Below are 124,918 nucleotides of genomic sequence, written 5' to 3'. Positions count from 1 at the left end.
TAAAACGAAAAATTGTTGATTGCTTAAAAAAAAACGCTTTCTTAATTATTATTATTATTATATATTATATAATCAAAGTCCTTCAATCAATTTGTCATTTTGTGGAAGAAAATGGCCATTATGAATAAGAACGGTTACCTATACTCTGAGGGGAAATGTAATATTCTGCATTGGATGGCCTTGAATGGGTTGAGCACGCTGAATTCTGATGGGATCCTTCCACTTGTTCAGATTACGCACCTAAGGGGGCATAAATTCAAATTAAGAAAGGACAGATGTAGAATAGATGTGCGGAAATTTGCCTTTAGCCAGCGGGTGGTTAATTGCTGGAACAAACTTCCATCTGTCGTTGTGGAAGTTGATAGGTTGGATAAATTTAAGGAGGAACTGGACAGGCATTTGGAGGGAATAGTGTGATTTTTTTTTTTTTTTTGGCTGATGCTGCATAAGCTCATACACTTGCTTTCTTGCATCACATGCCACTACTACTACTACTATTCCAAAAAAATACCAAAATGGGTACGTTTCAGAATGTCCTTAGCCCGTTAAATTACACGTTTTTATAATTACAAGTTTCTCGGTTGAATTCTCACTGTTTTAACACTCGATGTGAAATAGGACGGTTCGCTGGTTATAGTAGTAGTGGCATGTGATGCAAGAAAGCAAGTGTATGAGCTTATGCAGCATCAGCCAAAAAAAAAAAAAAAAAAATCACACCATTCCCTCCAAATGTCTGTCCAGTTCCTCCTTAAATTTATTAAGGAGGAACTGGACAGAGGTTATGTGCAGAAGCACACACGCTTTGAGTGGTTCAATCAGTCACGCGGGCTTGAACCACGTTCAAGCTCGCGTGACTGCTAAATTCGGTTAATGATTGTATTCATTGTCAAAATAATTACAGTATTGTAAATTCTTCTGACTTAGTGGTCGTGACAGAGTATAAACAAGAACCGGTTCGATCTGCTCTGGATGTATGAAATGCTTTTATTATTATTATTTATTTATTAATTTTTTTTTCCTTTGGCTTTGGCTCAATTTGATTAGTTATCTGTTAGCGCACGACCCATCTCTGGTTCGAGAGATTCGTCCCTTACAGGTAGCCCAGCGGTTACGGTTTAAATTTTCTCACCTTGTGGATAAGGCCTGGGTTCCAATTCTACCAAGGTGGGAGGCAAAACAAAACAAAGTTAAAAAAAAAAAAAAAAAATGATCTGACAGTAATAGTTTCAGAGATGGGATGAATGGGTTTTCCTGATCTCTGTTGCTAGAGATTGTTTTGTTTAATGAATCTAACCCAGGAACTCTTAATGCGCAGCTTGCGAGAAAAGCGGTAACTAGGTGTTTTTTCGCCCACGGAAAAATATTAAATATGCTTCCCCCCTCCCCAGTTATAGAATCCTCTATCTATATATTTATTTGGATTGTTAAGCCTTTGACTTCTTGTCTCTGGGAAAAGTTCCCCCGTCCTTGTGCCGGCTCTGCCTGAGAAACACGTGATTCACATAACCTCAGTATTTTGGACGCGATCCTAACCAACGATTCCAGATTTTGATAGTGCTGTTTGCCTTAAATATAAAGCAGTATTGAGTTCCCACTGAACTTTAAGGCATATTCATATGACATATCTACCATTTGCTTTACCACTTTTCAACAAGTGATTATTTGTGCTCTTTAACTCTACAAGAGTATTTTCAGTAAAATATTTTGGTTTTATCTTAAGGTTTCCAATATTAAGGTGCACGTGAAGTACAAAAGAATGCACGAACGTACAAGTACAATTTCCATGAAGGATGGGACGAACCGTATTTTCTGCGAAAGTTTTAAGGACAAGCATCATTGATTGGCAGGTGCTGTGTGTAGAGATTCATCACTTTTAAAAACCGACTACAACGCTTTTCAAATCCCTTTTAAATGAACTTAGTATATATTACTGTATCCTTTTGCATTCTAAGAGAAAATCTGGTGAGTATGGGCTTGACACACCCAGGGTCCTCACCTGGATATCATCATTCTTCTTTTTCTTGGTGATTCCTTTCTACTTCTGATTCTCTCTCTTTCAGGGTAACTCAGGTTTTGGCTGGTGCAGCATAGGCCTCAGGCTTCCTTGCACCTTATGGCTAATCATAATAATAATAACTTTTTGAGGGAGTTTAGGCACTGTCGAATCCGAGAATGAGATAAGGGCTATAACTAGGGTGACCAACTCTTGATCAGCCAATTTCGGGATATCGACTTGAAAAAATCGGGACACAACCAAAAAAAAATTGGGATTTTTTCATTGGTGCATCAGATTACAAAATACCTTGTAATATTAACGCGTTCAGAAGCGGGCCGTCCCGCGGGTGTAAGGGGTGCACTGCACCCGGGCGCCAACGTTCAAGGGGCGTCTGAAAACCTGAAACTTACATACATATTAAGAAAATTTTAAAGGGGACGCCAAATTTCAATTAGCATCCGAGCACAAAATTGCGATGGCACGCGGGCGCCACATACCCTAGGAACGCCCCTGAACGCGTTATCTATACATGCCAATGAACATGTTTTACATATATTGCGATGTGGCAGCACACACACGCGTACCAATAAGAAGCTTGGATTTTGTTTGTGTCCGGGAATCTAAGACAAATAAACATCGAAGATGTAAATGGAGATTTCTTTTATTTAAACTTTCTATACACATTCACGTTATGCTAGTTAATGAATTTTAGTACGATCTATTATTATATTTTATATTATTTATTTTACGTTATGTGATAAATCGGGACAAATGGCGTCCCACGTAGGGTTCTTTCGGGCCACCTCTATAGAGAGCCAAAAATCGAGATGTCCCGCAAAATTCGGGATGGCTGGTCACCTTAACTATAACCTCTCGCATGATAAACATAATGTGAATTTTTTTTTTAATTTACTGCTACATGGTAATTAAAGCCTAATGATTTGCTAGAACATTGTTTAGCCCCTCCCTTAAGGAAATCCTGGGACCGACCACCTATTGTTTTAAGATCTAGCATACCTAAACCGATTTTTAAAATATAGGAATGAACGTTATGAAGAGTTCAGTAAGCTTTGGTTTGTTGTTATCTAGCGGGACTAACATTGAAAGGCCCTCGTAGGTAGCACAATTGGTAGATTTACCGTCCTCTCCACACCGCATGGAAAACCTGAGTTCGAATCCCGTTGGCTCAAGGAATTTTTAAGAGCCTTTTTCACGTGGCTGAGTTAGTCTGGCGCAAAGTTTTTTATCCCGGAAACTCGGATTTTTCGTACAGCAAACAAATCGATCACAGAACACACGCAATTTATAGACATATTATATACAGCACAAATATGGCTTAATTTGCTGATGCGCCTAAAATCTTACAACAACCAACTAACATCCAAAGTCTGCGATTTAATACTACTGCTACCCTCTCAAGGGGGTGAGTGTCTCACCTGTTTGCCTTGGTAATTACTGTCAAATTCAATTTAATCTTATGGACATCCTAAATTAAAAAAGTGATCCTTCAATCTCTATCTCTTTCCATTCTTGGAGGAAGCAAAAATTATAAAATTTCACAAGAATGTTCACGCCAAACGCTAGAATTCCAGAATTTCGAAGTTTGTGATTCAGCCAACGGTTACCACCATTTTAAATCCATTATGTGAAACTAGGATTAATGAAATTGCAAAGAAAACAACATATGTTACATATAAAATCATTGGCATACAAAAATCACAGCTGGATTTGTAATTGAAGAGCAGATAATTATAAAGACTTATACACTGATAGAAATGGTTAAAATATCCTTTGTTCAATGAAAATTTTAATGAATGAATGCATGTTTGAGATCGGGTTATTGTGCCAGAACGGATCCTGAACAAATGTTGAAATCGAACTGAGTACACTAAGTTGATTGTTGGCTATCTCATTCTCAAATTGGTAGATAACATGCAATGTCGACTAATGCATTAAATTTGTGTAGAATAGCTATTCTTTATTATTTTTGTATTAATAATTATATTTTTTTCTAAAGATGCAGATTTTCCTTCTTTTTTTTTTTTAGATTATCACTATGTTGTTCATCAACGAAGATTAGATGAATTCTGAAGTATTTCGTTTAGAACTATTTTTAATTACATACCTTTTTTCTAAGTTTGCATGGGCTGTAGAAGGGCAACGTACGTTTTCCTCTCGAGAGCTTCAACAGATGGTACAATCTGCAGCTCCACTACATGCATGGCCATTGCTGATTTCTTGACAACCTACTTTTCTGATGGAACCGGTTTGCAAGAGCATTTTCTAATTTCCTGCATGTTTTACATAAGTATAGACATTCCCACTTTCGACAATAAAGTAGACATCAAAATTTCGAGATCAAAGTATTCCACTGATAACGATACTCCACAGTAGATTTACTTTTGGCGACTTGACGTTGCACGAAGTTAACCTTTTTAAACTGGACACAGTGACAATCCAGTGAGGCACGCCTTGTAAATACTTACTGAACAGCAATTTTACGAATTGACTAGTGCAAACCCATTGTAATTAACCATGGGATTGGGTTTCCGGTGGCCGCACTTTGGTCCGGTTGTAGAGTTTTAGGCGCATCAGTGATTTAGGCCATATTGCGCAGTATATTTGTCTGTAAATTGCGTGTGTTCTGTGGTCGATTTTCCTATTTGCTGGACAAAAAAAAACAGAGTTTCAGGGAGGAAACCCTGAAATCCTGCTACTTTCACTTGAAACCAACGAACTCAGCCACGTTGTGAAAAAGGCCTATAAAAATTCCTCAAGTCATCGACTAGATTTGAACTCGGGTTTTTTCCACTAGAGCTTTGATCTGGCAGATGTCTGGAGAATGTGATATACCAAAGTGTGTCGTCTCAACTGTTAAAGTTTTCTGGAAGTGTTGTCACAGTCTGGGGTTGTTTCTCGTTGTTTATTCTTGGACCATTGGTTGTCGTTGCTGGAAAAGCGAATACCATGAAGTACCTAACGATCTGGACAATCCGCTTTTTCCTACGCTGTGGGGGAGAGCTCTTTTTTGTTTCGCATGACAGTGCACCATGTCATACCGCACAGCCTATAGCGACTTGATTTGAAATCATGGGCATACAAAATCTTCATTGGTCTGCAGAGAACTTCAATCTTAACCCCATTGAATATCTTTGCGATAAACTGTCGGCTCAGGGCAAGAACAGCTCAGCCGCAATCAGTAGCTGAATTCACCACTATGTTGAAGGAGGAATGGACCAAAATACCACCTTCCTGTTATCAAAAAATTCGATGCTTAACAGTTAAGCATCTCTTGGATGTTTAATTGTTAAGATTTCATTGGGATGACAAAACATCGCATTTATAAATAATCACTATATTCAGCTCGGTGACCATCACCATATATATTTATTGCCGTCCTCTGCTGGGCATATCTGCAGAGATCAAAGAAAGAATTATTTTTCCTAGCGGATAGTGACGAATGATTAGTTAGTCGACATAAATTCTTAATATGTTGTTCACGCTCTATATTAGCATCACCTGGCACGCCAAGCATTCGACTGGCAATACTCAGGGGATAAGTGTGCTTTTTGTAAGGTATTTCATTAACCTGACCTCCATTACTATAATGGGTTATTGAGCCGTGTTTATTCATATCAATATTTAATTAAGTGCTGAGGAGATAAAGAACCAAGATGGGCTTATTTATAGGCAATTGGGTATAGTCAGATCGTATCAAAGTTTATTATTATTATCTTTGTTTATTAATCTTGATTTTATCCTCCCCCTGTACAGCTGTCTGGTTAGAAGGATGTACATAAAAAGTATAGCAGATTACACAAGTAATCTTGTGTAATCTGCTATAATCGAGGTTGAGTTTAACTTAATAAAAATTAACATGAGATAATAGTTTTTGATAATATAGTCTTTATTGGAAAATTGAGTAGGCTGATCTCTTAGAAATATCTCTAGTATCCCTTTCAAATGGCTGCATCAACTTGGGAACTTGTCTATGTACCTTATAGTGCACTGATGTCTTCCTTAGTATCTGTTAAACAGTGCGGATTGGCTTCGTATTTGGTAGCAGCATCAGATAAACTTGCAGACGGGTGCTGCGAAGCAAGTTTTTTTTTTTTTTTTTCCAGGATTTGTTTCCGGTACGTTTTAATTATCGATTAGCTTGTTGGGATCAAATTTGAGCGTTGAACTTATTCGGTCATGTTTCTGTTTCCTGTGAACGTGTCTCTGAGGCAAACGTGGCGGCAAGCGTGAACCCATAGCGTTGTTCATATCTCTCTGGAGGGGAAAGGGCACTAAGGTTGCAATTATTTCATTTATCTTAGGAGAATCCATCCTTACGGTTAATAGTTTAGCAAAAGTGATAATGTTAAGGTTGCCTCCAAGGGGTTTGATTTTCCATAGGGTCATATTTGCATCTAGCGATAGTAAACGGGTTTCCTCCGACAGTGTTCAGCCATCTCAGGATCCAGTACTCAAACCCCAGGAGCTCCTTTTTGAATACTTTGTGGAGCTGAGAACCAAATCTCAGTGGCGTATAAAGGAGATGGGCATGAAAGGAGATTCAATGTATTTGCGGATAAGTGGCAATCCACCAGGAGCAAAATAAGCTCCTGGTGGATTGCCCCAAAGAGCTGCATAGGTTTTATTTTTGGTATGAGTAAAATGTTCCCGAAATGTAAGGTTTCATTTCAAATAAAACCAAGATCCGAATGGGACGAAACCTTTTTTAACTTTGTTGCCATTTATCTATGCATGAATATCATCTTTTACGCTTTTCTGTGGTGGGAGTTTGTGAGAATTTTTCCCAGTCTCTAAAAGAGCTTTTTTTCCATATCAAACTTAGGGTCTCGCCACACAAGTATTCTTCTTTAACTATTTTATTCGGAATGTACAAAACAGTCAAGATGGTGATGTGATACTTTCTTTAATTTGTGGAAGCGAGCACTGTCCATTTTTGTAAGTTTCCTGGTTGGCTAAAGTTCGCTTCAACCACCCTCTGTATGGTTTTTTTTTCTTTCTTGTAAAGACATATTAACGTCTTAATTGAACTATCTTCGGGTCAAGAGTTCCTGCTGTGGCATAAGCTTATCTTAAATTGGCGTAGTTTTTTAGTGGACATAGGAATGAAGAAATATTTTTCATTAATTTCATTAATTTTAATGTCATAATAATCGCTTTAAAAGCAATATAAAAGAAAGGAAAGAATTAGTGTCAAAGATAACTTAGATAAATATCCTTGTATATTGAGATGTCGGCGAAATCAGGAGCATGTTGATGTGTAGCTCTAAGTTGCTGATATGAAATTCATATCAAATTTCGTCAAAGTCCAATCATGATGAACATATCTCTAATATATGCAGACAGGCGAAGGGACCGAGGCAAAAGGCGCGTAGTTGTTTAATGAGACGTGTCTAAAAAGAACAATTGATGTATTCGAGTTTGCATACTTAGTCTTTGCAAATCGAGCTGAAATTGTGTACACAGATGATGATGTAATTGAGCACTGTACACATTTCTCAGTGGTTCTAGGGGTGTAATCGTAGTAATTACCGGTCTCACTATGATTATTTCTAAGAGTGTGTTTTTGTGTGTTCTCTTTCTGCGTTTTATGTACACAGGACAAAATTTCCTTTGCTAATATCCCTCCACCCCAAAGGCTGTCTTAGTTTTCCTATGCTTTCCCTCCTCCTAAACATGAATGAGATCAGCCCTTGTGTGGGTGATTTCTTGCAGTGAAGATCGGTTGGCATTGGCAGGGTGGAAGCAGCAAGGATCCTGAATGACTTCCAAAAGTAACATCCCGATTGTGTAGACAGTTCGAGGAGACAGCAGAAGTATCTCGAGCTGTACAGGTCGATCAAAGGCCAAAAAACATATGGCTAATCTGGCTGTAACTGTTCAGACGTAATAGGGAGATGATTGCGCAGCAACAGTAGCGGGTTATACCTTCATGGGGCCCAAGACAAAATGGAATTTGGGAGCCCCATCTAAAGAAAAAATAAAGAACATTTTCAATATCATTTTATTGTGACAACAAAACAAATTATATGACATAAGAACTAAATATAAAATTTCATCAAAATCGGTAAAACTATTTTTGAAAAAAAAACGCAATTTTCAAATTAATCATCAATTAAAGTTCATTGACCTTGGCAGGTAGAAAGTTCAGTTTCCAATAAAAATCACTTAAAAAATATTAGTAAAAAACAGAAATGAGTTTATGAAACTGATTTTGGGGCGCCCCTCTGATCGGGGGCCTAGGTAGATGTCTTTTTTGCCTATAGGATAACGCGCCACTGCCCAGCAACTGTCTTTAGAGCTTTCACCATCCCCAGGCCACCAAATTGTGTCCCGGAGGTTGCAGGGGGAAGTGGGAAGAGACTAGAAACCAACCCATAAACGTTAATGAAAGGGATTCTACTGCTGAAGCAGATGAATTAATAATCTTGGATGCCCTACAAGTACAGAGCTGCATATCTTCGATGAAACATCTACACCATATTTCCAAAAGTAACCGGATGCTTACATGTTTCAAAGACCCTTTTATTAATACAATATTTAATAACGTATCAGCCTAACTTTACCTTTCATTACAGACTATCTTTGTCGGTAGACTCCGAACCTATTTTTTGATAACAAGAAGGCTGTGTTTTGGGCCAATCCTCCTTCAGTATAGTCGTCAATTCAGCTATTTATTGCGGACGAGTTGACCTGACCCAAAGCCAAAATTCTAGTTCATCCCAAAAGTGTTCAGTGGAGTTAAGGTCGGACTTTGGGCAGGCCATTGAAGCTACTGCACGCCCACATCTTCAAGCAAGATTACTATGGGTCGTGAAGTATGGCATGGCACATTGCCATGCTGAAACTGAAACTGAAAAAGACCACTTCCGTGCTACTGCTCCAGCGTAGGAAGCGCGGAATTGTCCAGATTTATAAGTGTACAGCACGGCAGTCATTGTTTCCATTAACAACGGTCATTGGTCGGAGTCCAAACGACGAGGTAAGAACCCCAGATGGTGACAGTACCTCCAACAAACTTCACAGCTAGGACGACATATTCTGGTAAATAACCTTTTCCAGGCATGTGCTGGATTCAAATATAGTCTTCATTTCGAAAAACCGTGTATCGTGATTCGTCCCTTCATAACACAGCTTTCCAGTGACCAAATAAGATAAGTTGTGCACCAGTCAAGTCGACGCTGTGCACTGCGTGTTGTGATGATTGATTTGTGTGCTGCGGTACACAGTTCAAACAAATCGTGCAGACCTTCCTGAACTCCTGATTGTCAGTATTTTATGAGGACTGAAGGGATCTACGCACATTTTTCTCAGCACCTACTATCTTCCCTTCGGGCAATTTCTGCAGTCTACCTGAACAGTTCTCAGCTGTAGTAGCACCATGACGCTTCCATTTGGTGATTTCGTCAGTGACCTAAGTGGTCTAGGGTGATAGTTTTTCTGCAATGGTACGAACATATTGATTGCTAATAAAGCATGCTGTGGTGACTTCCCACTGGAAATCGCTGCTAAGCTTAACGCCCCACGCTGTCTACTGTATTTTGCAGATCTGCTTACTTCTGGTGCGAACACAATTATTTTTATACTTATTCCTGAAACGTGGCGGGTGTGGTTTATTTTTTTCCCAAATCCCACGGATGTCCGGATACTTATGGCAATATATTATAAGATTGTTTTGAGGTATGGGGACGAAATCCTTGAGGCACATGTCGGACTTTTTAGGACCACTCTGAAATACCTTCACTCTGAAAAGAGTGAAGGTATTTCCTAAACGGAGTGGCCACTTAAAGACGAATTTCAAGTTGTCGGTCTATATAACAGGAGAAAGAAAAATAAGAAATTCAGAACACTCTAAGGACAGCAAAAAACCAGAAGTGGGTGGGGGGGGGGGATTCATAAATAAATTTAAAAAATCCGAAAGCGCATACAGATTGTAAAAAAACCATACAGCAACATCATTCAAATCAGTGAAAATTAAATTTACAAATCAAATAAGCATTATAATTAATAGAAACAACGGAGATATATAGACAATAACTTTGTTAATACGTTTTAACTTATTTCAGATTATCTCATTCCGTTTTTTTCAGGGTTAAGGTGCCTTTGTACCAAGGCTGGGGTTAATCCATTGTGCATTTGTTTCTGTATGACACCACTGGCAATGAATTTTGATTATTTCAAAAGGGAGAATTATTTCGTTTCTTCTTTTGTGCTCATTGTTGTACATGGTTAAAGGATTGGTTCTGATCATTATAACATTATGCTTATTTTGGAATTGCGATGCTGTAAATTTTCAAATAATTACTTATTGTAAATATTGTCGTGTGGTATGCAATGTAATTTAACGAAATAACCGATGCAATTCCTACTTTCATTCTGAGCTTGCTGTTTATTTTGGATGGCATTAGCCATCCAAATTTACAGTATCTTAAATAATCCACATCAGGTTTCTTTGCATAAAGGCTATTGTCTCAACAAATATATTTATTATTTGGTTGCGACCTGCGAAACTTAGTCACCAGGTGGGGGAATATCATACTTAAAAAAAGGTCTTCTGGAACAGCCGTTACGCAGAAATTGTCTTCCACGTTACGAGGTGAAAATATCTATGTAGCGTCTGCACTGCAAATACGTTGTACTGGACCTTTGTCGAAAGTCGTGCCAATCCTTGTTTTCCCCATTGTGCTTCCACAAAAGCCAGGTAGAACTTTATTACAACGGCTTTTAACAATATGCTGGCAAAAAAAAAAGTATTGTGAACCGATATGATTTTATTTTATGGTAAGGTTCATAAGGAATTCCGTAGCTGCTGTTTGGAAATACGCCGAAAAATTTCTAACTTGATGAGTACCAAATCGTAAGACATTTGCTGCTGTGAAGAGACGACTTGGAGACATAGGTACTGAAACCATTACGGGTAAACGCTGGTAAAGGTTTAGCAGATTTCGACCAACTAAAAATGTTTGCGATGTCAACATGCTTTCATGGCTTGGTGATTATAATCACCGTCCTCCCCACAGCGGTGGAAAAGGCCCGGTTCGAATCGCCTTATGACGCGAGGAACTTTTATGGATTTTTTTTCACTTGGTGGCTAAGTTAACTCAGGCGACGATAGCATGCCCCCACCCCACCCGGAAACTCAGGTGTTTCGTCCAGCAAAGCAGGCAAACATCTCGAGTGGACCCAATATAACAGTTGTATGCTTGTACAAGAATTGTTTCCATAAGATATGGGTAAATACAGAAAACTTGTCACTGGCTCATTATGCAATGTACACGTGACTCTCGGCTATGTTCTGGTTATTGATGAATATTTTAGAAATGGAATTCACAACTCTTAAAATACTCATATCTAGGCGGAAGAAAGCCTACATAAGCTTGTCGGTACTCATCATCAACATACCTTTTACTGACATATAAGTTAGTGCAAATGCATCATGTCTATACGCATTAAATTAACCGAAGTTATTATAGTGACATCGTTTCATTAGATCTCGTATTACCCTCACAACGAATTGTCTATTCGGGTACTTCGAATTAGTAACGCTTCCCCAATAGAGAAGACTATAAATTATCCACAGTCTGAGGCTTTTGCCCTGAATCTTTATTAAGTATTAAACTACTAAACACCATTTGGCATCTCTCATATTGGGGACTTAATTTCACAACTGGATTGTCAGCTGTTATACCATCAGAGTTCCTACCCACCGATGAAATGCCAAATACGCCTGAAACGGCCTTACGGGTGGTGGTATCCACTGAGAATAAGTAACAATAGTCTTCTCTATTTGGGAAGCGTTACTTATTCGAAGTATAACTGAATATGCAACTCGCTGTGAAGGCATTCACGATATGAAATGTAATGAAACGATACCACTAAAATACTTCGGTTAATTTACTGCTCATAGACAATAATACATTTGCATTAACTTATATGTTTGTAAAGTTTCCCGCAATCTGAGACTTTTGCCCTGAATTTTTATTAAGTATCATACCTTTTCCTTTAACCTTTCATGTAGCGTTCTTGGGGACAACCTAATTGATCCTTATTTTCTACTAGCCAGACTATATTTTCTGTGAAACGATTTCTGGAAACTGTTGGAAGCCATATCCCTTGAAAATCAGTAGGGAATGTGGTTTATGCACGATGCATCAGCCACTCTACTGTGATGTTTTTGCTTTTTTAAAATGTGGAATATAATAACCGATGCATTGGTTATAGTGGCCCTGTACAATGGCCACCCGACTTCACACGCTTAGATTACTTTGTGTGGGGTCGCTTGAAACAAAATGGCGTATTCTATGCGTATTACCGCGCAAGGCGAACTGAGAAATCGCATTTTGAAAACTTCTGTAACCATTAAGAATAGTTCTGAAATGATATGCCATGCCTGAGGTTCGTGAATTCGTGGTGTTAAATGTGCGTTGAACAAAATGTAGGTCGCTTTGAACAGCTGTTGTAGATATTTTCCTTTTAGAGGTTTGCTTTAGATTCTTTTTGTGTTTTGTAATTTGGGATTAATGTTTGATATCTCGGAAATTAAGACTTTTGAGACGTGTTCACAGGAACTTTTTTCTTTTTGAAACACCCGTATCACTTTTACCTTTCTTTGAAGCAGATAGTACGATGAATATCGTAAAATATCACGCGAAAACAGAAAATGGAATAGCTTTTTAACTTTTTGTTTCCATGACAAACTAATACATATACGAAACCAGGGGCGGGTACAGTTTTTGTGGAGCCTGAAGCATTTACAATTTTTGAGGTCCTCTTTAAGAAAAAGAATATAAAATTATGAATACAAAATTAGATACGAAAGTGAATATTTATTTAGAATGAGAAAAGAAATCGCAACAAATTACAAATTTAAAAATTCTGACAAATATTGAAAACATCACAAAATCCAGAAAAATAATTATGAACCTGACACATCTCTATAATACTTTTCCCTACATTTTTTGGCTGCATACTCTTTGATCGCCTCTTCGTATGACAACGATTTTGCAATATCATTTTCTATAGAGAGAACAGAAAGATAACCCAGGCTCTCCTCTAGCATGATTGGTCGAAATTTGTTTTTTATTATTGATAGTTTAGAAAAGTCTCTCAACTGCACAACTCGTTATTGGTAATGTCATGTAAAATTTTAGGATTGTTGTTAATTTGATAAAATCTCTATCAAGTTTTTTTTCATATATGATTTATTTACCCCAGGGGCTCACATCTGGTGAGTATGGGCTTGGCACACCCAAGGTCCTGAGCTGGATATCATCATTCTTTTTCTTGATGATTCTCTCGGGGTAATTCAGAAAAAAAAAGATTTTTTTTTTTTTTGGTTGGTGCAGCATAAGCCTCAGGCTTCTTTGCACCACATAGCTAATAATGATAATAATAATAATGATTTTATGATTTTTGCTAAAATCTTACTAATCACTGGGAGCTCTTTGACTTTCTCTCTTTACAACTTGACTTTCTCCAGTCCAACTTTCCTAACAGTGAGGTAATTTTCCTTGGTGATTTTAATGTTCACAACTCCAGCTGGCTTCCGTTTTCTAGTCACACCGACCCAGTTGGTCGAGATGCTGAGGCTTTTGCAATTTCTAATGACCTTGCACAGATTGTACATTTACCTACAAGAATACCGGACAATCCTAACCATACAGCCAACACGCTTGATCTTTTTCTCATAAACAACCCGTCTAAGTACATGGTCGAAGTGAGTGGTCCTTTAGGTACCTCAGATCACAACTTGGTGATTGTCTCTTCTCCAATAGAGCCTTTATCTCATGTCTGTTCCCAATCTCATATCGTTTGGCATTACAAGAATGCAATATGGGATGACCTGCGAGATTTCTTTTCTTCTTTTCCTTGATCGGACTACTGTTTCAAAACATCTGATGTCAACGTTTGCTCTGGTCGTGTCAGTGAAATTATTCTTATAGGAACGGAATCCTTTATTCCACACTCCACTTTAAAATATCGTCCTTTATCTAAACCTTGGTTTTTCAATAAACTTCATTAGCTTCACTGTAAATCCGTCTCAGTATGGAACGCACTATCTGTTTGTGCAGTGAACTTGCCCCGTGCCACCCACAAACAAATATGTTGATATTTTTATTAACGTTAGGCGCATTATGCACATATGCTAACAAAAAAATTCTTTGGAACCCCTTTCATGACGAGCCCAATGTTCTGCATTGGCATAGTTACACCACTGGGTTTAATTTCCAACAGCACTAATAACTTAAATCTCATATTTTGACATCGTGAGGTATTTGAAAATCATGAGGTATTTGTTATCATGATTCTTGGCAATTTTATATATCTCTGAAACGTACCGAGAAGTCTTGGCAATTTTATATATCTCTGAAACGTACCGAGAAGTCAGACAGAGGTCAAGTATCATCTCGAAAGCTGAACCGTAAATATTAGACGAAAAGATTTTTACCCTTGAACAGGTATATCAAGAGAGCCAATAACAAATTTAATCTTTTCTCACTATAAACAAACTGGTGTCCACGGTAGATTAATGATAAAAATCAACGGAATTTAAACCTGTTCAGCAACAGCTGTAACTTGGATATTTAAGATTATTATTTGAAACATTAAAATACTTTAATACTACTTCCTTAACTATATTGGATGTTTAGCCTATTTGAGCATTTGGGTCTCAAGCATAAATGCGAGGTTTATATAATACGAGGCCTCGTACATTAGATCATTAATTACTCATCGATTAAACATTCCATTTCTTAGTTTATCCACAGATCGGTCGTAGAGGCAAGATGTAGCTCGTGTTCATAAACAAGGTTAAGCTGTTTAATTAAGGGGATATGACTTAGTTAAGGAGCATATAAAATCTGAGGCAGTGCATCCAGTCGGCATGGGTGGCCAGTGCAATGTGAGTCAGTCAGGTGTGACATAAGTCTGAGACAATTTTTAATTCTATACAGTGGGACCATTTTCTGATGTTACCAACAGCAAATTCTAATCCGGTCCTACAGGAGTGCAAAGCTGCACTTGGAAAACGAAAATGACAGGAGTGTGTTATAGGCCTAATGATTGTGATGAGTATAACAAACAGCTGCACAGAGAAATAGGGCGAGCCAGTAAATCAAGATATCTTATAATGGGGATTTTAACTTTCCAGATGTTGACTGGAATTTGTAGCTTGGTCACTCACACACTAGCAAGACAAGTAGATTTCTTGGATGACTGTTTTCTACATCAGCATGTTAAAAAGGGCAAGAAGAAGCAATGCTCTTGATCCGGTTATCGGCTGTACTGGGTAGCAGTGATCAATGTATTAATGTGATATTTACTTAAAGACATAACTATTGTCAAGGGTTTTTTGTTTTCATAAGAGTGACTACAGTGGTCCGAGTGGGGCCATTTTCTGATGTTACCACAGCAAATTCTAATCCGTGTCATATCAGCAATCGGAGTGGAAAGAGACAGTAGTCTTAAAAGATTATGGTTAAAATATCTTACTTTTGCAAATTTTATAAAAACATTTGACCATGTGAACACATTGCTATGGGGCCCATCCAGGACCTTGGAAGGGGTCCGTGCTTTGAGGGCCCTGAAGCTTAAGCTTCATTAGCTTCACCGTAAATCCGCCTCAGTACGGAACGCACTGTCTGTTTGTGTCCTTTGCACTTCTGTCCTACAGGAGTGCAAAGCTGCATGCAACCAGACGCATCCACAGGTTTCGGATAGTGTGTCGGCCTCTAGATATGGTGGTTCACAGCGAAATAAACAGGGGACACCCTGTCGAATAAGCAGTCGCGGACATGTAGCGACAGGGGGTATCAGGTTGTGGTGGGCTGTCGGGTGGGCACCGATAGCTCCATGAAAAGCCACAATGACCCGTGACGCCCCTGTGAATTGGCGAGTATACATCGCCATCAAATAAGTGTATCATCTGGACAGTGGAGTTCACTAGGTGAAGGAAACAACAAAATGTAACCAAAGGCGTCAGGCCTGGCCAGCCAGCTTGAAAATTCGGCTAGAATTCAACATGGACGAACGACAACAAAGGCATAGTATGAGGGTTAGGGCATACCCTGTAAGCCACGCGCTGCAGCGGACTCCGGCTGTAGTGGGAAATAATCAAAGGCAAAAATGCAGACAACAGAAGGACCAAAGGTCAGATTGGGATCGATTAATGTAGGAACAATGACCGGGAAAAGAATAGAACTTGTGGAAGTTATGAAGAAAAGGAAAATCAACATAATGTGTGTTCAGGAAAGAAACCAAATGGAGAGGGATGAGGGGTAAAGAACTAGCTTAGGGCTACAAATTAATATACCACGGCATGAATAATAAGAGGAATGGAGTAGGAGTTGTGGTTGAAGATAACCTAAAGGATGCAGTTAGTGGAACCGTTTCTGTTGAAGAAACCAAGTAGCAAAAGTCCTCCGGAGTGGATAATCCGCAGTTTCCAATGATTGGACGTGTTGCAGATGGTATGAACTCATTTGGTTTGTTGACAGTATCCTCCATACAGTGGATTGGGAAATACCCAATCGTTGGCCTATCGCTCGAGTACTCGTACTCGGATTGCCTTCTGCAAGACGTAGGACATTCTCCTCATTGTCTGGCGTCCTCGTCGTTCGCTCTCGATTCATGGTACCTCTCGTGAAACAACCAGTCTCACGTAAGCTTCTGTGCACACGTGCGAAAATCGTATGATGAGGAGCACGCCTGTGCGGGAAACGTTCCTGGTACAAGCGCAGAGTGGCGCGCCCGTTACCGTCAGCAGCTCCATACGCGAGGTGCATGTCGGCCAGTTCAACGTTTGAATACTCGTCCATCCTACTGCCTCGGGAACCGGTTCACAAATGCTGACTTCCAGCGGGATCGCTGTTCACGCGACCTCCCGTTCAACGTCCTCTACCCCATGACGAAGGCATTTCGGACCCTACAATGCTATGTGATTCCGATTCGTCTTTGTGCTCCCTACACCTCCTGAAAGTTTGTCGCACTGGTAGTGAATCACCCTGTATACTCCTTTAGAATGTAATATACAAAACTAATTAATATTTGTATCACATACTATGTTTTTAAATATGGCATTAATAGTCCTAAAATGGAAATCAGAAATCTATTCAAGTAAATAATTATCACAAAAGAAGTCCTAATCATAACTTTTTTCCTAATGATAATACATGATGATGCTAATTAGTGACACAGAAGCCTATGGTAGATATAAGCTAGTCTGTAATGAAGTTACAAAGGAGGTTAGGCAAGTGAAGGCTGATTATGAGAAATCCTTCACAAAGGATGCAAAGAAAAACAACAAAGACTTCTTTACTTATGTAAACTCTAGAAGGGGATGAATCTGATTGGTCCACTTGATAGTGGTGGTTCAACAATTGATGATCCTGCTCAGATAGCTGACAAACTGAATGCGTATTTTGCATCTACATTCACACATGAGGAACTCTGTAAAGAAGGAGAGGACAGAAGTTTACTAAACTCTAACAGGGAGCTAAATGATTTTGTAAGAACGGAGAGCAAAGTGGAGGAGAAACTGTTGAAGTTAAAGTTAAATATAAAAAAACACCTGGGGCAGATGATATCTATCCAGTTATATTGAAGGAGGCAGTGAGGGAAGTAAGCAAACCCTTAGCCATAATTATGAGAGCATCCTTAGATTCAGGGGAGGTCCCCATGGACTAGAGATGTGCAAATGTATCCCCAATTCACAAAGGGGGGTTCAAAGGTTGATTCAAATAATTATAGACCAGTTAGTAGGTCTCCATAGCCGAGTGGTCAGTAGCGGGAGTGCAGTAGCACACGCTCTTTGAGTAGACCGGGGTTCAAGCCCATGACTGCTAAATACGGTCGATCTGCCAACCTGCACTGGACCAGCGTGACAGATTATGGTCCATTTCCCTCAGCATGAATTGTTGAGGAGGCTTCTATCCTGCAGTGGGTTGATAATGGCTGCACTTTACCTTTACCTTTTAGTTTAACTTCTGTTCTGGGGAAAATAATGGAGTCACTGGTTAAAGAAGTAATGCAGGATCACCTAGACAAGACTGAAGTAATAGTTCAGACACAGCATGGGTTTGTTAAGGGGAAGTCTTGTCTGACCAATCTGATTGAATATTACGATATGGTCACAAAGGAACCGAATGCAAAAAATCATTTTGATATCATATACTTGGATTTCAGGAAAGCTTTTGATACTGTTTCACATAGAAGACTAATGTACAAATTGGAGTAGTATGGCATTAAGTGCAAGTTGATGCAATGGATAAAGGGATGGTTGAGTGAGAGACGGCAGAGAGTGTAATAAATGGACACTGCTCTACGTGGACTAATGTTATTAGTGGTGTCCCCCAGGGTTCGGTGCTGGACTCCTTTTGTGTATTCATTAATGATATCGATGAAGGTATATCAGGCTTAATGTCCAGGTCTGCAGATGATACAAAGGTTCGCAGGGTTGTTAATGATAGTAAAGACAGTATGCTACTGCCTACAGGATCTAGAAAAGTTAGGTAGATTGGTTAAGAAGTGGCAACTGAAGTTTAATATTGACAAATGCAAAGTACTGCATATGGGTAGCAGTAACCGAAGAGAAATGTACCAATCGTGTGGCACTACACTCAGGAAAGTGGAAAATGAAAAAGACGTGGGGGTAATTGTGCAGTTCTCTGAGCAGTGCAGACGGGCTGCCAGAGCAGGTCATAGAGTTTTGTCAATGATATATAGGAATTTTGCTAGCAGAGACAAGAAGGTGATTATACCTTGGCCTGACCACTGCAGGCCACACCTTGAGTACTGTGTACAGGTCTGGAGGCTCATTTTAGAAAGGATGTAGAGTTGCTAGAACGAGTACAGAGAAGGGCAACAAGTTTAGTGAACAGAACAATCAGATCACCTTGCAGGTGATCTGATTGAGGTGTACAAGGCCTTGAATGGTTTGAGCAGGCTCAATGCTGATGAGATACTTCCACTTGCTGAGGTTAAGAACCTGAGGGAGCATAGATTCAAATTGAGGAAAGACAGTTGTAGAACAGATGTGTGGAAGTTTTCCTTTAGCCAGTGAGTAGTTGATTGCTGGAACAGACTTCCATCTGTTGTGGAAGTTGATAGCTTAAATAAATTTAAGGCTGAACTAGACAAACATTTGGAGTGACCGGATGGATGAAATGGGAAGGTTTTTTTTTTTTTTTTTTTGGCTGATGCTCTATAAGCTTGCTTTCTTGCATCATATGCCTAAAACTAATGCTCTGGTAAATTAGATAAAATCATTGAGGTAGGGGATATTGTACTAAACAAGTATTCATTTTAATGAGGTTACATTGAAAAAAAAATGCCTTTAAAGACCAATAAATAATAGCCAGGATGGAAAGACTATCTGGCTTAAAGCAGATAAGAACAGATTAACTTCATTGTTGTGTGCTAATGCTGCTGATGGCTTTCAGCTGAAACCCATGCTAGTTTACCAGTATCAAAACCATAGAGCACTCAATGAAATTGCAAGGACTGTCCGTCCAGTGACATAGAAATCAAATCCAAAGGCTTGGATTGAAGCAGTTTTAGGAGGCATTCCACGACTATTGTGCTTAGCGTGTAAAAATATCGCTTGAGCAAAATGGCCATCTAAGGCACTTGATTCTGGGCATCATACATTACTGGACAGTTTGAATCACAAAGTTAAAATGGTATTACTCCTCCCCCCCCCCAATACTGTACCACTACAATGTTGCAGTCAGTAGACTAAAAATTAATTACATCATTTAGTCTTTTAACTTTGGGTAAACTTCTGCTCAAGTCATTATAAAACAGAAGGAATTAAACCCAATTTAGAAAGTTCCTCCAAAATTCTTTAAACTGTTTTTCACATGCAATCAAATACATTGGCAAAATTTGAAATAAAGTTAAGGAATCAAACCTCAGTAGTCTTTGTGCTTAATTCTAGAAACATTTGAAGAGGTAATTACAACACTGTAGTCACCTCTTCATGTGTTTCTTGTAAGGATCTTAATTTGAAAGTAACAGCTGAGGATGTCAAAGAATTGCTGCCATCCAGGGCCACACGGGCAGTTTTTGACCTTGGAAGCTCCTAACAATTTTGGCTCCACCCTGATTGCATATCATGTCACGGCTATTAGTCAATCACTCTAATTTGCTGTTGGCCTTGGTGGTGATTGCTACCTGAGTTAGTCTGTTCCTGCTTGCATTCCATTCAGGACTACCAGCAAAGAGCTTCTGCAGCTGGAAAATCATGAAGTTGCTAATGAAGATTTCTACTGTTGCAGAGATGCCTCTTGTCAAAGTGTTGACAAAATTTATAAGCTGCTACTGCACTTTTGCAGAAATGTAATCCTAACATTGAGTGCACTCCAGTCATTTGAGGCATTTCTGCCTCACCACCTGCTATACAGAAATCTACTGACAGAAGAGCTTCACTGTACAAACCTCTTTTGACAACTTCAAGCTATCTTTCAAAACTTAGTTTCTGAAGGTCTGCACTGACCGTCTGCCTTACCTCAATCCTAGGTCTATTAAACACAAAGAAAGAATACAAAGTACAGAAAAAATTATAATTTTTTACCATGTAGTACTGATGTTTTTTTTAATAATAAACATCAAATATATACACTGAGTGATCACTGAATTATGACCACCTACCTAATACTTCGTAGGTCCTCCTTTTGCCCTCGGTACAGCAGCGATCTGATGTGACATTGATTCAACAAGATGTCGGAAGCATTCGGGAGGTATGGCCAACCAGACTGTGTGTAATGCGGCTAGCAATGCAGGTGATTGGTGTATCCAGACGCCTGATATGCCTTTCCATAGTGTCCCACAAGTGCTCTATGGGATTGATATTGGAGGAGTTCAGAGGCCAATTGATATGCTGGAAGTCAGAACTGTGTTCCTCAAACCATTCCTGCACATCAAGTGACCGATAGCTCAGCGCATTGTCATCTTGGAAGACACCATTGCCATTCGGGAAAAAGTGTAACATAGCGGGGTGTACAGAGTCAGCAAGCAGTTGACGATAGTGGAGATCAGTGATATGTTGTTCCACATGCACCAGGAGTCCAAGTTCCTGCTAGTGAAACATGCTCCACACCATACAACCACCTCTATCGGCCTGCACTTTTGATACCAGGCATGATGGATCAAAAGCCTCATGTTGTTGACACCAAATCCATACACGGTGTGAAGTAAATAACGTGACTTATCCGACCAGCACACCTTCTTCCAGTCTTCTAACATCCAACTTGCATGCTCTTTGCACCAGGTGAGTCTTTTACACCAATTAACCTCGGTTAGGAGAGGATGCCGTAGGGGTTAACTGCTGGTATAGCCCATATGTGCGACGCACAGTCATGCCAGATATTGTTCCGGGTTGTATTGGGTAGTCAGCTCTTCAACAGTGCTGCACCTGTACGAGTCACCGGACCCAGTGCTCACCACTAACATCAACCTTTCACTGACCTTTGCAGTTTTGCTGTCGGGTTGTTGTTTGACCATTTTGACGCCAGTCCTGGTACACTTTAACAACAGCGGCTCTCGAAGTTCACCAGTTCAGCCGTTTGGGAAATCGAGACACCAGCTCGTCAAGCTCCCACAATGTCCTTTATCAAAGTCTGATAAATCCTTCCTTTTATTCATCACGCTCGGAATTTTACTACCTACTGAACCATTGACACCTTATCTATGCTACGTAGGTCGACTAACTGTGCACTCTCGTACCTCACATGGTCAACAGGTCACATTCAGTTTTCATAGGGGTGGTCATAATTCAGTGATCACTCAGTGTATGTTGGCTTATGTATTTAAGCAATTTGCACTGGTAAATACCACACTGTATTTATTAAATTGATTATATCTTAAGTACAATATATTGTACTTAATATACATAGTCAGTTTAATAAATTTTCTAGGTTATTTAACAAAAAGAACCCAGACAATTCATATATTGGGCATCTAGCTCTTGGGAAAGAACATAACTTTAATTATCTACATTTAAATATTGATTTCTTCTTATTATTTTGACTTGATTGTTCATTATTAGAGTAAAATTTCTGTCAAAAATTAAACAAAAATTAATTTTTTCTTAATTTGTAAATTATGGTCAAAAAATAAACTGTTTTTTTTTGTTTTTTTTTTTAAGTAGCAATATCCTCTGCATTCATTTATATATCACATAATTTGATTTCATCAACTCTTGTATCTGAATTCTAGAAAATGTCTTCCACTTTGGCTTTTGTAAGCCAAAACTGAACTGCAGTGGCTGATTGGTGTCCTCAAATTTTCAAAGCTATTTTTGTTCTTTCATCTATTAAAACTATCTAAGAGATGGCAGCCAGCACATACTGGACAAATTTCAATACAAGTTCATACATAAATGGACATATTATTTGAAATGACCTTTAAAGAATGTATGTACTCATTCTGAGTTATTAATATGCTTACTGTTACAGTTAAACTAATATTTTCTTTTTCAAACAGCAAGTTTTAAGAAAATAATGTTTGTTTTTAAGAAAATAATGATAAATACAACAATATACAGGTAACCCTCGTATAACACAGTAGTTAGTTTCCTATAAAATCTCATGTAGTGCGAAACCATGTTACGCACTACATGCAAGGATTGAACACTCAACTGGGACTAAGAACCAGTACAAAAAGGGGGATTAGTTCTAAAAGCTAACAAAAATACACCAGTCTAGATTTAATGTATCTTCTACTCTCTTTAAAAAATCAGTAATCTGGGTTTATTTGCTTGATAGGTCTTTGTAAATTTTTGAAGGGAGCATTTTTCAAGCTCCCTTTTGAACTTTCGGCTCCTTTCAGTCGAAGAATCTGCATTCAAAAAATAAGATTCTAATTGCTTGGTTAACTGTATGCTTTTTTTAGTATAAGATTTGGAAGTTCAAAATTTTCATCTGTGCCATCATCCTCTGAATTGATGTGGTTTATCTCTGATGCCATTTCCACCAAATCAGCTTTGCCAGCCCCTTCTTCTCCCATTAATTCTTGAATATCTTCAGTAAGCATATCATTTGTTTTTGTTAGTAGCATCAACGACTAAGGCCATGTTGCTCCGTGTATATTGTCTATAAATTGTGTTCAAGTCGATTTTGTTTTGCTGGACAAGAAACCAGTTTCCGGGAGAAACACCATGCTAACCGAATTTTGGGGAGAAAAACCATGCTATCCTCACATAAGACTAATTAACATGGCCACATTGTGAAAAAGATCCATAAAAATTCCTTCCATCATTGACGGGATTCGAACTCAAGCCTTACACCTGGTGTGGGGAGGACGGTGATTCTACCAACTGTGCTATCCATGAGGGCTTCAGTAGTCATATCATCCAAACCTTCCCCTCCCACCAATTTACAAAGTTCTACTTATCACACCGATTCTGTTTTCTGCTGATTCAACCATATCTCCTGAAAGCATCTAGCTGGCAGTAGGGCTGCCATAAACATTGTCCTAGCATTTTGAGAACTCTCAAAATTGCAGTACAATTTGAGGCATGAAATTCCTGTCAGTCAGTGTCTTTTCTGACCAGAGATGGGCATCTAGCAAGTGGCACAATTGCCCCAGCAGCTTTGTGGTAATTTCTCTTCCCCTCCCCCCCACAGATATATGGGTCGATTGAAAACATCTCAGCATGTAGATCAAGGATTGAACACTCAATCATTTGAAAGTAGCATTATGCTGATGCCATGTGCAAATTTGACTAAATCTACCCACTCCTGAGCATTGCAATTTTCATGCCATAGAGTGTATTCATATAAAGTTTTTTTACAAAATTCAATGTCCACCAGAAACTGTTCATCACAATTTCTTTATATGGGGAATATAACATACTAAAACCTAATGAGAAGAGAAAGATAAATGCTTCAAGACATTTATTACAGATTATCACATAAATATAACAGATGAAACATTTACATGATTTATTATGACAGCACTATGTTTTCATTCTGGCATTGTCATAATGCATACAGATATGAACAAAACAGAATCATAGTACAAGCAAAAAATGAGAACTTTATTTCCATGTTTGAATTACAAATTTCAGTGTGCAATAAAAAAAAAATTAGGAACTTAAGTAGTACTACCACTGACAGGTGCATCAACTACTAAGTGTCATAATTAGCAGTGACTTATACATACTCCAGTTTCAACTGCATAAATACAGTACAATACTACATATTTAGAAAAGAAAAACTTCTAGAAAAAATAAAATTAATGTAATCTGCAACAATATAAATCATTACAAAATATATAGAAGAAACAAATGAAATGCAAAAATTGGAAATTCAGTAAATATTTATAAAAAGGAGAGTATCTACATTTTTTGGCACAAATATAAAATAATTTATGATTAATACATAGCTACTACTTCTATTTAATTTCTTTGTCATCACAAGTCTTCTTCAAGAGATAATACAGATGAGATTGTAGAAGCATAATTGCCAAATGTACAAAAATTTATAACATTGCTGTCTTTTTAAATGCAGTTAGCTTAATAAAAAAAAAATACTTATTCTTCTCTATAGAACTATACATTCATAAAAAAATGCGCATTTTTAAACTAGAGTGTTGATAGCTGCAGTTTTCATACATGGTGCAGCATTTCTTTGGGTTTTCCAGCTTCACGTCCTAGAGGGGGAAAAAAAAAAGAAAAAAGTAAAAGAAAAGTAACAACATGTAGGTAACAAATGTATTTTGACACATTCGCTACATCAACGTGTATATATGTGTAAAACAGCACTAGAAGTGTTGCACCCAAGCGGTGTGCCATAAACATAAAATTAACTACCACTCATTATTGGCACAGTTATCGAATACTTTGCAGTAAAGCTTGGCATTTCTTTATAAAGCTTGTGTTAATATTAGTTTATGTACATGAATAAACTTTTTATAAAATTTTAAGATTTGTTCTGATTTACAGCTCAGCGCAAAAGTAGCTTTTAACAACGAATTCTAAACTTTTAATTTTTAACCATTATGTATGAATTCCCTCAAATTTAGGTGACAGCAAAAAGTGTTAGCACTTTTGCTGCTGGCTTCACCAATAATCTTTTTGAGCCAGGAAGGGCAGAGACATTAGTCAGCTGTTGGTGATGGCTGCTTGAAAAAAATATCTAGTTTTCCTTCTGTCAAATCAGAAGAAAAAAGCTCTTAGTCAGGCAGTTCCTCCCCTCCAAGTGGATTAAAAAAATCACGCTGCATATTTGAATCTTGACACATGAATGTGCTAATACTGATAAATAATTTTAAGATATGTTATACACTTGCAAATGATTTTTTTAAAAGCCACTAGACATGTAATATTTCCATGCACTGTGTTATGCAACTGTGCAAATGGTCTTTCATAAAGGCCATGAGAAATGCAAACACTGCAATGATAAGAGCTGACAGGTGATAATACTGATTTTTAAAGGATAAGCAAATGGGTGCTACTGAACAGTGAAGGAACTGTGTGCCACATTACAGTAAACCTCCAATTTAACGGCCTTTGGATTTAATGGATGAAAGAAAGTTCCTAGCCTCAGAGTATATTCTGAGGAGCTTATGAAATAAGAAACCAAGACCTCATGAATCATGAGCAAGTGTCCCAGTTTTTATGGATAAGCTCGCTATTATATTGTTTAAGTGCTTCTATACCCTTTTTCTTTGCTATAACATAACTCAATGTATCATCATGTACCTAAGAAAACTGATGAAAACTGTGCAGAAATTAAAACTGTTAAAGAAGTTACACTCTGGTGTGTCTCTTTCCTGCATCTGTGAGAAATATAAAGTGAAAAAACAAACTATGTCAGATAGTGACTACAATGTCATAAAATGAAGTGTACAAAGGAAAGAGTGAGCACTTCAATTTCACATGATAGGGAGCTATAATAGATTGAACCTCTAATAACTGAAGATGCAGCTATATGCTATGGTATATGAATGCAGTATGGGAAGTATTTATTCTGGATGCCACCAGTACATTTTGAGGAAAAGAAAAGAGCATGGGATTGTTAGAGACTATCATAAGACACTGATACGTATGATTCTCAGAAAATTGATTTCTGAGATGCAAGTTCTGCCTTGCACAATGATTTCCTGGAAGGCATTTAGTGCCTAACTCAAGGGATACCTTTTAGAATAAGCAAAGCTTTTTTTATGTAATGGTATGAAGAACTGTAATTATACAATTTTTTTTTAAAGTTAAAATTTTACATTGAAACTGATGGTATTTTACACTTTCTTACATAGATGAGGTTCTACATTTTTAAAGGGATTTCAGAAATCTCCACCATTCAACTTTGCTTACCATTAATATGCCACATAATCTGTTTATTGAAAAAAGCATATTAACAATTATACGTCTGAAAATAATTGCAATATTGAATGTTGGTATTCTTATTAAGCTTTGTTAATAACAGTTAGAAGTAGAGATTGGTAAGGGTAATAAGCTTCGTTTGTGTTCAAGTTAGGTTAAACAACTCAACGCAACATAAGTTAGCATTTTCCCTTTTACACTCTAGATTTCCACTGCAAAATTTTTAAGAGCACTGCAGTAAACTGTAAATAAAGTAGTCAGTGTGATAAAGTTACAATACTCCTTTATGAATTACCTCATCTGAAAATATGGAATTGCTATAAGTTGGCAATTTCAAGTCTGTTTTTAGTACATTTAGTATTGCTCTTTTTAATATTTTTATATTAAAGTACAGCATTTTTTAAAAATACAGTAATGTTCTATCTGTCATTTAAAAGTATGCTGTTGTATTCTACTGGCTTTCAGTAAAAAAGTTCATGCTTTTTAGTCACAAATATTTATGTAAAAAATTAAGTAAATTTTATTTTTGGCTACTGAGGTTTCATTTTAATAAAAATTTCTCTACTATTATTTACAGTGTACTTTGTAAAGTATTCAACCACAAGTATTCTTGCAAGTTCCCAACTGGATTAAATTATAAAGGATATTACATTTATATATCCTTGATTTAGAGCTAAAAACATGTGTGAAAGGTATCACTTTCAATGAACTAATCAGAAATTGCACCTACTGGCAATAGTGAAGGAGTTGAGGAACTCTGCATGCTAATCCTTTCCACTCATAAAAAAGCATATCACAGAAGATCAATACATGCCTTTTAAAATAAAGCATCATTTTTACAACATACAGTATAAAAAAAATTCCAATGCCGTTTACAACACTGTATGACCATAGATGAGTCCTGTAGATGAGCTCCAGCAGTGTAAAAACATTTCATACTGTACCACACCCTTAGGAGAAATGTAAAAAAAAATTTTTTTTTAATTTTTTAAGTTGGTTGAGTTATGTAAACAAGATTAAACACAGTCAGTTGTAATCTTCTGTGCATTGCAGTTCTCACAAGTGCTTCAAACATGTTTCAAAAACAAAGTTTGAAGTGTGGCAGGAAAAAAAGCATACATAATTGCAAAATGTAAGGGCCAAAAAAAAAAATCTGGCATGAAAAAAGAATATGGAGGTCTAATTAACTACTTATCAACAATAATTAAAAACAGAGCTCAAATATTTCCTGAACTAGCCAAATCTAAAGATACCACTAAGAGAAAGAAGTTTCACCCTTTATGGTATCCTGACGTTGAGGAGGCTTTTTTTGTAGTGGTCTTTTTTTCTAGTGGCTAGATGTAAAAACCTCCAGTAAGTGGACCAATTCTATAAGCAGAAGCCCGTGATCTCAATTATACAAGAAAAATTTGAACCCGAAGCTAGCTAGTCACAGCAGTTCAAAGATCAACACAACACATACTGTAAAGCTATGACTAATATTTTAGAAACTTAAGTAGAGCTAATGCAGCTGCTACTTATGAATGGATTTCGATCACACTAAGTATCTTTTAATACTGATTAAACAGTCTTTGAAGGTAATATTATCAAACAAGACTGTTTTATGATGTTATCTTTGAAGTCTGTTTTTTTGTGATGGCAGGTTGTTTTAAAGGAATAGGTTCTATTGGATTTGCTATTACATATTGAAATAACCAAACCAAATTTCAACTAACTATGCAGTATATGGCTACAAAATGAAGGAACTACTCTCTCTCTCTCTCTCTCTCTCTCTCTCTCTCTCTCTCTCTCTCCATCTTCCACTTGTTTGGAAATATGGGTTGAACTCCCATTGATGACTGGAGGAATTTCTAAGATCCTCTTCAGTTAGAAAAAAGTGTAATTAGCTGATCTCAGGAAGAGGGAGTAAGTTATTCAGTCTTTTTTTCAGTTTGCAAAACATGCAAGTCAGCCAGTGAATTTCTTTTTTTCAGTTTGCAAAACATGCAAGTCAGCCAGTGAATTTTTTTTTTTTTTTTTCTTTGTTAGTTGTTGGCACATCAGCTTCTATGGCCATAATGCACCTCCCAAAGTTTTTGCATTTTACTGTGATCCAAGCCCGAGGCGGGAATCGAACCCGCGACATTTGGGTTGCCAGGTAGGCACTTTACCTACCTGGCTAGCCCGGTCGGCATATAGCTAGGAGCAACAAGCCCTGATGCCATTAAATAATTTAAATTATGTTAACAGCTATGAAATTAGAATATATATTTCCCAAACACTACTTCAACGAGTCAACCACACAACCCAGTGTTAAGTGTTTGCCTACTTTATTATGTTCACAAATATAAGATATGTCCAACACCATGGACGTTATTATATTTGTGAACCTAACAAAGGACATAATAATATAATAATTCTCCAAAGATATCTATCTTGTGAATCCTAAAACACAGACCTGGAAATAACTATCCAAAACACAAGTTCTGTTACTGTGCCCCCCACCCATTGACTGAGAATCCCCAGTGTTTCTCAACTGCTGGTCCAGCCTGCAAAACTCTGTAGAAAGTTTAAGAAAAGCTCTACAACTCTGAAGTTCTGTATTTTAAAACAGAACAAAGAAAGGCCCTATGGCCCTTCACCCTTGACAAAATTTTGCCAACCTGTGGTATTCAGGTAGTTTTCCACACCCCTTTCTTACCTCTCCAACCCATTTTCAGTGTAGGTACCTTCGTCGCTGCTTTTCTTGCCGTGTGATGTCAGCTGCTGCAGAGTACCCTTGCCCCCAAGTGTGAATGCACACTAGAAACTGCCCCGTCTGCACCTCTTTAGTGCAAAGTGACCATTTTTTTCCTTGCCGTTTTCGGGGATGGGGACAACACTTTTAAATGATACACCTTCTTTACAAACATTTTACCTGTCCATATCTATTTTACAAAAGACAAATTTTTAAACCACATAACTAGATTTGCTAATTAAAAAGGGTTTTTCCAGTGTGACATTTACTATTGAGGTTATTGGCCATAACTTTTCATCACCAGTCACAGAAAATGCATTTTGCATACCCTCTGTCAGTCTTGTCTTGTTAGTTAAAAAGGAACACTCCATGGTTTTTCATTGTTCTTTTTTCTTATATTCATCCTTTGGCACAAATTAGTAGTATTTTACGGTGATCTAGTCAAAAACTAATATTAGACATTATATTTGATAGCATATTTTCTAAGAGTGGGCAAGAATTACAAATTGTTATTTTCAATTTTTTGTGAAAATATTTAACCACGGAGTGAAATATAAATTGTTGCTGACATCACAGGAATAAATTTCTAAATAAATTATTTTTATTTTAGGTATGAGAAATCACCATCCCCATGTAAAATAAATAGATATGGACACTTAATTCTTTTCATTTTAAAATGGTTTCCTTAGTGTGATTTTTAAGATTCGTATCATGGAAAATGGTAATAGTCATCCGTATTATTTAAATATGTACTTGTAATTTTGTTAATATATGGCTAATAACTTACCTTTAAAATGATAATATATATACCTGTTTATTATTGAGATGATATCTTACAGATTGAAGTTTCTCTATAAATACAGTAAACCCCAGCTATTCGCGGGGGTTATGTTCCTGAGAAATGTCGCGAATAACGAAAACTGAATTATGGCTCCCATAGTAATAAAGGGGTTCCGTTCCAAAGTATGAAATATATAAGAAAAACTAGTCTAAAATTTTGTCTATGTATGTATTATATGTACCTTCATATTATGACTATGTACATAGTGAAATGCAAGCATATGGCATCAAAATGAAAATAAGAAACAATTTAATATTAAATGTAAAAATTATAAGAAATTTCAAACAAATCTTTCAAACCAGCGCCTTTGCTAGCAAAAAAACTTATCCTGCCAGTGCTATCACCAGTTTCGCTAAAGTGTTGATAAAGGAGTTCTGCCTTTTCACGAATGATGAGTGAACTTAACGGAATTTTATTTTGAAGTCGGTCTTCTCTCCGCAGATTTAAAGCCTTTTCCATTTTTTCTAATTTAACATCACGAGTTACACAGCAAATTTTTGAAGCAATTAGCGCGTTTTCACGGACACTACGGCGGATTTTTTCTTCCGATTTCTTGATTGGTCGTACCGTTGACTCATTGATTTTATAATGTTTTGCCACTGAGGAGACACTTTCACCATTAGAAATTTTGTCTAACAACTCAATTTTATTCGCTAATGTCATCACCTTCTTTGATCTTTTCACATTTCCCTTGTTATTCGTAGCCATATTTTTGTACGGGTTAGAAAGAACTTGTCCACAATAAAGTCACTTTCTTCCGTTAACACACTCGAAAAAGTCTGTTTTACACTGCAAAACGGTAGATTTATCATTTTTGTAAGCATATCAATTTATAAATTGATAAATTTATTCAATTTATAGGCATATAAATATATGCCTATAAATAATTTATAAATTATAAAGTTAAGGGGAAGTCTTGCCTGACCAATTTGATTGGATACTATAATGCAGTCACAAAAGAACTGGATGCAGGGAATAGCTTTGATATTATATACTTGGATTTTAGAAAGGCTTTTGATACTGTTGCACATGGAAGACTGCTACACAAATTGGAGCAGTGTGACACTGGAGGCAAATTGCTGCTATGGATAAAGGGGTGGTTGAGGGGGAGAAGACAGAGTGGTAATCAATGGACACTGCTCATTGTGGACTAATGTTATTAGTGGAGTCCCTCAGGGCTCAGTGTTGGGTCCATTATTGTTTTCTGTATTTATAAATGATATTGATGATGGTATATCAAGCTTAATATCCAAGTTTGCAGACGATACAAAGGTTGGCAGGGTTGTCAAGGACACTACTGACACTATGCTGCTGCAACAGGATCTGGAAAGGTTGAGTAGATGGGCTGAGAGGTGGCAAATGAAGTTTAACATTGACAAATGTAAAGTACTACACATGGGAAACAGCAACCCCAGAGCAACGTATCAACTCTATGGTACTACACTGACAGTGGTAGAGAATGAAAGGGACTTGGGGGTGGTTGTGCAGGCAGATATGAAGTTCTCTGAGCAGTGCAGACGGGCTGCAAGAGTAGCTCATGGAGTATTGTCAATGATATACAGGAATTTTTCCAGCAGGGATAAGGAGGTGATTATTCCCTTGTATAAGGCAATGGTCAGGCCACACCTAGAGTACTGTATACAGGTCTGGAGGCCTCATTTCAAGAAGGATGTAGAGCTGCTGGAACGAGTACAGAGAAGGGCAACAAGATTAGTGAATGGAACAAAGGGGTGCTCTTACGAAGAAAGGCTTAAGTTTTGCAAATTACAGTGTCTGGAGACTAGGCACCAGCGAGGTGATCTGATAGAGGTGTATAAAGCCTTGAATGGTTTGAGCATGCTCAATGCTGATGGGATTCTTCCTCTAGCTCAGAATAATCACCTGAGAGGGCATAAATTCAAATTGAGGAAAGACAGATGTAGGATAGATGTGCGGAAATTTGCCTTTAGCCAGCAGGTGGTTGGTTGGTGGAACAGACTTCCATCCCTTGTAGTGGAGGTTGATAGCCTAAATAAGTTTAAGGCTCAGCTGGACAGGTATTTTGAACAAACAGAGGGGTGAAGTGGAAGTGGGTTTTTTTTTTTTTTTTTTTTGGCTGATGCTGCATAAGCTTGCTTTCTTGCATCAAATGCCTCTACTAATGCTAATGCTAATATAAATTAAAAGCAAACGACGAAACCTTCCATGACAAGCGCATAACACATACTGAACAAGGATTAGCGAGAAACATTCACGCTCGCGATTTTGTCACCCCTCTCCCCCCCACCCACTGAGCGCTGTTTTGACCTGGAAAGATAATTCTAGCCACGCCCATGTTTTTTTATGGCGGAAAATATTCACGGCGCTTTAAAATTCACATTTTTTTAGGTTTCATTTTATATTAAATCAGAGATCGCGAATACAGATATCGCGAATAGCGGGGGTTTACTGTACTTATGTTTATAAATTAAGTAAAATAAATATTGGCTTGAGTGTGTGATAATTTTAGATATTCATACAACCTATGTAGGTGAAGTAAGTGGTTGTCAAGATATTTTCATCATTAGTGGAATTCCATTGAATTAAATTAAAATTGCCTATAAAATAAGAGAGTACATATATTTAGTTTACTTTAGGTATTTATTATTTACTATAAACACTTCACTTTGTTTTTACTCTTAGTAAATAAATTTTAATGAGAGGCTTGTTTGTTTTTTTTTCAGTTTTGGAACTTCCCACTGAAACACAGAAGTTTAAAAGAATTGATAATTGAATACTGATAAGTGGGATTGTTCAGAAATGAATGACAAATGAAGAAAAGGAACATTGCTTAGTTTTTTTTGTAAAGACAAGCAAATACTACAAATCCATCAATTATAATAACGAATCGGATGCTGCAGATGAACTTGATTGTCTACACACACACACACACACACACACACACACACACACACACACACACACACACACAAAAACTGGTTTTGTTCGGAGATGTAATGATGAATATTTAAATTTTAGTTTCATTGTATGTCTGGGATCAGAAATGTTTTTAATAAAACCACAGTGTCTAATTTGTGGGGATATTCTATCAAATGAATGCTTGAAGCCTGCAAAGCTTTTCTCATCATTTTAACTTAAAACACCCAGAATTACAAAATAAACCAGTGGAATTTTTTCGAAGAAAATTGCAAGAGGTGAAATCACAAAAGAACCTATTTAAAAAGCATTTTGTAGCAGAAAAGTTATTAAAATCTTATTTTGTGGCCTTTCAAACTACTAAATACAAGAAACCATATTCAATTGCCAAAAAATTGATAAAACCTTGTTTGGTTGAAGTTTGTAATTTAGATTTGGGCCCAATAGCTGGAGATAAAATGAAAACTATACCTCTTCCCAGTGATACCACTGAGCGCAGGATTTCTGTATTATCCTTGGATGCTGAAGATCAATTGATCCAAAAAGATCAAATTGTCAAAATGGTTTGCAGTACAATTAGATGAGCCAACAGATGTTTCTAATAGAGCAATACTTTTATGCTCTATATGTTTCATTGATGCAGGAGATATGAAAGAAAAATTCAGAAAGCTGGTTGTGGATGAAAAATTAACCTTGGATGCAGGAATAACTGTGGAATGAAGTCATCCACCATATCACTAGTAGTGCTATTTTGAAGAACTTTAGTACATGGATGATGAATGGTGGTTGTAAGTAATCTCCATATTAACAGATAATGAAAATGTTGCTGAAGCCTTATGGATGATAGTGAAATACTGTCAAAAGTTTAAGAAATGGTGTTTTTGACTACAGGATTTTCTTGGAAATGAATCTACAATTAACTTTTCAATAAAATCTATTTTTCTGGAAATTTGATTATAGGGTGTGGTGAAAATAAAAAGTATTGTAATTTAGATGAATAGTTAATTAAAAAATAGGTTGAAAATGTCAATTGTTTACTTGACATTCGTTCTTTTTCCCTTTGAGTCTATTATGAGTTCAACTGTATATCATTTGTAGGGGTAGGCATTTATCATAGGAAAACATGGCAGAAATCATGAGGAGTCACAGAAGGCAATATAAAAAAATTTACTTTTATTAATTATATAAATTACAACACTATATAATGTTTGCAGCTTGAAACTGTATGTTTTACATTATTAAATTCTCATCCTTAATATTTATTTCCTACTTGTTCATTTGTGTTGTTGAGCACTAGCACTTGCTGCCAGATAATGGGATAACAGGCAACAAAAGCTTAAGAAAAATTTATGGAAGAAAAGGTTACAATTGAGAAAATTCTATCCACTGATATTATTAGATTTCAATAGTGAAACATCTGAAGGATAACTCCAATAAACATCTAAAGTTTATTGTGGTTACTGCTGTGGGCTATTAATCATAATTTGGAGGCCCTGAGAATTAATGCAATTAGTACTGACTTTTCTTGAAATAATGTGATATAAATTTGCTAGAAGCAGTATTTACCTTAACAAAAAATATATAAAAGTCCACATCTACATACATTAGCATTAGTACAGGCATATGATGCAAGAAAGCAAGCTTATACAGCAACAGTAAAAAAAAAAAAAAAAAAAAAAAAACCATTTCACCCATCCATTTGTTCCAAATGTTTGTCTAGTTCTGCCTTGAATTTATTTAAGCTATCAACTTCCACGACAGATGGAAGTTTGTTCCAGCAATCATCAATCATCCACCTGCTGGCTAAAGGCAAATTTCTGCACATCTATTTGACAACTCTTTCCTCAATTTCAGTTTATGCCCCCTCACATCATGCACTTCTGCTTGTTTGCATGCAGTTTCTGAACATTATATACTGAGCAGAGTAAATGACAGTATAAGGTCATGTGATTTCATAAAATGGTTGAATTGGCAGATGAATGTCAATAAATACTGTGCTCCGTGCAACTGACTCCTGAAAGAGCTGGCTTCTGACAACTGATACATTGCCGACCGGGCTAGCCGAGTGGGTAAAGTACCTGCCCGGCAACCCCAAGGTCGCGGGTTCGATTCCCGCCTCGGGCTCGGATCAAAGTACTGCAAAAACCTTGGGAGGTGCAATATGGCCACAGAAGCCGATGCGCCAACAACTACCAAATCAAAAAAAAAAAAAAAAAAAAAAAAAAAAAAACTGATACATTCTATGTACTACCACCAGAGCACACTCTGAATGTCGCTGATGAATTATTCTTCACAACATTTTAATCAATGGATTTGATTCAGTTTTGTGTAAGTTCTACAAAATTTGACAAATAAAATTAAATTGTTTTAAACTGCTTTATTCAAAGCAATAAAATTAGGAAAAATCATGAAAATATTGATAATACATATGACTGTGCATAAATGTGGAAAATTGCACTGATCTCGTGGAAACTGGCACAGAAATCATGGCTGAAACACATGCCTAGCCCTAATCATTTGTATTACAGAAAATATGAATTTATCTTGTAAATGATTAACATGTTTTGTTTCAAACATATTTTCAGAATAAGCTGCATTAAGTATCCATAAATATTATTTTGTCAATCTACATTTTGCGTATAAATTCTGCTAGTAACAAATCATAGAAAATCTACTCTTTTGGATAATTTATAATTTAAAATGGAGAAAAATTAAATATTGTATTATGCAAGAGAGGAACTTCCAAAACTGTAATTTTGGAAGAAATTTAACATAGTAATTTTGAATTTTACACATTCATTGCATAAGTTATAATTCAAAATGGAGAAAAATTAAATATGGTATTATGCTAGAGAGGAACGTGTAGTAATTTTGAAATTTAACATTCGTTGTGTCATGATGCGAATATGTGGCATTAGGTTTTTAATCTACTTTGAGAGGGAACTGCCTAACTTTTAGAACATGTTCTTCCAATTTGACAGAAGAAAAATCAGATATTTTTGTCAATCTTCACCAGAAGCTGACTAAGTCAGTCATAGTTAGAGGAAAGCTCAAAAATGTCTCTGCCCTCCTCAATTCAGACTGACTCAATCCCATGGTTTTCAATCCCAGGTAAAAAAGGTCATTGGTAAAGCCAGCAGAAAAGGTGTTAACTTGTTGGCAACTGGATAGCACACTACAAATAAACCACTAGAAAATGAATATGTTATTAACTTACCACATTTTAAATTAAGTTAATTTTCATCCTCTGATAAGTCCTGCAACAACATCACTCTCAATCCCACATTCATCTTGACCACGAAGAATTTTGAAATAACCTGAAAAATAAAATTAAAAAATCCCTGAATATGTTGCAACCACCATTAACTGATTACCTACAAACAAAAACTGTATTCCAGTAAACAGGATCAGATTGAAAATAAAAGTCACCCTACTGAGAAGGACATATTTTTCCTTGGATCTGTGATTAAGGCAATTGAGGCTCTTAGTGATGTTTTTAGATGAGAGGAGTAGGAAGATATTTGCTGAGGTGTTCTGTAATTATGTGAGATGATTAAGAGGGGCCTATTTCTGGTTCAAAAACAAGCAAAAAAGTTCACATGAATGCAGATTCTTATATTTTCCACTACTTAGGTTTTCTTCAAGTTTTTTGTTTGATTATTAGATTTTTATGTAATAACTATAAAAATCACACACAGATTGGAGATTTTCTAGATAGCAATATTAATTCCATTTTATTTACTTATTTAAATCGAGATAAGTGTTGTAACACAACAGCAAATAACACTATCAATGTTGTTTTTTTTTTTTTTTTTTTTTTTTACAAAAATGGCAGACATCAATGGGTAAAGTTGAAGACTGAAATCCAATGACTTCATCCAGAAAAATATCCTCATTATCAAATCTCAAAAAGGAAAATATAACAGCCATTTCATCCTCACAATTTCAATGATAGAAGCCATACAATCATCATGCCACAATAGTGGAAGAGAATACCATTAATTCAGTTGAAACAGATCCTGGATGTCTGCATAGAGCATACTCCACGAATATCTAACTTTACTCTTTTCAACAGGCACAAGCCAACAAACACATAACAGCTATGATTCTGCCACTGGGTCCATTACACCTACCCTTCAGAGGTCAGCTGCTAGAAACAGAAGAAGCTTCATTCATGAGACATGGAATCTTGAATACCCATAATATGCATAAAGGGGAAAGGATAATCTAAATTCTAATATCAGTGACAGTGGTCTACATTGCCTTTCCACGAACCTTGAGCTTCTCAGGACATTTTCTAAAGTGCTAGATGACATTTCTCATTAGCAGTAAGGTTCATGAATGATTTTATACTTTCCAAACTTCTCTATCAGTGCATTTCAGTTTAAATGTGTGGAGTATAGACAGTGTGGACATAACCATTGGATCCACTGCCAGGTCCTTTGTAACACTGCGGCATCTAGGATGTATGGTAGAGGAAGGCTTCTACAGTGCCAAGTAACCCACTAATGGTATACTGATGTGCTCCAACTTTGTCCTTAGCCAAATCTGCACAAGACATTCTTAAGCATGGTAAGATCCGCACGGAATATAGGCCAAAGTAATGGTCATATCGGAAAATTGCAACCAATACCCTAGACAGATCTTGGGTAAGATCTTGGTAAGCATGCAGCTAGCATATGTGCCAGCATGCTGCCACTGCACATCCATAGTTCTTCTGGATAAGCTGGTAAATCAGCCTTACTTGCAACATATTCTCATACGTTGCTACTTTTACAGGCTTGTTGAAGAAATACAATCCTAAAAAATGCAAGTTATACTTTCCTCAGAACAAAAAGCTTTTGGAATGCAAACCACAGCATATAGCACATTCAACAGAGAAAATATTCTTTATGCAGTAATAAAGTAAAAGATTTCCAGTGATAATGCATATGCTCGACAATGAAAATCCATATGTGTTATTATTGTTGCTGCTGTGTTAGGGGCGCCTCCGTAGCCAGGTGGGAAGGAGCAGCAGTGTGTAGCACACGCTTCTTGATTAGACCAGGGTTCGAGCCCGTCACCACCAAATACGGAGGATGCGGAAAGGTTAAGGAATGACCACCGCATATCCTGGAGCAATATGGCCTTAGTTGCTAATGCTCCTAAAAAAACCAAACAACAAAAACAACAGCTGTGTTAGACTTGGGAGATGTTCACATGAGTATTTTTAGAACTGTACATAAATTATGGCTAAATTTTTCCAATTAAAAAATAATTAATAACAGAAATCAAAAGTGAATATCATACCAGAGGAATACTCCAGTATGATATTCACTAAATTCACACTGATGTAATTCTAAATAAAAATCACAGAAAATTTTGGGAATAAACACTGTCCATTTTCACTCTCAGAAAATGGTAGGTAGTTAAAGAACACATAGTGGTTAGATGACAACTGTTGGCTCAAATTCTGCAATAATTCTCATATGCAGCTGTTCAGCTGCTTCATGATCTTCTCATATATGACATCTTTTACTAAAGGGACATAAAGTTGAGGATCATCTTGATAGCCATCCCACATATAATCTTCAACCAATACACTTGCACCAATATCCCATTCATGAGTTCTCGCTGCCAGAGAAGAATGGAGCATAGTACTATATCTAGAAGAAAATGGAGACATTCTCTTGAAATTCATAGGAAATTCAGTTTGAGAGAGTCAGAGATGTGTATCAGCTGTCATCCTATGGTGAGAACAGAATAAAGGCCTAGAATTTTGTTCCCAATGCCAGCCCAAACTTTGCATTTGTGCTGAAAACAAAAAGTGCACACACCCAGGTACTGAGACAATTATTTGTATCAGTACCTAGGTGATATAATGCCAATTATGGTCTGTACCCCGGAAGAAGAAAGCCCATCCACACGCAGTACCAGACTGAGGAAATTACCAGTTGAGTTTGTTTTTCAATAAGCCAATTACAAACCTATAAAAAAAGTTTTGGCATGTGTCCATTATGAAATGATAAAATGTTAGGGTTGTTGGCCATCTGCATGCACAATATTTCACACTTGGCTTTGTGCCAAGTGTAATTGCCTTGACCTCACTCGTGCTTATACTGGGTAAGGATGAGTAATTTCTGTAAACTTCTCTTTCTACCTGTGGCGTTTGGCATGAAGGCTGCTTGCTATCCACAGCTACATTGCCAAACCTTCCCATGTCTGAGGTTGTATCCTTATTCTCCAAATGACATGCTAGTTCTGATGCTGGAAGATTCAGAAAATATCCCTCAAAAAGCAAGCTGCTTTTGCTCCATCTCTATCATGTGCCACCAAGGGCTAAACAAATTTCACTTCTCTACAGGCATGTATACTTTTAACACTTCAGCATATGTTTCCTACGTGTGGAAATTTTATTCTATGGATTTCCATTAAATAAAAACAATAAAGTTCATAGACCTCAAGTTATTAGCTTAATTAGTATTAATTTATCTGTATTTTATTCTGGGGTTCCACAACGTCTGAACTCAGGATGCAGCAACTCTTATTTTCCTGTGACAAAGACTGCATTAAAACTGCAAGCCATTAACTGCCACTGGCATTTACTAAGCCTGTTATTTGCAAATATCAAGCTATCATACACAGATAATGCTATTATCTTTCAAGAAACCAGAAGCTGAATATAATAATAATGAAATTAAAAGCCATCTTCTACCATGGTACAAACTTCTTTCACTAAACATTAAAAATGGTATACATAATAATGAAACCTTTGTGTTTTAAATATTTCTTCTTCAAAGAAAGGAAAGGAATATGACAAGACCTATGGATCTACAAAATCACACATTTATTGGAAACATCTGGTATTTCAGCCCTCCTGCCATATAGTTAAATAAAAGCATACTTGTCAGTTTTCCAAGTTATCATTCTGTTACCATATCATATATGGCAGATGTGTACAACTGAAGGAAGGAAGGAAAGAAAGAAAGAAATGACCTTGATATGTCTCAACTTCAGAAGAGAATAGTTGTTAAGCTATTTAGTCTCACATCAAATTATGAATGATTTTGACCATGCTCAAATATTTTGCTTAATTGTTTTCTTGTTAATTTTTAATTTAAACTGGCTTATCAACTTCAATCAATTGGAAAACTCTCCGGTGTCTTGAATAGATCAGTCCATTGAAGTACTTTCTGGTTGGATAATTACTATGCAATCAGTGTGCAAGTGCCAGATGCCATTAAAACACCTATGAGGAACGATGCAGTTCTTTCATGTTCCATACAGGATATGCCAAGAAATGATGTCATGCAACATAAAGGGCTATTTATTTAATTTAAGGCACCAATAGAAAGAATTTACTAGACCAAGGATGCTCAATCTATAGCTCTCAGTATTCTTCCTGTGTTCCCGTTTACTTACTGATATGTTAAAGAATGAACTGTTCCTAGGGTACCATTCTCTAAATTGTAGGATGAATGCCCCAGTCCCACGTCTGAATCAATTTGATTTTTCTAAATAGCAAGTTCATTATTTGGAAGAACTATGGTGTCAATGATGGCCATAAAAGAGAGATGAACAAGACCCCTCAATATGGTTTTAGTAAGATAGCAGTCAGTTGCCTTAAAGTAGTGTGTGACAGCTCATAACTGTTGGCAATATATTATTATTAATTATTCTAGGTGCATTACCTAGTTTTGGGAGGAATGATTTGCATATCAGTTCACAGATGAGTAAGTTAAAGTCGTGGCTGAACTTAGTGATGAAAAGTGGCTTTTGGATTTGGCATCACTATATGGTATCAGCCACCACTTAAATGACATACAAAACTTCAGGGTCAATAGAAACACTGATGATCTATTTGGGATAGTCACAGCTTTTGAAATGAAATAATAGTTTGGAAACAGTTGAAAAATGTTAACTTTATTTTCAGTGATTTTCTTCATAAGGTTGGATCATAAGTCTTTCCTTTCCAAGTGTCCAAGCTATAGAAATGATTGATTCCTTCACTGAAAATTTTAAAATAAGGTTTAATGACCTTTGTAGCCATGCTACAAATATACATATCTTTGGAAACCCATTTGCCATTGAAGTTAGCAATGCTGCAGAATTATTACAATGTGAACTGTAGATCCAATATTATTTGGTAGTTTCAACTAGAAATCTTTAATTATCTTTTGCTTTTTCCATTATCTTGGTTTAAGTTTGCACAAAATTTGGCAAGTGCATTTGGTAACATATATGTAAACAGGGTTTTTCATGTATGAAGCAAAACGAACTAAAGTCTCATTTAAGAATCATCGATATGCACTTACCTGATGTAATGCAAACTGGCATTCCTAAAATGAAATCACAAATATTAATTCATTTACAGAGCAAATGTCAGATCTAAGTTTCACATTACTCTTTCAGTTTTTTTTTTTTTAATTGTAAAGTTCAGTTTTATATTGATTACAGTAGAGATATTTGAATGATCCAGCCCTCTTAGCACATATATCTTTTAATGTGGCCTGCCTACCTAAAAGGTTGAGTACTGCTGTATTAAACCATTTTACTCTAGTAATTCACTACTAATCCCATTTCTAGGATATCCATCATATTTAGGTCACCCCTGTGCAGATCTTTTATTATGTGAATGGTATACTGCAACTCACTAGGCTCGTATTTTCTTTTTTTTAAACATCTATATTTCTGCTTTCAGCTCGCTTTGTTTAGAATGTTAGCGTATAACCACTGATAAAAATATGTTAAAAATACTGAAAAAATAAAGTAGCTGAAAATTTATTCCAGATCAAATTTTATAAATTTTTTTTCAAGGTATTTCTTGATAAACAATGTTAGTAATAAAAATTATAAAAAAAGAATTTTATACAGTTTACTAAAGATTTTGTTATAATTAATTATTTTATACAATTGTTAATTTTTACAAATACAAAATATACACTGGTGTGCAAAACTTAAGGACCAACACTATTTCTAAAGGTTACAACCACAAAATCTTTACTTAAGGTACTCTTTACTGATGAGAGTAGATTCAGTCTCAGCAGCAATTCTGGATGTCAGCTAATCTGGCAAGAGGTTCGCACATGGTATCACCTTGCAAACATCACTGAAGGGAACTGATATGCCGGTCGAGGTGTTCTCGTCTGGGGAGGCATTATCTTGGATGGACATACACAACTCCTATTACTGGAAGGCGGTACTGTAACCAGTGCACGTTATTGTACTGAAGTAATCCTTCCCCGTGTGCATCTGTTCCGAGGTGCCATTGGCCCCTAGTTCGTGTTTATGGATAATAACGCCACACCCATCGCACTGCAGCTGTTGATATGCTTTTGGAAAGTGAGGACATTGTTCGTATGGATTGGCCTGTCCATTCCGCCTATCTAAATCCCATTGAACACATATGGGATGCTCTGGGGAGATGCCTAGCGGCATGTCCACACCCACCAGAAAATGGCGCTGACAGAGGAATGGACAATGTTACCGCAAGAACTTATCAACAACATTGTTCTAAGTATGGACAGGCGATACAAAGCCTGCATCGACATTAGGGGTGGCCATATCTCCTACTGAGGACCACCTCTTCCCTTTGTTCGATCTTTGGCATTGATGCATCTGTATCATGGCAGCCAGTGTTATGTTGCCATTTTTGAATAAAGTCCCTCTGTACAATTTTGTTTCCGTTGTTGTGTCGGTGTTGTTTCTTTCATCATTTCTGTACCTCACGAGGTTCCTTTGGTATGCTTTTCCCACATCCAGGCCACTCCTATGAGAAGCTACAGGTGAAAATCTGACTGGTCCTTAAATTTTGCACACTAGTGCAAAACAAAGCCACTAATGCTAACAGTTCTGGTATTACTCAAATGGTCTTTCTTAATTTAAACATTATATTTTACTAAATACTGAAATGATATTGAATGAATTGCTATTAACATGGAAATTACTTCATTTTTTTTTTTAAATGGAACATGGCAACTGTAATGATCAAGCAGTAATATTAATAAAGATAATTTACCATTGTCACCCCAATCAGTATTCCAGGAATTTGCAACCAACCAGTATGGGACACCATTTTCTACACCCCATCCAAGAATACGAATGGCATGACCTCCCATAGCTTCTGAACTGTGACGCTGATAAACTCCTGTTAAATCAAAAAATATTGAAAGCCAATTATATAAAATGTACACATCATAGTGATTTGTCCTAATATTAAAGTGAATTTTTAATAATATTGTCAACTTTACTGTTCATACTACTGAAGTTTTCTCTACATGTTTTTGATACATCAGGATATCAAATTATATTTACTTTATAAGGAAAGAGCAATAGACAGAATCCTCATTTCACAAAATGTCTTAAAATACAAATTATAAAATTTTATCTCATAGTAAATGCCTAGTAACATTAAGATTTGACAATATCCTGTATTATTATGAAGCCATCCCAATAGTGACATCTATACAATGTTCCTAAAGAAAACATACATGCATAAATAATTGTAACCAGAAGAAAACAGGACTCAACCTGAAATGTGAAGGGACTAAGTTTGGCTTGAAAAATAGCTATAGAAAGAATGTCTATACTAGATACACAAATCCAGAAAATCAGTTAAATCTAAACATAAATTTAATGTTAGATAATGTCCTTGCACATGCTAGTGTGCCTTTTCTTACCTCCTGGTACACCAGGCACTGCAGATGGATAGGGAGGGTCATAGTCAGCTGTAAACATTTATACTGAAGGAAACAGCTGGAGAGTGGTGTTTTTTTTTTTTTTTTTTTTTTTACATGATTCTAACAAGAGCAGAAAATATAGTGGTGGGCAGTACTAAAAATTAGTAACATAAAATGTAATATTTACATCTAAGCTGCAGGTTGGAATGAAATAAAGTAGAGTACAGTAATAAGTGCATGGAAAAATCTAATAAATGATGATGTTCTTATTTATTTAGGCAGAATCACTGCCAGAATGTGTTGTGCAACAGTGGCAAAATGATTATGGATTATGCAAAAGCATGGCTAGAAGCAGATACAACAGTAACAGCACTTCCAGGGGGATGTGTTTTAATACCATCTAAATTAACACATGCAGCTGAATTGTGAGAAAGTTAGCTTGTTTTTTTTTTAAATTTGAAAATATTTACGCATTATATTTGTAATTCAGACTATCCATTAAGTCCAAATGAGGACAGAAATTCTCACATTTCAATCAGTGTGTGTGTGGGGAAGGGGACAGAGAGAGAGAGAGAGTGTTGCCAATTAATTACTAATTAATTAACTAGTTTACCAATAACATAAAATAAATGGTGTTCCTTCACTACACATATCTCACAATGTAATATTCACTCAACTTTTTGTAATACTTTAATCATATCCTCCGGAATTTTAATAAAAATTGAAATGGAGCATGTATGTATTTCGTGGATTTTCTATGATTTAATAAAATAAACAAACTAGCAACATGTACCTTAGATCACAGTATGTAGTTAACATGTTTGCAATGTACTTTACTTATTTCCTCCTGGATTTTAATAACAATTGATATATAACATGTTTCTATATATATATCATTATATATAATGTTATATATCATTTTTATTGATATATAACATATTAACAAACAAATGTCATATTTCTGTTGTGATTAATATAAAAAGCACAGTAATAATTCACGATTTATATATTTAGTAAATGGGGGAAAAAAGCTCATCAAAAAGCAACCACTTCACAACACACACACAAACCAAGAATATTTCTTTTTTTTGTACATTCACCAAACTGTCCATTCATCCATCCAATCAGTGCATGGCAATAAACATAATATTGAGTGCTTCAGCTATAATATACAGTATGTGGATAGCTCATATAATATGTATGAGAAAGAGAGAGAAAATAACTGCTGGAAAATAACTGGATCCTATTTGTATAGTTTTAATGAAATTAAAACCAGACAAATCTTTCTAAAAGAATCATAAATAAAATTTTCATGAAAATCTATCTACTGGGAATAGAGTTGTTAGATGCTCCATTTCAATGCAAAAAGCATCTTTTTGTCTTTACCATGTACATGAGATGTACATGGTAAAGACAACAGATGCTATTTGCATATGTGAATGCACTTAAAAAGCTCATAAAAAATTCTTCCTATCTTAGTGGGACTTGAACTCAGGCCTTTTCTTTTTCCCACAATATGAAATAACAGTAATCCTAACTACATTGCTGGCTGTAAGGGCTGCCTTCCAAGTATATCTGAACTTTTCTTTAAAGTTCAGATATACCAAATTCAGCTAAATCAGCTCAGGAAGCAAACATCTAACACTCAAAGACTTCAAATAGCCTTTTAAAGATCATTCTACCCAGGTTTATCCAAATGAGCAAGTATATCTTTGCATTCAGATAAACACTGATCCTTATTACAAGACTGATATAGTTAATCCACAGATATTTCCATCTTAACAATGAGGTATTCAATTTTAAACACTTAGCCATTCAAGAAACTGCTTTCAGACTTCTCATTCCTCAGATGTTGAATGATTATTTTTAAAACATACCAAGATCAGAGCTAGTGCCACACTAAAGTTCGGGATACAAAAGCACTATTATTTTTGAGTGTTTATACTTTATCCTTTTCTGAATTATTTTAAATTTTATTTTCATATCTTCCTGTTAATCAGTTTGTGCTAAAAAAAATGTTCATAATTTCTAATTTAATAAAAGAATATTGCTTAATTGTAAGATTTTGCTTCCTCAGCAATAACACTTATTTATTGCTGAGGAAGAAATGCAAACAGTTTCCCAAAAGCTTCACTTATCTCTCTCTCTCTTCCCCCACTCCCCACTTTCAAGCTGTTTCCTCCATTACCATTCAATTTACTTGTACTCATTTCAGCACAAACTGATTAACATGAAGATATGTATAACATTCCAGGTGTACAATTACAGTAATAATTGAAAAGTACCTTCAGAACTTTGTAAATGTATAATTTCACATATTTTGAATATGGTTAAACATACCAAGTACTGAATGAAAGCCATGCTCTCGAATTTTTATCGGTAACTAGTTGTATCATTTAATTCATATATGCTTTAATGTTAATAACAAAATGATAACTTTTACTGTAACAGAATAAGCACAGTGCACTTTTCTCATTGAACAATTGACGTCTGCAGTACAAGTTAAATATAAATTGACATTCCATTTATGACTGGCAAGGAATTTTGTCTGTACAGGTTGTTTTTTATTATATGCCCAAAATATCCAAAAACAATGTGCAAGCAATGAAACTATAGAATACACAAGGGCACCTTTTGTTCAGTGGCCTAGAAAATCAGTATATAAAGATAGCTGTCAGATCACAGTATCCTCCTATGTAGATAATTCTGAAAAAAGCCAAACCAAAAACCATACAAACTGAAAATACCACAAGCCATCATAAATAATGATGGGAGACACCATGATTTATTTATCAGCACTTTGGCACAAATATAAACAACAAAGCAGTAGCTAACACAATTCCTAAGACAGACACACAATTGGATTTTACCTGTGAGGTTTTGTTAATGATCAAGTTTATCACATTGATTATGAGTAAAAAATTATACAAAATTTCAAAAACATAACCAGAGTTGCTAATGATTATATATCTGAAATGTTAGTGGGTGTGGCAGGACAATGACTCTGATTGGGATACATGCCACTCACATGACTGATGACAGTGAGCTGCTGTACTCATCAATAAAAACTTTTTAAGATCACTGTTTTCATTCAGAGCTTGTATGTTTTACTAAGTAGCTTCAGAACTAACTTCAAAATGCAGAGGCTTACAAAGTTGTGAATCACCGAATTATTCAGAATGGCATATTTCAAATAATTCTACAGTATATGTTATAATAGTATTATTTTCTTAACTTCAAGTTAGCAAGCAAGTCAACAAGCAAAAAACATGAAAAAGTAAAACATGCATATCATAAAGGTGGATTATTCATGAAAGCAGGCCTCCAACTATGTTTATAGCAGGCATGTATAACTGATGTCAATATAAAACCATTATAACAATATTAAAGGTCTCTAACTTTTAACTTGTATATGTACCTGACTTGTAGTTCACGAAATCAGCATAAACTGTGAAGGCTGCTTCCACTGGTCCATGTTTCATTAATTCGGTTTGAATCTGCTCCTGCATACTTGCTATAGAATATGACTTCTTGCCTGCAAAAAAATTAATTTAAAATAAGACAACTTAAAGAGGTATAGTTTTCAACTAAAAAGTATTTAAAATCTTTATTAACTGGGTGAACTAACAAATTATATCCTATTTTTGTATAACAGCATGGCTAACTCATGACACACAAAAAAAAAAAAAAAACTTTAGGATTACTTAGATTTACTTACTTTAGATTACTTCAGGTTTAATTACATAAAACAGTAGGAGACTAAAGACAATTTGCTATTAACAGAAGGTATAAGTAAAATAATACATGAATTCCATACAATACATCTAGTGAATCTTGAAGAACATATTTCTTCTTTCTAGCTGTACTGTTACTGAGAGAGTATATATCATTTTATTGAAATATATTCATAAAAGAATTTATAATTTCAACAAACTGCACTTCCAACACCTTTTCTTGTAAGTATAAATATATGTTATAAAACTTTGCAATGATATTAACGTCAGTATAATAATCAATGCATAATTCATTAAAGATGACACGTGACTGCACTGTGGGATCCCACTGATTTTAACATATTTCTTTTGTACTGTGTCAATGCAAGTAGAATATAGTTTCCAATATTTTGGCCAAATTCTAATTCTTTTTTTTTTTTTTTAATTTTTTTATAATTCATATGCCTGCAATAAACATTGCAATCATATGAATTAGCAAAAAAATCACTGTAAAGGAAAGGGAAGGAAAATATTAATTTAGCTATGTAATTGCACATTGCATTTGAAAATGTTTTAACCTTATACCTCTTGTTAGAGATTCACATGCCTACAATATACAATGCTTCTCAAGAACTGTTCTGCTTTACCCTGTGGGTTTCCAACAATGACTAATTCAGTACTGCTATCTTCAAGTAATTTATGCATGTCAAATAGACTTTATGCATTTTTAAGTAATTATTTTTTTATTTTTAAATAAAAGTTTTTACCACTACACCATTAAGCTATAAAAGTGGAACAAATCTGGATCTATAACCAGAAACCATCTGTAAGCAAAAGAAAGTTTTATAATCAATTTCTAAAGATATCTGACAGCAGGAGCATATTCAGGGGTGGGCAGAGAGGGCATATGCTCCCTTGACCAATAATTTGAAATTAAAGAAGCAGGAGGCATTCTAAAAAAAAAAAAAAAACCTCAAAAGCCCAGTCTCCATGCCTCACCCCCCACAATGTTACCTGGCCCTGGTTGACATGCACCCCTTACGATGATACCTGGATACGCCACTGTCTGACAGAATATAAATAACTTAATAAAACACGCATAAAACAAAGCTCAGACAGAGGAAAAAATCAATTTAAATGAAACTCACCAAAATGTTTATCTTCTCTGTAGGTAATATTGTAACCTTTTTCACACATGTGAACACATTTTGGTGTGGGTTCAATATCACCACATGGAGGACGGGGTCCAGTGGTGTGATGCTCACAAGGTGAAATGTCATAAGGCTGGCAGCCTTCATGTGAATCATAATTACCACCACTGACTATCCCAGTATCAACCCAATATTCCCAAGCTGCTCCAGGAAATCCACCATCACAGCTGCAAAAACATCAGAATGTTTGTTTATATATTTATATTTGAAAATAACTAAGGTACTCATCAAATTACATTAATGTGATACTCTCTTTCCATAAAGCCTTTTATATTTGAAGAAAAATTTTAGAAATTAATTTTATTAACAGGCACTCCTGAAAAGAAAATGTCACTATAAAAATCTTAGCACTTAAGAAATGTTTAAAAAATTACTATTTACTATCCTTAAGAGAGCATACTAAGAACATAATTTGGAATAAAATCAATTGTGAGGGGCAGAGGGCATGAAGCTTCCTCTATGCATCTTTTCAAAAACAAAACATTTCTTTATAACTGAAAAGTAAGATCCTTAAGTCTGCATCTATTTCTTCTAGTAATATGAGAAATAGAGACGTGTACTCACTCCTTCCCCTAAGTCTTGTGATCTTCCCACAAATCAATAGCTTAATTGCAAAGAATTAGTGAAACATTTTACCTAACAGTCACCATGAAATACTGTGCAGGACCAACTTAATGAATATGTCGAGGATATAAAGTACGTGCCATAAGCATAGCATAAGTGCCAATGTCAATCACCACTTTCTTTAAGAAAGTTGTGATTGCTATTGGTACTCACAATGTGGTTTTTACAAAAAGTAAAAATGGGATATAATATGACAGAGCATTTTGCAATGCAAGACCTTAACTATGAGACAAGAAAACACAACACTACACTGTGCTAATGTAAAAAAACAAAAAAAAAAAAAATTAACAATATAATGTACAGTTATACGTTACAGGACTTTAGTCCCTTTCTCGAGTAGTCTTATGAACTATTAATATACTAAAAGACAAAAAAAAAAAAAAAAGGTGCAGAATGGCTTACAGTTCTATTCTGTGAAATACAAAAGGAATCTTCTCCTTTATGTGTTCCAGTCCAGTACAGTAGAGCTTGAGAGAGAAAGGAAATTCATCACCTTCTTCAGAGACCCTGCACTGAATTGAAAAGAAGATTCTCTGGGAGTATTGTAGCTGATGACTGAATCCGGAAAACCAGATTGTCTGTAGACAATCTGGTTTTCTTGGAACTGATTCCACAACCTATTTAATCCAACAGCCAAATAACATTCAGTCAAGTGATCCTGTGGTGGAAACCACTTTCAATGAGATTTGTGAAGGTTAACAGAAGAACTGCAGCTAGTCAATAATACAGTACAGCAGTAGTAATCAAAGAGTCATTTCAGAATGCACAACTTGTATCCTGTTATGGATGCTAGTACAGCAGCTGACAAATGAACCAAATGTCTATATACAGTCTGGTTTTCTTGGAACTGATTCCACAACCTGCTGGTTACACTTTGAAACACACCAAGCCATGCTACACCTTGGCTCTGTGACTGTCCCGTCTTCTTGGCAGCTGTAATTCATATATGAGATAGATCTGCAACATTATCAAGTATTTAACAAAATGGTTATATGTATATGAGTTTGCACATTCTCAGCCTGTATTTATTGGAGAACTTAGCAATTTACATCTTCACATCAGTCCACAAACATGTACTGTTATTGCAGCCACATTAGACATCAATCAATATCAATCAATCAATGTGCAGTGATTCCCCTAATTATTTTGACCAGTGTAGTTGGTTGGTTGGTTGTTCCTTGGAGCTTGGGACAACTCTAGTCATAGTGTGTTGAATTAACATGATTTTTGGGCCATTTTGTATACTGTACTGGGTAAAACTGGGGGAACCCTACTCCCTCTGCCTGAGATTGGCTAACTACAATCTTGACTTCAACTTAAAGCTTTGACTTCCTTTTATCAAAACATTTTTCAAAACTCAGCAATTTCCTTCCATCTGGGACAAAGTTGGCTGACATATTCCTCATAGGAACACTCACTTCAAGCTCTCTTTTATTCCACTAACTAATAGAATTTTACCTTTGAACTGCATTTTTTCCACACCCTACTTTAAAAATTATTAAAATTCATAACACTGATTCCACTCAGCTGAATAATGAAAAGAAATATTTGCAGAGTGTTAAAGGAATTACTGAAGCAAATTAAACCTCATAAAAAAGTATGCCTAAAATTAAAATTTATCTACTGCGTCTATGTACAGGTAACCCTCATATAACATGGTAGTTAGGTTCCTATAAAATGTCGTGTTGTGCGAAACTGTGTTATATGGGACTAAGAAAAAGTACAAAAAGTGGGGGTTACGTTCCAAAAGCTAACAAAAATACACTATTTCGTTAACAAACTAACAAAAATACACCATTCTAAATTTTGTGTATCTTCTGAAAAAATCAGTAATCTGGGTTTGCTTGGTAAATCTTTGTGAATTTCATCGTATGGAACTAAGCATTTTTTGAAGCTCCCTTTTGAACTTTGGGTTCCTTTCATTCAAGAATCTGCATTCAAATAATAAGATTCTAATTGCTCGTCTAACTTTATGCCTTCCAGTATGCTTTTAGTGTAAATGGAAGTTTAGAATTTTCATCTGCAATATCATCCCCTGAATTGATTTGGTTTTACCTCCGATGCCGTTTCCACCAAATCCGCTTCGCCAGCCTCTTTTTCTACCAGTTATTCTTGAACATCTTCAGTAATCATATCTTTTTTAAATTTTTTTAGGAGCATAGATGACTAAGGCTATGTGTATATTGTCTATAAATTGCAAGTGTCCTGAGGTCAATTTTCTGTTTTGCTAAACAAAACACCCAAGATTCTGGGAGAAAAAAACCATGCTACCCTCGCCTGACTAACTCAGCCATGTTGTGAAAATGACCCATAAAAATTCCTCCCCCATTGACGGGATTCAAACTCAGATCTTTTCCACCCGGTGTGGGGAGGTGGGCGATTCTATCTTGTAAACTATATTATTGTAAACCCTTATGACTTTTGAGCCATACAGGGTAATGTAGTCTGGACGACTAGTGATGCTTCAGTAATCATGAACTGCAACCAGTCTACAACTTCAGTATATACTGGTATTTGTAGTAAGCTTACTACTACTACTACTAAAAGTGCAATAAACTAATTAAGCATACAAAAAACTGCACTTGGTTTTTTTTCTCCATAACTGTTTCCATATAAGATAAACAAGATAAGGTACTTGATGTATTGCATATATGTAATATACAAAGAAACCATGAAAAATAAAATATTATTATATATTATATAATAATATTTAAAATATAAAATATTTTATAAAATAATAAAAATAAAAAAATATAAAGGAATAAACTGATTTATATTTTTTCAATAACTCCTTATCTGGCATGAATATGAAACCCACAGCCTTTTCTTTATGTAGGAACAGCTTTGATTTAGTGAAGATGGATACAATTTGAGGAAAACACCATCATATAAACCTTTACATCAATGATTCTCAACCTAGTGATCATCCTTGGAGAAAGAGAGGAAGAGAACTAAGCCTGTTTAACCAGTAAAGAGAGTTGTAGATTTTGGTTATCTTGAAAAGGGGTTGCCAGAAAAACACTACATCAGGAATGAATCTCTGACAGGTCAGAGGTACACACATATCCTGGGACCAATAGTTCTTCCATGTGCTATGGCATTTGAAGAAAGTTTTTATGGATGATAATGTCCTGCCTTAGGGCATGGCTAGTTGACAGTATGCTGAATGAGAGCATGGATTGGCCAGCTTGCACTTGTGATCTTCATTTCAGCATACGGGACATAATGAGTAGACATTCTATTACTGGGCCAGCTCCTGTGGCACCTTCAGCTAAAGAATTCCCTCGTGTTTTATGCCTTCCAGTATGCTTTTTAGATGCAAAACTTTTCTAGCAATGCCTATACTAATGACAACCATTCCTTCCACTTTCATTTATTTATTCATAAATGTCAACTTTCTGCTGCCTGTTTTTATTTCAGTAAACTGAAAATGATAAAAATATCAAGTGGTTGCAAAATGACACTGAATCTCACAATATCTTCACATTGTTTTGAGCAGTGTACAACATTTAAAACACTAAACATCAGTGTGCATTACCAACATTCACCAGAAACTTAATAAAGTTTTGGGTTGTATTTCAACAAAGGCACTGAAATAACTAAAAACTAAATTGAAGTGTACTATTTTTAAATGAATGAAAAAGAAAGTATTATAAAAAAATTATGCTAGTCAAGTATCTCATTTTGCACAATGTACATAAATGAAATACTATGTTATAAGCATAACACTATACTAAGAAGTTCTGTTATTCCAGGCTGAGCGTGTGCTTACCCATCACCACAAGAATCACAGCAAGATACAAGATCTTCAGCGGAGAAATGAACCTGCACTTTTCCACCTGAGGCAATGCAAATACGATCAGTCATAGATTCTACTGCACCAAATGCCTATAAATACCAAAATTACAATTATAAATATTGCTTTATACAATTTCATAACTACAGTTAGAAGATTTTTATAGTTAGAACTTAAAGTATACAAACCTACTTACTTCCTTAACTTGAAAATACAGGGTGCATACTAGTATTTTCAAGTATCTCTTGAAAACATATGACTTGAAAAATACAAGTATGGATTTTTCCTGTTCAATGTGAATACTTTAAAATAATTAGCAGTAGTCTTTGCTTTTCTCAGAAAATTTGCACTAAAAGAGAAGATCTAATTTTCTGCATTTTCAAAGACGGACAGAAAGAAAGAAAGACTAATGTATTATGTATGACATGGATCTTAATTCCATTCTCAAAAATAACAATTGATTTTGTCAATCCAGCATTGTTGTTATATTCTAAGTTGTACCACAGTACAACAAAGAAGTGATGTGGTACAATTCAAAAAAGTGATGTTACTGTTGTACTACAAAAGTAACATCACTCTTTTGCAACCAGAAAAGCAAAATACTGATGGCGAATGATTAACATGGCAAAGAACATTCTGAATGAAAAATAACACTTTCTTCATGGAATGGATAAAGTGCTATTTATTTTTTAATCACAGAAAAAACATTAGTCCCCTGGTAAGCTGCAACTTCCTACCTTTTTCAAGAGCAAATAATTTAGAAGAATTAACCAATTAACACTTGAAACTACATAAATAAAAAATGTTTCAAATCACAGAAGATACAGAAGCTGCTGCTGGTCAACATACTAAGACAAAGCACACAGCAGATCCCATGCTTAGCACATGCTATGATCTTTCTTAAGGATGATCAAAGCCATAGTGTAATATGACTTTGGAACTCATATTAATAAATTTGGTAGGTTACTATTTAAAAACATAACACAAGCATAATTGAAAAGATATAATGCAAATGACTGAAACTGAGAAGGAAAAAAAAAAAAAAACATGCTGTAAAACTGTATGGGAGAATAGGAAAAATTTGTAGGTATGAATATTATCAAATTATTAGTGCTAATTAGTGTCACCTGCAAACCCTATCCTTGATATCCCCTCAATTTTTCTGAATATACAAGATGTGTTCAATAAGTGTTTCTCTCACCTGAAATATTTGTGTTAGGGATTTGAAAGTTGGCTGGCAATTTCATCCTTTCCTATGTAGCTACCTTCTAGAGCTATACATTTTTCCCATCTGTGGAAAAAAAAAAACAGGAAAAAAGTCAGAAAACCAGGCTTCCACTTCATTAATTATTTCCTGATCAGTCTGAAATCTGAAGCCCCCATAATGGTTTCTTTGTTTTAGCAAAGAGAAAGTCAGAATGTCAGGGGTCAGGAGAATAACATGGATGCTACAGATTTTCAAAGTCACAGCTAATTGCATGGTCCACTATTAGAGCAGCCTTATGAGCAGGAGTGTTGTCAGCTAGGAGGCAGACACCTTTCAATAACTTCCCATGTCTCTTCAACTTGATAGCCCTCTTAGCTTTCCATGTGGTTTCTGTAGTACTCCCCAGTGATGTTGTTGCCTTTTGGAAAGTAATCTGTAAGGATACCTTTAGAGTCCTAAAAGATGACATGGCCTTGTTGGCAGAAAAACTGAACCTTGGCTTTTTTTCGGGTGGTGGGGGGGGTGTCAGTGAAAGTTTCCATTGTTTATTCATCCATTTTGTTTCTGAGTCATAATGATATACCCAGCATTCGTTTATTGTCACAATTCAGTCAAAAATATCACCTACATTCTGGAAAATACAAAGCTCCACAGGAAGTATCAACAATCTCAGAACCCATTGGGCTGCTACCTTAGACATGTGCAGGAACTCTTGCATTATGGTGAAAACAGACTCGTGGCTAATGTTCACTTCATTTGCTATAAAATTTATAGACACATGTCTGTCTTCAAGAATTGGCTGTTTCACTTCAGCCACAATGGCAGGGTCTGTATCTGACATGGGTCTTCCTTCTCCTGGGTCATCACATGCATACTGCTTCACCCACATTGGAACTGTCTTTCCCAATTTTTTGCAGTCACATACAATGGGCAATCCTCCCCACATACAACGTTCATCTTCTCAATTTGTTTTTCTTCTTTACCTTGCAAATTAAGAAATTGTATAATGGATCTGACATTAACCTTATCCAGCATACCATCTCTCACAGTATTCGTGGCTCTAGTTCAGTAACCGATGGATCTAGAAAAACAAATAAATATACATTAACTTATGAGACTTAGTAGTATATACTTACCTAAATATTTCAAGGTGGGGATAAATAGTTACTGATCACCCCTTTTAGTGTTTTATTTTATGAACATTATTCTCATCAAGAACCCTACAATTTTTCTTCTCAAATTAAAGATCACTTTAGTACACACAGAAATTCATTTTCAAAAAAAATTTATAAATAAATAAAATAAATTAACTGTCTTACCCAGCATGAGCCACAAGATCCTTGATCTCTGATTTCTCTGAGTGATGAGCACTCTGGCCACTTCTCTCGAGGATCAAATGATTCTGGAATGTTATCTGGAATTTCATGATAAATCTCTGGTAAGCGATATTTCTTATTTAGAGGATGAACACCTAAGAGCCCTTTAACATATTTCAGTGATACTCCCTCAAAATTACGTGCAGCCTACAATTTGGAGAGAGATATAAAAATATCCCATTATCATTTTGTCAACTGCAGCAAAGTGATAGCTTAAATTATTTATTCTACAACTTAACACTCCAGTCCATTAATCTGGTACCAGGTGCGTGAAAATTCGAAATTCCTGTGCATGCAAAAATTTGAAAAATCAGCAAAAATAATTGAAAATTGTTAATTTTTTGTCACCTATAAGTTCAATCTTTTAAAATTCTATTTTTTTTTTCAATCTCTTGAAATTAATTCACTCTTTTAATATAGAACATGGATTTTTCACACAACTTTAAAAAATCCATGTTCTATATTAAAGACATATTTTTATTACTTTTTGAAAATTAAAATTCACTTTGGAAATGTCAGAGAGTGAACGCAAATTTAAAAATGGCACCCCTCAACCTATGCTTTCATTCGAGGAGCACACATCACTAAGAGCAGTGTTCACTATATGAAACGTGAAGTGCATACATACGGTCTGATCCCAAATGATTCATCAATGTCATGAATCATAAAATGTATTACTAATTGGAGAAAATTGTGCAGCAGTAAAGCAAAATTACTATAAATATTTTTTCTTGACATATGTCAATCCACACATGCATATAATTAAGTTTAGCTTAACATTTTTTTCCTTTTTGTCATAATTGTTATTCTGATAATTAACAGACATTTCTGAAATTTTTTGTGGACATTTCAAAGAAAATATTTTTAACAACAAGTATTAGGAGTTTCAGCTATGTGGATGCAGTGGATGAAGCACAAAATGCTGTTAGTCATGCAGAATCAATTCAACCCCACATGAGACCTGGTTAAAAAAGACAGCTGCGAAAATAAAATGGTCTCAAAGATTATCAAAACAATTTTCTCATTTAAATTGAAATAATAACAATAATGATAAAATAAAATATAAATTCTAATAAAAGATTAAACAACAGCACACTCCATAAATTTTTTAAAGGCAAAAATTTAATGAGTTTATTGAAACAAGCTGAGCCAACCACTTAGAAGCCAATTTGACGATGTTCCAAAATCTTTGTGAATATCAGTGTGAAATCTAATTAAAGATTGGCATCTAAATGGTTGGATATTGGAATGTTTTCTGTAAAGGTTTCTTTTCAGCTTGTTTCAATAAACTTGTTAATTTTTTGCTTTAAAAAAAATTACATAGAATGCAGTGTTGTTTAATCTTTTATTAGAATTAGTTAATTCCTATGTATGTCTTTCTTCCAAGAAATTAAAACAATCGAATTGTTTCAAAGGTCTAAACAGTTAAATGCAGTCTACCGTGGTGTGTGACAAAAACTAATCTTTCAGGAACAAAATACATCAAAAACAAACTGTACACAGGAAAACAAAACTATTTCAATTCCAAATCACTATTACTATAAGTTAAACTACAAAATGAAAGCAAGATTATAATAATTGATCAGCATACAGTTAAAAACTTGCTATAATCTGTATATAATAATTTAATCCATGTATGCCAGGACAGGGGTAAGAATTACGTGGATGAAAATGTACAGCCACTCCCCAACTTACATAAGGGTTGCGTTCTGCAGAACTCTACATAAGTCAAATTTTACATAAGTCGGAATTTCCCTAAAGGGCTTATGCAGCACTTGCAACTATGCGTGCTGAATTTCATTGAAGCAAAAAAAGAAATGTTCGACAAACATGTAAATAGAATTATTTATTCATTTTTTTTTAATCTCATGTGTAGGTAAAATTACAAAACTGTGCAATTACAAAAATTTCAAAATTATAAAATTACAAAAAGAGAGAGAAGACAGGCATAACATCAGCAAGTTTTACCTTTTGAGCATCGTTGCCAGAATTAACTCTCCAGCTGATAAGCACATCACTGCAGAAGTTGAGGGCTGTGGAGATTTAGAAGGGGTTTTTTCCAACACATCACAAAATTTCTCTGCAGCTGCAGAATCGGCACAGGCAACTTCATCGCATACTTTAATGTTTAGGAAATCAGCACAGTGCTTGAACCTATTAAACTACTCATTGCTTGCCAAGAACTTGGCTTGGGGTTTGTCGTACTTATCCTTAATATCATCATAAAATGACAAACTTTGTCCTGCTTCGTACTTCTTAATTAATCATCTTCATTTCTAAATCAATTTTGTTTCATTTCCTAGCACTGCCAGCACTTGCACTTTGCATTGGTCCCTTTCCCTTCACCATTGTAATAAGTAAATAGGAATGAAGAGAAGATTCTGAAAATTTATTTGTTTTTATATGATTGAAAATTTCAGTGAAGGGGAACTCAACTCACTTCACCATAACGTAAAAACCCACAGAATTACAGTTATCGATCACAAATGCAATAAGATCAACTTTACTTTACTATTTAGAATAGATTGCGCTAACAGAAAAGCCCAATAAACCAGAAAGTGCAAATTGTTTTTATTGTTTTATGACCTTCAGATGTGTATTTTAGAAAAATATCACAAAGGCATTCAAAATTGATTCTTATAACGGAACATATGAAAACGATGAAAGTGTAGTGCAATTTCCATTATAAAAATGACCTTTTAGATAGATAAATAGCTTAGTTATATAAAGAAAATTTCAACTTCCGAAGTCTTGGAACGAATTACCAAAAAAAAAAAAAAAAAAAAAAAGGTGCTATCAGGTTCACATTACGATATTTTCACGATACATCCAGTTATTCCTATGGGATGCAAAATATGTTTCAATGATTTTTTTAAGTTTGCACGTGCTGGCAAAAACTTATGTCAAGTCGAATTTCCGTAAGGGAAGTATTAAGTAAGCTGGAGAGTGCCTGTATTGCTCAAAACAATTAAAGGATCACTGCACAATCTACCAGTGATATGCACACTAGATACTGATATCTACTGAGGCTGCAGTGACAGCATAGGTTTATGAACTGATCTGCAGATACAAATTACTAAATTCTCAAACAAATACATGTTAAAAACATGCAAATTCAGGCATGCAACTGTTTCATAAATACTTCACCAGTTGCAGATGCATCTCATTTGTGAACTACTATTGAAAAAGACAACATACATTGATCAATTATCTTGCCTTGCATTGCCTGTCATAATCTATGCTTGAATGCTACTCAGACACTTTGCAGCAACAACAGGGACATTGTCAACCCAAGCCATCTGAACAGCTGCACAGACATGGCCTTTATTCCATTTTGTTCCATTGAGTGACTAATATATGTAGGGCCAAAAGATTGCCGGCACTCAAACATTGAACTGTAGGGAATGGTGTCATGTGCTCTTCACAGATGAGTCTAGGTAAAGCTTGCAATCAGATTCTTGTCAACTTCTGTTGTTGCACAAAAGGGAAATCCAAAAAAACCCTGTGTATTTACAGGAACAGTTAGTCTGGTGGAGGTTGGATTGCTGGTATGGAGTGGCATCAACCTTTATGATTGTATTAACCACCACATTATCAGAATGAACCCTGACCGTATACAGTTATAGAGATGAGATGAGATCTTGTGACCTATGATCCTTCCCAATGCTGGAATATGGGGTATTATCTGATATCCTCATCAATAATATGTTGGAAGATAAAGGTGTCATCTGAATATATTGGGCCACCTGTTTCCCAGACCTAAATTCTATTGAGCATGTCTAGGATGTCCTAGGAAGATGTGTACTGTAGCTTGTCTGGACTTTCAGTGACACTTAATCAGCTGAAAACAGCACTTACACAAGAGTGCCAACTAATTCCACAACAACTTGTCGATACCTTGATTTCACCAATGCATCACAGGTGTGAAACGTATTGTGAGGACCATACACCATCCTTAAATTGCTGTCCAGAAACATGACTTCCACAATGATGACAAAAACTGTTCCTATAAGCTAACAGTACTTTGCTTCTGATGTGTCATGTTTTCAATAAATCAACAAATACTGTTCACCGTGGAGCTGCTTTGACCATTTTCAACACATACTGATCAGAACTTGGCTTCAACTACATCTTGAGTTACGTATATTATCATATTTACACAAACATCATTTTCACATGCTCTAATCCTCTAACTGTTTTGACCAGTTTATATTCGGCAAAAAAATAAATAAATTAATAATTCCTATAATTTAAAATTATACTCCAAAAAAACAAAATTTAGGAGCATTAGCAACTAAAGTTTCACTCAAAAATTTCACTCATAGTCAATTATGCTTCCTGCAGCAATAGTGACTGTAAACAATATTATTTCAATGTTAAACTATTTCAAGAGGAAGATATAAAACTACATAGGTTTCAAATTTATTGCAGCAGTGAACCACTACTGTTTGCTATTAGAAAGGTATAATTTTCATTCTGTTTTTTTATCAGAGAAGGTTGTTTATGCATGCAGCTGATTTTATTTGAAAATTATTGTTTTAGGAGAGTAATCGGAAGATTAGGAAAATTAATAAAAAAGACAATTAGACATTTTTTTAATTGTCATTTTCTAATGACAATTATAAAATTAACAAAAAGGAGTTTTTAAATAAAAAAAAAAATAAAAAAACAATAACTGCTGTAACTATGAACATGATTTTCTGAAAGTAGTCATAACGTTAAAAAAAAAAAAAAATCATTCCCTGTTGCATGCAACAGCACTATAAACTTCCAATAGGTGACATGTGAAAATCAGAATACATGACATTCAGCAGTTAGATTATGGTAGTTGTGGTGGGGGATGACAATTGCCTCTATGATTATAATATTTTAATGTGCAAAAATTGTCTAAAAGTGGGGAGGGGGTATTTAAAACTGCCCATGCTATTAGCATTTTGATTTGGTCAATATTCTCACTCCCTGCCAACACTTAGTGTTACAGAATTTCATGTTAATATTGGCATGACTCACTTTCAAATGAGACATTTTTAAGTATCGGCGCCTCTGTAGCCAGGTGGGCAGGAGCAGCAGTGCGTAGCACACGCTTCTTGATTAGACCGGGGTTCAAGCCCGTGACCACCAAATACAGAGGATGCGGAAAGGTCAGAGAATAACCGCCGCATATTCCCAGAGCAATATGGCTTTAGTTGCTAATGCTTTTTTCAAACATAACAAACATTTTTTAAGTATATCAATCATCCTCTGGTCCACTAGCTGTATTATAAAAGTGATATTTTAATGGGAGAAAATATAACCTTAAACATGCCATCAGCATGCAAGCCAGAAGTTCAACTGGGAGATGAAATGGCACATGATCTAAAAATAGAACTTTCTGAATTTTCCAATTTTCTTTTATTATTTCATAATAAAATGTCATATATTCCAGAAATACTTGAGTGTTTATTCATGATTTTTTTCTGATTGTTAACAGCAAGTGGAAGTGGTGGTGGTGATAGTAGTAACTCCACCTGTTGTTGACACTCAATGTAATTTATCTCTTTACACTTTTATATTTGGTCACAATTGGTTCCTTGATACTAATGATTTATTTGGAAGAGTTTTCCAGTTAGGATTGGTTTCATCTACTTCTGATGGCACCTTCACTGACTTCTTATGTGGTATATTGTGGTATAAAGAAGTATGGACTACACTGATCCAAAATGTAGTCCATACTTCTTTTTAATGAAAACTACTTTTTAATCAGATATAATTTAATTCATCAGTGTATAGGTTGAAGTTTAGTATAAGTAGGACATAACCTTATTAGGTACATAGCACTGATCAAACTAAGTTTGCTACTAATTGAATTGTGGAGGTACATCATGAGTTGTCTTGGTATTGCACTAAGCACTTGAAATAATAATAATTAGGAAGATAGACAAGCAGTATACCCCACTCAACCTAAGCGAGGAGTCCTCCCCCCCAAACCAGGAGGTACAAACAAAGCTAGAAAGATGGGCAGAGAAGACACTCCATGGCAGACACTACAATGATCTCCATCAAGATCACATAGATAAAACTGCTTCCAATGCATGGCTCACGAGCGGGATGCTCTTCCCCGAGACTGAAGGATTCATGCTCACCATCCAAGACCAGGTAATCAACACCAGTAACTATAGAAAATACATCGCCAAGGAACCTGGAGTGTCCAATGACACATGTCGACGATGCCACCTGGCATCAGAAATGATCCAACACATCACTGCGGGATGCAAGGTGATCACCCAGACTGAGTACACTCATAGACACGACCAGGTAGCCAGGATAATACATCAGAAACTAGCAAGGACATACCAGTTGATCAAAGAGAGTGTACAGTACTAGAAACTCCAACCCACAAGCTGTACTGGGACCATGCCATAATAACGGATAGGACAATCCCACACAACAGACTGGACATAACCCTTGTGGAAAACAAGGAAAAGGCTACCTATCTGATTGACATAGCGGTACCCAATACTGGCAACCTGCAGAAAACCCATGGGGAAAAAATCAGGAAGTACACGAACCTAAGACAGGAGATCAAAGAGATGCGGCATATGCAGCAAGTAACGACCACCCCGATCATCGTGTCAACCACAGATATGGTGCCAAAGACCCTACATAACAGCCTAGCAGCAATAGGTCTCCCAGCGAACACCTACAAGGAACTCCAGAAAGTCACAATCCTGAACACCTGTAGGATAGTCAGAGAGTTCCTCAACCAGCAGTAACACCAGACATAACAACAACCACTCTGTGTACCTGGTAGCAATATCCGTCACAAGGTGGAACCCCAATCAGGGAGAAATAATATAAGAGCAACAATAACAATAATAATAATAAAAAACACTGTTCCAGTATATACTATTTATTTAAAATGTATACTATTTCCCCATACTTGGATTTTGGTTCTTTCTTGAAACCTCATCGGTTAGGAAGCAGGCACTGTAATTGAAACACAAGACAACTCAGTGATTAGAATTACCAACAATATGTAAGACGCCAGGTGGCATAAAGGCAACTTGTGAAGTGCCTCCACAATATGAGATCACTGCACTTAACAGCAAACTTAATTTGCCCAATGCTATGCACTTGTACAATTAAATTTTGTAGTTCTTTTGTAGCATGAGACTTTTTTTTTTTTTATATAACTCTTCAGATTGATAAATTTTAATTATGGAATTTGTAATATTATATGATGCTATTTGTTGAAAAAACCTGAAGTCAGGAATGGGAATTGAAGCAAAAATGTTTTAATTTTCAGTGAAATGTGAATTATGTCAATAAATAAAATCATTATATTTATAATTTACATTACAAATTACACTATATTTATAATTAAAATCATTAAACCTGATTAGAAACTGAATGCAAATAAACAAACATACTAAAATCAACTGAGATAAAGGATCTTTCAACAATTGCAAATATGTAACCTTTCTCAACTGACAGCCTTGACTGGCTGCTTCTTAAATAATGAAGAGCACAATGTGGCTTTGCCCAAATACCACCACTTTTCTAATTGGAGGCTCGAAGTGGTGAAACCCGAGTTTAATCTTGAGAGCAGTTTCCAGCATCCCCCCATCTCCTTCAACCCATGCACGGTACTAAGTACTATACCTGTGCATTGGCAATCTCACAGAATTATCAGTGTTTCTACTCCCCTTCTTTCTGTTTTCTAATTGTGAATAATACCACAATACAAGAGACTCAAATATAAGGTGAATCTTAACACTGCTATTGCTGTTCACAGTAACTTTCCTAATAAGAAATAATCAGCAATGTCATGCTGGCTGTAAGTGATGCACATTGCAATATGTTAGTTTGTTTGTTATTTGGTTTTTAGGAGCATTACAAACTAAGGCCATAATGCTCCGGGGATATGCAGTGGTCATTCCCACTGCATATCCCCGTATTTGGTGGAGAAAGGTCACTTCTGTATCCTCCGTATTTGGTGGTCATGGGCTCGAACCCTGGTCTAATCAAGAAGCATGTGCTACGCACTGCTGCTCCTGCCCACCTGGCTACGGAGGTGCCACATTGCAATATGAGAGTTGATGTGATTAGAGATAATGGTATCAGGATTCAATCTATATCTGAGTCTCTCGTGTTGCGATGTGATTCTCAATGATGGAAACACTAGTAATCCATGAGACTGCCAGTGGCACGTGAATGAGATTGTTTCCAGATGCCACCACAGAGTGGTCACACAGCAACAGTCACATCATGCTCTATGCTATTTAAAAGGCTACCACAGTAACTATTATTAGATAAGAAATATAGTATCTACTCTCAGATGCTCCTGTATCTTAAAAGTTGATTTTATTAAGGCATTTTAGCTTCAGTTGTGTCAAAATTTTATGACTGGACATACTACTATTTGGTTCGTTAAATAACTAAACAATAAAAATACTGAAAGTTGATTTTCATGTCAAATTTACTTAACACATTTGCTGAGAGAATGCAAACATGTGTCCATTCAATTGCAGTTAATAAATGAGCGCTTTAAAAGGAAAGGCACATGAAATAAACAGTGATATCAGTACACTGATTGAACCATGGACTATTGCATTAGAGCTGGAATTTTGCTTAGTGCAATGGCACTGGTTAGAAAGTGTTATAAAAGATGTATACTTGGTTCACAGTTTTTTGCTTAGTACTAGTTTAGTATTTTTTCTTTGATTATGTTACAGTTATTTTATCTAGTTTAGTATTTTTTTTATTTGCTTGTGTTACAGTTATTTTATCTAGTTTAGTATTTTCCACAAGAAGAAATAGTAAAATTTTTTGAAGATTATGCTTGCTGAATTTTAATTCTTTAGTTCATGAAAAACTAAACAATATTCCTTAGTATGCCTACTGATAAAATTTTGTGTAAAAAGTGTTTTCCTATAAAATTTTATCCTGAAGGGTTGTTATAATGCAGGAGTGGCCAACTTAATTTGTGATGCGACCTACTTTTTTCCTTCAAAATATGCTGCAATCTATCATCTCAAAAATTTCATTGCACAAGGTGCACAAATCGAGCAATGACTGTATATTTAAAATTTGTCGTGATCGACTGAAATTAAATCCGCAATCGACTTGTTGGCCACCCCTGTTATAATGGATCAACAAGCCTAAGACATCTGAAATGAAAAGGAACAGGGATGGACAGTATGCTGAAGCCAATGACATTGAATCAGCTCTTTATGTCATCTGATATTGAAATAGAATTCTATTCGAATGATGCAGATTCTGAATTGGATTCAAATACATCTGTTGCTGTCTGAATGCTACAAACAACAGATGCTGGTATTATTTGGAGTAATGATTCTTCACAGATGAATCCATTTACTAAAAAAAAAAACACTGATTACTTGTTCCAGTGCTCCACAGAAGCACCCCAATGCACACATAAAGGACTTTCACAAATATAAGTGGCAACGAATGTGTTAAAGAACTACTGTAGAAAAAAGAACACCAAATAAACTATGAAATCAGTTACTTCCAATAGGATAGTGTGTTATGCCACAAGAGCTGAGCCATTCGGAAATAATTCCAGGAGCATGAGAGTAACTTTGCCATAATTCACTGGACTGCATAGTCACGAAACTGCAACTCATTTAAGCATTTGTAGGATAACAGTAATGGTATTTGCTATATAGTTCAAGGATGCCACAGGCTTTTACCGCACTGACCAAAAAAAAAAAAAACGAGTGGACAAGAAAATATAAATTTGTGCTTCCCTCCTCACATTAGGTAATTATCCTGTTGATCTTTGAATTTATACTGTCAGCCTTAACTACCTGAGAAGGCATCTTGTTCCAACAAGCAACAACTCGCTGGCTAAAAGAAAACTTCCTACAAATAAACCTCTTTAATTTGAATTTATTGCCCCTAATCCTGGTATTCTTTATAACAGTAAAAATTCCACTTCATTCGTTTTACTAACCCACTCTCAGAGCCTTATAAACCCCAATCAGGTCACCTCTGATGTTCCTGGTTGCCAGCTCTGTTGCCCACATAATTATGTGGGCAACAGTCTCTGATTATAATCAGAGTCTTTCCTTGTACTGTCACCCTTTTGCTGATCCCACCATGCAAGTTGCTTGTCTTTGGACCTTTCAAAAAGTTCAAAATCTTTTTTAAGATGAGGTCTCCATACTTGAACACAGTATTCTAAATATGGTCTTACAATTGCCTTATACAGTGGGATTATGACCTCCCTATCTCTACAGGATAAGATGGAATGAGCCGTTCATAAAAGGGCTCTTCTGCCATCCAATCTTGTTCCACAGCATATCTGATTGTGTCTCCAAGACTTTTGTAGAAAAAAGAACACTAAATATATATAATAAAGTTACTTTAAATAAATAAATTAACCTTTATTACAATAAAAGTAACAGCTATCAAAGAGATTACAAGGGTATAATTCTGGTATAATGAAAAGATTTTATGTAATACCTTCCATGTGGTATTCAGATAATTAATATAATCGACCATCTTTTGTGAAAGAGGATGGATTGTCTTTGGAATGTAGAATCTGGCATATGCCACAGCAAAAAATGCTAGTAGCAAAAGAAACTTCATGATTAACCTGAAAGATTAAAGAAAATAAATACACTAAGCAAACAACATAAATTTGATGTAACACACACACACACACACACACACACACACACACACACACACACACACACACACACACACACACACACACACACACACACACACACACACACACACACACACACACACACACAATAAAAAATGGAAAAATAATTATATATATATAAAATTGGCTGTTTCAAGAAATACACTCATGAGCAAAAACATTATGACCATTCCTCTCTCCATGAGTGGATGCATCCCACAACACCTAGAAGTGACCAGCATAGCATATACAATAATTACATGGGCAGTGCCTATCAGTTTGTCAGTACAAAGCCCATGCAATGAGGAAAGGGAAAAACCTAATGGCATTTGATTGGCACTTACAGCACTAGGCCAGCATCTTAGCACAGGGCTTACAGAGTAGGAAACTTGTTCACATGTCCATGCTGACTGGCCGTCATTGACTTCTCTACCTGCAATGAGCATGGGAGCACCATTCCTGGACATTGGATGTCTACAAAGGAGTTGCCTGCTCTGATGAATGAAGGTTTCAGCTCCATCATTCTAATTGATGGGTGCATATTCAATGGCAAACAGGTGAACAGCTGCAGCCATAATGCACAATTGGCCAGGAGCAGTGATATCATGGTTTGGGAAATGTTTTCATGAACATTACTGGGTCCCCTCATCCCCAGATCCTACCTCAGCATTGTTTCAGACTATGTTTTGTCCTACATGGTGACTGTGTCCAGATGACAGTGGACTCTTTCAACAAGACAATGCTCCCCGTCACAAGGCCCACATCGTGCAGAATAATTCAAGGATCATGCCCATGTGTTTTGTGTGCTCCCCTGTCTGCCAAATCCCCCTGACATCAATCCCATTGTATGTTTGTGGGATGTGGTGGAATACAGCATCACCAGTCCAAGCCAGTGCCTTGCTCCATTGTGGAAGTCCTGGATGTCCTATCTAGCTGGTCCAGGATACACGAGGACACAATTCATGGACTGGTGGAGTTGACCATGCTAAGTGCAAATGGTTTTCACAGCAAAAGGTGGCCTAACGTGCTGTTAGGTATTGGTCATAATGTTTTGGCTCATGAGTGTATAATATTCATATAGGGATACATACAGGGTATGCACACTGGGAGTGCCATAAATTTTCATCCACAGCAAAATTTGGTTATTGAACAAAATACTGGAAAGTGAAAGAGAGAAAGGTGGTTGCAAATCATGGGTTTCAAAATCTGAAATTTTGGAATTTTTTACTTAGGACAAGTGATGCAAACCACTCAACATATCAATAATAAAAGACTAGTGATGTTGCTACATTGACATAACAGAGAAAGGGGGATGTGTTTTCAAATTGGAGAGAAGCAGTAGGAAAGATGACTGTTGTTGTTGTTATTTGGTTTTTAGGAGCATTAGCAACTAAGACCATATTGCTCCGGGATATGCGGTGGTCATTCCCTGACCTTTCCGCATCCTCTGTATTTGGTGGTGACGGGCTTGAACCCAGTCTAATCAAGAAGCGTGTGCTACGCACTGCTGCTCCTTCCCACCTGGCTACGGAGGCACCCTGAAAGATGACTACTGAAAACCATTGCCTTTTATTGAACTTGTACAGAAATAATGTTTTGGAGTGGCCAACAGTGGCAAAGCGTTGCTAGTTAAAAAAAAAAAAAAAAAACAATACTTGCATGCATGTGAAATGCTACACAGTATTCTGCAAACCTGTGTGGCATACCATATGCATGTCAGTATAGCTTTGTTAACTTTCAACACTTTGCCACAGTTAGCAACATTGAAAAATTATTTCTATAAGAATTTAAAAAACAATGGCATGTTCACTATTCATCATAACCTACACTATAAGTACCATTTCACCCTATTCTAGAAACGCATCCATCTTTGTTATGTAAAAGTGGCAACATTTCCAGCACCTTTTACTACTGATCCACATCATAATGGTTCATTCTAGGTAAAAAATTGTGATACATTTCAGATTGGAAACCAGTCATCTACAATAATTTTTCCTTTTTTCACTCTCCAAAATTTTTTCTGACTTCTCCTAGGGAAGCAGACTTTAGCATTAATAGAGGTATATGATGCTAGAAAGCAAGCTTATACAACATCAGACAAAAATAAAAAAAATTCCCATTTCATCCATCCATTCACCCCAAAAGTTTGTCCAGTTCTTCCTTGGATTTATTTAAGCTATCAACTTCCACACAGTAGGTTTACTATTTTGTTTTATCAATAACATTATTAGTAAGATAAATAAAATACAAATTTCACTCTAATTTAATATTTCTCCTGTACTTTCTTTTCACATTTCAAGAGTTTAAATTAACAGTTTTCAATCTTTCTTTGTTTAAAGACTTCAAATAAATTTGACTCAGATATCCAGTTGACATAAATAATCCTAATGTGGAAATATTACTTTTAAATTTTTGTACTCTAGATTTCCTTTTTATACTTTTTAATTCCTTGTAACAAAGTGAATTTAGCATTAGCATTAGTAGAAGCATTTGATGCAAGAAAGCAAGCTTATGCAGCATCAGCCAAAAAAAAAAATAATAATAATAATAAATAAATAAAAAATAACCACTTCCACTTCACCCCTCTGTTCGTTCGAAATACCTGTCCAGCTAAGGTTCATGGTTCCAATGAATGCACTAAAATAATTTGTTAATAGTATGCATCTCTGCAAAATGCCTTCCATTTTTTTTTTGCAAACACTATTTGTCCCTGAAGTTCACTTCACAAACAAATTCACATCTTATTTGGTGATGCTATTCAATTTAAAATAATAGCAATTTAGGTTGACTCATGGATAACAGTGTCATCTCTAAAGTGGGCACTATGCCCAAGCCTCTTGTAGCTGTCACTGGAGGGATCAGTGTCCCTGAGACAGAAAAAGGGAATACAGAGGCCAGTGGCAAAATTACCATACCAACAAGTCTGCCATCATGAGTGGGGGGGACCCAGAGTCAAAGGGAGCTGTGGCCAGTTTAGTATGGTTGAATTATGATCTGCACTGTAATTTGATACATGTTACAAATTATAATTTTACCAGTTTTTAACTGCTGCAGAATACTGGATACATTCACCCCGGGGGCTCACATCTGGTGAGTATGGGCTTGGCACACCCAGGGTCCTGAGCCGGATATCATCATTCTTCTTTTTCTTGGTGATTCTCTCTCTCTCTCTCTCTCTCTCTCTCTCTCTCAGGGTAACTCGGGAATTTTTTTTTTTTTTTTTTTTTTTGGCTGGTGCAGCATAAGCCTCAGGCTTCCTTGCACCATATAGCTGCTAATAATAATAATAATAATAATAATAATGAAAGACAAAATTTTAATGAAGGTATGAGCAGATATACTTCTTGTTTACTCTGTTATTTGTTATGAAAATATTTTCTACTTTATTTTATTAATATGTTGGGAGAAGTGCAAAATATCTTGTTAATAATGAATTAATTAAATGTGAATAACACCAATTAAACCACATGTATTGTTTTCATCAAGTGATTCTTACTATTTAAAATGTATTAATTAAATGTTTAATATTTAATGTAATACATTTCATGCAACTAATTAAAAAATGTCAATGCTTCCAGATTCCCTGCTGAACCATACTGGTAGGCCAACCAGGAAAGATTTGGTGACAGGATTCAATACAGAATCCAGAAATATCACCAATTATTAAGTAGTTCTATTGTGTGAGAGTTTAATGTACTTAATGTAATACTTTTTACATAATAAAATTCACTTAAAACAATTCATACACTTTAATTAACTTTATTTTATTAGCAAAAAATCCTTGTATATCAGGAATAAGCATATCAACATATCTCTTGCCATGACCAATGACATCAAAGAAACTTTATTAAAAACTTCTTTCAGCTAATGAATTAGTCTCTTCTGATTTCCCTTGGCTCCCTTTGCTGCTAGCTAAGGTGTCAGTGAGATGGACTTAGATAAAAATGCAATTTGATAATTTTTTTACATGCATGACTATATCATCCTTTAAAAAAAAATTTACTATTATTGAATATAATTTATCTGAACCTGGAAACTGCTAACTAAAGTTGTCCGTAATCAAAAATGCCAACTTTATTGAAAGTCTGACCGAGATTTGTTGGGTTGATTGTGAAGACAAAGGCTAAGAAATTCTCTTCTCTTCAAAGAAGATGGGAAGTTCATTTCGCTAGGAGCTAAATCAATTCTCGGGATTTGAGAATTGGTCAGAAAATTTAAAAAAAATTTTTTTTTCCCTCTGAATTTTACTGCTAAATAAAATCTATTGCAAAAGGAATCAGGTCAAAAGCTTGTTTAGTCTAAGTTTTTCAAATTCAAAGATTGTTCCAGGCAGAGAGACATAAGCAAATTATCAAATGCACTTCACATACACACATACACAATCTAGAAAAATAACAGGATTATTTACTCTGCCTACTCACTCTTACTTTTAATGCTAACCATTAGATCTCACTCAATTAATTTAACCCATCAGCACATGCATTAAAACTTGAGATTTTGTCACATGCCTGGGGTAAAAATAACTTTATACATAAACGTATTTACCACTATGCTAGGAAGAGGTAAATCCAAAAACATATGTATCAGAGAAGACAAAGTAAATGATCCTATTATTTAGGCTGAATTGCATAGAGTGCATTTCTGCAGTTATTTCATAAACAAGTCAGAATTATTCCAATCAGGTGCAAGAAGAACAGTAAAAAATAATATTTTTTTATTTATGCTTTGACAATACATTTTTAAAAGTATGGATAAACAAAAATACATAAATGTAATTGCATTACAAAAGTATAAAAATAAATAAGTAAAATTAGTGCTGAACTCCTGATTATGGGTAAACCTTGTCACCGCGTTGCGGCATGGCCAAATTCCAGACGGATTCAGGCAAAAGAAGTGTGATAGACTTTCATTTTTGGCTAGTGAAAAAAGGTTAAGTTAGTTTAAGCCATGATCTGGAGTATAACCAAAATTAGTTACAATAATCAAACTCAGATGTACAGGTCCAGAAAAAAAAAACAGAATGCACTCTGCAAATCATTTTGAAGCATTTCAGTTTCAATGTGTTTTCCCTATTTCACTTCAATGAAAAATACTGGAAACGTTTATACACGTGTACAGTAAATTTTATACAGACAATCAATCAAAATTAATCAAACATGCGTTTGATTAATTTTTCAGGGCAACTCAAGGAATCTCCTCGATATATCACAACTTGAAAATGTTCTTGAAAGGTACTGAAGTATGGGGAAGGCTGCATACACTTTTCAAAGTAGTACTGTTCTCAAGATTCATTGGGGAGTAATTTTTAAGCAAATATGAGTGCTTAAATCTGACATTTGATATTTAGCTCTGAAATTTTGTTTTTGTGACACTGCATATTATCTGTATATCAGAGATGTGATTCAGTAATTGTGTTATAAGTTAAAAAGGGTTGCACATAAATTTTGCTTTCTTTAATATATATATATATATATATATTCTCATTCTTCCTTTGTTCTTTTTATTATTTGTAAAACCGCAAGCCTTTCTGCCATTATAATTCCCATTTAGTTGTATCGGTTATGGTTGCCATGGAAACACTACGTTTGTTCCATTTGGTTTATTCCACTGTTTCGCACTTGTTTATGTTCTTTGTTGCCTGGCTCTTGGTGATAAACTAATATTGATTGATGAGCAATATTTCGCTATGCTCAATCGAAGTCCTATCATAGACGCATTACATAAAGAGCTTCCACATACTATTATAAATAATAAGCCAATAACAGTTTAGTGATCGCCCATATTACAGAGTTACGACATCGAATTAACGTGGAAAGTTTATTAAAAAGCAATAGCTTCCCACAAAATCAATAGCCAGCTGAACACTGAAATTAATTAATTAAACTATAATGGTTAAAATTAATTTCATTTGTGAATGAAATATGACTGCATTATAGCTTAAACAATAAAAATTATTTAAAAATACCTTTCTACTATAGTAGCACTCCAAAATTTACAATAAACCAGAACGTCTTTCACAATAACAAAACAAAACGCAACCTCGAACTGCTGCACTAAAGCACTGATTGCGTAATCAGCTTTAAAATTTCCGCCAGCAGTGGCGCACGCAGAATTTACTCAAAAATCAAAATTCTAAAATTATAAGTACAGTACGGTAATATTAAAATTCATTAGTGAAAATATGGGCTGCTGCACATCGGTCTTGAACCCAGCTCATTGTGCAGGGCTTCGTCTGGATGTACTTTGAACTTTGATATAGTAGTAGTAGTAGTAGTATTGGCAGATGATGCAAGAAAGCTAGTGTATGAGCTTATGCAGCATCAGTCAAAAAAAAAAAAAAAAAATCACACCATTCCCTCCAAATGCCTGTCCAGTTTCTCCTTAAATTTATTTAACCTATCAACTTCCACGAACAACAACAGATAGAAGTTTATTCCAGCAATTAACCACCCGCTGGCTAAAGGCAAATTTCCGCACATCTATTCTACATCTGTCTTTTCTTAATTTGAATTTATGCCCCCTTAGGTTCGTAATCTGAACAAGTGGAAGGATCCCATCAGAATTCAGCGTGCTAAACCCATTCAAGGCCTTATACACCTCAATCAGATCGATGCGCAGGTGCCTAGTCTCCAGCCACTGCAATTTGCAGAACTTAAGCCTCTCTTGGTAAGAGGATCCCTTCATTCCCCTCACCAATCTTGTTGCCCTTCTCTGTACACGTTGAAGCAAATCTACATCCTTCCTAAAATGAGGCCTCCAGACCTGTACGCAGTACTCAAGGCGTGGCTTGACCATTGCCTTATACAGATGGACAATCACCTCCTTTTCCTGGCTAGCAAATTCCTATATATCATTGACAAAACCTCATGACCTGCCCTGGCAGCCTGTCTGCATTGCTCAGAAAACTTCATATCTGACTGCACAATTACTCCCAGGTCTTTTTCATTTTCTACCACCTTAAGTGTAGTACCACACAGTTGGTATGTTTCTCTGAGGTTACTTCTACCCATATGCAGTACTTTGCATTTGTCAAGGTTAAACTTCAGTTGCAACTTCTTAGCCCATCTGCCCAAATTATCTAGATCCTGTTGCAGTAGCACACTGCCATTACTGTCATTAACAACCCTGTCAACTTTGTATCATCTGCAAACTTCGACACTAAGCCTGATATATCTTCATCAATATCATTGATAAATATACAAAACAACAGTGGACCCAACATCAAACCCTGTGGGACTCCACTAATAACATTAGTCCACGAAGAGCAGCACCCATTAATTACCACCCTCTGTCTTCTCCCATTCAACCATCCTTTTATCCATTGTAGCAACTTACCCTTAACACCATTCTGCTGCAATTTGTACAATAGTCTTCCATGCGCAAGTGTCAAAAGCTTTCCTGAAATCTAAATATATGATATCAGAATTATTTTTTGCATCCAGTTCCTTTGTAGCCACATCATCATATCCTATCAAATTTGTCAGACAAGACTTTCCCTTAACAAACCAATGCTGTGTCTGAATTATTGCTGCAGTCTTGTCTAGATGATCCTGCAATGCATCTTTAACCAGTGACTCCATAATTTTACCCGGAACAGAAGTTAAACTAACTGTTCCTTAATTATTCGTGTCACCCTTCGACCCCCTATGTGAATTGGGGATACATTTGCACATCTGCAGTCCGTGGGGACCTCCCCTGAGTCCAAGGATGCTCTCATAATTATGGCTAAGGGTTTGCTTAGTTGCTTTTCCGCCTCCTTTAATATAACTGGATAGATCCTATCCACCCCAGGTGCCTTTCTTATGTTTAACTTCAACAATTTCTTCTCCACTTTGCTCTCAGTTATTACAAAATCATTAAGCACCCTGCTACAATTTGATAACCTTATGCCATTTTCAAACCTTAATAACTCCTCATGTGTGAATGTAGATGCAAAATACTCATTCAGTTTGTTTGCTCTCTGAGCAGGATCATCAATAGTCGAGCCATCGATATCAAGTGGACCAATCAGATTCATCCCCTTCCTTTTAGAGTTTATACAAACCCCGGGGGCTCACATCTGGTGAGTATGGGCTTGGCACACCCAGGGTCCTGAGCTGGATATCATCATTCTTCTCTTTCTTGGTGATTCCCTTCTACTTTTGACTCTCTCTCTCTCTCTCTCTCTCTCTCTCTCTCTCTCTCTCTCTCTCTCTCTCTCTCTCTCTCTCTCTCTCTCAGGGTTACTCGGGAACATTTTTTTTTTTTTTCCTGGTGCAGCATAAGCCTCAGGCTTCCTTGCATCATATGGATATTAATAATAATAATAATAATAATAATAATAATAATAATAATATAAGTAAAGAAATCCTTGCTGTTTTTCTTAGCATCTTTTGCCAAATATTTCTCGTAATCTGCCTTCGCCTGCCTAACCTCCTTTGTGACCTGATTACAGACTAGCTTATATCTGCCATAGTCTTCAGAGTCGCTTGATAATTTATATGCGTCCATGCATTTTTCTTCCCTGTCACGAGTCTCATTAGTTCATTTCATAACCATTTAGGGCTAAATCTTGAACAATATTTCTTAATAGGTATGAAACTTTTAGTAGCATCCACGATTAATTCCTTGAATGCTTCCGACTTAGAATTTACTGTTGGTAACATCGTCAGTTGATCCCACTGTACAGAATTTAAAAACTGTCTGAGACTGTTTTTAAAAATATGGATTGTGGTCACTGAATTTGGATCTTCAATGCTGTCTTAAAAGACGAACTGTAGTGCGTTCTGCTATGCATTGAACCCAGCTCATTGTGCTGGGCTTTGTTTAGATGTACTTTGAACTTGGTTTTATTGTGATTACTGAATTTTGATATTGATCCTGGAACCTTTGTTTCCTTGGTGATCTTCCTGGATGCTGGCAGGCTAGACTTGAATTTTGTTGTGATGTCTGGCCTCACAGTTTATTTACCACTTTTTTTTTTTTTTTTTTTTTTTTTTTTTTGCTCTCAGGTTTGGCGGCCGAAGAGCGAGATTGCAGACACCCATTGGTATTGCACTATTTCCTGTGGATGCGGTATTCGTGCAATATGAGCACACAGTAATAGTAAACAAATGCCCAGCTACACCTTTATTCTAAATAATCCGCAGGCCGGTTATATAGTTTCTACAACAACACCAACACAGGTTACCAAGGTGAAGACGGGCTTATGCTTGGGAGCGACCCCAATATAAGAAATACACTTACACATACATGAACTAAGATTGTACAGAGAGCATATTAATATATGTAAATAAATCTTGTATATAAATTTGTACAATGGTGTGCAAAACTTAAGGACCAACACTATTTCTAAAGGTTACAACCACAAAATCAAACGAAAGAGCCTGAGGCAATTTGCATAACTGTGGCCGTTCAGGAGAAAGCTAGTGCACATGCAAAAATTTGAATCGTGATGAGAGGGCTCACATAAACAGATAAAAGCAGCAGTTTAGCAGTTATGTGCAAATTACCAAATGTTGAGCACGAATGTTCAGACGTTTAATTCGTTTCATACAGTGCTACAGACAACGAAATGGCCAGTAGACAACGTCTGGATGACTTTTCCTGGGGTCAAATAATTGGGAAGGTTGAAGTGCGATGAGTGTGGCTGCAGAGTACGGTATCACCCATAGCATCGGCTCGCGTACGTGGTTGGCCTTCAGCACGAAAGGTGCAGCTGTTCGAAGCACCAGTGGTGTTCGTCCACGAAAAACAACTCCCAATGATGACTCCCACAGGCCAAGAGGGCCTGACACCAGACCACGGGATCCATTGAAAATCAGCTGAACAGGACGCAGGATATCGAGGTTTACTGTGGCCAGGCGACTCCAAAAAAGATGGACTGTTTGCCCGACGGCCAGTACGCTTTGTCCCTTTAACACCTGCCCATCGGAGACACCGTTTACAATGGTACATCGACCACAAAGGTGGGACAGCAGCGCAATGGGGGTGAGGAACTCCTTACTAATGAGAGTAGATTCAGTCTCAGCAGCGATTCTGGACGTCGGCTAATCTGGCGAGAGGTTGGTACACGGTATCACCCCCCAAACATCACTGAAAGGGATCGATATGGCATTCGAGGTGTTCTCGTCTGGGGAGGCGTTATCTTGGATGGATGTACACAACTCCAGATACTGGAAGACGGTACCGTGACCGGTGCATGCTACTGTACTGGGGTAATCCTTCCCCACGTGCGTCTCTTCCAAGGTGCCATTGGCCCCGAGTTCGTGTTTATGGATGATAACGCCACACCCCATCGCACTGCAGCTGTTGACATGCTTTTGGAAAGTGAGGACATTGTTCGTATGGATTGGCCTGCCCATTCTACCGATCCCATCAAACACATATGGGACGCTCTGGGGAGACACCTAGCGGCACGTTCACACCCACCAGAAAATGTTCACCAGCTGAAGGTGGCGCTGACAGAAGAATGGACGATGTTCCCGGAAGAACTTATCAACAACATTGTTCTAGGCATGGACAGGCGGAGCAAAGCCTGCATCGACATTAAGAGTTGCCATATCTCCTACTGACGACCACCGCTTCCCTTTGTTCCATCTTTGGCAGTGATGCAACTGTATCATGACACCCAGTGCCATGTTGCCATTTTTGAATAAAGTCCCTCTGTACCGTTTTGTTTCCGTTGTTGTTTCCTTCATTTCTGTACCTCACGAGGTTCCTTTGGTATGCTTTTCCCATATCCACTCCACTCCTATTAGAAGTATAGGTGGAAACCAGTGTATATAAATTGATGTATATAATCTCGACATTGTAAATTGTGTGTAATAAATAAATGAATGAATGAAAAAATATATATACATCGGTCTTATTCCCTGTGAAGAGAGTTCCCCTCCTCTCTTGTTCCCTGTGAAGAGACGGGGGATCATCCCACACTCTGGCCATTTTTTTTTTTTTATTATGGCCTCTGCAGGAAGCTCAGGCGACCCTGGCAAAAGCAAGTCAAAGTATGATGGGCAGCCTGGCTCACGTCTCAGTGGTGGCGGAGGGCAATGGGGGGCCTGCAGCCAAGAATCCAGAGAACCAGACACAATACGATACACATCAACATGCCACACACATTAATCTGCACGTGTAGTACAGTGGTATCGTCACCATCTTCCCCACACTGGGTGGAAAGGGCCCGGGTTCGAATCCCGTAGATGACGCGAGGAACTTTAATGGGCTTTTTTCACTCAGTGGCTGAGTTAGTCGGTCTCAGGCGTAGATAGCAAGGTTCCTCTCCCCCAGAAACTGGTGGTTTTCGTCCAGCAAAATAGACAAATCGACCATAGAACACACGCAATTAACAGACATAAGGCACAGCACGGCAGAGGAATTTAATCATTCGGGTGGCCTAAAAATAATAGTAGTTAATTCCACAAACATTTCTGGCATTTACAAAGTCCTGTATAACTCACAAGAGTACAGATGGCGCAGTGATGGGAGACCACAGGTGGCGCCTTACCCTAAACACTATGCACATCGATCTTTTCACGGTGAATTTTTATCTCCTAATGCAGTTCATCTGATATTGTGGGCTATCGATGACTGACACATAAAATTATGATAAAAGTTAAGCTTCTTTACATCTCTTTAGAGATCAAGAGGTTTCGAGGTTCTTTTTGGAAAATAAACTGGGTGTCAAGAACGGAGAGGAACTCGGAAAAGGTGGGGTTGCTGAGAAGCAGTGGTCTAGAAGTAAAATTGTGTCTCCATTTATCGAAATTTTTTTTGTCAATGGGTGGAATTCAATCCGCTAAGGACAGTGGGCATAGTCCTGTAGCGTAGAGAATTCAGAGAATACGTACAATTTACAAACAGGCCAAAGAGACCAGAGAATACATGCAATTTATATACAAGATATACTGCTGTCTAGAGCTAGAAGAAGAAAGATGATGTCACGACATATGATCGTCTGAGTGAGGAACAGGCTGTAATGGGCGCACTATCCCAATACTGATGGTGAAAGTTCATTACATGAGCTTATACAGACCGAATAATAATAGTTCTGAACACTTACCTCGGAAGAGAAGTTCCTCATTCAGGTTCTGTTGACTCCTCAGGGCCTGAGCTACTTCGGCGATTGTTCTAAGCAACTCGACCCAGTGTTATTCGCCATATCGTGTATTCGAGTCTACACAACCAAATATCCAATCATACTTTCAGCAGGAAGATTTTTTGTATACATTGTGCTGTCCTCACAAATAGCACAAGGCGCCGAAAAGATCTCGGTTAAATGGAGTTTTTATTCTCACCATGACCGAACTAGTCGGTCTTTATCATATACAAAAGAACCGGCGTTTCCTCTCAAGCAAACAGGAAAACCACGAGTTATATACTAGCATGCATGTGTCATGTGTGTTAAGCGCCAAAATAACAAAGGTATGAAGTGTCAGTATATTATGTAACCTGCATTATTATATACGGATACAACAGTGGTTGTATCCGTATATAATTTTTATTTACGTGTGGAAAAAAGGCATAGATCTGGTTAAACCGCGAGGAATTTTTATGGCTTTTCTTAGCATCATAGAAAATTAGTCTGTATCGGGCGAAGGTTTTTCTCCTGGAAACTAGGATTTTCTGTCTCCCAAAAAAAAGAAGTACACTCAAAGACGCATTATACTGCTAGTGTATGGATTTTATCTCGAGAAAAAACCTATCACGCTTTTTTGTGTTTGTTCTTAACTCTTGGTCGTTAGTTTACAATTGAAAATGAGTATACACATACATGCACAAACGACTATGAAGGTCTATGACCAACAGTGAAGCACATGGATTTAAGAGGGCAGGCATCCATAATACATTGGGCTTGTGTTCTCGCGGTAACGGTGCATATAAGCACTGTCATCCCCACACTGAGTGGAAAAGACCCAGGTTAGTATCCCGTCAATGACGTGAAGAATTTTTATAGGCATTTTTCACAAAGAGGCTGATAGGTGATCTCAGGCAATGACAGCAAGGCGTTTTCTTCCGTAAACTCGCACTTTTCGTCAAGCAAACAGGCAACTCAACCACAGAACACACATAATATACATGCGGTGCAATATGGTCTAAGCCGGTGATGTGCCTAAAACCCTATAACAATAGCAATTGTACATGCAGTACCACAATGGGCATAATCGCCTACACCATGTAGAAAAGGTCTAGGTTCAAATCCGGTCAATGACGCGTGGTACTTTTGTGAGTCTTTTTCACATCATGGCTGAGTTAGAGGACAATAAAGTTTATTCTCTACGAATCTGGGTTTTTAAGTCCAACAAAACAGGCACTCCTACCAGAGAACACACACAAGTTACAGACATATTACACATGGATGGATGTTCAATTTTATTCTCTCAAGTGACCCTAATGTGAAATATGAAAATGTACATGTAGTACAATACCTGCTATATAGTAGAAGTTATGCTATTTCTCGAATATAATATTCAGAATCAGTAGAATGTTTATATATCAGTACTAATACAAAAAGTTGTCTGACTAATTGTCTAATAAAGCTTCGAGACTGTAGGACCTCCACATATTTTTTTATTCTATGTCATACTAATACAGCAACTGAGTAAAAGGGGCATGGGACATGTTTTTGTGCGTCAGCCTGGCCGATTGCCAAGGGAAGGGAGTTATACTTCTAGGAAATTGAATTCTTGTTCTCGCTTTTTCCATCTAGTATTGTAATCATTAAACAGCTTGCCCAAAAAAATTCCAAATATCTCCTCGAGTTTTTTGAGTATGCTCTTTGATCATAAATAATCCGTTCCAATTGAATAACTGAAATATAAATAATCAAATTGAACTATAACTATAGTCAAAATTTTGAATTCCAGTTTATTTATTTCTTTTTTAATTTTGCTCAACCTTGATTAAAATTCTTTCTAAACCTAATGCTTATTTTCACGTAATAATCAAAACTGAGTTTTCCTTTCCCTCCCACCCTGAATTGTTCTGTAATTCTTGAAAAGATCCATTTTATACGCACTTGTATAAAACACGTAACTCTATTAAGTTACTTGAGAATCATCTTACTGAAATTCCGTTATCAGAAGCTTATGCACTTTGGAATCACCATCTTACCTTTGACCGATAAAATTATATTAGCATACGTCACTAGTCAACCCAGTGCCATGAATACTGCTGGCTTCTTGCTATGGTAACTTGATTCGTAGCGCTTCTTATAAAGAATGTACTGAATAATTGAACACGACTAGTTATTTGTTTCGCTTGTTTTTTGATTTTGCAAGGGATCAGATAATGCCATGAGGTATCGTTATACAATTATGTCTGTAAATTTCGTGTATTCTTAGGTCCATCTGCCCGTTTCCGGAAAAAAAAAAAATTGCACTCTTCGAGACAGACTTCATACCCTTTCTTCCCCAAGCAGAGCTGGTCTTAGAGTTTAGTGGGCCTGTAGGCTAAAAATTAATGGATGGCTAACGGAAGACGAAAGAAAGACCTTGCCTATATTGAAGTTGCTCCCTTTGTTGGGATTTGGGACCCTTATCAGTTAGGGGTATGGGTGCATTGCATCCTCTGGATCCCCTTTACGGAAGGACCACTATTAAGGAACCGATTTAACGGAATTAGTGAAGGAACCAAGTCTGAGGCCTTGATGTGTTTGGGCATTAATGATCATTTAGGGGTCTCTCAGAAAGTGTTCTCTCTTACAACTTTGTGACAAGGTATTGCCGCAAGAGGAAGCTGTTCAGAAGTGAGCTCCTTCCTCTATTAGGCTCGTACAGTGGCGATATAAACAGTGTTTTTCGAAGGGAGATAGGACAATATAATAATTGATATATACAAGTATTAAGCTTGAATATATCGGAAATTTTTATGGCATATATACAACACGAATAGCGAACATATGATACTCCAACTCTTTTCACAATGTATATCCTTCAATAACTCTATCATAAAATATAACACAGGTGTACACATATGTAGGAATGCTGCAGTTCAGTGCAAAAATGGGCAATACAAAAGATTTAAGTTACTCTGAACGTGGCATGGAATTAGCATCAGACACCTCAATATATCACGTATGTGTTCAAGTGTTCTCTCTTACAACTTTGTGACAAGGTATTGCCGCAAGAGGAAGCTGTTGAATTGGAAGCCGCAAGAGGAAACGGAGGCTGACAAGATTTGTGCAGACTAACAAAAGGGGTTTAGCAAGTCAAACAACAGTACAATAGTGGTAATCAATTAAAGAGGCTTTTCAGAATGCACGACTCGTTCTATCCCGTCACGGATGAGAGTATTGCAGCTGATGATCGAACCGGATTCCATTCATGTTGCTAAAAAAAAAAAAAAAAAAATAATAATAATAATAAGTACTGTTATAGACGGCTTAGATATCAACAGACCTGTAGAGGACTGGAAAACATTGCCTCATCTGACGAATCCTGGTTCCTGCTGCTGACTTTGGTGAAAGGTCCAGAATATGCTGAAAACAACATGAGGCCATGGATCCATTCAGCCATCGTGAGTAGCACAGTTGGTAAAATCAACGTTCTCCCTAAACAAGGTGGAAAAGATCTGAGTTCGAGTCCCGTCGATGACGTGAAGAATTTGAATTAATCGGTCTCAGGCGAGGTAGCATGGTTTTTGATTTCGGCAACTTGGGTTTATTATTATTATTATTAGCCATATGGTGCAAGCAAGCCTGAGGCTTATACTGCATCAGCCTAAAAAAAAATTGACTACCCTGAGAGAAAGAAGTAGGAGGGAATCACCAAAAAAGAGAATGATGATATTCAGCTCAGTATATTGGGTGTGCCAAACCCATACTAACCAGATGTGAGCCCCTGGGATTTTTTTCCAGCAAATAGAAAATCGACCTCAGAACACAATAAATTTACAGGCAGTATATTCGGAGCAATATGGCTTTGATTGCTCGATGCTCCTAAAATTAAACACGAGGAAAAAATTTTTTTAAGCACGACCATGTGGTGAGTGCCATAAGTACACTTCAGTGTCTGCATGCTTTCTTTGTTTCCATGGTTTCATGGCAGAAGGAAAACTGCCTTTACATTTCACGTATTTTTAGAAATAAAAAAGCGGAGAAAGCAATAAATACTGGAGGAACTTTTGCGTGCTTTCACAGCATGGCAGAGTTAATTGGCCTTGAGTGAGTTTTCCCTCCCGTAAACTCTAGTTTTACATTCCTCAAAACTGGCAAATCGACCATGAAACATATGCAATCTACAGACATGGCTTCAGTTGCCGTGCTGAATTTTCTAAATAACCAAAGCAAATCTATAAAAATTTCCTCTTGCCTGTAAAAGAGATGCAAAGTTTTCAAGATTTCTTACTTTTCCAGTTTCAGTTAAAATTTACTTATGGGTGCACCCTTCCAAAATGGCGTCGAGGAGGAAGAAGAAGAAGGCAATGATTGACATGCTTAACCCGCTATGGTTAGTGCTACTTGGGGTATTTATCCCCCCCCCCCCCTTGCCTCTGTTTTAAAATCGGGAATTCGTTTTCCTATTTTAAAACAACGGGAAGGGGGAGATAAACACCCTAAGACTCCAAGCAGTCTGGAGGGTGCACACGTAAATAAATTTCGCCCGCAGTTTCAAATAGTACATCTAATTTTGGCAGAAAATTTAAATAACTTAATAGTATAATAAAAAGGTTATAAAAAATAAAATAAGCAGAAATAATTGATAAAACTGGTATTATTACCTTTATTTCCTTCACCCAAAAGACGACTACCCTTGAATGCTTAGCTTTGACAGCCTTACTCGATTTTAGTACTCGGTTAAAACTGTACTTTAACCCGTGAGTCGCTTATGGTCTTTATCATCCGGAAAGAGTTCGTGTTGCACTTTTGTCACGTGAAGCTCTAAGTAGAACATTTCAAAATGCATATAGCCATAATTTGAGTATTTCAGATAAATTTTAAGGTCGATAAAGCTTTTAACATAAACACTATAAAACTGATATATTTTCATGAGTGTTTTTGTCCCCTTTGCGTTATCACAACAGTTACATGAGATGATTCTACATTGCAAAATTTAACAATTTCTTCTTTTTTTTTTGGCTCGGTGGAGAAACAACTATCGATGTTTGTCATTATTAATTAATCTGTTCGTTGATTAAGTTAGGCTAAATTTGTAGGAATTTTGGGAATACTTGCATTTTACGACGTATATCAAAGGGCTTCACGTCATTCTTGCAAATGTCGGTTTAGTGTATCTTGTCACGTATACATAGATGAGAAAACATGCAACGAATCAGAGTACAACGGCATATGAGGAATACAGCGGTTTTCCTCATATATCTTAAAAGCATAAAATTATCAAATAAAAAATAATAAAATAAAGAGCCGTTGTATTACGCTAGAAAAGGTGAAATAAATAAAAAAACGTGTTTTACATTTAAGAGTCATCGGCAGGCGTTAAAACGTTTTAATTTTCAGATATTAATAAATTTCATGGATAATAATATAACAATGTTTTTATTTTATTAATAATCACATATCGGTTACTGAAAGTATGATATATAATTGTATAAGTATGATATAAAATGACTAAAGTAGGATATATAATTTTTACACTGAAGAGATTTCAGTTCACGACTAAATACATCGTCAATAGGTTGTTCCATTATGTGTAGTATTTATCGAAAGATCTGATAGCATGTCCAAGTTGAAGGATGTTTTCATAAATGTGCAGAACTATTTTTCAGCCCAGAGTTTAATTGTAAAGAAAAAAAAAAAAAAAAACGAAACCGCGGTTGAGTGGCGAAATAAGGACAAATCGAGAAAGTTTTTGTTTCATGCGAGATCAACTAGTTTATTTTAAATCAGACGTGACGCACAAGATTTTGATGACGTCGCAAAGGAAATATGACGTCATTTAATATTTTTCCAGATGAGCTATTTTAGAGTGATACGCTAACAGACGACAGCGTTCTCCCCCATAAACAATCACCCTTTCTTTTAATAGTACGTTCCCAATATCCCCACCCCCTTTTGTGATGGAACAGCTGCGTCAAGCAGGGGCCGTTTCCATGGTTTCCCAAAGTGACAGAATTCAAAATTGTAAAGTACTTCAATTTTCAGAGGTTTAAAAGTTTTTCCTCTAGAATAGAGCTAAGATGAAGCTCCGTGGAAAATTTCGTTAAATTTGGTCCTGTAGAAGATAAATTAAACTGGAATAAATTTTCGTAACGCTTTTCGCATGACGGTTTTTCGTTACAAATTGTTTTGGAATAACGCCAGTAAAAAAGTTTTTAACGTCAAAACAGAAAAAAAATTAAGTAATTATACGACTCAATCTCGTAACAAACGATTTATTTTCTTCATCAGGACAAAACAATTCCTTCTAAAGTTCTTACACTTCAAATAGGTCAACACGCTTTCTTTGTCTTTAGTTAACTTGCCCAATATATGAATTGTATGAATATTCAAGATGATATCTCATACACTTCAACTGAGCATGATATTTCTAACTTGCAAATCAATGTATATTGCAAAAAATAATTTTGATATCATATACTTGGATTTCAGGAAAGCTTTTGATACTGTTGCACATGGAAGACCACTGTACAAATTGGAGCAGTACAGCATTAAGGGAAAGTTGCTACACTGGATAAAAAGGGTGGTTGAGTGGGGGAAAACAGTGGTAAACAATGGACACTGCTCTTCTAATAACATTAGTCTTTATGGACTAATGTTATTAGTGGAGCTCCCCAGGGTTCGGTGTTGGGCCCATTGTTGCTTTGTATATTTATCAATTTATTTATTTATTTCGTATGATGTGATCAATACACGAAGGAACCAGTTTTTTCTTGCTTCCTTCGTGTATCGTGGCCGGGATATCCAACCAACCGGTTGGTTCGGCACCATTGTGATATCCAGCCTGAGGCGGGAATCGAACCCGCGACTTTTGGGTTGCCAGGCAGGCACCTTACCTACCTGGCTAGCCGGTCGGCATATTTATCAATGATATTGATGAAGGTATATCAGGCTTAACGTCCAAGTTTGCACTTGATACAAAGGTTGGCAGGGTTGTTAATGACAGCATGCTACTGCAACACGATCTTGAAAATTTGGGCAGAGAAGTGGCAACTGAAGTTTAACATTGACAAATGCAAGGTACTGTATTAAGTAGAAGTAACCCCAGAGAAATGTACCAATGGTGTGGTACTACACTCAGAGTGGTAGAGAATGAAAAAGACCTGGGGGTAATTGTGCAGTCATATATGAAGTTCTCTGAGCAGTGCAGATGGGCTGCCAGAGCATGTCATGGAGTTTTGTCAATGATATATAGGAATTTTGCTAGCAGAGACAAGGTGATTGTCCCTTTGTGCAAGGCAATGGTCAGGCCACACCTTGAGTATTACAAACAGGTCTGGAGGCCTCATTCTAGGAAGGATGTAGAGTTGCTAGAATGAGTACAGAGAAGGGCAACAAAATTGGTGAGGGGAATGTAGGGGTGCTCTTGCCAAGGACAGCTTAAATTCTGAAAACTGCAGTGTCTGGAGACTAGACACCTATGAGGTGATATGCTTGAGGTTTTGAACGGGTTGAGCAAGCTCAATGCTGATGGCATTCTTCCTCTTGCTCAGATTACAAACCTGAGGTGGGATAAATTCAAATAGAGGAAGAACAGTTGTAGAATAGATGTTCAGAAATTTGCCTTTAGCTAGCAGGTAGTTGATTGCTGGAATAAATGTCCATCTGTTGCTGTGGAAGTGGATAGCTTAAATAAATTCAAGGAAGAACTGGATAAACTTTTAGAGCAAATGGTTCCATGAAATGGAATTTTTTTTTTTTTTTTTGGCTGATGCTGTATAAGCTTGCTTCTTTGCATCATATGCCTCTATTAATGCTAATGCGTGACATGATACACTAAACATGGATTTGTAAGGATGACATCAGGCGCACTGATATACAGTACCTCTGTGAAATGCAAGTGTGCCGAATTTTGTATTTTTACCTTTTTTATTTTTAGTTAGAGTACCTTAATTTTGGAAAAATACTGTTTCTTAAATAGCATCTTTGGAATAGGTTTGGTTTCCATGCTTTCTGCTGAAAGTTTGAGTTATTTTTTTTTTTTAACCCATGTTTTACTTATAAAGTAAGTTTGGCTTTGGTTAATTAATCTCTGAGAACTTCACTTTTTAAAAATATTTCTTTTAAGTTTTTTTAAATGATATTGCTTTTTGTCTTTAAGCAGTATTTGTAAGTGTTGTTAGTCAATTATTTCAAAATTACATTTTATAGTTTCAAGTTGATTGGGTTGATTTATGTGGAAAAAAATTGCCTAAACCTCTCAGTGACAGGTTTCAACAAGTTTGATAAAACATTCCTCATAAATAAGCTTTTACAATTTGAGTGGCATGTTGATGAATATTTCTTGCAGTTGCACCGAGAACTCTATAGTTCTGTTTGTTTACCCCCAACATTGCCTTAAACAGATCTGCTAAGCTCTGATATCCATAGCATCCTGCTTGATATAATCCAAGCAGAAATATAATCAAAGAGGTATGCATGAGTAATACAGAAATATTACACATGCTAATCGCCATGTGCATGAAACTTCAGTCTCCTGCAATTTTAAAAATCCAAAAATGAAAGAGCCTAATGTTTTTCATCAGAATTAACAATAGCTTGAAAATAACAGGTGTAAAAACACAATTTTAAATATTCGAATTTGTTTTTAAAAAATATTTAAGGGTATATATACGAATAATAAGCAATGAAATCCATTAGTAAAAGGCCAGGTATTGTTATACTCCAAGCAGAATTTAAAAATAATAATTCAAACTTTTTTTTTCACTGGCTTTGTTATAATTAGTGGTGAGTTAATGATATATAAAAAAAAAAAAAAAAAGCATCCATTAAATTTTAATGTCAACGAATGCTGGCAAAAACATATTCCTTTTCAACAAAAGAAAATATAAATAAATGCTTAAAAAAGTTCTTATAGTAGATGTAACATATTCATGTGAATTATATACAATAAATATTTCTATTCATAATTACTTTTTCCTTTGTTATACATAATATATCGGGAAAAACAAAGAGAATCTATTTGAAATGCCAAAATTATAAACTAAATTATGTTTTCATCTACAGATATTGCTGGAAATCTTTCTTAAAAACCATAGTTCTATCTTCTGGTAATCTCACTAACTAAATATGTGTATAAGTTATTTGCTATAAATTCCTATTACTTGCTTGCAGAGCCCTCCATAGCAGCCATCTTTTGCTGTCTGCTACTAATTTAGAGAGGTCTGGGTTTGATTCTTGTCAATGACTGGAGGAATTTCTAAAGTTCTCTTCATTCGAGGGCATGGTTAGCCAAGCCCAGGTGGAGGGCCCTATGAGTTATTCTTGGTTTTTCAGCCCACACAACATGCAAATTGGCCTGCAAACACACATTTCTATAGATATAATAAACTAAGTCATGAATACATGCTTAGGGGCCACTGATACCAATATTTATATATATATCTGTTTGCACCAAAACTATGCATGAGGTTATAAAAACCATAGAAAGTGCATCCAGTCAAAGGCATAAATAACTGAACAGCAAAAAATCAGAGGTGGCAACACTAATATTTGTTTGAGATAGGATGTTTGGTTAGGAGTGTCCAACCCACAGTTCACTCCTTCATATTATGCTGCCTACAGATATTTAAAACTAGTGTTACAAATTATTATAGTTTAACACTGACTTTTGAAAATATACATTTCGTAGCAATATTTGATTTTTCTTTGTTGCTTTCTTATAAGATTTTATGTATCTTCCTCAATATTTAATATTATTATAACCATGTAATAAAATGTTATCAGTGTCATGTAATAATTGTTGTACTTTTATTATATTTAATTAAATTTAAAGTGTAAGTATAAATTGTTATATAAATGTTGATAACGAAAATTAAATTTTATTTGAAACTATATAAAGGAATTTTCTTGTAGTCTGGGACCTGCTGTCAGAACACGAGGCTTAGATGCCCCTCGGTTAGCAATATTGCATTTTTTTTTTTTTCTTCTTTTGCTCAGTGATTTGTTAGAGAAAGGTCAGATTATATTAATTTAACATTACTTTACTTTGCAATGAGAGATATTCCTGATTTTTTGAAAATTATTTCTGTTTTTTTTTTTCCCTTGCTATTATTTTCAATTTTATGTTTGCCAATTTCCAGTTGTACAAAAAAAAAAGTGTTTTGTGTATGAGATTTGAGATTATGAAAATTATGTGATATATAGACAAGAGTGATGAAAACATTGATCCAAATGATGAGAATGATAAAAATTTAGAACAGCAGTCTTTTCACTGCCAAAGATCCCTAATATTATTTCTCATCCATGGACTCCATGATTTTTTAAAAAATCTGTCTGGGCCACTAAGCTATTTTTATCAACTAACAATCACCTTGTTTGTGTATTTTTATATCAAAGCTACAAAAATTAAAAAAAGAAACATATACAATCTGCAAAATGTTGCGTACTTTATTAAAAATAGTTCATGGGTCCCTGGGTGTCAACAAACCAAGGGCACACCCAGAGGAATGATTTCCTGGCTTCACCCCCACCCCCAATGGTTGCCAACAGAAAAATCAAATTGTCACACTCAATTTGAGTGTGACACTCCTGATTATACAAATCAGGATTTTAATATTTACTAGGGGGCTTTGCCCCCTGCTCTCTGTCCTTGTTTCTTTTATTAAAATATAATAAAATATTTACAGAAGCTTCTGACTCTGTGTGTGTGTGTGTGCGCGCGCACACACACGTGTGTCTTCCTCAGCTATGAATACATATATATGTTACTATATCTATATAATATTGGTGTAGATACACCATAGACAACTCTTAAAGAAAAACTACGATTGTAGTGTGGAAGGCATCATTTCATCTGTATCTTATATTGTGCTCATCCTTCACAACCAGTTACCATGTACTGCACTACCTCGAATAAGTAACACTTCACTAATAGAGAAGACTATTGTCACTTATTCTCAGTGGGCACCACCACCCAGATGCTACAGTTTCAAAACTAGTTGGCTTTTCATTGGTGGGTGCCTTTCACACTATGATTGTAGTTATTCTTTAAGAATTGTCTATGGTGTATTTACACTGATGTTATATAGATATAGAATCTGAAACTCTTAAAATATTATGCCTTGTTGCATTTAGTTTGTTTAAATAAATACGTTACATATGGAAATCAAGAATGGTACCGTGTGGTATTGTTAGATGAACATAGCACATGACCATGGTTGAACAGAAGTTTGTTTTACCACAGTAAAACAAGCTTCTATTACGTAATTTTGTATGTTTCATATATTACCACTTAACCCGCATCACTCTTCTCCCAATGGCTGAATAAATATCATTAGGGGGAAATTTATTTTAATGTATAGAGAGATATCAGAATTATAAAGATTGTTATATAAAAATTTTTTGGATACTATCATATACGAGATGCAACAAGTAAATCCCCCCTTCAACATGCAATAGGTTTGTGAAACAAATTACCATTTGATTTTGGGGCCCCACTGTAGTGCCCAGTCATTGCTGGATATTTTGCAGTATAGGTCTTAGTTTACATATTTTTAGAGGCACTTTTCTAATGGTTTCCATATGTACAAAGTAAGAGAGTATTTTAAAATAAATGCATTGTGACAGATGAAATAAATATAAATAAAAAAGAGCATTAATTACAGTAACTGAATTTTAATTAAAAGCTTAAAAAAAAAAAAAAAACAAGCTTCACTTCTTATGGTGGGAATCTAACAACACAATTAAGGGTTAATTTTTTTTTTAAATTAAGCACAGCAGTAAAAAAAAAAAATATAGTCAATGAAACTTATTTTTTGGATAACAAGACATGTTATTGAAGATATGTGTTTATATTATTCAATGCAGTGTGAGAATTGAGGAAAAAACTTTACTTCCTTTTTTTCCCAAAAAAAAAAAAACTAATTGGTGAAGAAAATATACAAGCATACCCACTCTGGAATTTAAATTTTGCCCATCTGCTTGATAGTCAAGGAGGTCATGTCATTTATTTTCTGTACATTAACATATTATCTAGCATTTGTAATACAATAATTCAATTGCATATGCATAACACCATTATATTGTACAGCTTGAAGCTCTTTCATAAAGCCCCATAACTATCTCTGAAGCTAATTAGGGTTTCACTGGGCTTGATGAGAACTATTGAGTTATGTAGCTATGAAAATGTTACTTGTAATTTCAGAAGTCACATAATAAAAGAGCTACATATTTTGATAAAAAATGTCTTGTTCTTTTCTCTCATGGGTAAAGTCTCTTTATTACAACTTACATTTATGTGTGTTGTATGTAGAACATAGTGAAATTCTTTTTTTTTTTTTTTTTAATTATTCTGCATAATGACAGTGCATAAAAAAAAATGTCATTTTATAGCAGTCTTCTTTTAACGTCTATGGTTTCCTGTAAAAGGACAAAAATGTAATTACTACATAGAAAAAAAAAAAAAACTCTCAATACAACAAGAAAATATAGAAGAAAAATTTTAAAATCACTTCATATAGCTCTTGAGAATCCACAATATTTAATTACCTTTAGTTACCCTAGCATAAGAATTTAAATTTAAGAAAATTTCATTGCAAATGGATGTTACGTTGCTGATGAAATACCAACAAACATCAAAACAACTGTTTGGATAATGACATTATTTCAAATAAATAACAGTATACAAGGTGTGGCTAAAAACAAGAAATATTTTAAAATCATTTATTATTTTAAATACAACAATTTCGATGTTTATTTCCTTCAACATACTCTCCAGCCACATGTATACAGCACTCCATTTGCAATTTCCAGGATCTAAAATAGCAGTGGAACTCCCCAGAAAGATACTGCCTTTAATTGCTGCCTCATGTTCTTCTGAATGTCTGCCAAGTCCTCGAATTTCTTTCCTTTGAGGTGAATTTTAATTTTCAGGAACAGAAAAAAGGTTGCACAGCACCAGATCTGGTGAATAAGGTGAGTGCTCCAATGTTGTGATATTGTTTTCTGTTAAAAACAATCTCACTGTGAGGGAGGAGTAACATGGCACAGTGTCAAGATGAAAAGTAAATCTGTCAAAATTGTTCTTACTGTTTCATTGTCAATGTGTAACTGTTCTGCAATTATTTGAATGATCATCATTGAAGTTGGCAGTCTTCTTACCATTGTGGACATATTCCAGTCCGACCCAAACCTTTTGTACCATTCATACACATGTGGCTAACTCTTGGTTTCGTCATTCACTTTCCATAACATCTCCAAAGTTTCTGCACTATTTTTACCAAGTTTCACTAAACATTTAATAACAATTCTTTGCTCTAAATTACAATCACCCATTTTTCTGCCAAAGGGTTAAAACACTGATGCACTTAAAGAGGTGCAGTTTCATCAAAATCTAACCGATTGCAATGAAACAAAAACTGATCGATACAGGAAAAAACAAGCACAACAGGATACGAATGTTGTTGACATGCACAGTAGTAAGGCATTGGTAAGCAACAATTATCTTATGATTTAATTTTAGCCACTCCTTGTATTTCTCCTTAGGGAGCAGTGTTTGTTGTTCAAAGTGCTAGTGCAATACAGAAGCAACTCATGGCTTCTACCATCTTGTATGCAGTACTGTTTTATAGTTTTCATATGTCTGAAGCTTTTTGCTCCAAATTCATTTTATCTATTAAAACATGCAGTAGAAATGAATGGGCATATGGATGTTATTTATGTTCAACTTAGACAGATTAGAAAGTTGTATGTATTTCTGTATTATTATAATTAGTTTTATGAGACATTAGAACACTAGAGAAATAACAAGTATATCTGAAGTCAGATGTGTTTGAGAGAGAGAATCACAGTACACAATCTGATATCTCTGAGAGGACTGATAGATTTAAAAATTTCTTTCTAGGGTTATATTTTTGAGAGAAAGAAGGGAATCCAATATCATTTGCTAATTCTAACCATTGCTAATGATTTTATCATAAAGTGTCTAGGAATGTACATTAACTAAATAGTATCTACTGATAATCCTTTTCCTGATGCAAGAGTCAAAATTGCTAGAACCCCCACCAACACAATTATTGTAAAAACTAAATCTTGTTAGCCTTTAATCAATTTCATTTCATGTAAATTATTCCTCCTCTTTTTTTGTTCACTGTGACTAAATTAACTTATGAGTATATCACAACCATATACTGTGAAGCATCTAGTACCCACTTTCAATTATGCCACATATTTTTAGAATAATATAATACAGCAGACTCTTGATTTACCGGGATTGGATTAACCAGGAAGCAGATTAACTAGGACACTTCAAGACTCCAAATTAAAAAAAAAAAAAAAAAAAACAACCAGAAATTATAGAATTCAAGTAATAACTAGAATAGATATAAACATATGTTTAGCAAGTAATAAATAAGCGACAAGAAGTGGATTTATAAGTCATCATTAGGAGATTGGCATGCCTATTATCTTGCAACCCCCGCTGCTTAAAAAAAAAAAAAAAGAGACTAAATGTTTGGTTTGTTTTAGTGTCTCATGTTGATTGTTGTGTTCAGTCGCACTGCAAAAGGACAAATTTTTTTCGTTATTTATGTCAGGAATGTCGGAATTTTTTTTTTTTTTTTTTTTAAATACAGGCAGGTCTTGCTTTACGAGTTTTTTTCCCCCAAGTATCAAGTACCAACAAAATCGAAAATATGAACATTAATTGCAAAAAATGAATGTTAAACATTCATAAATACCACATTCCAAACCACGTGCATAGCTATACAATACAGTGTAACCCACTTTATGATATTAATCAGTTCCAGAGACACCATCATATTGTTAAAATATCGTAATTTGAATCCAATAACACATTGTTTTTTTTGGTAATTTGTTTCAAGATCTCAGAAGTTGAAATTTTCGCTGTATAACTAAGCTATTTATCTCTCTAAAATGTGATTTTTAAGGTCACATTTGTGACCTTAACACGTTCGCTGCTGGTCATGGGTCAGCATGCTATCATCAATAGCACGGCACAGAAGGAGAAGACTGTTGCCAGAAGCCGACTGTGTTTCCATAGCGAAAAAGCTTGAAAATTGGTAATAAGGGATTGTTAGGTATACCATATCAATATTCAAGTGTCGTATAAGCAGTTTCCAAAAGATTTTGAGATTCACGTGCCAGCGCGTGATAGGCACTGGAGGTCAAATTTGACTTTAAATGCTGCATCACGCGCTGGCACGTGACACAAAAACATAATAATATAGTATGTAAATAATAAAACAAAAAACATGGTAACATTAACAAATACGTTTTATTTCATACCGACCCAATACAGATTACAAATACTATGTGTAAGAATGTTACTTATGTATAATGTTCGCACAATCTAAGCAATAGCCGGGTGATCCTTCACAAACACTGCAGATATAGATTGTATTCTTACATTTCCCTTCGGAATAGCAACATTTGCATTGCTTCCTCAATATCTTTCCACCTTTTCTTTCTTTCTTCCTGTGGTTTGAGCACATGTTCCAGTTCAGGTTGCAGCAAAGACTCGGATTTTGTGAAACGAAACTGTTTCATCAATGTTACGTCATTTTCCCACATGACGTTTTCCAACTTACCGGAATCCTGCAGTGGAAGCGTAGCCTCTTCCACAATATCTTCTTCATCTACACTTTCCGAATCCGAAGCATCCTTTGGAGGGATAAAATCTTCGTCATCGTCATAACTGATGTCACTGGGATATACGTCAGATAAATTCTCCAACATTTTTGCAATTTCTTCATCTGTAAGGGATTTTTTATATTGCACTTATCTTCTTTTTGGGCGTGACTGGCCTGCTAAACTGTCATCTCCACAACTCATATTACAAGGCTTTTCCGTATGTCACGTAACAAAATGTTCAACACCACATACAACTACATATAGTTTACATCCTTTACTTGATGCCGAAACAAATATACACAGCAGAAACACAATGCCAACTGAAGTTGACAACTTCATACAAAAGTCTAATGAATCCCGCACGTGATTGGCTACTGGGTAATGATATAACATCCCACGCCTGAGCGTGATCGGGTCTTCAATACTGCTGCGACATCACACGCTGGTGCGTGATCGGCAGCGAATGTGTTAAGGCCATATAAAAGGTCTGCACAGAAACTGAACCCACAGGTGAAGACAGGATATTAGAGCTGGAAAAGAAATTAGAAAATGTGAATTGGAATATCATCGGCTTGGCTGAAACAAAAAGAAGAAATTAATCACTTATAAGTTTATCAAGTGGAAATCTGCTGTACACCAACGGAAACAGTGAAGGAAGAGTTGAGTTTCTGGTCTATAAAGATTTAAAAAACAATATTTTGGAATTCAAAAGTACATCACCAAGAGTGTCAAAGACTAATACTTAAGATTTCTAAGAGGTACAAGCTAAAGGTTACAATGATTTATGCACCAACATCGAGCCATGATGATGAAGAGATTGAAGAAATGTGCACTGAAATTGAGTCTTCTAGATGAGCAGAAAACCCACACTATTATTATGAGGGACTTCAATGCTAAGGTTGGAAAGAGACAAAACAGCGCAGAAAGGGGAACTATAGGAAATTTTGGAATTGGTGAAAGACTTGTGGAATTTGCAGAATCTCGAGGAATGTCAGTAATGAACACTTTTTTCAAGAAAAGGGAGAACAGAAAGTGGACATGGAAGATTCCAAATGGATTAACAACTAATGAAATCGACTTCATCCTCACTAACAGAAGATATATTGTGAATGATGTTACCATCCTGAATAAGGTAAATGTTGGAAGTGATCACAGAATAGTAAGATGTACACTTGATATAGATGTAGGAAAGGAAAGGAAAAAACTGACTCGAGCAAATAATACAAAGGTCTTTGAGATAACAGAAAAGGAGAAAAAGCAGCATGTACTGGAACTTAATAACAAGTTTGAGCTTCTGCAGACTGCTCAGGCCCAAGATATCGACGAGGAATATTACAACTTTCTGAAAGTGATAAAGCCCAAGAAACCTATAGGGAAAAAGAAATCCAAAGAAGAAAAAATTAGTGAAGAAACACTTGTTATGATGACCGGAAGGCAAAAAATGAAGAGCAAGATAAACACTGACAAGAAAAAAATTGAGTATACTGAGTTATGCAAAGCCATTAGAAAGAGACTCAGAGAGGACATAAGAAGATTTAACACAAAAGTAGAACAAGCATTAAGGGAAAACAAAGGATTTAAATCAGCAGCCATGAGCAGTAAAACAGAAAGACAAATGATACTGAAACTGAAGAATATCAATGGTGTACTTATAAACAGCAGAGAAGGCATAATTCAAATAGCAGAAGACTACTATAGATAATTATACAAGCAGCGAGGGAATGATGCCATTGCAAAATGGGGAAGATGGATTGCAAATTAGCAACACATACGACATACTCGATATTTTTCCTGATGAGGTAGAACATGCATTGAAGAAAATGAAGAATCAGAAAGCCCTGGGAGAAGATGAAGTTATTGTAGAGTTGTTAAAATTGGGAGGAAGAGACATAACACAAAAACAGGCAAGGCTCTTCACAAAGTGCATTAGAAAAGGTGTGACGCCTAAGCAGTGGAATAATGCAATCATTGTTTTGCTGCATAAGAAAGGAGATAAATCAGAAATTGGAAATTATACACCAATTAGCTTGTTATCCCACATCTACAAGTTGTTCACAAGGGTCATTACTAACAGATTAGAAAGAATACTTGATGAGAATCAATCGAAGGAGCAAGCTGGCTTTAGGACAGGATTCTCAACTATGGATCACCTTCACGTAATATCACAGCTAATGGAGAAAGCAAATGAATATAAAACACTATTATGCCTGGCATTTGTGGATTATGAAAAGGCATTTGACTCTATACAGCATAAGGCAATGTTTCGGGCACTGGAAAGACAAGGCATAGATACCCCACATATTAAGATTTTGAAGAAAATATATGAGAATGCTACCTCCTTTATTAGACTAGACAAAGGCAGTAGGAAATTTAAAATCGAAAAAGGAGTTTGACAAGGAGACACAATATCTCTGAAGCTGTTTACTGCTGCCCTTGAGGAAGCTTTCAGAAGATTAGACTGGTCGCAGAAAGGAGTCAATGTGAATGGAGAGTACCTAAACCATTTACGATTTGCAGATGATATTGTGGTCATAAGCCACGATCCCAAAGAATTAGAGGAAAATCTTAATCAGTTATGCACAGTGAATGAATATGGCTAAAACAAAAGTAATGATGAACAAGTATGCTACACAAAGGGAAATAATGATTGAAGGAGCAGTAATTGAAAAGATGAAGTCATATACTTACCTGGGACAAGTTATTAGCTGTAATAATGATAAATGGCTGCAAGTCAAGAGAAGAATAAATTTTGGATGGATAGCATTCAGGAAATATAGTCACTTACTGAAGAGCAATATCCCAATTTGTCTGAAACTTAAAATAATGAAACAATGTATACCCCCACCATGACTTTATGGAAGTGAAACTTGGGCACTCACCAAAAGAATGGAAGAGAAGCTGAGAACTACACAGCGAAGAATGGAACGCTAGACTGCTAGATAAGAAGAGATGCACATGGATTAGGCAGCAAACTCAAGTAAAGGAAATTCTCATCAAAACTAAAGAACTAAAATGGTCCTGGGCAGGACACATAACTCGAAGACATGATGACAGATGGACTAGGAAAATAACAGAATTGTACCCAAGAGGAGCTAGAAGAAAACCTGGAAGACAATGGCAGAGATGGATAGATGAAATTCATGAGTTTGTGGGTAGTAAATGGATGACCAGTGCTCAAAACAGAAGGAACTGGAAAGTTGCTGGATAGGCCTTCATCCTGCAGTGGATTGAAAATGGCTGATGATGATGATGATAAGGTTTGTAAATTGTATTAGTTACCAATTCAAATCCTAATGCACTACACTTTCATTATTATCATATGTTCCATTATAAGAATCAATTTTAAACGCCTTTGTGATATTTTTCTAAAGCACATTTCTGGAGGTCACTACCATAAAACAATAAAAACAATTTGCACTTTCCAGTTTATTGGGCTTTTCTGTTACTGCAAGCAATTATAAACCAGTAGTAAACTTGATCTTCTTGCATTTGCAAAAATACTGGTAGATGGAATTGTGTGGTTTTTTACATTATTATGGTGAAATGTGTTTCGCCTTTACTGAAATCTTCAATCATATAAAAAACAAATTTTCAGAATCTTCTTTTTTTTAAAGCTTCATAAACTTGTTACTCCATGCAAATCATGTTAGTTGTTGATAACTCTAAAAGCCTGTGTTTTCCTTTAGGCACTGGAGCCATGCTCTTTTGGGTCTTCCTGGTGGTCTCTTATCTCCAGTTCTTCCTGTCGGTACTACATTAGGCAGCCTGTGTTGTTTCATCCGGTTCACATGTCCAAACCACTGAAGTTGTTTTTTGTAAATCTGCTCTATTATTCTGTGTTCAAAGTTTAGATCTCTCCTTACTTGTTCATTAGTTTTATGTTCTCTCCAATTTGTTTTATTGATTTTCCTTAGACATCTCACTTCAAATGACATTTTTTGCCTTTCTTTCTTATTTATTCTCCAATTCTCTGAACCATAAGTTGCTGTGGGTATGATGAGTTTCATATAGTTTAATTTTTAGACTATTTGAGATTTTATTGCCCTTCCATATGTTTTTCAGTTTGTTCATGTTTGTCCATCCGATGTTCAATCTGTGATTAATTTGGTCAATATTACTCAGGTTTCCGGTTATTAGAGAGCCCAGGTACACAAATTTTTGTACTTCTTCTATTTGTTGATTTTGGATGTTTATGTGTTCTATGTTTTTTCCGGTTTGCATTTCGGTTTTATTTATATTAATTCCATAATTGTTGCTTGCTTTATCAATGTTTGTTAATATTTCTTTTAGTTGTTCTTTGGTTTCTGTTAAAATCACAATATCATCTGCATATTTTATGTGGTTTATATTTTTTCCATTTATTATTGTGCCTCTTTTTTTCTTCAACTGATTTCATTAGTTCTTCTAGGTAGATATGGAGATAAAGGGCATCCATGCATGACTCCTTTCTCTATTTCAAATTTCTCTGTTTTAAGGTTGTTGAGTTTTACTATTGCTCTTGTATTTTGGTAGAAACTATTTACAAACATGATTATTTAATGATCAAGTGGGATTTTTTGTAGTTGCTTCATTACATTTTCTCTGTTTACAGAGTCAAACGCCTGCTTGAAATCGATGAAGCACAGATAAAGAGGGTTGTTCTTGTTGTTATTTGTTATTTTTGGTTTTTAGGAGCATTAACAACTAAGGCCATATTGCTCCAGGGATATGCTGTGGTCATTCCCTGACCTTTCCGCATCCTCCATATTTGGTGGTCAAGGGGTCGAACCCCAGTCTAATCAAGAAGCGTGTGCTACGCACTGCTGCTCCTGCCCACGGAGGTGCCAGGTTTCTTCTTATTCCAATATTTTTCTGCAATGATGTTTAGTGTGAATATTTGTCTATTGTTTCTTCATATGTTTTATGTATCCTATTTTGTAAGATCCTTATAAATATTTTATAAATATATGGTTTAAAAGGGTAATGGATCTATAATTCTGACAATTTTCTTTATCTACTTTTTTGTGTATAGGCTGTGTGTATTTTTGTGTTATTCCACTTTTCCAGTATTCTGGTAAATCACCTGTAAATAATATTAGATTAAACAATTGTGCGAGGTGTTTTAACATTGCATTGCCTCTGAATTTCCATAGTTCTGCTTGGATACCATCATTTCTGGGTGGCTTGTCATTCTTCATTTGGCTAATTGCTTTCTGAACTTCTTTTGTTATTGAGGGTGTTTTATCTCTTTTATTATCTAAGACAGTGTTTTTTCCTTCCCCTTTGAACAGAGTTTGGTAATATTCTTTCCATATTTTTTTAATTTCTTGCATGTTTCCTGTTTTTATATTGCTTTTATTTTTCATAGTCAGTGTTTTTTGGGATGTATGTTTTAGAGAGTTCCTTTATAACCCGGTAAGTTGTTTTAGAGTCGTGACGTTTATTTGCCTCTTTGCACTGCTTTGCTTTGTCTTCCAACCATTTCCTTTTAGCAACTTTACATAGGTTGTCTATTTTGTTTTTTAGGGCTTTATATTTTTCCCTTTTGTCTTGACTATTTTCTTAGGAGGTTTTTCATTTGTCTTTTTTCCATCCATACATCTAAAATTTCTGCTGTAATCCAAGGATTATTTGGTTTTGTTCCCAAGGTTTCTAAGTCTACATCTTTAGTCAATTGTTCGGTTTTCTCCCATATATTTTCCACAGATAATGAATAGTTTACATCTTTTAATTTTTATTGTAGTGTTTTCCCATAAATTACCTTTATTTTATCTTCTTCAAATCGTAATATATTTAATGTTGCTCTATTGTTCTTTTGCTTCGTATTTTTAAATTTCCATTTAATTGTTGCTGCTAGCAGTTCATGGTCAGTGTAAAAATCTGTACTTCTAAGAGTTTTAACATTTTGAACGGATGATTTTCAGTTGTTATTTATTAAAATGTAGTTGATACAGTTTTTTGTATTTCCATCTGGTGATGTCCATGTATACTTATGTTGAGATCTGTGGTAGAACAGTATGTTCTACCACAGATCTCAACATAAGTATACATGGACAACATCAAGAGTTCTACTCTCGCTCATTTCTATTTCCTATCCCGAACTTTCCTAATATGTCACTGGAAATCTATCGAAAAGCCTCCAACTTTTGCATTAAAGTCTCCCATTATTATTAAAATATCTTTTCTTGTTTGTCTGAATAGAAGGCAGCTGTCTCTGTATCATCATGTGAGGAGTCTGGGATGTATACCTGGATTATTTTTATGAAAATTCCTTTTTCTCTGCCTTTTATTCTTAAACTTATTCTTGAGTTGTGTGGGCGAATTTCTATTATTGAATTTACTAGATATTTCTTTACTATGAAAGCAACTTCTTCTCTATGTATGTTGTCTTTTCTCCCTGAGCAAAAATGATGGGCAAATGCAAGAGTTGTGCTTTCAATTAAACAAAAACTTGAAACTGTGCATCCGTTAAATCCCTAAGGAACCATTATAATGTTGGTGACCAAACCACACAAGACATTGTAAAAAATAAAGGGAAGCATTGTATTGGACACGCAAATAGTGCGTGGTAAGTTCTTTAATTTTTTTTTTTATCTGTTGCCATATTTACATAGGTTGCTGAACATTTTTTGATACAGTAAGTCCTCGACTTATGTTATTTATACGACTGAAGATTTCAGTGAAGGGGACACACATTATGATACACACTATGATAACTTAAAACCCACAAAATTCCAGCTATTGGTATTACCACAAATGCAATATGATTGAGTTTACTACCCGTTTATAATGAATTGCACTTAACAGAAAAGCCCAATAACCCAGAAAGTGCAAACTGTAAATAAATGTAAACATTTATTTACATAATGGGTAACATAAATATAAAATATACAAAAACACAGAAAATTATTGCTTTTGAGAAGAAAATTGACATTATAAAAAGGCAGAAATGTGCAAATCTATTGTACCTAGAGGATAAAATTTAGGTTTCAGCCATTCCACATTTTGCAGTCGATGTTTTTGTAATTAACCAAAAAAAAGTCATTTGACATTTTCTTGGTTTACTGGAAATGTACTAACAGCCTAAGCTAACTTGTAAAGCAATAGAGAGATACAGTTCTATGGCATGATATGCAGTGTTATTTGCATAAAGTAAAACTAAAGTCACAAAAAGAAAATGCAATTTTGTAGTTAACATTGTTTGACACTAAACCCTGGAATTAATGAAATGGAGGCAAAGAATAATAAGAATTGAAGGCGAGATGTACACTGGAGTTCAAAGAAAGTGCATTACCCCTTAAAACTGTCGTCCGAATAACGTAAGTATATGGCAATATTTCTTACAGATTGCATCAGATAAGATTGACATGTGTAGGTGATGACATAATATTGCATCAGCTGCTACTTTCAGCTATATAAGCACACTCTGCAAGAGTTGCAGTCATTTCTCGACTATTTTAGGATGGCGAGTCACGTGCAGTTGACGCCACGAAGAAAGAGTGCTATTGTTGCTTTACGTGAGGAAGGATGTTCTTCCCATCATATTGCTTATAGTGTGTCTTGTAATCAGTTGACAGCGAGTAGATTTCTTTCAAAACTCAAGAATACTGGTTCTGCTGATATGAAAAAAGGAACTGGATGCAAACGAGTCTCTACGCCAAAACACAATCGCCTTTTGAAGCGCTTATGCCTTAAACTATAAAGCTTCTTAGTCTGAGCTGAAAAGAGAATGGGGAGAACATACAGGAATGGTAGCAAGTGCAGTAACAGTCAGAAGACGCCTCTTCAAAAATAGACTTATAGCTCATCGTCCTAAGAAGAAGTCCCTCCTCACAAAAAATGAAAAAGGCCTAATTAATTTGGTGTAAGGAGCATGTCAAATGGACCCCGACCCCGAGCAGTGGAAGTCAGTTATTTTCTTGGACAAGAAGAAATTCAACCTGCATGGCTCTGATGGGAGACAATTCGCCATAGACGCGGTGAAGAATACAATCCAAACTGTATGGTGTCTACAGTGAAATTCCCTACCAGACAAATGATATGGGGGGTGCATTTCGTATCGTGGAGTAGGTCACCTGCAGTTTATAAGAGGTTCTGTAAGTGCCAATGATACCTGGCTATATTGGAAGGCAAATTGCTGCCAACCATTAGAGACCATTTCAACCTGCCAAGTAATTGCATCTTTCAGGACGACTCTGCTCCTTGTCATCGGGCAAAAAGTGTAAGTAGGCACTTCTGTAGTTACTTTACCTTCATTTCTGCATTAGATATTCAACATTTGTTACAGGTAAAAAAAATGGTTGGAAGAACGGTCAATTACAACTCTTAGCTGGCCAGGAAACAGCCCGGATCTGAATCTCTATAGAGAACTGTTGGCATCATGTGGAATCTGCAGTTGCCAGAAAGAAACCAAATACCCTTCGTGAACTTCAGGAAGCCATAATTCGTGTTTGGAACCATGAACTATCAGTTGATTATCTTCAGAAATTGATCTTGTCAATGCCTCAACAGTGTGCTGCTGTCATCAGGGCCAGAGGCAGTTCAACTAAATATTAGTTTGCACCTGGTGAACTTTTCATTTTGTTTTCCATTTAAAATGATAACCTGAAGCAAATTTAGGGCTTCTGATAACATTTTAGCCATAACTGTCATGTTTACCAAAACTGTTGTATAAAGGTTGCAAATTCTCATTTTGGAATATTTTGAGAGCACATGTCAAATATTACTTAGCTTTGCCTTAACTATTAATAAATATCTTTTGTTTATATTTCTATTTGCGATTCTAGTCATTAATGTAACTTACCATCATGAAAAAGGGTTAGAAATGTGAAATTCCTAGTTGATGCACTTTCTTTGACACTAGTATATAGCAACACTGTTTTTAATGAAATTTTATTTTTAACAGCATAAATCTTCCTGTGATGATATTTGTGTGATTGTTCACTTCTGGTGATATTTGTAATTAACAGAATAAAAATGAATATTTTTGTATACTGTTAAAAGCAGGTAATACTGAATTTTTCTTTATATATATTTTTATTTACTGTACTGTTTATGTAAAGAAATTTTTCAAAAAAATCGCAGGACTAATACAAGAACCTATCCTCCTTTGTAACATGGGGTTCTGTAGAAACCGCAAATAAAAAGTTTTGGTAAATCTTTATATAGTAGAGATTCACTCATACAGACCCTTAATACATAGAATTTACAAATTATTTACCTCTGTCACTCCAGTCTTCATTCGAGGAATTAGCTACCAGCCAGTATGGAACTTTACTTTTAATTCCCCATCCAAGGATACAAATTGCATGTCTGCCAAGGTAGTTATCATTGTGGTGCTGGTATACTCTGGAAAAAATTGTCAAAATTAAGCTATGCATCAAATGATAAATACATTTTAGATCAAAAATATAAAAATGGAAATTTTTAATTGCATATTAAACAATAATAGAAAGGGCATACAGTAGAAGTCACATAGTTAAACAGTTCTGTTGTTCTATGCTATTTTCTTAAACTGCAATTTTTACACTTTATTCCTACATTTCACAGTGTGCGTGTGTGTGTGTGCATGCACACACACACACGCGCATTAGTTAAAAATCTTCAAAATGAAAATGCACATAAAAAGCTCCTTCAACAGATCCATTTTTAAAAATTGAACATCACAGGAAACAGAGAACAAGGTCTTTCCTATTTAACAAGACTTAAAATCAGCATTATACAAATTTGTGAAACTTATGATACTACAGTTACAATTTGAACTGAAAGAGAAATAGGTGCTAAGAAAATGACTGGGATCAACTAGAAAATTTGGTTCTAATTAGGTTTACTTATTACCTATCGCATATCTGTCCTATCATAGAATAGGAATACATTTATTGTTTGTTTATTATTTGGTTTTTTTTAGGAGCATTAGCAACTAAGGCTATATTTCTCCGGGATATGCTGTGGTCATTCCCTGACCTGTCCGCATCCTCCATATTTGGTGGTCACGAGCTTGAACACCGGTCTAATCAAGAAGCGTGTGCTACGCACTGGCTGCTCCTGCCCACCTGGCTATGGAGGTGCCAGGAATAGTGATGACATATCAAAAATCAATAACATTTATATACTGTCAAAACATGTTTATAGGCACCAATATTTTTTGATAGTCTGGGTGCGAGGTTAGCCTGTGCGGTCATTGCTCCTTAAAGCTCTTCAAACAGAAAAGTTTTTCCTGATTTATTTTCTGCTTTATTAGTTTAAATTGTCATATTAACTTATTTTCTAGAGTAGCTTTATATTCCTAGTTACGATACTTAGTTTAAAGTTTAACTTAGACAGAGATTTTGTAGATATTACTTAGTATCGGTAACGGTATCAAATCCACGTGTCACAAACCAAATTTTTTTTTAACCAAATTTAGTCGATTTATTAACCAACTGTTATATCAAATTATCTTCTATAAGTAGATTATAGACCTAGTCAGGATCCTTAGTTTATTCTAAATTGAGATAGCGAGATTTGGAAGCTAATCAATACTTACGAGTCCGTAGAAATACCGTTCGTGAATTCCCGCCATTTTTACACGATAGCATAAGCTTAGTGTCGTATAGTGCATAATATAATATTGTCAATTAATCAGTAAATCTATTAATCTTGATAAACTTTATTGTCAATTAAATTGTACTTTTAACTCTATATATATATATATATATATATATAACGACTTAATCTAACAAATAATTAATACATAACTATAGTGGTACACGTGATACGGAAGTTGTATAAAGGGAACTCGTAGAAAACACTAGATACCGAAAAAAATATATATATAACATAACTGTTTTGGGATATAACTTAAGGATTTAATTTTTGTTTTGAATTTTATTGAATTAAATCGGAATCATGACTCTGACCAGAGCAGCAAAGCAAAAGGCTCAAGCTAATGGGAGTGCTGTGGTTCAGGGGAGAACTGAGGGGGGCAGTTGCCCTCTGAATCACAGTCTATTAAAATGCACTGTTTGCTTGATGTTTGCGGAGCAGTCGGGTACGGGATATGATACTGCCAAGGGGGATGTCTTTGTGTGTGCACGATGTAAGGAGTGCAAGGAAATCAGGCGACAACTCAGCGTTGTTATGGGCCTTTATGAGAGCTTGAAGGACAGGGTGGATGCCCTCGAAGGAAATAAATTGAGGGGCCCATCAAGCTCTCAGTTGCCCACATCAACGCCAGAGCTTGCACTTGGTCATCAGGCAACACAGAAGCAGCCCCCTAGGCAGAATGCGCTGGTCCCACAGGAACTAGTAGTTGTTGGTGACTCTATTGTCAGGGAAACGGGGAACATCCTTTGTAAAAAGGATAGGTGGAATAGGACCAGGGTATGTCTGCCAGGGGCAAAGGTTGATGACGTTGTAGAGCGGATATCATCTTTTAAGGGCACAAAAGGTGATATAGTTGTACACGTTGGCACTAATGATATTAAGAGTAGGAGACCGGCGGAATTACTTAGCAAGTACAGGTCACTGTTGAAAAAAAGCCGTGAATTAGGGTTGAACTTGAAAGTGTCTGCAATTCTGCCCAGACACGATAGGAGGGAGTATATGATGAGAGCCTTGTCGATCAATTCGGCCCTGGAGGGATTGTGCAAGGCTCAAGGGGTAGAATTTTTTTCAGCCTGGACTGTACTTGTTAACAGGAGAGATTGCTTCTACAGGGATGGGATACACTTAAATAGAAAGGGTGCAAGAATTTTTGCTGATGCTGTCGAGGCAGTGTTAGGTGGGTCGGAAAACTGCTAGTTGGGGGGGATACAAGGACTAATAGATTAACAGTAGCCAGTGGCAGAGGTGGAAGTGATTCTTGCACTGCTTCTATTGAAATGAGCAGAAGTCTGAAAAACAAGATGCAGGATATTTCAGAGACTGCTGGTAGTCATTGCGGTACAAGTAAACACATGGGTTGTGTTAGAGTAGCTAAGAATAGAAACAGGTGCATGTATACCTGCGTGTACACCAATGCTAGGAGTTTGGTAAATAAATTTGATGAATTTGAGGTATTGCTCAAAACATCAAAGGCAGATATTGTTGGGATATCAGAGACGTGGTGTCACACAGATATAAGTAATGCGGAACTGGAATTTGGGGAATACAATGTGTATAGAAAGGATAGACAGGACAGGAGGGGAGGAGGGGTTATGCTATTAATTAAGAAACACATAAAGTCAAAGGAAGTGAAGCCAGTCGACTTCGATGGACAGGGCAGCGTCGAGTCAGTTTGGTGTGACATAAGCATAGGGAAATCAAAATTGAGAGTAGGAGTGTGCTATAGGCCTAATGACTCTGATGAGTATAATAAGATATTGTACAGGGAAATAGAGTGGGCCAGTAAATCAGAGAGTCTTATAATGGGGGACCTTAATTTCCCAGATATTGACTGGAATTTGTGGGTTGGTCACTCGCACACTAGCAAGGCTTTTGTGGATTTATTGGATGATTGTTTTCTACATCAGCATGTTCGTGAGGCAACAAGAGGGAGCAATACTCTTGATCTGATTATCAGTAGTGATTCTTCATGCATTAAGAACCTGCAGATAAATGAACCACTAGGTGGCAGTGATCACAGTGTGTTGAAGTGGGATTTACTCAAGGAGGTAACTACCATCAGAGGTAAAGGGAAGGGTTTTTGTTTTCGTAAAGGCGACTATGATGGTCTGAGACAGTATTTAAATTCTATACAGTGGGACCAACTGATGATGTTACCAACAGCAAACTCAAAATGGGAAGCATTCAAGGAACTAATCCTGGAGGCTACCAGGCTTTACATACCAACTAAGAAATATTGGTCAAGGTTTAGGCCTAAATGGTTGTCAGATGAACTAATGAGACATGTGGCAGAGAAGAAAAATGCATGGGATACATACAAATTAATGGGTGACATGGAAGCCTATGATAGATATAAGTTGGTCTGTAACCAAGTCACAAAGGGGATTAGGCAGGCAAAGGCAGACTATGAAAAATCCTTGGCAAAGGATGCAAAGAAAAACAGAAAAGAGTTCTTTACATACTTGAACTCGAAAAGGAAAGGGATGAATCAGATTGGTCCACTGGATATTGATGGTTCAACAGTTGAGGATCCTGCTCAGGTGGCTAACAATCTAAACGAGTATTTTGCATCTACATTCACGCATGAGGAGTTATTCAGGAAGGAGAATGATGTAGGTAAAGTAAACATTGGCAGTGAGCTGGATGATTTTGTAATAACTGAGAGGAAGGTGGAGGAGAGATTGTTGAGGATAAACATAAAAAAGGCACCTGGGGTGGATGGGATCTATCCAGTTATATTAAAGGAGGCAGCAAAGGAAGTATGCAAACCCCTAGCCATAATTATGAGAGCTTCTTTGGACTCAGGGGAGGTACCCATAGACTGGAGATGTGCAAATGTAACACCAATTCACAAAGGAGGATCAAAGGCTGACACAAGTAATTATAGACCTGTTAGTTTAACTTCTGTTCCAGGTAAATTAATGGAGGCACTGGTTAAAGAAGCACTGCAGGATCATCTAGACAAGAATTCAGTTATAGCTCAGACGCAGCATGGTTTTGTTAAGGGCAGGTCTTGCCTGACCAATTTGATTGGATACTATGATGTAGTCACAAAAGAACTGGATGCAGGGAATAACTTTGATATTATATATTTGGATCTTAGAAAGGCTTTTGATACTGTTGCACATGGAAGACTGCTGCACAAATTGGAGCAGTGTGGCATTGGAGGCAAATTGCTGCTATGGATAAGGGGATGGTTGAGTGGCAGAAGACAGAGTGGTAATCAATGGACACTGCTCAACGTGGACTAATGTTATTAGTGGAGTTCCTCAAGGTTCAGTGTTGGGTCCGTTGTTGTTTTCGGTGTTTATGAATGATATTGATGATGGGATATCAAGTTTAATGTCCAAGTTTGCAGATGATACAAAGGTTGGCAGGGTTGTTAAGGACAATACTGACGCTATGCTGCTGCAACAGGATCTGGAAAGGTTGAACAGATGGGCTGAGAGGTGGCAAATGAGGTTTAACATCGACAAATGTAAAGTGCTGCATATGGGAAACAGTAACCCCAGAGCAACGTATCAACTCTGCGGTACTACACTGACAGTGGTGGAGAATGAAAAATACCTGGGGGTAATTGTGCAGGCAGATATGAAGTTCTCTGAGCAGTGCAGACGAGCTGCAAGAGTAGCTCATGGTGTCTTGTCAATGATATACAGGAATTTTTCTAGCAGGGATAAGGAGGTGATTATTCCCTTGTATAAGGCAATGGTAAGGCCACATCTTGAGTACTGTATACAGGTCTGGAGGCCTCATTTCAAGAAGGATGTAGAGCTGCTGGAACGGGTACAGAGAAGGGCAACAAGATTAGTAAATGGAACAAAGGGTTGCTCTTACGAAGAAAGGCTTAAGTTTTGCAAATTACAGAGTCTGGAGACTAGGCACCGGCGAGGTGATCTGATAGAGGTGTATAAGGCTTTGAATGGTTTGAGCATGCTCAATGCCAATGGGATTCTTCATCTTTCTCAGAATAATCACCTCAGAGGGCATAAATTCAAATTGAGGAAGGACGGATGTCGGATAGATGTGCGGAAATTTGCCTTTGGCCAGCGGGTAGTTGGTTGGTGGAACCGACTTCCATCACTTGTTGTTGAAGTTGATAGCCTAAACAAATTTAAAGCTCAACTGGACAGGTATTTCGAACGAACGGAGGGGTGAAATGGGAGTGGTTTTTTTTTTTTTTTTTTTTTTGGCTGATGCTGAATAAGCTTGCTTTCTTGCATCATATGCCTCTGCTAATGCTAATAAGTTGAAAGTAAAACATCAACAGAACTCACATGTACTGAAAACATTGTTATCCAGAATACTTTAGTTTTGGAAAGAGACTAGGCATTTTCAAATGTTAACTTATAACCTCCATAAGTTTTTCAAAGTCCTCTCATCTCCTACAGATGATGAATGAATGAAGTATGATAGGCTACTCCATTCCTCAGTTTCCTCCATATGATGCAATTTTCTTGAAACTCTCTTGTATGCTTATAAACTTAATGCGTTATTATTAATAATTATTAACAATTCTAAATTATTAATACATAATTGTTATAGCTGTCTGAATTACTAATAATAATTCAGACAGCATGGGTTTGTTAAGGGAAAGTCTTGTCTGACAAATTTGATAGGATATTATGATGTGGTTACAAAGGAACTGGATGCAAAAAATAATTTTGATATCATATATTTGGATTTCAGGAAAGCTTTTGACACTGTTACGCATGGAAGACCATTCTACAAATTGTAGCAGAATGGTATTAAGGATAAGTTGCTACAGTGGATAAAAGGATGGTTAAGTGGGAGAAGACTGAGGGTGGTAATCAATGGTTGCTGTTGTTATTATTTGGTTTTTAGGAGCATTAGCAGCTAAGGCCATATTGCTCCGGGAATATGTGGTGGTTATTCCCTGACCTTTCTGCATCCTCCGTATTTGGTGGTCACAGGCTCGAACCCCAGTCTAATCAAGAAGCGTGTGCTATGCACTGCTGCTCCTGCCCACCTGGCTACGGAGGCGCCTCAAGTCATCCTGAAGGAGCACTGATTATTAAAACATTGATTGATATACTCATAACTGAACCGTGTAATTAGTTTCTGCCTGGCTTTGCAATTGTAATACACTCTGTCCCACAAACTCTAGTAAAATTCGAAAGTACCACCTTAAATATATTATGCAAAATATGTATAAATATAGTGCAAATGCATCAGGAACACATAGCTATATCTGAATAAATCAGATTATTAATAAAACGGCATCGTTTTAAGTTATATCTCATATTGTGAATACCTTCACAACGAGTTGCCATGATATTGCACTACTTCGAATAAGTAACGCTTCACCTAAGGAGAAGACTAATGTTACTTATTCTCAGATGGATACCACCACCCAGACGGCACCGTTTCAGGGCTATTTGGCCCTTCTTCGGTGGGTGGGTAGGTACCCGAGGATTCAGATTATTAATAAAACGATGCCGTTTTATTAATAATCTGATTTATTCAGATATAGCTATGTGTTCCTGATTCATTTGCACTATATTTATACATAGTCTAGACTCCTTCATAGCTTGAGGCTTATGCCCTAAACGCTTGAGATTATGCAAAATATTAACAATTTAAGTGCTAGGAATACCAGTATTCATATATTATCCATGGTTCTATATAATTAATATGCCAAGATCAGAATATTAACTCTAAGAAAAAAAAGTAGTATAGTTACAAAAAATAACACTTACTGTGTTTTTAAGATAATTTAATGCAATTATAAAAATTAATATAATAATAGGGGAAGAGATCTGTCAACACCTCTTTGTGGGCTTTTTTCACTGGACAGTAATGGCTGACATACGAGTATATTGATCCATCACAAAGCACTGTACTATCTTGTGTGGTGCTTTTTGAGGCTCTTAATATGTTAGCCATTACCTGGATAATCTGTTATGCAAGTAATGACAGTTATTTCATATTAGTATCAATAAAAGCTGTAATATAGCAAGAACAAAAAACTTAATCATACCAAAGTGCTAAAATATGTCCTAAAGTAACCATTTCAGAGTTATAGGCACATCAAAATGTAAGGTTGGTCCAGTTAACAAATGAGATTATGACATAACCAATTAAAATGACATTTCTTTGCCATTACATTTTCTTTTACTGATATTTATGTACTTTACAATGCAACTCAAAATTACCATGCTGATTATTGATGCACAGTTAGGGTCCCTCACCCAATTGAAGTAACAGCTCTCATCATGTTTTGGTCATTTGATGTCATTGAAAAAGTCCAAAAGGCCAGTTGATCCTGCAGACCAAGCAACTATGTCCTCTTGTGTTAAACAATGGCTTAATACAAATGCTATTTTGTGAAATACCTGTTGTGCATTAGCAATGTTTCTCTTCTCCCACAAAAGAAGGGAAACATTGCTAATGCATTACTTCAAGAGAAGTTGCCACTTATACACAGATTTGCAAGTTATAAATATTGTGCAGAGTTAAAGTGTACTTAGATATCATTCTTCATGAATATCTATATATAGGGCAAGCTAACTAAAGAAAAAGAAAGCATGTTAAGCTATTTGAAGTGTGAGAACTTAATTACGAAGGAATTATTCATCCTGATTATACTAACAAATGTGTATTAGAAAAATAAAAATTGCAGCAATGTGGTTTTATATGGCATTGTGCATTTTGTTGTACGAAACAGTACTTTAAAAGATAGTTCTTCTGATACTACAAAGTTAGCACCAGCAAAAATCTTATTTTTTTTACTACCGCACAACAAAAACCCCTTTCACCATCAGCATGGAACATATTGACATAAGCAGTAATACTGCAGTAAATTATTATCAATATCTAAGAAATATATGTGCTGGAAGCTGTTTGCAAATCCAATTCATCTTGGCAGTGACAGGTATATTGTCCAAACTGATGAGCCTTTACTCATAAAAACTAAATACCACCGTGGTCAGAACCTTGATAAGCAAACTTGGCTGTTTGCGGCATATGATGTTGATGAAAACGTAGGATAAATCCTATAATAAAGAAAATGATTTGAGATAATACCACTATTATATCTGATCAGTGGAAAACATAGTGGTATTTCAAATATTCAAGATAAGAACTACTATCATTACACTGTTAACCACAGTATTCATTTCAAAGATACTGAAACATGTGCATACAAATAATGCTGAAAATTATTGGAAGAGAGTTAAGACTATGTTCAAAAGTATGAATAGCACTCAGGGAAATATGTGTGCCAGTTATTTAGATGAGTTCATGTGGAGTGAGAGATATGGCTCCACAGAATGTCTTGCTTTTGAGAATGTTGCTATATATATCTGAAAAATACCCATGCAGATTCTTGTTGTTTCTTTATTTTTTAATGTATTTGTTTTAGTTGAAGTAAATAAATCACTTGTTACAAGACTGAGTCTTATAATTACTTAATTTTTTTCTGTTTTTTTTAATAATGTTAATTTTAAATGTTAGTATAACACAATGGCAACCCATAAGGGAAATGAACATTTCCCCCCCCATGCCACTGTATTGAATTTTCCTAGCATAATACAATGTTTTTTTTTTTTTTTTTTTTTTTAAAGAAAATTGTGTTTCCAAGCATAATTCAACATTTCTCCCTCATATGTCACTGTATTAAATCCGAAACTGAATCTCAAGCTATGTATAAGTGACAAGATATACTAAATGTAAATTTGAAAGAATAACGTCAACGTACAGATATATCCTGTAAAATGCAAGTATGCCAAATTTTTAGAATTCTCTGCTGGGAAATGACCAAGAATTTTATGTTTGAAGTCAGCAGTGTGTCACTATGGGTCAGACCACCTGTACTGCCAAAGTTTTGCAGCTAACAAAGCTGACCAATTCTTATTTTGGTTTTTCTACACCAAATACTTAGTAGTCTTGACTGGAAATTAAATTACATTATTATGGGAAACACAAAAATGTGTGCTGCTCATTTATTTTCACGTTTTTCTTCATGGACTACTTTTTGTCCACTAACAGTGACCGACATAGCATCACCAAACAAAGGAATCGCCATTTTGATTTTCTTCGTTTCAGAACTTTGGATCCATTCGATAGACAATAATGATCTAGTTGTCAACAGCTGTCTTCATAGCCTATTATCCACATAATATTCAACATTCTTTGACATCTGTATCAAGTTATGACCATCATCCACTTCCCACACTGGATAGTAAGCAAAACCTTTGATGCCTTCCGTTTGTTTCCTGCTGAAAGGAAAATTATTCTAGTGTTGTGTCTAGTTCAACATCTTTGAAAACCCCCTCATATAAATTCCAGCATGATCGGCAAATTATTTTCCAAGATATTAGCATTTAAAGTCTTTTCCCCCCATAGTTAGACTGTAATTCTGACTGGTTTAGGTGGTATATTTAATTTTTAATCTAGAAAAACAACTTGTATCTAGTAGATGAACTGTTTTCTGTTATATTAAATATATTATAATGTTATTTAGAAATTACATACCCATTTTAAAATGACAGATATAAAGATATGACAGTCTCTCCCACAAAAATGAGAGAAGATAACTGTCACAACAGACACAGATTGTGAATAAGAGGTAAAACAAGACAAAGGAAACAACAATTATGACTGAAGAATTGTCAGAAGGAGCTCCCCCAGACTAAACTTATGCCCTCTGTATAGAACTGGAGGAGTTTATGGGGCAATCTAATAACAGGGTTGGACGTGCTGCCAGGACTGAAATTATCAAGTCCTGATCAAAAACTGAAAAGGTACCAATGACCATGGTTATTGAGAATGAGAAGCTGAAAACAGCTGGATCAAAGCAAGAAATACATATAAACCCACTAAGAGTGACAAACAACTACTATCACCAGGGATGCAAATATATGCAGAGAAACTGAAAGGAAATGACCAACAGAAAGAGAAGGAAGACTGCAGAGAAGAAAACACAGGAACAACCAAATGTCATCATTCTAAGACTTACTTTTTTTTTTTTTTTTTTGATTTGGTAGTTGTTGGCGCATCGGCTTCTGTGGCCATATTGCACCTCCCAAGGTTTTTGCAGTACTTTGATCCAAGCCCGAGGCGGGAATCGAACCCGCGACCTTTGGGTTGCCGGGCAGGTACTTTACCCACTCGGCTAGCCCGGTCGGCTTCTAAGACTTACAGAGACAAGTGAATTAAACACCAGTGAAGAGGTGAAGGATTATGTTATCAAGAACATGAAAGAAATATTAAAGACACCCAACATCAAATCTCTCAGAAAAGTGAGAAATAGGGGAGTACTTATAGAAACAGTTAGCAAACCAGAGGCAGACAAACTGTCACAGGACACCTCCATCTCAGATGTTGGATTACAGGCAGAGATACCCAAGGGGAGAGAGCCAAGCATATTAATATTTCACATAAGTAAAGAGACCACCAAGGAAGGAACATGCTTACTATGGAGGAATTAAATGAAGATTTCAAATTAAAGCACTAGACAATCTCAATCGAGCAAAACAATTAACTGGGTTGCTATTTATTTGGTTTTTTTTTTTAAGGAGCATTAGCAACTAAGGCCATATTGCTCGGGAATATGCAGTGGTCATTCCCTGACCTTTCCGCGTCCTCCGTATTTGGTGGTCATGGGCTCGATCCCCAGTATAATCAAGAAGCGTGTGCTACGCACTGCTGCTCCTACCCACGTGGCTACGGAGGCACCTAAGTAAAGTAAAGTGCAGCCATTATCAACCCACTGCAGGATGGAAGCCTCCTCAACAATTCATGCTGAGGGGAAATGGACCATAATCTGCCACGCTGGTCCAGTGCGGGTTGGCAGATCGACCGTATTCAGCAGTCAGGGGGCTTGAACCCCGGTCTACTCAAAGAGCGTGTGCTACTGCACTCCCGACCTAACTGGGTTGCAAATCTTTCTCCAAGAGTGTGGCACTAGCTGAAACAACAGGAACGAGTATACTTAGGATGGTCATCCCACAGATTCAAGGAGCATGTAGCCCTAATAAAAAATGTTTCAAGTGCCATAAATATAGTTTATTGCACTTGAAACAAACCTGTCCACAGAGGCAAACCACCTGTGGACACTGTGCCACAAAAGGGCATGACGCTTGATGACTCTGCCTTGTCCAAGACCCAATGGAAGGAAAGCAACCACTCCATAAGGAGCAATCACAGCATTAGATTTCATAAAAAAAAAAAAAAAAACTGCGTGAAAAGAAAACAATTTTTTTTCAATGCAGAGGAAGTCATTTTTATCATACTTTTTATGCAGAGTTGGGAGAGTGATCCCAGCAAGCAGGTGTGTTTTCTAGAAATTGAACTATACAGCTCATAAAAATGCATGCCCATTGCTAATCACTAAGTTGTGTTGGTTGTATTTGTACATAAAAAAATATAAATAATAATAATTAAAAAAATATAAATAATAATAACAAAAAAAAAATAATAATAATAATCTAGACATCTCTATTAGAGTTAAGATCATCAGGGCCATCCTTTGGTGCTTGTAGGCCTTAGGTACTTTTCATTCCAAGGCCTCATATCAAAATGCCCTTGCATTAAACCTAATCCAGGGGCATATTAATATTGGTTTAATAAAACATCTGATTTTTTTTGTTTTTAAAGAAATCTGAAAGCATTTCTATAAATTTGTGTTTGAAGTTATTTCTGCAACACTTATTCCAGCACTAAATTTCTCACAACACATTCTGATGACATTAATTATTTTGCTAATAGAAAAAGCTGAAGGAAGTATCTATCTTAGATATAGCTGTTTAAATATTATCTTGTAGAATTTTATTTAAATTGAATTTTTTGGGTTTTTTTTTTTTTTTTTAATAGGCCCTAAAAACTTCATAGAGCCTAATAAACTTCAGAGCCTCATGAACATGGAAATTTTTGCATTCCTGCAGCACAATTTTGGCTTTCAATCTGTTTCATTAATTGTATTTGAATTCAAAAGAAATATTTGAATGTAAAAAAATCAGATCTCTAACTATTATTATTACCAATGTGCCTTTTGATGCTATAACTTTTTCTGAGAAAACACGTTATTTTTGCAAAAAAAACAAAAAAAAGATGAAAAACAAAAACTGCACTGGTGCACAAATACATTTACTCATTAAATCGTAATATAAAAATGAAAGTTGTATTGTGTCTGCTTAAACTTACTTCACTGCCATTTCAACATCAATCAGTGCATGCTATTGAGAAATGAATTAACTTTCAGGAAGATGGTTCTCCATTATTATTATTAATACTATCCTATAAGGTGCAAGGAAGCCTGAAGCTTATGCTGCACCAGCCAAAAGACAAATTTTTGAACTACCCAGAGAGAGAGAGAGAGAGATAAAAGGGAATCACCAAGGAAGAGAAGAATGATGATATCCAGCTCAGGACCCTGGGTGTGCCAAGCCCATACTCACCAGATGTGAGCCCCTGGGGTTAATTAAATAAGAGTCAGCATAACAAATTGTACATATCCAAGAAAACATTGCTGCCATTGGAACCATCCTCGAGCAGAGTTCATGCCATTTTTGCATGCAGTTTTATTAAAAACACTTTAGACAGGAGCTTATGATGCATTTTGCATAAAGACTTAAATTTCCACCAAACAAATGCATGCATTGAAATATTGCAATTACATTAACTGCTCATTTTTTTGTTGTCGTCATGACTTTTCTGGATGTGCATGAAGGCTTTATCCATAATCCGTTTTAGACTGATGAACATTTTATCTTTCTGAATTTGTCAATAATCAATTTTCAGTAATGGCTGGACTTTTTTTTTTTTTTTTTTGCAACTAGTCCAAAATAAAAGCATATTGAAAAAAAACCAAAAAAAAAAAAAACCCACACTTCTGTAATCGGAAAATAAAAAGAAAACACTAACCTGATGTCGCCGGTTAGTACTGTTAATCACTTTCCGCTGGTTTGTAAGTGCTAATGACTGCTTTCAGGAATTCTCGTGTCAAATCATCGCAGTCTGCGTGAGTTTTCCGCCATATGAATTCCCCTAAATATGAATCGAGTTGATTTTTTACAAGCCGGCGAGGTACCCCTCTTTTCAGAGCACTCCACGAACCCTCATTTCTGTTGGTGTTCTCGCCTGTTTCAGGATCGCTGAAATGAAGTGAATGGTTCTCGGCGATATTCAGAAAATCCTCATCTTCTAGGCAATCATAAGACTTCCAGCAATCCGATACTATAGTTGTACCAGGCAAAACGAAAGTCTTAATGATGTCTAGAAGGTCTTCTTTACTCCTATTTTCAACGACCTTGAAAAAACACCGTGAACACCCTCGCTCAATTCCACCAAACACCCAGCTCCCATTCACACTCTTACCTCTATTATTCTTTCTTTTACCAAATTTACTTTCATGAATCTCAACTACTAAATCCTCACCACCAAGCATACAACTGTCTCTCATACATGCTTCGACACACACCTCTCGACAAAAGCTCCTCCAGTCAGTCATGGTCGCGGAACTCACACCCAACTCGTGCATCACAAACTCACAAGACACCTTCTGAACCCAATAATGGGTCAGAAGAAGCACATCAATCATTCCTAACTTGCTTTCCGAGAACCACGAGCCCTTTCTCAAAGATCTTTTCACATAATGCACATTTGAAGCTTGCCCTTGCACTCTGCATAGCCACTCAAAACCATCAGTAATTTTCTTTCTCTCATTCAGTCGCATCATATTTCCACACGTAGGGCACTTATACCGGGAGGATATCACACCCACACTCATACACCATTCAATCACACGCTTACACCCTTCCCTTTCCAAACCATGCAAAAATGTTGCAGTCACTTTTTCCTGAGGATTCATGGCGTGTTGCGTTAACTTTGCTGTATAAAAATACAAAGGAATACCTCGTTAATCTTTACTACAGAGTAATACCTCACTATTCTCTGATCTTTACAATATAGTACTGCATCCCATGAATCTTTGCGACAACAAATGATGGGCAGGTGTAGCTCCGCCCACCATTTCGCAGAGAATGAAAGATCTACTTCAATGAGTAATTTACTGCTATTTTGTGTTAGAATGTACTTCATAGGTTATTAATTCCCACTCGTTTGCTTTAGAATGCATTTAGTTTGTTTTAATTTACTGCTTTTCTGAAGTTTGTTCGTTCTAACTTTTGGAGGAGAGGCGAATCGGTTGCCTTCTCTCTCTCTCCATGCCACAAAATATATTCTTCCGCGGTAGCTTAAGGTGTTATCACCGACGGGTTAGTATTTTCGAAAAATTGAGGGAACAGTCATGCTTCAATTATTAAGAACGAAAGTAGAAATTTTGAAATGATAAATATAAGTGGTTAATAATTTCTTACTGTACGTTATTATATATGACAAATACACTATGTGATATTAATAATTACTTGGGTGTCATTAATATACTATATCATTATTATTATTATACAGTTGCATTGTGCTTTAAAGTTTAAAGTACAATGCAACTGTATAATAATAATCCAGTGGCGCGGAAACTTATTTCGCTTGCGACCCCCCTTTGTGTAAAATGAACGCGACCCCTTAGAGTAAACCCCCAGGTAGAATGAACAGATTTTTAGGGAAGAAAAATGACATTTTATAAATTACGTAGTAAAAAATTTTATTCGAGTACTGAGAAAGGAATAACAAAAATGTTTCCATTTTTAATTTACACATTAAAATAATTGTTTAATATTTTAATTGAATGCAGCAAAAACAAATCAAATTCTTATTCTTCAATTAAGATTACAAAACAATGAACGAGAAGGACGAGCCCGGATAACCGATATTTGGCGCAATGGTAATTTCGGGACATGAAGAAATATCAAAAGCAAAAGGATCATGAATCCAATACAACTTTTTTTTTTTTTTTCTGGAAATACAGTAAATAATTTGGAAAAATTCTTAATTAGCATTATTAGGTGGGTGGCAATGATATCCCTAAATTGAAAAATGTCAATATTCAATATTATAACAAAATCAGAAAAGCATGAGAACATTTCAGTATTATTACGCTCAAATTCTGTTTTCCAAAGATTGAGTTCCCTTTGAAAGTTTCTATTTTATCACTGAGTATTAATATATTTGTTCCCTATCCTTGAAGATTTAAATCATTAAGTTTTGCATTTCCTTTGCTATTAATGCTTCCCTGTGTATAATGCAATGATTCAAAACTATATTTGGAGCAATTTCCTTTATTTTATTAGTTATCCTGTTAATGCAGACGCACCATAACATCAAAAATCTTCTGGCCCGTCGTTCTTCCTTCCAAAGCTTTGCAAAATAGAAAATTCTCTAAAATATCTCCCTCGTAGTATCTGGCATATATAATAAGTTGAGCGAAGTTTTAAAAATCTGTGAATTCATCTAACTGTATTGCAAAAATTGGACTTTCTCTCAATCGATTTAGTAAACTGAATTTTATGTTGTCCTCGATAACTGTAATACACTGCGAGACTGTTTCTGGATAGAGGAATGGTTTTCAAACGTTCATTGCTGTACTTTTCTCCATGCATAATTGAAATCATTTTTATAGCAGCAGGGAGAATAAGAGATTCAGCAATAGTATGTGATTTCAAAATTTTTCCTATTGAATATAAAACTTCCAACAATACTCTTAAAGCTTTACAAGGAACTGCCATATGTTTCTTCATGAAAGATTTCAGACCCTGTATGGCGTCGGCGTGTCTTTTGAAAAGGATTCAGTATTTTTCATTATCTCTGGATGTTTCGTATGTAAGTGTCTTTTTCATTTAATAGGTTTCATGCTTTCGTTAGCCAGTTTTTCGTAACATTACGCACAAAAGGAGTTTCTCATCATCAACAACACTCTAAGTAAAGCCGTACTTCATAAATTCTTCTTAATATTTTCATTCTTTTTGATTTGGAATATGATTACTCTCTACCTGAAATTGTTGGTTGCACTACACTTTAAATAACATTAGTGTCCAAATTTTCACATAATACATTTCTTGCCCTTTCAGCTTCTGAAGTATCTGTAGCAACATTATTATTTTATTATTATTAGCCCTATTATTAGCTGCAATGAAGCCTGAGGCTTATACTGCACCAGCGAAAAAAAATTCCCAAGTTACCCTGAGAGTGAGAGAGAGAGAAACAAAAGTAGAAAGGAATCACCAAGAAAGAGAAGAATGATGATATCCAGCTCAGGACCCTGGGTGTGCCAAGTCCATACTCACCAGATGTGAGTCCACGGGGATTTTTGTCGTCACTCCTCGACCGTTTTGTTCTGATTACCCAATTTTCCATGGTAAAATATAAATTATTTTTTCTTCTTCTTTTATATTTGGATAATATAAAAAGTAGCAGAAGAATGAAAAACATATCCCAGCTGACGTGAAAGCACCTAATTACGAAGCAGAATAAAGCGTACGTGCAACACACTTCCTATTTACCGCCACCGCATATTCGCACCTCTGGTCTTCAGGCAATTTCAGAAATTTTTGCTGTAGGAAGCACGAATTAAAAGCTACAAGGGATTAGAGTTCAACAATTGAATATACCGAGAAGTACAGTATTAATGCATACTGAGACGTCACACTAGCCAGCTGCTTTCTGTGTGTCCATAGCCAGTGAGAAAATTAAGGCGTATTACCCACAAGGACATTTCAAACTACCTTATTCTTTCATTTTTCAAAAATATACATAGGGTGCAGTAAGAAATGAGCAGTTCTAAAAACCAGTTTTCTCATTCACCAAGTAAGAAAGCCGCCTGCATCACACTTGAAAACAAAAAAGTAGAGTGGCAATAGGGTTCATTCGTATTTCAGATTTCGTTCGAGTAGTAAGGTATCTACACCTACAGAATTGAAAAAGTAATTTTAACAGGTTTTTTTAGCTTTTATGCACAGAATAACTAATTTTATTTACAAATTGCCGCGACCCCTCTGAGGGTCGCGCACCACTGCTTTAGCACAGAGTAATAAGATATTACTAATCTGTGCTTTAAACGATCGTTTTCTCAAAAGGGAAAAACTGTTGAATTGCACTCCATCCTCAAATTGAAAGGGTTTAAAACTGCTATAAGTGTCACAGTAATTTAGCATATAATAAATCACTGTGAAATAGTTATATTTGTAAAAAAAAAAAACCCCAACGTTTAGATGCTTTTTGTTCAGAAGATATTGCGAATGTAAGTCAGAAGCTCAGGCTCAATGATCTCAACTGAAGCATCGAATTCTACACTGCATTCATCTTCAACGTCATTTATAGAAAATATAATTGCATCGATTTTATTCTCTTCGACTAAGCAAACCTCATGCCAGTAATTTCACCCCGGGGACTCACATCTGGTGAGTATGGGCTTGGCACACTCAGGGTCCTGAGCTGGATATCATCATTCTTCTTTCTTGGTGATTCCCTTCCACTTTTGATTCTCTCTCTCTCTCTCTCTCTGTCTCTCTCAGGGTTACTGGGGAAGTTTTTTTTTTTTTTTCCTGGTGCAGCATAAGCCTCAGGCTTCCTTGCATCATATGGATATTAATAATGGATATTAATTTTCATCAATATCTTTCATCCCATCTGTCAGCAGATTTATTATCCAAAGCTTCTTGCCATATCATTTTACACTGCTTTCGTTATAGGACATATTCCTGTCAACATTTTTTTATATTTTTTTCATAATATTGTTTCGTCTGTGCCCAACAAATCTCAGTCTCGGCTGAAATTTACTTACGGGTGTACCCTCCGGACTGTCTCTGTCTTATAGTGTTTATTCTTTAACGTTTGTATGACATAAATAATTTATTATTATAATTTGCTTGAGCAATGTTAAATAAAACTATTGTTTTATTTAACATCACCATGGTCAAATTTCATTGTTGAAAACGTAACTACTGCTTTTAACATTACGTCTATGGAAATTGAATCCCCGCTTTACGAGCGCGAGATAAGAACAAATTAACTTGTAGAGTCGAGATCTGTCTGTAATGTTAAAAACATAGGTTACGTTCTCAACAGTGAAATTTTACCATAGTAATGTTAAATAAAGGTCAACAAGACAATATTTTATGCTTAAACAATGATTTATTTATCCAAGGAAATGAAAACATAGCCTTTAAAATCAAGCAAATTATAATGATAAAGAAATTATGTCATTCAAATGGTAAAGAATGTTTATTCTTCTTCATCGACTGACGATGATGAAGAATAGTGAAATCATGTTTGCTTATGATCTTATAGTTTTGTTTCTAATATTATTCCTCTTCGTTATTTCTTATTATTAACATCACTCTCCGTGGCATTACTTCGTTTTGGTATACTGAACCAAACAAAACAAGACTGCAAAAATGAAGGGCAACACAACCCCCTCTTTGTAACAGCATGGCAACTGGTTTATGTTATATGAGTCAGCGAGATACTCTCTTCTGCCTGAATAAACAAACGCACAGTTGTGCAGTATTGTATAGCTACGTGCATGGTTTTGTATAGCTACTTACGTGGAAACAGTGCCAGATTAAGGTACAGGCCAGCAGGACCTTGCCTGGGGCACCATTCTTTAACGGGCAGAAAATTTTATATATCCTTAGTGAAGGGCACACCGAAAAATCTTTCTGCCTGGGGCGCAAAAATACGGCACTGTTTGGAAATGCCTTATTTATGAATGTTTAGCATTTATTGTTCATATTTTCGATTTTGGTTTGATAAATGAAAAAAGTACTCATAAAGCAAGAACTGCCTGTAATATTATTAAAACATCAGTTTTGCAAAAATTCATTAGTATGTTGTATTATCTGCTATTTTTTTTTTATCAGGAATTTCTCATGGAAGGATGTCTGAAGTTATAGCGAACTGTAATAAACAAAGCAAGTGTAAATGTCACACTGCAGCCATCTGAAATCTCAATTCACCTGCCCAAGTGCATTATGTTTGTGAATTTCGTGTGTTCTCTGGTTGTTCCATATGTTGGATGAAAAACCTGAGTTTCCTGTTTGGAGGGGAGAAACCTTGCTATCTACGTCTGATACTGACTAACTCAGCCACGGAGTGAAAAAAGCCTCATTCGCAGGATTTGAATCCGGCCCTTTTCCACCCAGAGTGGGAAATAAAGCAGACTTCCTTTGACTGTAATGAGAAAAACAATAACAGCTTATGATCATTTACTAGGCCTACCCACCCCACTCCATACTCACACTGTGGAGTTCGCTGTTTGCTTTTCACCAGTGGCGTAACCAGGATTTTTTGTTGGCAGGTACATTCACAAAAAAGGCGCCAATTGTTCTAATGCCAAAAAGTGCCACACTACCATCTTTTGGAATCAGGGGGTACATATTGTACCCCCTGCTTCCGGTCAGCAGATATATTGTACCGTACAATGTACCTGGTAACCCTACCCTGGCTATGTCACTAATTTTCACCTTGCTATAATACAATTTCCTCCATATTGTACTAATATTCTTCTGAGTCTGGGAGGGGTCTGACACAAAATCTGATCACAGCATGTAGTTCACTAATGGTACAACTGGAAAGCGAAGCCAACATCATTACATCTTAACTATAAAAGTACACTGAGTGCAGGCAACCAGTGAAGCAATTTTAGAGTTGCTTAACATCACACTAGGTATGATAATCTTGGAAGCATGTTCTGACATGAGGTGCTAGTTTTAACACAAATTGATTTATATTCATAGTCACCTTTGCATCATCGGCACCTCTGTAGCCAGGAGCAGCAGTGCGTAGCACATGCTTCTTGATCAGACCGGGGTTCGAGCCCATGACCACCAAATATGAAGGATGTGGAAAGGTCAGGGAATGACCACAGCATATCCTCGGAGCAATATGGCCTTAGTTGTTAATGCTCCTAAAAACCAAATAACAAACAAACCTTTGCATCTTCCTCATTGATAATCATCAAGCAATATTTTATTCCTCTAACCCAGCAATAACTAACTTATTATTATTATTATTATTAATAGCCATATGGTGCAAGGAAGCCTGAGGCTTATGCTGCACCAGGAAAAAAAAAAAGTTCCCAAGTCACCCTGAGAGAGAGAGAGAGAGAGAGAGAGAGAAGTAGAAGGGAATCACCAAGAAAGAGAAGAATGATGATATCTAGCTCGGGACCCTGGGTGTGCCAAGCCCATACTCACCAGATGTGAGCCCCCGGGGCATCTCAAAGAACTTGGCAAACTGTCATATGATACCAAAATCACCTGATAGCTGTTGTATGTTCGTCGTCGAAATTGGTTATTACAAAAAAGGATAAACATCCACCTGTGCATGACAGTCCAAAGTAAAAGAAGAAAGATAAGAAAGTCCCAAAACAATCAACAGATGATGTGATATATAAAATGCTAAAATAAGCTCACAGGTTTTCAAATAAAATATAAAAGTTTTTATTTTTAATTTCTTATGCAGACTGTAATAAACAAAGCAAGTTGCAATGATTAATACAGTGAAATCAAAACTTTAGAGTTAATTGAAAACGTTTATATATATATATACGAGCACTGAATCGATAAATTATACAATATCAACAACCAAAACTTGGAAGATGAAATGCACTCTTAAAAGTAACTAGACATAGGTGCTTTCAATATAATGGATAACATGAGTCTCTCTCTTTGCTCTTAATGTCTGTAATCAAAGGTTTCTGAAGATATAGTTGCCTACCTATTAAAAACAAAGCCATACTTATGATGAGGGGCATCTTAAGGCATTTGGAAGATATATTTTGAAGAAAGTTCTCTGTGAACTATTTTCTGACAGGGGAATCTACTTAGCCAGGATATAGTTTTGAGGAAACACACACACACACACACTGTAGGGTACATTTTTTTCTGATTATAAAATGCACTTTTACTGGTAAAAAAAAAAGGGGGGGGGGCTTCAAATTAATGTTTTTATATTCAGAAAGTCCACCACCCCAATATTGAAGGCACAATTGTGTTTAAAGATACAACTGTTTCAAATTCATTCCTGGCAGCCGGTCGAAGACTACACCTTCTGAATTGGCTTTGCAGGATACTGTCAAGTGCCTTTGTTTTCCAGTAAAGATGTCCAGAAAGGACAATCACAAGAATTATAATTGAAAATGAAGACGGAAAAAGTGGTTCCAATTTCTGTGCATTAGTGATGCTGTCTATTATAATTTTTTTTGTTATGTGCAATGTTTTATGTAGGAAAGTCACAACTTGAAGACATGACTACAAAACAGAAGTGATAGATTTAAAAAAAAATACAGAAAAGATTCTGTTTTCAAGCAAAATGTGTTTTTTCCCACTCACTTCAATATTTGAAAATTCTGGTACATATTATTGAGTAGCATGTGTCCATGAAATTTGAGATCAAGGTCATCACAATGACAAATGGCGTCAGCACAAGAAGTGTCAAACTTTTTTTTCCAAAATTTGCTCTTTAAATCTTACAGTTCTTTGAACATTTCCTGAGTCTATATCACATAAAACAAATGCAAAATTTAATAAAACAAAAGCAAAATTTTCCTTATCTCTAATTTTAAGTACAAATGTACATAATGCCCATCTTGCCCCATATACAAAGGGTACTAGGAAAGTTTTGCAATATGACGCAACAATGAATCACAGGAAGCTGCTTGTTGCTGCATATTGAGACATGTTCATACGTGCATAGTAGCCGCCGCGCCAAGTCGATGGGCTCAGT

The 124,918-nt window shown here is 36.0% G+C and overlaps 2 protein-coding genes across 2 annotated transcripts; both read right to left on the bottom strand.

Moving 5' to 3' along the window:
- Nucleotides 1-24,286: 24,286 nt before the first annotated feature.
- Nucleotides 24,287-72,095, bottom strand: LOC150081405 (cathepsin B-like). The gene is made up of 9 exons (XM_090379279.1): nucleotides 71,996-72,095; nucleotides 65,841-65,973; nucleotides 55,317-55,520; nucleotides 52,767-52,882; nucleotides 48,308-48,537; nucleotides 46,865-46,981; nucleotides 42,786-42,914; nucleotides 36,006-36,105; nucleotides 24,287-24,664 (listed from the first exon to the last, which is right to left on the bottom strand). Exons 2-8 carry the CDS (start codon nucleotides 65,964-65,966, stop codon nucleotides 36,029-36,031), a joined length of 999 nt encoding a protein of 332 aa, XP_090235405.1. The 5' UTR covers nucleotides 65,967-65,973; nucleotides 71,996-72,095; the 3' UTR covers nucleotides 24,287-24,664; nucleotides 36,006-36,028.
- Nucleotides 72,096-116,186: 44,091 nt separating this feature from the next.
- LOC150081404 (uncharacterized) lies at nucleotides 116,187-117,110 on the bottom strand. The gene has a single exon (XM_090380192.1). The coding sequence runs from the start codon at nucleotides 117,108-117,110 to the stop codon at nucleotides 116,187-116,189; it is 924 nt and encodes a 307-aa protein (XP_090236318.1).
- Between the last annotated feature and the right edge of the window lie 7,808 nt (nucleotides 117,111-124,918).

Source organism: Mastigoproctus giganteus, chromosome 8 (genome assembly GCF_048544385.1).
Source record: "Mastigoproctus giganteus isolate SK-2022 chromosome 8, ASM4854438v1, whole genome shotgun sequence".
In the NCBI taxonomy this organism is placed as follows: Eukaryota; Metazoa; Arthropoda; class Arachnida; order Uropygi; family Thelyphonidae; genus Mastigoproctus; species Mastigoproctus giganteus.
This window is presented reverse-complemented; position numbering and strand designations above follow the sequence as displayed.

Excerpts from the sequence above, each read along its gene's own strand:
- LOC150081405 (XM_090379279.1), bottom strand. The coding sequence starts at position 65,966 with ATGAAGTTTCTTTTGCTACTAGCATTTTTTGCTGTGGCATATGCCAGA. Across the intron at positions 42,915-46,864 it reads TTTCGTGAACTACAAGTCAG|GAGTTTATCAGCGTCACAGT; the intron begins GTACATATACAA and ends TTGATTTAACAG. Across the intron at positions 36,106-42,785 it reads TACTGATTGGGGTGACAATG|GTTATTTCAAAATTCTTCGT; the intron begins GTAAATTATCTT and ends TTTATTTTTCAG.
- LOC150081404 (XM_090380192.1), bottom strand. The coding sequence starts at position 117,110 with ATGAATCCTCAGGAAAAAGTGACTGCAACATTTTTGCATGGTTTGGAA.